General features: G+C 41.3%; 2 protein-coding genes across 5 annotated transcripts; both read right to left on the bottom strand.

Annotated features, from left to right (window-relative positions):
- Positions 1-1364: 1364 nt before the first annotated feature.
- Positions 1365-67867, bottom strand: LOC122083506 (katanin p80 WD40 repeat-containing subunit B1 homolog KTN80.4-like). Of its 4 annotated transcripts, none has more exons than XM_042651342.1 (19): positions 67553-67867; positions 67419-67494; positions 67085-67215; positions 66495-66612; positions 66165-66391; positions 65819-65921; positions 53329-53399; positions 53069-53143; positions 52827-52970; positions 52463-52694; positions 51851-52378; positions 40308-40367; positions 40098-40222; positions 9495-9620; positions 8235-8309; positions 8039-8151; positions 2113-2229; positions 1943-2011; positions 1365-1867 (listed from the first exon to the last, which is right to left on the bottom strand). In XM_042651342.1, exons 2-19 carry the CDS (start codon positions 67444-67446, stop codon positions 1804-1806), a joined length of 2406 nt encoding a protein of 801 aa, XP_042507276.1. In that variant the 5' UTR covers positions 67447-67494; positions 67553-67867; the 3' UTR covers positions 1365-1803. The 4 variants fall into 4 exon arrangements, with proteins under 4 accessions (XP_042507276.1, XP_042507277.1, XP_042507275.1 ...); XM_042651343.1 differs by having other exon boundaries at positions 67085-67212; XM_042651341.1 differs by lacking the exon at positions 67553-67867 and having other exon boundaries at positions 67419-67524.
- A 29753-nt stretch (positions 67868-97620) lies between these two features.
- On the bottom strand, positions 97621-103050 carry LOC122084478 (ABC transporter G family member 11). Its single transcript, XM_042652750.1, has 10 exons — positions 101897-103050; positions 101205-101494; positions 100646-100817; positions 100437-100559; positions 100198-100326; positions 99832-100026; positions 99141-99227; positions 98769-99041; positions 98306-98413; positions 97621-98177 (listed from the first exon to the last, which is right to left on the bottom strand). The coding sequence occupies exons 1-10, from the start codon at positions 102344-102346 to the stop codon at positions 97812-97814; spliced, it is 2193 nt and encodes a 730-aa protein (XP_042508684.1). The 5' UTR covers positions 102347-103050; the 3' UTR covers positions 97621-97811.
- Positions 103051-115132: the final 12082 nt, after the last annotated feature.

Raw genomic sequence — 115132 nt, 5'->3', positions numbered from 1 at the left:
AAAAAAAAAAAAAAAAAAGGAAATTTGTGCCTAATTGTCGGATTTTAATTTTTCATTTTCCCTCTTCTGTCTACAGTACTTTAGATTGTATTAATGTTAGATTCTGGCGAGGGTGGAAGGTAGGCTGGCATCTAATATCTTGGGATACAATGTGTCGCCCTAGACATATTGGTGGTTTAGAATTTCAAACTTCTGCAATCCATAAAGCCCTTTTAATTAAGTTAGCTTGGAGTTAATGTCGAAAGCCAAATATTTCCTTAGTTCTTTTTTTTTTTTTTTTAATTCATTTGTTACTAAAGGACTCAAGTTTTTCAATTACTTAAAAAATTGGTGTGTAGAAGAGTTTGCAGTGGTGAACCCATCTTTGTCTGGAGTGATCCTTGGGTGTCTTCTCTTCTTGATTTGTTGGTTCCTTCTGTTTGCCGTGTAGATAATGTTACCATTCTCCCTGTTATTGATTTACCGACTAATGATTGTTGGAACTCTGATGTTTTATATCACATGTTTTTTCCACGTTTTGTAAGAGCCATTAAACAATCTCTACTATACCTCCAAATTGTGGATGGTATTGTCCCTTGTCTCAATATGGAAATTTAAGTACTTGGTTCATTGTTAATTTCCTCAAGAATGGATGAGTGTGATACTGGTTGGGGGTCAAAGAAAAGTCTAGAAAGTTTTGTGGAAACAATAAATACATCCCAAATTTATTTTTATTTTTTTCCCTGAAAAGCTTTATTTGGAGGAATTAAAACTAAAAACAAATCAATTAAATTTCCTCCATTGATCCTCTTTGCCCTTTTTGCATACTTCTTTTATCTTTGTGTCAAAACATATTTTCACACAATACTTCGTTCCTCCTCAGTTGAATCCATTCTTCACTCCAACTCCCTATCTCATATTAAAAAGATTTGTTTCTTATCTATTTATACAATAACTATTTATTATATCTTGTTTTCCCGGAATAAGAGAATATTTCTATATGATGCCTCACCTGCTGTGACTTTGCAAATCTCATGTAAGTGGTCTACTAATTGCAAAATTATGGATGGTCCTATTTATGGCAAGGTAATCAGGCTCGGTGGCCTTTCCAGTTATTTCCTCCATTATTTTCATCATTTATATAATGTTGAAGATGGATGTATATTGTATCTTAAGATGAGTATGTACTTTCAGTTGTTAGTAGGCAAGCATATAAGGTAAGAAGGGCTAAGAATACAGGTAGTGCTGAACATGATGTTGGAACTTTTTCTCTTGGAATGAATGCTTTTGGTTTTCATTTAAAAAAAAAAAAAAAAAAGATCCAAATTTGTGGGCGAAAGAGAATTTCATTAGAACTCCAAGTAACCAATAAAAGAGCCAAGCAATTCAAGAATTTTCAATTAAATTGACACAAAAATACAGTAGTCTACTATAATATGAATCGTGAAATTGATTGATACAAGCTTTCACTCATGCAGCCAAAAGTTACAAATTGAAAAACCAGTCGGACTAGTCAGCTAGAGCTCCAAAGCGCAATGGGGTTAGGGTATCTACCGCCTGGGATCCTCTTGGCCTGACTTCCGTCAAACCGTGTCTGGTAAGCTGTAAATATCTGTTCGCTGTGGTTTTCCGTAGTTAATGACCCAGCTTAGCATGTACATACAGGGTCAGACAACACAAACGACAGGAAACAAATGTGATTGTAACAATATAACGCAGTACTAATGCACAATCCTGTTTCCTCAAAGAAGAAACGTATCCATATTGCAGGGGAATGGAGGCCAAAATAATAGCATTCCACTACGTATGATAGCACTTTTTTACTCATAGAACTTCTTGAAGAGCTAGGTTCAACTCCTGTGCAGACTTAGCAACCAACCCTCCTCTTCTGTGAAAAGAAAAAAGATAATATGCAAATTGGCATAGCGAGAGGTAAAAGGTAAATGAATGAAAGAACACTTACCTTACAAGGGAAGGAAGGCAGCGTTTCACCTTTTCAAGTTCAATAAAACATAGATTGCAACGCTCCAGCCTGGAGCCAATTAAAAAGCATCACCAAGCCTTCTAAAAGTAAGTTTTCAAATATCAAAACAAGAGCATGTGAGAATAGAGACAAAACAAAGCCAAGCACACCTCTGTTCTGCCTGGATATCAACACCAACAGATGACGAGGCTGACAGTGTAGAACGGATCACAGAACCATATATTCTGACTAATTTCAGCAGCGTTTCCAGGGAGATGCCTAAATGCCTGAAAATAGGACAGACTGTCAAATACCGACAGAAAGTAATGCAAGATCCAGTTCAGACATACAGGTAGAATGGTTGCATGAGCCGGCCCCTAGACAGTATGGTTTCATAAATAATTACATGAAATGAAGGACAGCGGCACACTGACAACACAAAATGCTTTCACACATTCATTGACGGAAAAAACTGAGCTAACTTTTTTAGCTTCTGTTGATTGACCATCAGAGCAGCTTTTCTTAATAAGGAGAGAGAAGCAAAGTAGGCACCAAGATGCCTTCCAGACTGAAGTGAAGTGCAATTTCAGAAGCATGCATATAAAAACAACAACAACAACAACAACAACAACAACAAAAACAACAACAACAACCATTAACTTATCCCAACTAAATGGGGTCCGCTACATGGATCCAATAGAAGCGAATAGTAATAGAAGAAAATGAAGAAGCAAAAGGAGCGGTAAAACACAAAGTTAGAGCAGCGTTCGGGAACATTCCCCTAAAAGTAGTTGGATACACAGGACTTTGTCCTCCAAACAGCTCTATCTGCAGCCGTACTTGGGTTGAGACCAAGCTTTTGCATGTATTTTCTCACCACTTCTCCTAAAGTCAGTTTAGGTCAGCCCTTTCCTCTCTTAGCGTCTTGCATTTGAATTTGGTCACTCCTCCTTACTGGTGCATCAATGGTTCTCCGTTGGATATGTCCATACCACCTTAGACAGCTCTCGCGGAGATTGTCCTAAATTGGTGCGACACCCAAATGATCTGATACAATCATTTCTTACACTATCTCTCCTTGTCTTACCACACATCCCCTCAGCATTCTCATCTTTGCTACGCCCAATTTTTCTACATTACTCTTTTTAATTGCCCAGCATTCCACCCAACAAGTCATAGCTGGTCTTATCACCATCTTATAGAATTTTCCTTTAAGTTTAGTAGACATACATTTGTCACACAACACTCCCGTAGCACCTCTCCACTTCATCCAGCCTACTTTAATTCTGTGGGAGACATCATCCTCTATATCCCCTTCTTTCTGAATGGTTGACCACAAGTATCGAAAGCAATTACTTTGTGACAGTTCTCGATCCTCGAGTTTCACTGCTTCATCAACTGTCCTGGTTTGGCTAAAGTTACATCTCATATACTCAGTCTTTTGTTCTGCTTATTTTAAAACCTCTTGATTCCAAATTCATTCTCCATAACTCCAACTTAGTATTAATCCCTTATGCATCTCATCTATGAGAATAATATTGTCAGCGAATAGCATGCACCAAGGGACCTCATCTTGGATGTGTCTAGTTAGATCATCCATGATGAGCACAAATAGATACGGACTTAGCGTTGATCCTTGATGTAACCCAATTGTAATTGGGAATTCACTACTTTGGCCCTTAGCAGTTCTGACACTTGTCACTATGTCCATGTGCATGTTCTTAATTATATCCACATAGGTACTTGAGTCCCTATTCTTCTCTAGAACATTCCATATGAGCTCTCTAGGGTCTATGTCATAGGCTTTTTCAAGGTCTATAAATACCATGTGGAGGTTCCTTTTGTATGCTCTAAATATCTCCATAAGCCTCTTTAGAAGGTAAATAACATCTGGCGTAGATCGCCTAGACATAAAACCAAACTGGTTCTGAGAGAGATTATTTTCTCTTCTTAAGCGGGCTTCAATAACTTTTTCCCAAAGCTTCATGGTATAACTTATCAGTTTTATACCTCTATAGTTAATGCAGTTCTAGATATCACCTTTATTCTTGTAAATAAGAACAATAATGCTTCTCCTCCAGTCATTAGGAATTACTGTTAAAAAGTTTGATTAGCCAAGATATCCCCCTATCTCCTAGGACCAGCCCATCAGTTAAGGTATCTCCATTAAGTAGGTTGCTGAAATAATCACCCCATCTGTCCAAAATTTCTTCATTCCTTATTAATAATCTCCCATCCTCGCTTTCGATGCATTTGACATGGTCTAAATCCCTGCTCTTCCTTTCTCTTATTTTGGCTATCCGATAAATCTCTCTTTTTTTTTTTATTAAGATGTACATAAAGGTCGTCATACTTTTTCGCTCTTGCTTTCCCAACAATCTTCCGGGCTTCATTTCTGGCTGCATAGTATCTCATTTTATCCTCTGTCTCGTCATTCCTTTGCCAATTCTTGAAGAACTCTTTCTTCTTGTTGATGGCTACCTGGACCTCATCATCCCACCACCAAGTCTCCCTAGGATAATGACGTAAACCTTTTGACAACCCTAGAACATCTTTAGCGACTTTTTTAATACATGTCATCATCTCAGTCCACATTTTGTTGGTCTCTCCTTTAACATCCTACTTCCCTTGTCGGATTACTTTGTCGGTAAAAGTATCACGAGGGACTCCTTGGAGCCACCCCCACTTTATCTCAAGGCAAGCCGGCTTAGCCTTCATGTTTTTCCTAATACTAAAGTACATATCCAACACCACCAATCTATGTTGAGTGGCTACGCTCTCTCCGGGAATAACCTTACAATCTTTACACAATCGTCTAACAGACCTTCTAATTAAGAAGAAGTCTGTTTGGCTTGCATGGTGTCCACTTTTATAGGTAATTAAATGTTCTTCTCTTATCAAAGAAAGTATTTGCAATGCATAGGTCAAAGGCAATCGCAAAGTCTACCCACAAAAGTGGACTCCTTGTTTCCTTGTTTAGGGTAGTTTCCTTATTTCAGTTGGTTTCTAATTATGTCTTTTATTTTCCCTATATATTGGTTGTAACCGGTGGACAAAATCAGAGAATAGAAAATATGAACTGAGTTTGAATGTTTGAGAGCCTTAGGGCTGTGTGTGTGATTCTCCCCCCTCCTAGTGCAATTTCTCCCTGTCCCCTGCAACTCTAAGACCCATCTCAGGAAATTCTTCTCTACCCCTACTGGCCCTCCATCAATTGGTATCAGAGCCAAAGTATCCCATCCCATCCTTCCCCTTCCTCTTTCCTATTCAGCCAAGACAAAACTACTCTGCCGAGGCTGAGCCAAAAAAAAAAAGTCTGTTGCAAACAAAGAAGTCTTAGGGGAAAAAAAACCCACCACCATCTCTCACCCACCCCATCCCTTCAACCCTACTGAAACCCACGCTGCCTTTTGTTTTCTTTTGCCTTTGATCGAGAGGTTCCAGTAGCACCAAAAAAAAATAAAAAGAGCGACCTACTGAAACCAACCCTTCCTTTGATGCCATGCTAATCAACCTCCACCAACCCTTTTTCCCCCCCAAAATCGCCATCAAAATACCCTCTCTAGAGTCTAGGGTTCTGTCAAAAAAAAAAGAAGTGAAAGAAGAAGAAGAAGAAGAAGAAGAGAAGACAAGAAGAGAGAGAGATGGAGACGCACCTATTCCCAACTTCTTCCATCACCGCTGGTATGCGTCCACTTCACCACTGATCATCGAAGCCCTTGGTTAGTTTTTCCTCACAGCAGCTTCAAAGAACTGCTGGCATCACAGTTTCCTGGCTTCAGTTCCTTCGACAGAGCAGAAGACCCTTGCTGGTTTCTCGTCTCTAAGAAGAGATTCCCTTGCCTTCTAACGGTAGTCACAGTGCAGCCCCGATGCTCCCTTTTGTCCTTTCTTTTAATAACTTTCTTATTATTCCAAAACTACCCCTATCATTCTTCCTTATTCTTTGTCTGATCCCTATTTCACTTGCTTCCAAAATTGCCTCTCCCCTTATACAGTATATGTTGTTTTCCATATTTACAAGCCAGCCACTCACTAAAAAACTTCTACTAATTTACCATTCTACCACTCACTCCTTGCCTTGAGTATCCAACAATAGTGCAAAAAAAAAAAAAAAACATAATTACAAGGCTAGAGGAAGTTCCCACTATGATACAAATCTTTTACTGGATATCCGTCAACAAATGCAACTAATAGAAGAGAAGCTCAATGAGGTTCAACGACATTGTACGGACTTCGAAGCCCAAGCACACTCTACCTTCAACTATGTGATCTTAGCCATTGAGCAACAGGTAGACGAGCTAGAAGATGAGTCACCAATGGTGGAAGATGAGATGGCATCGTTGAAAATTGAAGATCAACTTGTGGGAAAATTTAAATCGGTTGAACTCTTCAGTGAACTGATCGATTTTATTTTTCCGAGTCACTACTTCACCTATGAACTTCGCGTCGTGGATTTCATAGCATTCGCTCATGGTTTTGATGTTTACTTCATATATGCAAGGATGGATATTGATCGATTGGTGTTGATTCTCCCGTTCTACAAAACTCGTGGACAAATTTTCCTCAACTCTGGGGGAATTGATGCAAATACGCACCCATGGAGCGATCCATACCCATCTGGGTATCCAGCCAAAGATGTACTAGACCCATATTGAGTCCTTAGTCTAGTAGGATTTTAGAAATTTACTTTATTTAGGAAGATTGTCTTTGATTTTATTTTATTCACTTTATTTTAGCAAGTTAGGTTCACGTAGGATTTAGAGAGTTGGTTTGCACTTTGTTTCCTTGTTTCAATTGGTTTCTAATTATGTCTTTCATTTTCCCTATATATTGGTTGTAACCGGTGGGCAAAATCAGAGAATAGAAAATATGAATTGAGTTTGAATGTTTGAGAGCCTTAGGGTTGTGTGTGTGATTCTCCCACCCCCCTCTCTCTTAGTGTGATTTCTCCCTCTCCCATGCAACTCTGAGACCCATCTCAGGATATTCTTCTCTACCCCTACCGGCCCTCCATCAGCTAGCTGATTGTAGACCACTCTCTCCCAGTGGTCAAGCTGATCATAGAACACCATTGCCTTGACTCTATTAGGGGCGTAGTCAAGGCAATACAGGTGTTCGTATGGAGTCATTCTTAGTTTGGGTTGAAAATGTCAACACCAAAATCCTTTCACTCAAATTGTGGAAGTCACGTGCACATGAAAAAATTCCATGTTTGGAATTGAGATTTGTGCAATCTCTGTATGAATCGCGTGACTTTGGTAGCCAATACTAAGGTTCTGTTTGCTATTCCATGAAAGCGGAATACTAAATTTTTAATCCACCAGAGTCATGGTGATTTTAACTGTTCTCTAGCTCTAAAGGGTTCTGACTGAACATCATCCAGCCGTAATCCTTTCTGCGTAAGACCGAAACAGAAGGAGTTTTATCTAAGCTAAGCTAAGCCGGTGGATCAAAGAATGCATCTCCAGTTCTGACTGTCGGGAAAGAGTAGTTGAAGAAGCCGGCAGTATTTTCAAGTGATCTGTCTATTGTAGAAAGGTCATTTGCTCTTTCATTACAAAGCAAGCAAGTTAAGCCAAGCAGAAGTACCGTCTGTCTGGTATCTGTCCTTCTGTCCATTCAAGTAGGTTCCAGAGTGAAGGGACTGACTCGCAGGTGATAGGCCCGAAATAACGCCTTAACCAGCAAGCTAACCAGATCAAAGGGAGAAGGATACAACTAGGCAGAATGCGGGAAAACAAATTGTTCTGCTTGTCGGGAAGGGTTTTGCGGCACCTTACCTAAGCTATATAAGCAACTGACATGCAAAATAAGGGAGTGACCCCTAATTTCTGAACCAGAGTAAATCCCAGTGCTGCTCCCTAGTTGAACAAAAAGATCTTATCCTTGAATAGAGCAGACAAACCAGAAAGGTATATCAAGGCACTCAAGTACACAAAAGGCGCACAACGGCATGCAGCTTAGTGTAGTTCCAGGCGCAACATAATGAAGCGACAAAAGTCACACATCAAGCCTAAGGCACAAAATGCATAACTGTGGTGCACATCGGAGTACACCAAAAAAACCAACAGTAGACTTCTGCCAAGTTCTTACCTATCCATGTTGCTTCCCAGAAGAACTGTAAGGAGCGGCAAGAGGCATGTGCAGATATCCAGTGTAACTATATCAATTTTTTCAGTAAAAATGCTGATTACATCAGCAAGAACCTGTATGGCACCGCAGACAGACAATGTCATGATACAGACACTAAATATTTAGTTCCCAGGACTACTATCAACACTACACTTACAGCATGATCACCCATCTTTTCCATTGCAGAAATGGCCCCCTTCACATCATTCCTCTCCCAATACCGGCGGATCACCTACAAAAAACTTCCACAGTTCAATTATCAAATTAACAAGGGAGGGAGGCTTCTGCCATTAAAAGAATCTTTAGAAGTTCCGTACATTTTTTATTTCTAGATCAACAACGAGGGGTATTGTTGAATCTTAAGCTCAAGCTGGGTGGACAGGCCTCATGATAAACATGCAAATTTGTTGTATTGGTCTACCGTCTCATACTCATCTTAGGAAGTTAGGATCTAAGGAATTTAGGCCCATTCCCAGTGACGCCCAAACATTAGGAGAGTTGGATGATGAGCAAACAGGTCAAGGAGCATAAACAGGTGCCCATGTGGAAGCAGATGACCACCCACAGTTGTGAGTCTCATGACAAAGTGATTAGAACTGATAAATGGCCTCAGTCCCACATTGGACAACAAAAGAAAAGGCATAGGAGTGAGTTCCAAAAAAAATGCAAACATGCGATGCGAGGAAAAGCATTAAGTACGCCCATCTCTGCTTTGGGCAAGGAGTCTAGGTATTGATTACAATATAATCATCAGTTTATGATTTTTGTCACATCCCCGCCTTGGGCAAAGAGGCTAGGTATTGACTTTGATATTAAAGTTAAGATTTTTGTGGCTCACTCTGGGTAACATTGGGTAATAGCATCCGTTCTGTTTTTCGTTTCAAAAAAACAGAAATGTGTTTTAAATGTGTATAGAACGTTGAGCTCAAATGAACCTTTTTTTGGCATTCGTTTGGGACCAGTTCAGCAGTACACGTTTAACAAGCAAAAAAAAAAAACTGTAAGCCGTTTAAAATGTGTTTTAACTATGGGCCAGACCGCTGGGTTGGACAAAAACCTTAGCATATGGAATTTAGGAGACCATCAATTTAATGGACAGTCAAGCTTGGCTACATCCCGCAATGTGGCAGGAATTTATCACTTAGCAGAGAAAACTTGGTGACCCAGCTAACACACACACACACACACCCTAAAGGGGAAGAAAAAAGAAGGGTAGGACATTGGAAGCATAAGATTGAAAAGATGAATAAGATAGCACAAGTTAATCAGTAAATGCCCAAAAAATATTGCAGTAATATATAAATGAACCATATGGGTGGCTTTAATGAAGATAACAAGTCAATCAGTAAATGCCCAAAAAATATTACAGTAATATATAAATGAAAACTTACTACAGCCCATGGAAAACAGAAATCACCTGTAATTTGGTCAAGCGAGACTGCATAGAGCCTACAAATTGATCATGATGTTCCATTAAATCAGAAACAGCACCCTCATTGCTAGCAGAAACTGTTTCTTTCTCGGCAGATGGGAGACGCCCTTTCTGATAAGTACATTGAATAACATAAATAATGTTTCACCAAAAAACAGATTATCATTGTTTACATAAGTCAAAATTAAATAAGAGAAGATAAACAGATATCTTGAAAGGGGGTAGAAAGGCAAAGAAAAGTTAGATCAGCATAAGCAAGGTGGCAACAACTCAGACACTTATTCTCAAACCAACCCTACAGAACTGAAATCTTCACATCTTTAATTTGTTTGTAGAAACCATTCAAAGAACTAAGAGAAAGATGTGTATGACAACCCCATACATACCCCACTGTACCTACTTTCTCTGAATAGTGAACTACATTAGAGCCGGATAGGAGATCACTGAGATGGAAGAAGCTAGTCATTGCGTGGAATCGTGAATCCAGAATTTTATTCCAAACCATAGCAGTTCTTCAGTTTCCATTGACAAGGTTTTCAATTCAGAAAAGTATAGTGATTTTATAAGGAAACTCACACTTAGCCACATATGGCATTAAATTTACATTTGCATCTTATTTCTGTCAAGGTGACAATCTGACAACCGCTCGGCCGTCTCGCCATAAAACGGCTCCAAGAGCATGAGTCAAAGCTCCATCTCGGTTCAATTTCGAATGGCTTCTGAACATCGGATTCTTTTGAGAAATGAGAGACAAGATGTTCCGGATAGAAATGAGAGAATGTCTACAGTACCTATTTTTAGTCAGGTATAATTTGATGCACTTCCCAATGGACTGGAACTCTATAGGTCAACCGCTGTCATATCCACAGTTCAAAAAGACCAAGTTCCAATCTGCAAGATGCATAAGGGGGTGAATGATTTATTTGTATGACGTTCCCTGAAGCGGTCTCGATTGGGCTTGATTCGTGGAGAGGTGTTGCTGGGTGGAAACGGGCCCCTCCTGAGGAAAAGCATTTGGTTTCCACTGAGCTGAAACAATATGTCAATAGCTCTAGTAAACTAAACTCATCGTTTATCAATATCCTCTCTAAAATGGAAGATTTAGTTATGGTTAGAAATTCACGTTTGTATCATCATTAACGGACTTATAAACGCTGAATCCTCTCAATCGAATGGCACTATCTCACCAGGAGCCCATTGAAAGAGGATGTGTCACTTGCTGAAGCTGGCTTCAGTCAACCACCTTTTTTTTTGGGTAGAATAAAAAATCATTACAAAAAGGAGAGAAAGGAGAACCCCAACCCCCCCCCCCCCCAAAAAAAAAATTTTTGGGGCAAAAAGAAAGCACACCCCACACCTCTTAAGAAGGGGGGACAGGGGTATAGAGCATGTTCCTTAGGGAGAAAACACATCTAGAGGAGAACACAGATCCTTTACATTTGATATCAAAGGCTATGTAGTCCGAAATCTGCTGGAAAGTTCTTGATTTCGTTGACCATTTCCTGGGTTGCACTCCGTCCAACCGAGGACAAATCGACGCTCCAAAAGCAAGTTTACCTACCACATCAGAGATAGATCTGCAAGCTAAGGTCATATCTACGAAAATCATTCCCTCTCAAAAGGGTAAAATCCTTCTTTTCCTAGGATAACATTTATCTAAAAGGCCGGACCAAATCGAAGAGAAGGGGAAAGCAAAGAAGAGATGATCGACGTCTTCAAAGGCATTCCAACAAGGGTAACAGGTTGAGGAGACTGGGATCTGTCGGCGCATGAGAAAGACAGCATTGGAAGGTAGTTAAAGAAGGCCCACCACACGAAGTTGTGACTGGGGACATGGCCCTTAAATCAAACCAACTTGCACCAAGGAGAGAAAAGGGCACGAGATTGGGTGAGTTCCCAAGCTGACTTGGAAGTAAACAGACCTGTAGAGGAAGGAGACCAAGAAACACTATCACTTGAACCTCTAGGTCTTCTCGGGATGGAAGGCAAGACATTCCAAATAGTGGCCAACTGGGAGAAAGGGAGAGGAGCCCAACCATCAAGGCAAAGGATGTCTGCCACAAGATTGTCTGTGAAGCCTCAAGTTGTAGATGACTCTGGCACCGACAAGGGGAAGAAGCACACCCATAGGGTGCCAATGGTCAAGCCAAAGGCTTGTGGTGGCACCATTCTCAATCTTAGATATAGCAACCCCAAGAGCTAGAGGCCTGAGATTAAGTATCCTCCTCTACCTCTAGACACAAGAAGCGCATCAAAACAAATAGCTATTCTCCAAATAGAATCATTTTGGAGAAGCCTAGCATTAGATATAGCCAACCCAAATGCTTTTCTTCCTAGCCATTATTTTCCAATCAACCACCTTAGTTCCACTTCATCCATAATTCAAGGTTACGTAGAAATTTTGCGAAATTTCGCAAAATCTTTCGGATTCGACAAATGTCGAAACGAACCTTGAATGATATGTAAGGCTTGCAGTTTTGCGTTTGAAATTTCGGCCGATGAAATGCTTGGTTTCAGTATCGTTTTGAAATATAGTTGTAGAGGTGACCCAAGGCTTTGGAGGGGCTCCTAGGCGACAAGGCACGTGCCTAAGTGTTGCTCACGCACCTTAGGCGTGCAGTATATAACTATAAAATATAGCAATGATAATTAATAGAATTATTATTATATGAAACATATAAGCCATATCATATAATTATGTAAGTGATGACCTAATATGAAAAAAATCAACGTATAATAATACCTATAGGATAAATATAAGCATATTCATCTAGAAACAAAGCAATTAAAAAGATCAACATAAACTCGAGATCTGTCAGCAAGTTGTTTTGTCGCCTTAGACCTAAGAAAGAACCTGGACGCCTAGGTGACACCTTGACAACTATGATAATAAATGTCAAGTTCGGACACTTCACAAATTTCGACAAAAAGGGTTGGAAAAATTGGGGTTTTGTGATTTTTGGCCAAATCATTTCCATACAAGCATGGAACAAGTTTTTGGGCAGTAGTGGAACACATCAGGAGCGAAAATTTTCTACATTGTTGAAGATTTGCAAAAGATTTAAAGTTGAAAGTATCACTTTTCCAAAAAAAATAAAATAAAATAATGTAAATACTTTAGCGTTTGCCATTCAATTTTTTATATCTTACCCAGCATAGCCCAACAAATGATTTCATGGAGCTGGATTTAATATTTTTGTTATTAACTATGGGAAAAAAAATGTTTTTTTCATGCAATAAATTTTTGGAAAAAAAATAGGGTTACTATGTAGTGGTTGGAGCTCAATTTTATGTATTAAGACACTATTGGCCGATCATTGGCCTCATGGAGTTGTTTTTCTGTCCCAAAATTAATTATTTTATTTTTTTTAGAATTTGAAAAACTGCAGTAAATTCAGGAAAAATTCTGTTTTGGTTTGAAAATTATTCAGAAATTATAAAAGTTTTGTTGTTGTATTTTCAACTAAAGATGATGATTAATGTCTCACTTCATGATTATTTTTGATAAATTAAGGTATTATTATTTGTTAAAAATTATAAAACATTTTTAACTAGGAACAATTTTTGAGTTAGGAAAAGATTAGGAAATAGCTATGTTATTGTTTCATGAGTCTTAAATGATGTCGAATAAATGTACACTTTTTTATGCAACGGTGTAAAAATATTGCACAATGTTTAATAGTGGAAGTGGAGACAGCATGGAAGTGTGGATTACCAACAAGGGATGACAAGAAAAGAGCACACTGAAATTATTGTGGCAAGATGATAAATTCGGGGGAAGGGGGCACTAGTGAAGTGGAATCAAGCTGGTGGCTATAGGGATGTAAAATGCCATAGGGTTTGTATTGAGGTCCAGATTCCAGAAGGCCATGGCTGCCCTCATGAAGGAACACAGAGGAAGTTGGAAAAGCAAAAGGCAAGGGAGAAGTTTAATGAGGCAGTGACAGAAACTGGATACGACAGGCTGAGCCAACTCACACATTAGATGTGGAGTGGTTTAGGGCTGCAAAGATGGGGAAGGAGTTGGTTTCTATAGGTCTAGAGCAGCTGCACCAAAGGCAAGGGAGAGAAAAAGTAGAAGCAGACACAATTGCTTTTCTTGAGATAAAAAATGTGAGGGCATCCCCAAAACCAGTTGTAGATGATGATGACCCCAATGAGATCCTTCAACACGATCATGCCATATATAGGACTCTGCATACCAGACAATGAAAGCTAATGTATGTCTGGTCTGGTTGGAATTGTAAAGTGGGCAATGCCGTCTCGAAGTAGTTCTTTCATTACAACATCCCAGCAAATGCCACTGAGGGACCATATTATCATAGCATACTTTACATTGTGGGGAAGGCTGGCCCAGGAGTGAAGGAGCCCTCTGCATACAACAACAACAACATCCAAAACCTTATCCCAACTTAATGGGGTCAGCTACATGGAGATTCCAAACAAGGAAGAGCGTGAGGATCCATGCAAAAAGATTGACAGGACATGCCTAATTATATAAGTGCCGGTTGTCAACCTGATGCACCACTACAAATCAGCCACAAGCTTACGAGAGACTATAATAAGGTACCGGCTGTCTACCTGACGTACCATATAAATCAGTCAAGCCAAAGTGTCCTACATACGTTATATCCACCACCAAGGCAATCTATCACCCAACCTACCTTTATGAAAGGAGGAATGAGATAATGAATTCTTGACAGCCCCGCTAAGCATAAAATATAATAGAAATCAAAATAAGAAAATTTCTTTACATTTTTCTATCAACCCATATTCCGATCCATGACCTGATGATTATCTAAGAGAACTACATAATTCAAAAGTTCTCAAGGAGGAGTGATCGGATACCGATTGAAGGAGCTAAAAGATCTAAGGGCGGGCCTAAAATAGCCATAAGCGAAGTGGTAAGGAATGACATGCTTAGTCTTGGTCTTGTCCCAAGATTGAAGGAGCCCTCTACATATGATCGGATTCAGATTAAAGGAGCCCTCTGCATATGAACTATAAAATGTTTATTTTCCCCAACAAAAAAAGGACCTAGAGGAATACATTGATGATACATAGGGGACATGGGAAGACTGTAGAGTGATTGTGATGTGTGATGGTTGGACTAGACCCACTAGACAATCCATCATCAACTTCATGGTCTAGTGTGATGGTAGGACTGTCTTCTTGAAGTTTGTGGATGCATCCAAGGAGAAGAATACAAAGTATATATATAAGTTTTTAAAAGATATTGTATAGGAGGTGGGGTACAAAATGTTGAGTAGTGACGGACAACGGAAGCAACTTTAAGGTTGGGGAAATTTTGCAAATTTTGATGGTTTTGACCCACCCCGAGATTTCCAAGTTTCGGAAATTTCGACCCAAATTTCTAGAATTGGCCCCAAAAGAAAAAAAAAGGGAAGAGGTTTCGACCAGGTTTCAAAAATTTCCATCTGGTCGAAACCCGAAATCTTGGACACCATGTGTAGCCAAAGTTCTAAGTTTCGGGTTTCAACCAAAACTTGGGATTTTTCTGGGCGAAAATTGAAAACTAGGTTTTGAGGCCAAAATATGGTTTTGTTTACCCCTTTTTTTTGCACTTATTACTTTTACCATTTTACACATTCAATGAATTAGTTTCATAAAGAAACACCCAAAATAGTACTTGTGGTTTGGACCCAAGTTTGCTAGTGTACGTTGAATGCTACTATACATTAGCCCTATTTATAAACATTGACTACATATAAGTTTTCTATTGGAAATGTAAATATGCAATTAAAACCAAGGTTTAAAGTATCGGTATTGTGTATTGTAATGATCCCAATATCAATACGATACGTATCGATACCCACCAACACTGGTACTAATATGATATAGCCGATATAATATGATATGATACGGACCGATACTTTGAACCTTGATTAAAACAATCCAAACATACAATAAGTTGGAGGAATAAAAGTATACAATACTCACCACTAAATACCATATGGAGTTTCTTGGCGGGTTTAATCCACGAGCTTCGTATGACTAAAGATTTCATTGAGCTTCTTATCCACCAACACAATATCATCAGCAAAGAGCAAACCCCATAGGACCACATCTTGAATGTCCCTTGTTAAATCATCCATAATAAGCGCAAACAGATGATAAGGGCTTGAAGCAAATCCTTGATGTAGCCCAATTGTAACTACGAAATCCCTTACTTTCCCTCTCGCAATTCTCACACTAGTCACCGCGTTCTTATGTATATCCTTAAATATATCCATATATTTAATCGATACCCTCTTCTCTAGTACATGCCAAATTAGTTCTCTAGGGACTATGTCATAGGCTTTTTCCCGATCAATAAAGACCATATGACGATCTTTTTTGCAGGCTTTAAATCTTTCAATGAGCCTCTTGAGTAAGTAAATAGCTTTGTAGTGGATCTACCTGGCATAAAACTGAATTGGTTCTCTGAGATAATAGTTTCCCTTCTCAGATGGGTTTTAATAAGATTCTCTCATAACTTCGTAATATGATTCATTAGTTTTATGCCTCTATAATTATTGTGTTACACCCTTGCCCTAATCTGGTCAAATTTGAACTTTTGTAATAGGTCTCATGCCAGATGTTATCAGCACCAGTGACGTCAGGATTGCGGCAGTCTACTGTCACGAAGGTAGGGATGACCCTACCTACAAATGCAACTCTTGCCTGAACCACTGGAAAGGAGTCAAACCTCCCAAGCCTCAGCAGTAACCTCACACCTCCCCACTTGAACCCCCTTACATATTAAAATGTGTCGGGAAGACCTTGCACACATCCCTAGGAAACCCCCTAATGATTGGCAAAAGATGGTTGAAGGCTAGAAAATACAACAACCAGGTAGGCCACCGGCAACACACCACCGGATGGACAGTCTCCTACTAGTGACCTCCTTCTAGTGGCCCTTGCTGTGCTGAAATGAGTCAACTGCCCGTGGGATCCACTACGCGCGTCATGGTCAACTCCACCTATCCTCCCACACTATATGGCATCTTTCCTCTTGACTTGCACACCTTGTGAGTCCAAGGTGGTGGGTCCACATGATCCGGCCATCGGCTTAAACCGGTTTGGTTCCAGAATAGTGCATAGGCAAACAGGACCTAAGGCCACTCACTATACAATGAAGAAATGAGCTCATTTGCTTATTTCTTATCTGGACAAAACGTGGGAGAGGGAGAGAAAAGAGGAAAAAGGGAAGGAGAAGAACGAAGGGGAGGAGCTTTGGGCTACTTCGGTTGTTGGTTTCCACCAAAGGTAAGCGTGTACCTTCCCCAACCGCATTTCCTTCCAATTTTGGCTTTAGGTAGTTGTTGAAACAAGGATTCGTCGGGTTGGAGGGGTATGCCTCGACCCTGGTGACTTCCAGCCGTCAAGGTGGTGTGCATTTCACTCCCCCGCATGTTTCCCAAGCTCAAAGTAAGCTACCTAAGCTCCGAAGTCATTTTGACCAAATAGGGAAGTTAGGGTTTCGGTCGTTTATTCGGCGTATCTCCCAAACGGATCGGTGGAAATCCAATTAATTAGGCTTAGAAGACATGTGGGAAGACCCCTCACAATCCCCATGGAACAATCCCCAGCAATCGGGCCCGAGCCGACAAATCCCTTTGAAGTTGCTGAACTTCTAGGCAAATCACCAGTGGGTGCCCACCAACTAGATAGTCTGCAATCGGTGACATTCTGAGGTCCAAATTGGCCTCTATTCAGGCCATCGACAGGACAGTCTCCAACCGATGACCTGTAACCGGTGGACTTTCTAAACTGTCAAATTTGACAGTTTTGACCCTTTTTAGGAAAACCTTGTGGGACCCCCTGGGTACTTTTAACATGTATTAATGCCTGTTTACCCTTACAACTAAGACAGAGACGATCACAATTTGGTGAGGCCTAACAGTGTTTGATTCAGGTATCTAACTTAGCAAATTTCACTCACCCGATCGACAGACGAGGTGAGCAGTGGTCTGACTTTCTTTTGGAGTGTTTTAACTTTATAGAACTATATGCATGCCATAGCAATCATGTTTAGTCAATGGAATTACATGTATGATATTTTTTAACTGTGTGATGTATTTTATTGAATTTGAAATATAAATGTGATTTTGATTGTGTGATAGGATCCGGTGTGGCCGAGGGGGATTCCGATACTATGATCGTCGGGTGGATGATTACATCATGCATTGGGTGCGCATTAGAGTTAGCTATGGCTATGGATGCACGACGTGACCAATGGTAATTCCAGTACCGTGTATGCCATGGTCATACATAAAAATGGGTGCGCGGTGTGGCCGATGTTAATTCCAGTGCTGCATATCCCATACTACCTGTATCATTTTTATAGGAGGCATGTAACATTGTGGTTAGGTTTCATTCACTATGCTACGATCACTTGCCAATAGGGGTAAGGTATTGGATAACCCAATTGTGGTAAGTTTGACAAACCCTTCCGGAATGCCACTTCTGCTGTACGATGTGATTGTTACCGGAGCTGAAAACTAGTTCGGCGTGGCCGATGATAGTTCCGGCGCTGCGACTACTAGAAGGGGGTTATTAGGGGTTTATCGCATTCCGAAACCGACAGGCTCCTAATCGCAATTAAGGTTTGTATCGCTGGGTGACCAATGTGAGATTTCATGCACCAAGGATACAACCTAATGTGTACGTTCCAGGTGCTGAGGCAGTACGGCATGAAGCTGAACCTGACGAAGTGTGCGTTCAGAGTAGCATCGGGAAAGTTCCTTGGATTTATTGTCTCGAAGAGGGGAATTGAAGCCAATCCGGTGAAATACAGGCCATTCGAGATATGAGGTCGCCACAGAATGTGAAGAAAGTCCAGGAGCTAACAGGCAGAGTCGCCGCCCTGGGACGGTTCATGTCTCGGTCAGCTGACAAGTGCCTCCCTTTCTTCAAAGCCTTAAAGGGATCCGAAAAGTTTGAATGGACGGAAGAATGCGAAAAGTCCTTTGAACAACTGAAGGAGTACTTGGCCGCACCCCCGCTACTGACGAAGCTAGACGCCGAGAATACCTTGCAGTTGTACCTGGCTGTATCAGCTGTGGTGGTAAGCGCGGTACTGATGAAGGAAGAAGGAAGGCAACAACGGCCAATATACTACGTTAGCCGGACCCTGCTGGATGCCGAAACAAGATACAAAAAGACAGAGAAAGTGGCGTACACCCTGGTAACAGCGGCGAGAAAGCTAAGGCCCTATTTTCAATCACACACAGTATGCATGCTCACAGACCAGTCCCTGAAGAAGATACTGCAGAGGCTGGATATGTCCGGTCGCCCGGTAAACTGGGCCATAGAGTTTGGAGAATTTGACATCCAGTACAAACCGAGAACCGCAATAAAAGCGTAGGCCCTAGCAGACTTCATAGCCGAGACAACGCTCCCCGATGATCCCCAGGAGTTTTCCGAGGCCAGGGCAGAAAATACCTAGACATTGTATGTGGATGGTGCCTCCAACAGCGCAGGGATCATACTGGTTAGCCCCAAAGGTTTTAAGATCGAGTATGCCCTACGGTTCGACTTCGATGCCTCCAACAATGAAGCGGAGTACGAAGCGCTAATAGCCGTAATTAATCTGGCGCGGGCTTTGATGGTACAAGAGTTAGTGGTACACAGTGACTCCCAGCTCGTGGTACGACAGGTGAATGGAGACTACGAAGCCAAAGAACAAAGGATGGCTGAGTACTTAAAGACGGTGCGAGAGAGAATAACAACCTTCAAAGAGTTCGAGGTAAGGCAGGTGCCACGAGAAGAGAATGCCAATGCGGACGCACTGTCGCGGTTGGCCACCTCTGACTTCACGGACCTTGGACAATCGGTGTATTTTGAAGTGTTACCCCAACCAAGTACCGAAAGACCCCAAGAGGTGTTACCCGTTGGCGAGAACGGACCTAGCTGGATGGATGCCATAATCAGGTACTTAAAAGGTGTACTCCCCAAAGATAGAGACGAGGCAAGGAAGATACGAATGCGGTCAGCACGCTTCATGCTAAAAGACGAGACGTTGTATAAGATAGGGTTTACCACACCATACCTCAAATGCCTGAACCTTGTCGACGTCGAGTACGCACTCCGAGAAGTACATGAAGGGATATGTGGCCAACATCTTGGAGCCCGATCCTTGGCCCACAAAGTGCTGAGGCAGGGCCTATTCTGGCCGACCATGAGGAGGGATGCAGAAGAGTTCGTTAGGAAGTGCATTAAGTGCCAGATGTTTGCCCCCGTCCATCGACAGCACTCTACCGAGCTTGCCGCCCTGTCAAGCCCGGTACCATTTGCCATGTGGGGAATGGACATCCTAGGCCCATTCCCCCTGGTGACGAGGCAAAGAAAGTTTGTTGTGGTAGCAGTAGACTACTTCACGAAGTGGGCAGAAGCCGAAGCTCTGGCAACGATAACCGAAAAGAACATAAGGGACTTCTTCGAGAGAGTAGTGGTCTATCGATTCGAAATCCCCCGGGTGGTAGTAACGGACAATGGAACTCAATTCGCCAATCCAACTTTTGGCTTATTTTGTGAGGCCCTCGGCATTAACCACAAGAAAACATCCGTCGATTACCCATCAACCAATGGATTGACTGAGGTAACCAATCATACGCTTCTCCAAGGAATAAAGAAGAGACAGGATGATGCCAAGGGATTATGGGCAGAAGAGTTACTCAACATCCTCTGGGCCTACCACACAACTGAGAGATCCACCACCGGGGAAACACCCTTCATTTTAACTTACGACACCGAAGCTGTGCTCCCGGTGGAAATAGGAGCCATGACCCATCGGGTTCAGTACTATGATGAAAAAGAAAATGACAAAGGGCTTCGAGCAAATTTGGACCTCCTGAATGAAGTGCGAGAAGTGTCGAGAGAAAGGATTGCAACCTACCAACAAAGGGTTGCGAGACATTACAATGCAAAGATCCAAAGGAATGAGTTCAGAGTGGGTGACCTCATCCTTAGAAGGACGGAGATATCGGGCCCAAAGCATCAAGGGAAGCTAGCTCCAAACTGGGAAGGGCCTTACAGAGTCTCAAGGATAATACGACCAGGGTCCTATCACCTGGAGACTACGGGGGGAGAAATGGTACCTCGATCGTGGAACTCGAAGAACTTAAGGAAATTCTACTAGTAGTAACATGCCTAGCAGTAGTAGCAAACCACATTTACATTTACTTGGTTATTCTTTTGAATTCCTAAGAACCTTCAAGTTGCGATTCCCCATCTCAAGCTCTCCGAAGGATTTTTATTTCATATAAGCTGGTTCATGGCAATTGCCCAAATAATGGCTATGAAACGTACAACCTTCGGTTGGGGGCTCAGGCCGAAGCCAAGAAAACCTGACCGAAGGGGTACCCCCTTGGTTGGGAGCTAAGGCCAAAACCGGGCATAGGACCAAGGTCCCCCCTTCGGTCGAGAAGCTCACTCCAAGGTCGAGCAAACTTGACCGAAGGGATCCCTGGATGGAAGGCTCGGACAGAGCCGAAATAGCTCGACCGAATGACTACTCTACGACAGGGGGCCGCCAACAGAGCCCCTCATCCTTCGGTCACGAAGGAAACGATGACTTGCGTAGGAGCTTCGGCCTTATGCTCCCACCTTGTAATTAAGATTTTACCTGCATAAGGGCTTTGGCTTTCCTACCCTTACCTGCGAAGCCGAAGCCCTATAACAGTCCGTGCTCGGAGTTAATTGTCGTTAAATCAACAAAAAATAGTGATGATAATAAAAATGCACGAAGGAATCTGAAAAAAGAAAGGCGTTTTATTCATCGAAGAAGCCCGAAGGCATAAATTACATGGAGGTCGGAAGGCCCAAGTTCAAAAGATACAAAAAAGAGACCCGAAGGCATTTCGTTCATCAAAGGGCTTCGGTCGGGAGAACAGCTTCGCCATCGATGGCACATGGGACATCTCGGTCTGAACCATCGTGACCAGGAGTAAGGGGGACTTCGTGGGGCCTCTAAACCTCCTCCTCATCACCACTCTCCTCGAGCTCGGTCACCTAAGTAGCCACAAGGGCAGGGGCCGAAGCAGCCCCGCCCTCATCCTCGAAAACAAGGCCACTATCCTCGAAAGACACCTCTGGATAATGCTCGAGAACCCAGTCATGGACTTCGGTCAAGCCCATCGTGTATCCGGGAGCAGTGGCCTGCTTAACTTCTTCATAGAAGTCTTCGGAAGCCTTATACATTTCGACCCCTCGGGCTTCGGCTGCTTCAATCCTCGCAGATATTTGAGATCTAAGCTCTGAGAGTTCCCGAGCATGCTCCTGTCAAACCCGAAGGAGCTCAGTCTCCAGATGCTCTACCTTCTCCAGTAGAACAGAGCACTCGTTCTTCAGGCTCACCTTCTCTAGCTCAGATCTCTCCAAGTCCCGAGCCATGGCCTCAACTCGGTTTATCAGCTGGGCAAGTTAGTTTTGTGTCTGAAACATTTATAAAAATAAGAGCGATAGAGAAGGAAACCTGAAAGCCGAAGACCGAAGGAATCTTACCCCTGCCACATAGAAGCATACGCTGGTCACCATGGTCGAGGTTCCCTGATTCTGGGGGTCAGAAACATCCCTCGGAAGGTTCCCCTTCAGCACCAGTTCCCGAGACACCCCTCCAACAACGAAAGTGTCATCCTCCTTCACTGACCAGTCGGGGACGAAGCCACGTTCGCATCTGCCTCGATTCGGCGCTGAACTCTGTGAATGAATGTTTGACAGAGGCTCAATCGGGGCAGAGGCATCTCGGTCTTGGGCGGCGAGGGCCTGAATGGCACCTTCGGTAGGGTCCCGCGCAAGACCCCTCTTCCTCTTAGAAGAAGGATCGGTCAGCTCAGAAGCTGGAACCCTACTATCCTTTTGCTTTTGTTTCTACCTCTACTCCTGCTCCCTCGCTCGGGCCTCTCTCGCGCAGGCCTCCTTCGCCTGTGCTTTCCTCGCGGCCGCTGCGGCTCTAACATTCGCCCTGGAGAGTTGCACTGCATAGGGGAAACAAAGGTTAGCATTAGGCAGAAGGAGACGAAGCAAGAATGGAATCGGGTGACCCTAACTCACCCAGGCTAAGCCCGAACCAAAACAAGATGGCTTCCGATTGAAGACTATCGGACTCGACTGGTGGACTCCGGGGCTTGAGTTTTGCCAATGCCAGCGACTCCGCGTCCACCCCAAAGAGGGCAGGCGAGGAATTAACATCCTTCAGGTCGGGAATGTTCCAGACGTTGCCAATGGGGAAACCCTCAAACGATCTCACAAAGAAATACTTGTGCTTCCAGCCGTGGATCGACGAAGGATACCCATTCAACAACCTAATGTCCTTCCGAGGGCTGAAGTAATACCAGCCCGAGTCCCCTTTACTGGCTCTGAGGGACAGAAAATTGAGAAAAAGAGGAAAGGAGATGGGCCTCTGAATCCGACAGAAGTACACTATGAAACTAAGGATCTGCCGCCACCCATTCGGAATCAGCTAAGCTGGGCAGATGCCATAGTGCCGAAACACTTGGCTGAAGAAAGGGTGTAGCAGAAGCCGGAGCCCTGCCTTGAAGGCATCTCGGTAGAAGCAGAGTTCAGCTGGGCTCCTATAATTGGCCCTGTCAGTGGGCCTTGGGAGCCAAAGGTCGAATTCACTTGGGATACCACAGGACACCCTAAGCTCATCGAGCTCTACCTCGGACATAGTAGACACTATGTCCGTAGCCTCTATAGGAAGAGACTCATTCGTCCAGGCTCGGGTTTCAAGAACCCCTTCCAAAATATCTTCCACGCTCAGACCACCTATGGATCAAAGAGGTGTAGCAGTGGAGGAGGAAACACGAGATGAATGGGACTCTGAGGACGAACCCGAGGACATGCCTCGGACACGTCCGGGACTGCGATGTCTCGGGTTAAAGACGGTCCCCTCAGAGGACGAGGGCCTACTACCAAATGAGCTAGACATGGAACTTACTGATGACGATGGATGAGGAAAACCGAAGATGAAGGAAAGAGTGCTAGACCGAAGGTTGATGGCTCTGGGAAAAGTTACTAAAATGAGGGGGTCTCACTTTATATAGGTAAGGTAATGACGATCCGATTACTCGAGGCCATTAATGACCCCGACACATCATCAATGCTGATTCCCGAAGCACTCCAGGTAAGACACAAGTGACATATCACTCGAGCCAGAGATACGAGCGACGCGTCGCGAAGGCCAAAGGACCGAAGGTTAAAACCTAGGTTGGGGGCTCTGGCTAAGGCCGAGCGGACCTAACCAAAGGTCAAAACCTCGGTGGGGCTCTAGGCCAAGCAGACCTAACCAAAGGTCAAAACCTAGGTTAGGGGCTCTGGCTAAGGCCGAGCAGACCTAACCGAAGGTCAAAACCTCGGTTGGGGCTCTGGGCTAAGGCCAAGCAGACCTGACCGAAGGTCAAATCCTCGGTTTGGGGCTCTGGGCTAAGGCCGAGCAGACTTGACCGAAGGTGTCCGCCTCGGTTGGGGGCTCGGGCTAAGGCCAAGCAGACCTGACCGAAGGTCAAATCCTGGGTTGGGGGCTCTGGCTAAGGCCGAGCAGACCTGACCAAAGGTCAAAACCTAGGTTGGGGGCTCTGGCTAAGGCCGAGCAGACCTGACCGAAGGTCAAAACCTCGGTGGGGCTCTGGGCTAAGGCCGAGCGGACCTGACCGACGGTCAAAACCTATGTTGGGGGCTCTGGCTAAGGCCAAGCGGACGTGACCGAAGGTCAAAACCTCGGTTGGGGCTCTGGGCTAAGGCCGAGTAGACCCAACCGAAGGTCACCGCTTCGGTTAGGGGCTCGGGCTAAGGCCGAGCAGACCTGATCAAAGGTCAAATCCTCGGTTGGGGGCTCTGGGCTAAAGCCTAGCAGACCTAACCGAAGGTCACTACCTCTGTTGGGGGCTCTGGCTAAGGCCGAGCAGACCTGACAAAAGGTCAAATCCTCGGTTGGGGGCTCTGGCTAAAGCCGAGCAAACCTGACCGAAGGTCAAAACCTAGGTTGGGGGCTTTGGCTAAGGCCGAGCAGACCTAACCGAAGGACAAAACCTAGGTTGGGGGCTCTGGCTAGGGCCGAGAGGACCTGACCAAAGGTCAAAACCTCGGTTGAGGCTCTGGGCTGAGGTTGTGGACCTGATCGGAGGTTTTGGTTTCAAGACGAAGGCTATGACCAAAGGCCGAAGGGGAACACAAAAGAGGAAGTCACTTCCACTGAAAGAGTTTCCTAGTAGAAGGGGCTGTGATACGGCCCAATCAATCACCTTGTAAGGTAAGAACACGTGGTATCCAAAGGAAGGACACATGTAAACCACGTAAACCACGTGAGGAGAAGATACACAAATAGGGAATATTCCCCACAGGGAGAATAGCACGTATCCGAGTAGGACTCGGGAAGGGAAAAAGGCGGACCCGAGGGGGACTCCCAAAAATGAAACCCTAGACCCTAAGCACTATAAGAGGGCCCGAAAGGAGGAGAGAGGGAGGTCAACACACCATTACTCTTGTGAAAACACTATTCCACCCGTCTCTAACTCGGGCGTCGGAGGACTAACCCCGGGGATACCTCCGGGCCTCTGCCTTCTGTCCTTGTGCAGGTTTAGCTCCTCTGATGGATTTCCGGCGGTAACTCTGCTGATGTATCTTTCTTTAAGTCCACTACTATCTGGCTGAGTCGTTTGTTGTCTGAGTTGGATGATGATCGTTCCCTCTACGTTATTCATCAGTCAGTTCCACAGGTTCCAATTGTTTCAGTAGCACCACCTCCTCCAAAAATTGTTCGGGTTTATACTCGTCATCATCAGGAAGATCCAGCACCCCTTATTTCTACAACGGCTGCCTCATCATCTTCGTCTGTAGATCCTGAGCCAGGTATTCCTATTTCTGACCTTGATCTTCCCATTTCTCAGTGTAAGAGTACTAGGGTTTGCACCCAACACCCCATCTCTAATTTTACATCTTATTTTGGTTTATCACATGCTTTTTATTTTTGTCTTTCTACTATTTCTTGTGATCCCACTCCTAAGTCTGTTGCAGAGGCATTGTCTAGTCCTAGTCAGAGGACAACTTTGGAGTAAGAACTGTTAGCCTCGGAGGAAAATCAAACTTAGGATCTTGTCCCCTTACCTACGGGTAAGTCTGCTAAGGGTTGCCGTTGGGTATATAGTTAAGGTCAACCCTGATGGTTCTTTTGCTCAGTTGAAGGCAAGGTTGGTTGCAAAGGGGGGGTATACCCATGTTTATGGAGTTGACTATGTAGATACTTCCTCTCTTGTTGCCAAACTCACATCATTTCATAGTTTGATATCTCCTACAACTGCTCATCATTGGCCATTGTATCAACTTGATGTGAAGAATGCGTTCCTTCATGGTGATTTACATGAGGAGGTTTATATGGATCAACCTCCAGAGTTTGTTGCTCATGGAAGTCTGGGATGGTGTGCAAGCTCAAGAAGTCCTAGTACGGTTTGAAGCAATCTCCTCAAGCGTGGTTTGACAACTTTATTGACGTGGTTCTTGAGTTTGGATATCAAGATGTGTCAATGACCACTCGGTTTTCGATAGGCAATCTAATGTGGGAAGGATATACCTTATTGTTTATGCTGATGATATTGTTATCAATGGAGATGATGTTGAAGATACCCAAATTTTGAAAGTGCACTTGCAATAGAAATTTCAAACTAAGGATTTGGGAAGATTAAAATATTTTTTGGGTATTGAAGTTGCTTAGTCAAGGAAAGGGATTTCGCTTTCTTAGGAATTATGTTCTAAATTTGCTTACAAAGACTGGGATGTTGGGGTCCAAGCCTCTGAATACTCCCATGGATCCCAATGTAAAAATTTCAGCTGAAAGGGGTGATCTTTTAGATGATCCTAAGATGTATCGATGATTGGTTGGAAAGTTGAATTATTTGACAGTGACTCAACTTGATATTGCCTTTCCTGTCAGTGTTGTGAGTCAGTTTTTGCCCCCTCCTTGTACATCCCATTGGGATGCTATTGTTTGTATTCTGAGGTATCTCAAAAAAGCACGGTGGCAGTCTATTATACTTTAATCATGGACATTGATGGATTGAAGGCTTTTGAGATGTTGACTAGGCAAGATCTCTTGTTGATAGGTGATCAACTAATGGGTATTGCACCTTTGCTGAAGGAAACCTCATGACTTGGAAGAGCAAGAAGCAGACTATTGTGGCTAGATCTAGCGCAGAGTGAGTATTGAGCTATAGAGCGTATGTCACCTGTGAGTTGATGTGCGTGAAGCAATTGTTGACTGAGCTTGGATTTCAAAGTACACCTCCTATGCAATTGTGGTGTGATACCAGGTTGCTATTCACATTGCACCAAATCCAGTGTTCCACGAGAGAATGAAACATATTGAGGTCGATTGCCATTTTTTAGAAAAAAAGCTACCGCAAGGAGTTATCTCTAAAAGTCATGTTCGCATAGGAGAACTTGCAAATGTTTTCACTATGTCTCTTAGGAGTGCTAAGAGTTGATTATATTTGTAACAAGCTGGGCATGATTAACATCTATGCTCCACCTTGAGGGGGAGTGTTAGAAGTTAACCATTAAGGTGGTTCACAGCACTGTTCACATGAACAATGTTCACGACACTGTTCACGTGAACAGTAACTCGTGACCACTAACTTTGTAGTTGTTTGCTTTTTATGTCCTTTATTTCATTTTATGCCCTTAGTAGGGTTATGTCACATGTCGCTGTTATATATATTTAATGAAGTGGGAGTCACAACCTTGTATATATATTGAACAAAGTGGGAGTCTCAACACAAGGTTGTGACTCCCAAGGTTACAACCATTTCTTCTCTCGTCTTCTCTCTTTTATTCTTCTTCTACTCATTATTTACAAGATTATTATATAGGTCCTCATATTTCTTTACCCTTGAATCCGCACAATCTTCTTAGCTTCATTTCTGGCAATATTATACCTCTTTTTATCTTCTACCAATTTAGTCCTTTGCCACTACTTAAAACTAGCATTCTTAGTCATAATGGCTTTCTAGACTTCATCGCACCACCAAGTCTCCCTAGGGGTCTGACGAGTACCTTTCCTACCCCTAGAACCTCTTAGCCACCTTTTTTAATACATCTCATTCCACATTGTATTGGTATCTCCCTCAAAGTCACAATTTCCTTGTTTAACCACTTCATCAGTAAATATATCTAGGGAATCTCCTTTTAATCTCCACCCACTTTATCTTGGGGCAAATATGTTCCATTATCCTACGGCTTTGCGTACTGAACCACCAGTCTATGTTAAGTGGTTAGGCTCTCCCCATGTATGACCGTACAATCCTTGCACAAAACTCCGTGAACCCTCCTAGTTACTAAGAAATCTATTTCGCCGGTACGGTGTCCACTTTTGTAGGTAACCAGATGCTCCTCCCTCATTTCAAAGAAAGTGTTCACAATAGATAGATCAAAGGCTACTCCAAAGTTTAAAATTGAGGTCCCCTCTTCATTCCTCTCCCCAACTACGTAGCCTCTGTGAACAGCTTCATAGGTGTAGTGATGGGGACATCAAGACGTACAACAGAAGAAAGAAGAAGACCCAACCTTCTTTGTGGTTGGAGGATTAGAAGAAGGAAGAAGAAGAAAGAAGAAGAAAGGAAGGCTCGATCCAGCCTTTCCAGCGCTGGATCGAGTCCTCTCCTTCCAAATTTTGCCAAGATTGTGTGGCCCCCACCAAATCTGATAGTTTAGTAGTTTTATTTCCTAGGATTTTGTTTATTTGAGTCTTTAAGTTAATTAGGAAACTAAGTAATTATCCTATTGATTTCTTTTTAGAAAGTTTCTTTGTTTATGAAATAGCATTCGTAGAATAATCTTTTCTTTTTAGTAATTAGTCTCTTATTTATGTAAGGTCATTGGCCAAGGTTCTAATTAATAAATGAAGAATATTGAAAGAAAAAGAACTCCCCAACCCCCCCACGATTTCTCTCTGCCCACTCCCTTTTCTCACCCCTCACTCTCGCCCCTCTTCTCTTTCTCGCTGTTCTCTCATCTCACCTCTCCCTTTTCACTCTCTGTCCCTCTTGGTACTGCTATACTGCTGCAGCCATTAGTCACAACAGATTGAAGGCCATCTCAGTCGTATAAGCTCCATCGGACTGCTGCTGGACACTTCTTCATCAAACTGGAATTTGTTTCTTCATCAAATAATTTGGAAGACTTCGGCTTCTTCTTTTCTCCTCAGACTTCAAACAACAAGGAAGTAAGTAAAGAACCCCCCCCCCTGTTCTACATTCATTGGCCTCCTACTACCTCCATTAGTCCCCACTGAAATCTGAACATCTACCTTTTCTTTTTTTTTAAGCCAATACTTGTTGTTTTCCCTAAAGAAACTTCTGCTGTTTTACCTTTCATTAGTTGGTAGATTTTGGGCATTGTTTGGTTTACTTAGTTTGCTTAATGTCATGATAGACTCGTGCTAAACTTAACACATAGTTGCTGCCATGTTCCCTACCCCATATTCCCACCTGAAACTTGAGTGAGTTTATGTGCTTTTATGCTTAGAAGATTATTGTTCATTGCTACATTATTCATTAATCTCACTTTACTTGCATGCCAATCTTGTTTGTTGAGCTTCCCTTACCCTGTCCAACCCAAGCCCCTTGAGTCTACCCTACTTGGCTAGTTAACCTTGTAGGAAACCTAGTCACCTAGGAACCCCCTACATCATCTTGGTATCAGAGCATGGTTTTGTCTGGGTTTAGGGTAATTAGGTACTGTTGTCCCTTGTTCACATGTCTTACCTTTCGAGATCTAGTCTCCGTCACCATCTGTCCTTAGTCGAGTCTGAGCTAAGAGAGCGATACCATAGATTAGAGGACACCCTTTTCTTTCTTAAGTTGGCGGGACCAAATAGCATTGGACGTTGATCCCTTCAAAAGCACATACTTGAGAGGGAGATTTTTTACCTCAAGATTGAAAGGGCTAGCTACTGGTCTCAATTGGAGATTCTGAGTAGACCTTGAGTCGTTGGTGGCAACCATACCTTGGCTGCCCATCTCCTTATGTCCACTCATAGTGGTAGAGCATACTAGGATATGTTTGACCCTCCTAGCGCGTCCACCCAATCTGAGCAACTGGCTGAATTCATGAAAGCCGTCCAAGCCATACAGGAAACACAAGCTGCACATCTCCAAGCCCTACCAATAAGTTGGCTGCCCTCGAGACAAGTGCCCAAACCCTAATGGACGACAAGGCCGTAACACAACTGGCACTGAACCTAGGGGCAGAGGCCCTAACCCTGAGGAAGTAAATGAGAATAACCAGACTAATGGTTATGACCAGATAGGGGATAACTTCCAAGGCCTAGGGCGTGGTAGGGATCGGGTAGGGGTCGAGTCCCACCGCCAAGATGCCTAACCTAATATGGAGATGATGAGGGTTATGAGCATCCTGATAGGGGCTTTAATGTCAGACGGATGATTAAGGTAGATGCCCTTACCTATGATGGTCAGATTGATGCTAGGATCCTTCTGGATTGGATCAAGCAGATGGATAGGTACTTCGATTTCTACGATATGCCAGAGAAAGTCCGCTACCGATTTGCTAAGTTTAAGCTTATTGGAGCTGCCTAAGACTTCTGGACAGACCTAGAGTACCAGGAGGACCACCTAGGACTTGAGCCAATCACTACCTGGGTAGAAATGCAAGAGCGTCTCAAGAGAGAATTCTTGCCTATCACTTATAGGCTCCAGTTGTTGAATGAAATGAATACCCTGAAGCAAGGAAAGTTGACTGTGACCGAATACATGAGCAAGTTCAATGAATTGAAAATTAGAAGCCGTATTCGGGAGGATGTTGAGCAGACACTATCTAGATTCTTTATCGGACTCAACTCCGAAATTCAGTCTCGTATGGCACCCCACCTGATGCGAGACATTCCACAGGCCTTCAGGATAGCTCTTGAGGTGGAATCCTCCATAAGAACTTATTCTAAGAGGAAGAGCTACCAAGCTGGGGAGTCCCAATTTAGAAAACCACCCCAAGGCTCAACTGGATTCCCAAAACCCACTACTGCACCACAGCGTCAATTTGACAACAAGGGTAAAGGAATTTTGGGAGAAGCACCCAAGAGTAGTGGGCAACAACAGTGCTTCAAGTGTCGCGGGTCTGGTCACTTCTCTAGAGAGTGTCCCAATAGGAATCTTTATGTCGGAGAGCAGACCTCTGAAGAAGGTGACCAAGAGGGGTTTCAGGACCATGAGTACGAGGACCATAGACCTGATGGGACCATATCTAATAAGGACACCGAGGAGGCCGGTGACCTTAAGCTTGGCATTGAGCGTTGCATGGTCTCACAACCTAGGAGTAGCGATGATTGGCAACGAACTAATATTTTCATCACTTACACATGTCATCAGGGTAAGAACTGCCACGTCGCCATAGACAGCGGGAGTTGCTTGAATGTGGTCACCAAGAGCGTTGTTGCTCGAATGGGCCTCAAACCTGAACCCCACCCCAAGCCTTACAAGGTTGCCTGGGTTGATCAGTCCACCATTCCCGTTAATCTGAGGTGTTTAGTTCCCCTACACTTTGCAGAATATGAGGATCGAGTGTGGTGTGATGTCCTAGAGATGGATGTTGCCCACATCATCCTAGGTAGACACTGGTTATATGATCGGGATGTCACTAATTACGGGAAGTCTAACACCTATCTCTTTGAGTTCAAAGGGAAGAAGATTAGACTGACCCCCAGTGCCCCTAGGGAAGTTAGGGTTCCAGAACACAAGAGAAGTACATCCAAACACACCTCCACCAAAACACTCAACATTTTAAATCAACAACAATTTGAAGGAGAGTGTCAAGAGTCAGGGGTGATTTATGCTCTAGTTGCCGTACAGAGTAATACCGATAGGTCACGCTTATTCACTGAGGCTCCTAGAGAAGTGCGACCCTTATTGAGGAAATTCGAGAGGTTATTCCCTGAGGAACTACCTGATGAGTTACCGCCTATGCGCGACATCCAGCATGCTATTGACTTAGTTCCAGGATCCTCTCTCCCGAACTTACCCCATTACCGAATGAATCCCAAAAAACACGTCGAACTCAAACGGCAAGGGGATGAACTGCTACAGAAGGGATTCATTAGGGAAAGCCTTAGCCCGTGTGTTGTACCTGCCTTGTTCACGCCAAAGAAAGATGGCACCTAGCGTATGCGTGTTGATAGTAGGGTCATTAATAAGATCACCATCAAGTATAGGTTCCCTATCCCTAGGCTTAATGACATGTTGGATATGATGGCCAACTCTTCGGTCTTTTCGAAGATTGATCTCAAGAGCGGGTACCACCAGATTAGGGTTAGGCCTGGAGATGAGTGGAAGACAGCCTTCAAGACGAAGGATGCCCTCTTTAAGTGGTTAGTCATGCCTTTTGGCATGTCAAATGCACCTAACACCTTCATGAGGATAATGAATCAAGTGCTTCAACCATTCATTGGCAAATTCCTAGTGGTTTACTTTGATGACATCCTCACCTATAGTAAGTCCCCGTCTTCCCACTTAGATCACTTACAGAAAGTTTTTCATGTGCTCTTACAAGAGAAACTCTATGTCAACCTCAAGAAGTGCACCTTCATGAGTGATCAAGTCATCTTCCTAGGATTTGTTGTGTCAACTCAGGGAATATCTACTGACCCTGAGAAAGTGAGAGCGATTGTAGAGTGACCTGAGCCAACTAATGTCCATGAGGTAAGAAGCGTCCATGGCTTAGCCACTTTCTACAGGAGGTTCATCTACCAGTTTAGTTCCATTATGTCTCTTATCACCGATTGCATGAAAAATAAGGAGTTTCAATGGACTAAGAGCGCTACGAAGGCCTTTAATGAGATTAAGAAGCTTATGACCGAAGCTCTAGTCCTGCGCCTCCCAGATTTCTCTAAGGTTTTCGAAGTGAATTGTGATGCATCTGGTATTGGGATAGGTGGTGTCCTAGGACAAGAGGGCCACCTTGTTGCCTATTTTAGTGAAAAGCTTAATGAAGCTAGGCAACGATATTCCACATACGACAAGGAATTCTATGCGGTTGTCCAATCACTGCACTATTGGCAACATTACCTTTTACCGTAAGAATTCGTGCTATTCTTTGACCACCAGGCTCTGAGATACCTGAGTGCCCAAAAGAAACTTAACCAGAGGCATGCTAAGTGGGTTGAGTTTCTCCAAGAGTAAACTTTTGTACTCAAGCACAGACCTGGTGTCGAGAATACTGCTGCAGATGCACTGAGCAGGGTGAACATGTTCCTCAGTCGCACCAATGCTAGGAGTCGGGCTAGTGTGCTACTCCAGGCAATAAGTGTAGAGGTTGTAGGGTTCAAGCGAGTCAAGGACCAATACCCCACCTGTCTTGATTTTAGTGAGCCGTTCACTTCCTTAAGTGAAGGCAACCCGATCAACCGCTTGGGCTACCTACTTAGGGAGGGCTTCCTTTTTAAAGGAAGCAAGTTGTGCATTCCCAGGACTTCACTCCAAGATTTTCTGATCTGGGAATTGCATGTTGGGGGAGTCGCTGGCCATTTCGATCGAGATAGGACCATTACCCTCGTTGAAGACCGATTCTTTTGGCCAAGACTGAAGAGGGATGTTGCTAGAGTTGTGAGTCAATGTAGGACATGCCAGACTGCCAAACAACAAAAGCAAAACACGGGTTTGTACACTCCCCTACCCGTTCCCCGTTCCCCATTCCCCATTCCCCATTCCCCATTCCCCTTGGCAGGACCATAGCATAGACTTCGTGCTTGGTCTACCAAAAACTTTGAGAGGCCATGATTCTGTTTATGTGGTTGTGGACCGCTTCTCGAAGATGGCCCATTTCATCCCATGCTCTAAGACCTCTGATGCATCCATAGTAGCCAGACTTTTCTTTAATGAGGTTGTCAAGTACCATGGGTTGCCCCTCACCATAGTGTCCGATAGGGATTTTAAGTTCACCAGTCATTTTTGGAGGATCCTATGGCGGATGATGGGCACGAAGCTCCGTTTCTCCTCGACTTTCCACCCTCAAACCGATGGCCAGACCGAGATTGTCAATAGGAGCTTAGGGAATTTATTACGTTGCCTCATAGGAGAACACCTTACCAGTTGGGATCGAGTACTTAGCCAGGCTAAGTTTGCATATAATAGTTCTAAGAACCGTACCACTGGTCTATCCCCCTTTGAGATCTGTTCAGGATACCAACCCCGGGCATCCATAGACCTTATCCCAGTCGTGTCTAGTTCCAATACCTCCCAGTCAGCCGAGTCTTTTGCTTAGCATATATATGATTTGCATGCAGGTATAAGAAGACAGATAGCACTGAGCAATGATCAATATAAGTCATAGGCAGATGTGCACAGAAGGCTACAAGAGTTTCAAAAGGGCGATATGGTGATGGTTAGAATTAAGCCGCAACGTTTTGTTAGGGGAAAAGTGAGCAAACTACATGCTCGTAGCACAGGTCCTTAAGGTAGTTAAGAGGATAGGTGCCAATGCTTATATCCTTGATCTACCAGCTAGTATGGAAATCAGTAACATTTTCAACGTGGAAGATCTTGTCCCATACCATGGTGCCTCTACCATTACCCCCTTTTACCCTGATGACCTTGAGGACTTCCCTTTCACCCTTGATGATACTACTGAACCAACCCAACCACTTCCCCCAACTTCCTTACCACCTGTACCTAAGGTCACGAGGAGAACTGAAGAAGTTGAAGAAATCCTTGATGAGAGGATTGTATCCACACACACTGGAGGTTCTAGAGAGTTCTTGGTGAAGTGGCGTGGACGTCCGAAAATTGACAACACTTGAATCACAATGCAAGAAGCCCAACAACTCAACCCAGACCTACTTGAATATTACATGAGCTTTAATTCACCAGAGGTGAATTCTTCCAAGCCGGGGAGAGTTGATGGGGACATCAAGACGTACAACAGAAGAAAGAAGAAGACCCAACCTTCTTTGTGGTTGGAGGATTAGAAGAAAGAAGAAGAAAAAAGAAGAAGAAGAAAGGAAGGCTCGATCCAGCCTTTCCAGCGCTGGATCGAGTCCTCTCCTTCCAAATTTTGCCAAGATTGTGTGGCCCCCACCAAATCTGATAGTTTAGTAGTTTTATTTCCTAGGATTTTGTTTATTTGAGTTTTTAAGTTAATTAGGAAACTAAGTAATTATCCTATCGATTTCTTTTTAGAAAGTTTCTTTGTTTATGAAATAGCATTCGTAGAATAATCTTTTCTTTTTAGTAATTAGTCTCTTATTTATGTAAGGTCATTGGCCAAGGTTCTAATTAATAAATGAAGAATATTGAAAGAAAAAGAACTCCCCAACCCCCCCACGATTTCTCTCTGCCCACTCCCTTTTCTCACCCCTCACTCTCGCCCCTCTTCTCTTTCTCGCTGTTCTCTCATCTCACCTCTCCCTTTTCACTCTCTGTCCCTCTTGGTACTGCTATACTGCTGCAGCCATTAGTCACAACAGATTGAAGGCCATCTCAGTCGTATAAGCTCCATCGGACTGCTGCTGGACACTTCTTCATCAAACTGGAATTTGTTTCTTCATCAAATAATTTGGAAGACTTCGGCTTCTTCTTTTCTCCTCAGACTTCAAACAACAAGGAAGTAAGTAAAGAACCCCCCCCCCTGTTCTACATTCATTGGCCTCCTACTACCTCCATTAGTCCCCACTGAAATCTGAACATCTACCTTTTCTTTTTTTTTAAGCCAATACTTGTTGTTTTCCCTAAAGAAACTTCTGCTGTTTTACCTTTCATTAGTTGGTAGATTTTGGGCATTGTTTGGTTTACTTAGTTTGCTTAATGTCATGATAGACTCGTGCTAAACTTAACACATAGTTGCTGCCATGTTCCCTACCCCATATTCCCACCTGAAACTTGAGTAAGTTTATGTGCTTTTATGCTTAGAAGATTATTGTTCATTGCTACATTATTCATTAATCTCACTTTACTTGCATGCCAATCTTGTTTGCTGAGCTTCCCTTACCCTGTCCAACCCAAGCCCCTTGAGTCTACCCTACTTGAGTAGTTAACCTTGTAGGAAACCTAATCACCTAGGAACCCCCTACATCACGTAGTCACTCCCCAACATGTCCATTTAATAATCGATTCCCTTGACCAAAACCTTGCACCAAATCATCCATGTGTTCCCACCATTGAAGTTTTACTACTTTCATTCAATCCTACTTGGGGTGCACAAGTGCTAATTATGTTGACAACCTCTTTCTCCAACTGTCCAACATCAATTTGATGGATATAAACCTATCTCACAGTCTTTTAACATCCACTACATCATTCTTTAGGTCCTTGTCCACTACTATACCCACTACATTTCTATTACTTTGATCTCCCGAATACAAAAGTTTGAAGTCATCCAACACCTTAGCTTTTTTATCCTTCCATCTAGTCCCTTGAATACATGCAATGTTAATGCTTCTTCTCCTCATAGCATTTATCAACTAGATTCTTACCCATTAAGGATCCAATGCTCCAGGATATGCTAATCTAACCCTATGCTTATGGACTAGACTATGTACTCTCACTTGCCTTTGCCTACATATCACTGCATCCGGGCATCGACACAAAGCGTCGCTGACAGGGGGATGCCCTAGCAATATAAAAATGCTAGGACATGATACCAAGTAATAAAGAAATCAGAAAACAAATAGATCCATGCAAAAGGCGAATGGCTGAAAAGATTAAGGTAGCTGCCTACCTGACGCACCAATATAGAAAATAAGTATATATAGAAATAGATATAAAATAAGATGGAATGAAACAGGCACCTACTCAAAGTTATCAAGGCGTTGTCTAGGTGACAAGGTGGCTCAGCCTGGACTGGCGCCAAGGCATCGCCATTTGGTGTCACCTTGACTTTTGCCTTCCTCCATCACCTTGGTCGCTTTCATAACTATGCACCTACTGTATTGAACAGATAATCTCATCAAACAAAAGTAGAATCGATGGGCCTGAACCTAGGTCTGGCAGTGACTCAGAAATCAGACCTGAACATGGGTTGGGTTCTTATATTGCGGGAAAATATTTGCGGCCAAGATTCTCTAACTTTAGTCACCCCTAGATGAGATTCCAGACCCCCAAGTTTCAGCCCAAGTCAATGAAGCTCCTAACTTCACCCACCCCTAGATGTGATTCCAAACCCCCAAATTCCTAGCGCTAAGGATTTGGAACCCAGATTTCTACATTGCCAAGACTTTACGCTAAACTCCACTGAATTCATTTGAATAGTTGAATTCAGGAACAAATCTGGATATAAAGTTAAACGTGGAATAAATTGGACAACGTACAATTCCATTCTTCGAATGCCCAGCTGCAACAGATGCCCTTATTCTTTCAAAGGAAATGCAGGGGAATACTAGCCAGACACTAAGAAGCATCCCCTGACCCACAAGGCTTCCAGTCACTGAATCAATGGGATCCACAGATGATCCCACATCCATACATTGGTGGTCCCACTGATTCAGTGGTTGAGATCCCGTGCATCAGGGGAAGAAGCGTCAGGATCTGATCTAGATCATTGACAGGTTCTCCAGATCCTCCCATATCGTTACGTTGGCTCCTCCTCCTCCCTCTCTCTCTATCAGAAGGCAAACATCAAGCAACTTCATGTCATAAGACGAGACAGGCTGGTAATGAAAGGCATGGAACTAAGAAATCGCAACTCTACTCTATTAGGCCGAGTGAGAAAGGAAGGTTGCCTTAGACGTAAAGGGGAGGGTAACAAAGAGAGGTGAAATGACCAGCTTAGTGACTATTCAATCTAAAAGGTTGGCGAAGTGACCGTCAGTGCTGTTACCTTATAGTAAGAAAGTGGTCTCTCAGTCTACACTCTCTGGGCCTGTAGCCACTCATCGTTAAGTCGCTGAACAGTTCGGTGTGCCTTTGTGTCAAAAGCCAGCTCTCTTTTAGATCCTAGGCAGATTCAACGAGTTCTCCAGTTCCTCCCTGATCGACTCGTTTACACCACTGGCATTTTCTTGACAAGCTACTTGCAAGACTTGCAGCCCGCAAGGCTGCCAGCCATGCTCGGCCGACAGCCGCTTCGCCGATGCCCTCCGGAAGGCCGGCACCCCTTCATCGCGGCTGTCACCTCCGCTAGACCAGCTTCTCACTTGGCTGTGGACCTCTGCAAGGCCAGCGCCTCGCCACCGTGGCTACCTTCTTGCTGTCAGAGCTCCGATTCTTGTCTTGGCAGATTGGAAGCTGAAGTGATGAGATACAATGGGTAGGGTTTGGTGGAACCCTATCTGAATTTTCCTTGTTTGCCCCTCCTCTTTGCTTTGGGCTTCTTGGCTCTTGTTCAGCCCATGTGGAGTTTTCCGTTGTTTGGGCTTCTTGGATCTTTTTATTTTAAGCCCATGTAGACTTTTGTAATCTAATGGACATGTTTTCTTGTCCTCAAGCCCACTAGGCCTTGGATGTTGTCCTTTCTGGATTTTAGTTACCCTTATTAGGTTTGTAATCTCCCCTAGAGGATATATATTCTCCCTCCCCCTTCTTTTAATGTATTTATTGATTCACCCAAAAATACTCGACAAGAATCAGGAAATATTTTGGTTTCACCACAAGAGACCAGAATTACCCACGCTAAAACTTAAAACATTGCCATGGAGAAATCAGGGCATCAGGGGAAGATATCAGATTCATTGGATAAAATAAAATTCCAGGGGATTGAGTTTTCCTTCACCCCTAGAGTGGGAAACAGAGCAACAAATCATTTAGCAGCACAAGGCTTCTTGTCAAGTTGCCCAGACTTGTAGAGAAACTACTTTGTCTTCCTTCTCCAGTATAATTTTGGATGATATCAGTGGCCTTGCTTTGCCTGGGTCGTCTTTCCTCCCACCCCCCTCCTACCCTCCAAACTATGTTAAATAATCAAAGCTAATGTATTTCTTTGCCTCAGTCCATGTTAGCCTCCTACACCCACCCCTCCCTATAAAAAATAAAAAAATAAAAAAATAAAAAAGAAAAAAAGAAAAAAAGCAAAACTATGGTCCACTGTGATGCAGATGCACGATGGACTTAGAGAAAAAAAAACAATATCTTTTGATTTGATTTTCTTTTGTTTTAGAAATAATTTCTTTTTAAATTAGCTAGCCTCTAATTTTATAATAGTTTCCTTTCAAGTAGTTTCCATCAATTGTTTGATTTTTTTCCTTTATATTGGACATGTAAACGATGGAGAAGTTCAGTTTTAGATTTTGAAGAATAGAAATTTGAAGGTTTTTTTTTTCTTGGTTTGAAACCATGGCTGCCGATTCTCTCTATCTTCCCCTTTTTTTCTCTCTGATATTCTTCTTTCTTCCTCTCTATTAATGTGATTTTTTCTCTTCTCATCTGCTTCTTTTCCCCTGTTTTCTTTTCCTTCTATTATTCTTCTTCTTTTCTGGTTTGCTTGTTCTTTTTTCTGGTTCAGTCCAGGCGGTACTGGCAGCCAGTGAAGGAGTTCAAAGTCCTTCGTTTCTGCGGCTATCAACCTGAAATTTGGGGCAGAAGTGCTTCCCCTTGGGGCGATTTAAACCTTAGCTTCCATCCCAAGCTTTTGCGAGTCAGCGGATATAACATCTGAAAACCAGAACTCAGATTTGAGTCCTCCGGCAGGTTCAGGTCGCAGGATCCTCCCCGAGGCTGTAGCTTCTCCTTCTGAACTGATATTGGTTGTAATCAAGAGCAATTTGAGTTCCGATCCCTCTCCCAAAGTTTCGGTTTGATTGGATTACAATTGAGAGAGCTCTGCCGATCGAAGCCAGCAAGAGGTTTCGTTTCTAACGTCTTGTTCTCTAACGTTACCTAAGGTTGAAGATGATGATTCCTTTATTTACACTCTTTTAACCTATTTTCTTTAAAATCCCAGAATAAAGCCCTTATGTTTAATTTTCAGTTCTAAAACTACCTAGCTGCCATCTAATTACTGTTAAAGCCCTGCTTGTTTCTGAAATTACAAAAATACCCCTCAACCATTAAATTTGAGATTTTTAGTTATTTTTTGGGCCCTAAGCAATCCGATTTCAGTCATTGGAATCTGGATCCGCATCACACTGTTGGTGCTAGCATCAGGGCTGTCACTTGCTGCAATGGTAAAAAGCTCGGCCTGCCAAAGGAAGATGTTTTGAACCTTGAGAGCAACCACTATGTCCAAAAAATGTGAAGGTAAGGACTGTTTCAAATCCTGCCCCCTGGGACCCTACGAAAGCAGGACTTGCGTCAGTTAGGCATCTACAGCCCTATACTGTTGGTGTTAGCATCAACTTAGTTCTTATAGGCACTACCCATAATTATGTTTTTTAAAATATAATGCACAAATATTTAATAATAAAAATATCGGCTTCTCCTACAGCTATTCTTTAACATACAAGTCAACACCATGTATATTTAGGAACCTTCCAAAATCTTTCTTATACTGACATGCTTTAAACTTTAAATAATTTTACACGATCCGCTTCATTTGGTTCATATTTTATTCAATAAACCAATTCAGTTCATAAGCGAAAATGGAGGGGGGGAATGCAGTAAAAGAACAGCCAAAAGTACTGCAGTTCGCAATTAAAAGTGAAACAGGAAACTACCATACCGTATTAAATGAGAGCATGTTAACAGCAGAAGTTGTCTCAGAGGAATTACTGGATGTAGGTGGCCCTTCATGGCCAGGAGAGCTCTCTCTCTTCTTCCAGTTTGGAACAAGTACGTGTGTCCTTCCTAATATTGTTCCATAGTGACAACTAACTCAGCCCTGATAGAATTTATCAAACATATCAATAGGTGGGCTCAGAAGAGAATGTACCTCCTTTCTGAATGTCAACAGAATAGGCATCTCTGTTTACTTTATGCACCCGAGCATGATCTGGAACAATGTTTTGGAGCAGAATAATTAGGATACAATACTTACCACCCCACAAAAAGCTGCCTAAAACTCCAAATACTAAGATCCACAGTAAAATTCAAAATTTAAATTCATTTAAAGATAATGCAGTCAAACTTCAAGAATAAGCACGGCTTTTATGTCAATTGGATATATATATATATATATATATATTTTACTGTAATGAGATGAATTATAAAGATCAAAAAGTCTAGCCCATGACTCCATGGGGTAACACAAATTTTAAGTCTTTTCTTAATATCATTACGAATGTGAGAGTCTAATAAGTTGCGTAGTGATGTAAATCGCAGGAGCAAGGTCAAAACCAGCCCAGACCTGTTGTGGGATTCAACTGCTGTGAGAGACAGTCTGGTCAGGTGTGGTCTGGTTCTTGGGACAGATCTCTATTTTGGTACAATTCTGGTTCTCTACTTCAGCCATCAAACTAGACCAAGAATGGACTAATATGTGTTATTTTAAGTATCCAATGGATCGTATGGTCCATGGGCTTTATATTTTTGGATTTACTCTTGTAATGGGTCAACTCTATAAGCCCAAAAATTGGGGACTTATGTCCTATACGGGATTAGTAGTCATTTTATATTTCTTAGTCATTAAGAATATTAGGTTTCTATATTTTGAGTTTCTAGTTCAGTTAGGAAAGTTTTTAGGAAGTAGTTTCCTTTTCTTAAGTTTCTTTTTCCTTAATTTTCTATTTTGAAAGCATGGCTGAACCTATATAAAGCCACTAAAATAAGTGTTGGGGATATGCCTATACTCCTAAGTTGGTTTTGATGATAACAAACAAATAATGAATTTAACTATAAGTTGTTGAGTGCCACTTGGTGTAAGGAATTGATTTTGAAGAAGGATTCTCACGTGTCAAGCACCAAGAACCAAAGACTCAAGATGTCAAGACATGAAGAGTATATCAAGACAAGGACTACTTGAAGACTTGATAGAAGATGGAAAAACGTCAAGCATTGCAAGATCAACAAGAAGATTATTGAAGAATTTTTTCCGTGATAGATTAAGTCTTTCACATGTAAATATGTCTTCATTATGTAAAAGTGCACTCATGCATCTTGGAATGACCTTAGGATGTATCTATGACCTAGTGTCAAGACCTAAAAGTGGTTAGGAACATGTTAGAAATAACACAACTTAGGAAATTGCTGAGAAAACAGCAATGACCTCACTCAAGGGCATTTTGGATAACCTTAAAATATGTATCAGGAGATGGTCCCTTCATAAAAGTTGTAGAGATTCAAGTTACGAATCCAACGCACTCGGAATCAGGCTAATCCAAAGTCAGACGAGAAAATTATTGCCAAATACTGATGAAATATCGGTTTTCCCAAAATCTATCAAAATTGGGAGTGACCAAACCTGATGGCGGTTGACCAGCTGAAAGCCCCGATCGACTAGTACCTAGCCGGTCGATATGTCCAGGCGACAGGTATGAGACTGGATGGCTCCAACGGCTAGTTTTTGTCAATGGCTCTTTTTTGGCGGTGGACTGATAGACCCAAAAGGCAACCGTTTTGAGTAAGATGTTTTGTCTAATTTTGTCCCCTAATCTCACCTATAAATACCAATAATACTCTTAGTTAATTAACAATTAATACCAAGCATTTGAGAAACTTTTCAAGAGTATTTGTAAGTGAACATACTTTACTCAATTCTTGAGCTATTGGTCAACTCTTATCATAACAAGTGAAGCTCAAGAATCTAGTCAAAGTCTTCTACTCTTCTTTTGATTTATCAAGCCTAGTGAAGACTTTAGAAAGGTGCATCATTCTCATTCTTGCATTTTATCATTGCACCACACAAGAGATAACTCTTATCTTATTCCACTTTTGATTTTGTATTAATCCAAGAGTTAAGTAACTCTAATGTTGGACTATTGTAAGTACACATCAGCCTAGACTGTACTTAGGAGTTGTGTAGGATCCCCTTATCCTCAAAAGAGTTGTAAGGTCCCTCTCTGCCCGGAAAGAGATTGTACTAAAAGGGAAGAGCCAGTGGAATGCCTCATAAGTGGAACTTATAGGGAGTGGGCTAGACTCGGATTAAGTCGAACCACTATAAACCTTGGTGTTGTGTGATTGTGCTCAATTTTATTATTCCGCACTTTTAATTTACAATCACATTTGGGAACACTAAATCAAAAAGATTTAAAAATCCACTAGTATAACCTATTCACCCCCCCCCCTTCTAAGTTATTTCAGTAAGCTTTTCTTACAAGAATGGACTAATGAAGTCTATTTGTGAGCTAAGCTTACTCTTTAGTCATGAGAGAGATTTGTTCACCAACTGAGAGAGTTGAGGGTGAGAGACCCAGGCTAAGATAGCCATTACCCTACACCCCCCCTTTTCTTCTTCAATTAATTTTCAACCTCTTCCTTTCTTTCTTCTTCTGTTTTTATCTTTGTCTACAGTTTAAAGTGAAATTGAAGCCTTCTAAGATTGCTGATCAGAAGCGCACACATCCAGTATACCGAATCCAGTTATAGGGTTTTCTCGAGAAGAATTTTTTAGTGCATATCTTCTAGGTCAGATCTCTAATTGTTGCAGGATTTTGAGGATTTGTTGAGGATCTTAATAGGATCAATTAATCGAAATTTGAGGATCAGCCGATGCTTCCAAATCAATTTCTTGAAGAGTTACCAAAAGTTTCATTTTTCTTGCAACCAGCTCAAGTCTCAATCCAGCCAGCAGAAGTTCATATTTGGTTGTTTGTTCCCTCATATAGGATCTTCATTCGATCCAAAATTCAGCTCCATCTGAGCCGTGGTGTGTAAGTAATCGAATCTCTATTCAGCACTATTTTTTCAGATCTGAGTTTCTGTTGAATCTGAACTTGATGTGTGTGTTGGAGTTTATGATGGATCCTACTGGGACTGATTACCCCTTGGTAATTTAGTCTGACATCACATAGTCCTAGTTCCATGAGGATTTCTGAGGTTGTAGTTAACTTAAATTCCTAGTTAGTTTAAGAATTATTTCATGCTCTTTTTAGTCTATTATTGGATAAAGAAGTATTGGTTCGAGTTGTAATAGGATTCAAGTATTGGTATTGGTCCCCGTATCGGTCGGCCAAAATTAAGATACGTATCGGAGGGTATCATATCGAATCGGAGATATGCTAAGTTACACTAAAGATCCGCACATAAATGGATAGGAAATATTTTTTTATACACTTTTACATAAAAAAAAAATAGTTAAAAAAAGCTATATATAACATGTATTATGCATAAATAGTAAATTGAGAGTATCACACAAGAATCCAAGGTTTGTAGTTGTCTCATAAATGTAAAATCCTTGTTCTCAACCTTGATTTCCACTTTAGTTAGAGAGAAAAATGGTTGGCAACAACTTTGGAACAAAAACAACTCAAAAAATTGTGTTTTTCTGAAAAATTACCCATCTTGGCCATTTTATGACCGTATCGGTACGTATCAGTGTGTATCGATCAATACATACCGATACATACTAATACATACCGAAACGTACATTTCACTTCGATTTTGAATTTTCCATAGAGTATCGGTGCGTATCATATCGTATCAGCGGTGTATCGGTGCGTATCGGTATGTATCGTAAGATACATATCGATACAAAAGGGTTTTAAAAATTCCATGTATCGTATCGGTCAGTATCGTATCAATAAGACAATACGGACCGATACTTTAAACCCTGAGCAGGACTCATACTCATATTTTGAGAGTTTTATACAAATGTATGTACCCTGCCTTCTGGCATATGATCTGATGAAGTAAAGATAGAGTCTTCTTAAGTGGTTTGACTACTTTTAAATGGTTATCTTGGCTAAGATACCACATTAATCTCCTTCATCACTCATATTAATACGTAATATTCTTCTCCATTTCTGCTCGTTTCTTCTTCCCTCTCCATTCTCCCATTCTTATATACTGTCTTCCCTAGTTACCGTTCACAGATACCATTCAGTCCCATTAATGTTTATTTCTTCTTCTTTCTCTATTCTCTTCTATTTCTAAAACCCCTATTCAACATAGTTGTCAAGGCGGGTAGGCAACCCAAGGCAGTGGAGAACCAAGGCGAAACCAACAAAGCTATTCAACCCTACTCTATTACCCACATTTTTTTTGTTTGGGTGAATAAATAATTCATTACCAAGAGAAGAAAAACAAAGAGAACAAAATATAAAAAGGCCATGCCTTTACAAAGGGGAGACAGGGACCTGAAAAATAGAAGGGGAGAGACCCCAAGAGTCAATAATAAAACTATTTCAAGGGGTGTCGACACACAAAGAGGGGGTAGCATCAATCTTGGTTTTAACTTCAAAGAGGATGGAGTCCCAAATCTTCTGCAAAGATCTGGACAGGGAGGTCCATCAACGAAGGTGGCGCTTGAACCAGATGTTGTGGATACCAGAACCAAAAGCCAGCTTACCTACCAAATCACAACATGATTTCCCTACAAAGGACATATGTCCCCACCCAAATCCATTCCCTGTTAAAAGGCAGGATTCTTCTATGTTGGACCAGCACTTGAAGAGAAGCGTGAAGCCCTTTCCAAATAGAAGAATACAAAAAGCAGTCAAAGAATAGGTGATCCACATCTTCAGACGCTTTCTAATAGAGGCAGCAGCTAGGAGGGACAGAAATATGCTGCTCAATGAGAAAGGATTGCAAGGGGAGACAGCGGGTGAAAGCTCTCCAAAAAGTGAAGTTGTGGAGGGGAATACGACTTTTGAACCAAACCACACTACTTCAAACAGTAGAGGATCCCCGAGCCCTGATAAAATCCTAGGAAGACACTAAAAACCCTCAAATCACCACTACTAGAGGGTCTTTGCAGATACTCGGGAGAGTGCTCCAAATAGCTGACAGGGAAGGGGTAGGCGGGACGAGGGAACCACTCTTCAAACTTAATGATGTTCGAGAACAAATCTAACCTTTGGAAACCAGACATGTAAATAGTACAATCACCAACTAAATTAAGGACGCCGAGAGGATGCCAATGGTCTAACCAAAATCTAGGAGAGGAACCGTCATCAATCAAGGATGAGATAGTCCTTATCACAAGCATAGTTGTTACGGCACCAAGGCAAACCAAGGCTTTGGAGGGCTAGGCTGCCAAAGAGCTTAGGCGACAAGTCGCCCGCCTTAAGGCGACCAAGTGTTACTTTTTATTTTCCCTCTTTTCTAACATTATTTAGTATGCTACATATACCTTGTATCATAAAAAATCAACAGTAAGCCATATCAATCATCAAAAATCAAAATTAAGCCACATCAAATCATCAAAATCAACATCAAGTCACATTAAGTCATAAAAAATGAACATTTAGAGAAATGTTTTTGTTCTATAATAAGTATAACTGATCAAATGATTTTATCTTTACATGAGACTTTTTGTATTAGGTATAACACAAAAACAGCTTTCCAACAAGTCGAGTATTACTTAAATCTGAGTTGTAATGATAAAATTATGTTCCGATCAAACTTATTTTAAAGTGCAGAAATGCTGTCAAAATCGCCTGAATGAAAATAATTTTAAGGACATCAAAACAAAAGATTGTTGTACCAAACTTTTGGTTTTTAACAATGTTTTACAATGATAAGATTTATAAAATTTTCAGAATCGAGAAAACTCTAGCATTTGAAAGTTGAAAATTGCCCCCCATAACCAAAAATCCAATTTTTGTTTTTGGACTGGGGGGTTGGCTTTTCATCCTCTTGGAATTAGATTTTTAAAACATTTTTATTGGATTCAAATAGAGGCTAATTGCTTATTTATGAATATTAACTTAAGTAAATGAAATAAATGATATTTGGCATAAATAAGTGCCAAAACATAAGGCGACATATAGTGCAATAAGGCGACAGTCCCCTAGGCCCAGGAAAATCGCCTAGACGCCTTGGTAACACCTTGACAACTATGATCACAAGAGGCCTTGGTTGCAGAATCTTACTCCAAGCCCAGGGCGCATATGAGGGAGGAGAAACGATCCAAATAATATCATTGTGGAGGAGGGGAATAAACCCAGTCAACAAAATGTCCTTCCTCCTAGATGCAATCATCCAAATTAGCTTAAGAATGCCAACATAATTTACTTCTTTGACCCTCAGATCCTATAGTGGTGGGAGCCTTGTGTATTGGGTACACCTTTTTATCCTTCTCAATCCAAGGCTTCCTTCATCAATATAGAGGCAGACGGAGGACCACCTGATTGGGGCGAGAGACTGGATTATTCACAACCTTTCCAAAGGAAGGCACGCATGAGGGACTTCAACTTTGAAATGATGGACTACAGGAGACCAAAAATGTCGAACCAATAACCGTAAGATAAATGTAGCACAAATTTTATCAACTCAAGACAGTCGACATAGGAAACTATCTTGCCCTTCTAGAACTGGAGAGACTTACGTAAAAGGGCCAAAATTGGGGAGCAATGGTGAGCGATCAACCTAGATGGAATCAAAGGTTAATCCCAAATACTCAATCGGGAGAGTGCGTAAAGAGAACCCATATCTCGCTATCAGATCAACCTTAACAACCTTAGGGACTCCAACTAGGAAAATGAGAGATTTAGAATTGTTAATATGGAGGCCACATACTTTCAAACTGGCACAAACAAGACAAAATGGAATCAATAGAGGGGTTATCAACTTTGTAGAAATCATGAGATCATCAGCAAAGGTAAGCTTGGAGAGCTTAAGGGCCTTGCATTTTGGCATGCGTAGATGAGAAATTGATTCATACTAGATAGGCTAGATAGGAGGCTTATGGAGAGCACTTAAAGGGCCAAGGTGAAGATATAAGGGGAGAGGGGACAGCCTTGGCGAATCCCCGCAAAGGAGGCGAAGAAACCAGATGGGCAATCGTTGATGAGCATAGAGAAATGAGGAGAGGAAATGCAATGGTAGATCCAATTGACGAAGGCAGGGGAAAAGTACATTTTTTGCAAATCGCTGAAATCCAATAGGCCAATATAAATAATCGAACGCTTTATACAAAGAGCCACCCAGTGCACAAGGCTCCCACTACTGCAGGGTATGGTAGGGGAAAATGTACGCAACCTTACCCCCTACTTCACAGGAGAGAATGTTTCCAATTTTTGAACTTGTGACCAACATGTTGCAATAGTGCAACTTAACCATTGCTCCACAGGCTCACCCACTAATCGAAAGCTTTATGAAAATCAATATTCATGAGAGCAGCGAAGGGATGAAATTAACGAACCTTCAGAGGGGGTAGAATGAAGGGAGGCAAACAGAGGGGGAATAAACTTGTCAATGAGGCAATCAAGAATAACAGAGGAGGGGGGAAGCAGAAGAAGTGTTGAAGGTGTTAAAGAAGCTAAAAGATTCAGAGTTGATTTCCTCAACTGAGGAGAGGAGAGAGTTGTTTGTAGCCAAGAGCTCGGAGATGGAATTGAAGTTAGTTCTAGCCTTCAAGGACCGGTGGAAAGAGGCAGAATCGGAGTGCCTAATGGTCAACCATTTGATACTAGATTTTTTACGAAGCTCAAAAGAAATAGTTTTTCCTTTGTAGCTAGGCAAGTAGCTAGGCAAGCATTGAGGAAGTCAAATTGGAGATGAGATTGGATGTCCGAGAGAATTGCATGGTAGGTGATGCAACCAAAGAAGGAAGAGTTCCAAACCTTAAGATCACTTCTAACATTCCAAATCTTTTTGGAGAAGGCAACTAGGGGAGAGGAGTGGGGATGCACTGGGTGACTCCAGGAATCACAGACAATGGAGAGAAAGTCTGGATGGGAGGACCACATATCAAAAAAAATTAACGGTTAGGGCCATAGGGAGGTGTAAGGTTGGATGAAAACCGTGATAAGACGATTGTAACGCCCCGGCCCCATTACCTAACACAATATTGTCCACTTTCGCCTATAGGCCTCAATGCTTTAAAACGCGTTGTGCAATGTTAAGAAGGCTAGAGGTTATTAGCTAGCTCAGTGATCTCCCCCTAGGCGATGTGGGACGAAAGTTTGCACACCCTCACTGATCTTCCAAACACCCTAGTACTTGCCGTATTCTTGGTGAGGACACCTCACCGATCTCCCAGGTGAGTTTGGTATTTGCTGTATTCTTAGGTGTCACAATCTTCCCCCCTTTCGGCATGTACCCGCTATGGACCCACACACTGTAGGGGTATGCTCTGATACCATTTATAATGCCTCGGCCCCATTAACCCTGTATAATATTGTCCTCTTAAGCCCATGGGCCTCAAGGCTTTAAAACGCGAAGTGCCATGTTAAGGATGCTAGAGGTTATTAACTAGCCCAGCAACCTCTCCCTAAACGATGTGGGACTAAAGTTTGCACACCCTCACCGATCTCCCAAACCTCCTGATACTTGCCGTATTCTTGGGTGTCACAACAATGATCTTAAACACCCAGGATTCAAGGACATCAAACGAGGCATGGGAAAAGGAGAACGAAGTGAGCTAGGCTTTATTTACCGAAAACCTGTCAAGCTTACTAATATAGATAAGTCACTTGGGCTTATTTTATTGCAAATAAGCCTTGGGTTGTGTTATGTATATGTTGGGCCGTTGATCCCATGGGTTTTCTTTGAAAAAGGCCACTTTAATGTGCCTAAAATATGGGTAGAAAGTAGGAAAACGGGATTTAATTCATTAGTTTAACTAGTTGCTATTTAATTCAATAAAGGCCCATTAGGCCATTAGTTGGTTGAAAAATCCTATATGGACTATTAGTTAGTTAATCCTACTCCATGTTGGAGCCATAAAGTCCAAGTCCTAGTCCTATTTTGAATTCCTAGTTGTAGTAGGAGTGTCTAGTCCTCTTTAGAAACTATCTCCTAGTCTTAGTATGATTGTAAACTTTCCCTATATAAATAGAGAGGCAAATGTACCAATATTGAACAGATTTGAATGAAAAGAAAGTTTGCAACTAAATGCTTAAAGCAGCTAAGATAGCTGTGGGTGAGAAGCCCAGACTGAGATAGCCACCTCCTCTCCCACTTTCCCTTGTTTTTTCTTTGTTTAATCTTTCTATTTTCATTCTTAATTGCTGCTATTTTTGTTTACTGCTGTTGTGAGTATTAAAGAAGTTCAGATCTATCAAAGCATTAAAAACCAGAATCAATCAGCCAAAGATTTCTTATTCTTAAAGCCAATCGACCCTCATTGCTGCCCAAGTTTGAGATCTGATCTGCAGATCCTTTGGAGGACTGGTTCTATACTCGAAGAAGATCAATCGATCCTCTCTTGAAGGTTATCTGAAGAAGTCAAGTTGTTGTTCCTGCAGAATTCTTCACATTCTCTCTCCTAAGTTTGAAAATCAAGAAAGAGCATAACTTCATAACCAGCCGTCAGAAGCTCTTCATATTTGTGAGTTTTTGTACCCTTGGAGGGCCCTACAATCAACCAAATTTGTAGCTCAATTGGAGCCCTATAGGCCTGGCCACACCTCTCTCTCTTTCCAGCTCTATAGTAGGTCTTTCTCTCCCCTATCAGGTTGGGTTTTGGGCTGGTTTTGCTCCTGTATGGGTATTGTATCCTTGGGGGTTTATTTGATGGTCATATTTCTTTATTTCCTGGTCCTATTTGTATTGTTTGGGGTTATAAAATGTTGGGGTAGTTTCTTGTAATCTACTCCTCTATTACTTACAACCAATTATAGAATTGCCAGCATACTTATTATGCCAAGTGACCTTGAGGCATAACCACTATAAGTCCATAAGTCATTCATACCAATGTTCTCAATACACTCAATAAGAGCATCAATAGAAGGGACATCAAGCCAAAAACCACCCAATTTTTCAAGTGCAAACTACACGACATTGAAGTCCCATCCCAAGGCCCAGGGAGGGAGCCAACCTAAAGAGCAAGATGGTGGATATCTATCCACCGAGTGGACCGCTCCATAGAACAATTTGTGGCATAAATGGAGATAAAGAAGAATAGGAAGATAACAGCAGGATCAAAGACCTTGAGGTACAGAAACTAAGAGGAAAGAACTGAGATCAGAATAGAGTACCAGAGGGATCATTGTCGATAATAGGAATAGACGCCAGGCATGCGGAATAGTTGGGACTAGCGGGCGAAGGTGATGGATGGACCAGCGGTAGGGAGGTGTGGGCCGTGTGGCCGATAAGAGATCCGAAAGTTGGTTACTCCGAAAGCCTAGGGTTTATGAGTCGGATAGCGCCCCAGCCCTGATTGGTAGAGCTACGAAGATTCCAAAGAAAGGTCTAAGGAGATATGGGACACAGACATATGATGTAGTTGTTGGGACCAGCAAGAGGTAAACCAAAGGAGGAAGGAGGTTCGTTGGAGATAGGAGGTTCACAAACGCTCCAGAAGAGGAAGGGGGCTCATTGGAGAGGTTGCAATTTGGTGAAATCTGAGGGACAAGGAAAGCATTTGTCAGTGGAGTTGTCAAATACCTTACAAAAGGTTCATAGCGGAGGGAGCCAGTAGAATCCAACAGGTTGCTTGAAGAAGAATCCTTCGTCATCAGAGACCATGATTGAGAACGGAGGAGGATCAAAAGCAGAGATTTCAACACAGATCCTAACTGCCAAATGGTCCTTTTTCTTTTCTTTTTTTTGGTGTGTGTCTATGTGTGTCAAAATTAAACGCCTTCCCCACCATAGTTGTCAAGGTGCCACCTAGGCGTCCAAGCGCCCTTGGCTGGAAGGTCACCTAAGGACCTAGTTGGTGTCGCCTTGGCTTTTTTCCTCTAGCACCACCTTGGATCGCCTTGTTGCTGTGATAACCATGTTCCCCACAACGGAAACCATAATGCTCAGAGCTTCTTCACACCAGTAGTGCAAAAGGAGACCAAGGGAGGTAATCCAGGCAGGGATGGAGCTGATGTTGTTGTGGCTGCACTACAGCAAGGCCTCCAGCCATAGAGGCTGGGAGTAGTTTAGGGGATCAAACCAGACACCTCCAGCCCGTTTGGACCTCATGTAAAATATCATTTATAAAACGCTACCCACATCTTTTCTTATAGGTCAGCTTGGAAAATCCCTAACCATAGCAAAATTATTAAATATAATCTTTGAAATCAAGTCGAAGCAGAAAATGTGCAATGCTCCAACAAGTTCTTGGAACCACAGTTGTTAAGGCTGCCTCCTTGAGGTTTGAGGCAAACAATCACCTCTCGGTAGATGTATCCATGTTATTTAAATATGTTTCAGGGTATTCTCCACGCACGTCACCTTAGATGCACCTCGAACAAATTACTTCTACTACTACTATGCATGATTGACATTTAGCATTTGGTTTTCCAGATATAAGTAGAAGACGAGAACTTTCAAGGAACTATGACTGTAAAGCTGAAATCCATAGAACATATAAAATGTAATAACAAACATGGTTAGCAACACAGGCCTGTACTAATACATATCAGAAACAATCAAAGATATAAGCAACCAACATGGGTAAATGAGAGGTGTATATACTAGCAAGAAAGTCACACTTACAATTTTCATGTTGGTAACCAGCAGATGGCTCTGATGAACTCACTCCATGTTTCCCAGGCCCAGGACATCCAGCATCCATCACATTTCTTTCCTGTGTTGATATTTCTGGATTCAAACTCTCAACAGTAGGAAGGAAATTCTGATCAGTAACTTCATTCAGTTCAGTAGTCCTATAACCCATTGATCCAGAGTGGACAGGAACATTTGACTTCTCCTGATCATCCCTGATGTTTGACAGCTTTTGAAAGTCAGATACTCTTGCCTGCATGGAAAATGGAGAGGTTCTTCCAGCGGCAGTAATTTCTTTTCTGGAATCAGATGCCTGCTCTAGCCGCACATTATTCCTTGGGACAATAATGGGAAGCACATCTGACTTGTTGAAGACTGTATGATTGGCTGTTGAATGGGACTTTGCAACACCCCTCTTTAGAGTTGCTGCACTAGGAGCTACCACTGCACTTGACATAGTGGTCTTTGGACCAGAGCTTACACTGACTCTTTGCAGAGTAACAGGAATACTTCCTGTGGCTTTATACAGTACATAAAACCAACAATAAGAAAATATAATTAACTGAAGGTATATAAGGGGAAAATAGTTCAAGTGCAGCATACATGATAAAGGTTTGGCTTCCTTCATAGAATCTGAATTTTGTGAAACAGAAAGTCTCCCCAAAGTTTTTGTTTCCTTCACTACAGGATCAGAATTTTGTGAAACCGATATCCTCCCTGTACTAATCTTTGCACTGTTATCAGTTAGTACAGATAGATTCCCACTTGAAGTAGATTTTAGTTCTGGATGACCATTTGATTGGGCCGCACTAGCAATTGCATATGGCTCAATGCGCTATGGTGCAAGACATCAATTTTTAGAAGCTATATATCAGCTAGTAATCACATCTAATACAACACAATAAGCATAAGAATAATAGCAAATATGCAAGCACATGCAAACAATAGAGGTAAATCAGAATGGTACCGAAATATCCACCACCCACACTCCGACACAACTTTGATTATAGGAGCACCCAAGAAGTTTCCCTTCATGAATGTTCATATCCGACAATCTAGACCACCCCACATCCACAGCATCATGGCATCTTATTGGCTCCCAAGAGAAAACCTAGACAGTGGCATGCAGGAGGTCAGTTTGAAACAAATAAACATGGAATATCATCATAACTCAATCAATGCACCCCTTATGTTAAAATAGAGAATTACCTTCAGGCTTTCATGCAGACCACATAGCAGTGTTCTTCCATTAGGATTGAAAGTCATAGAACGTACTCCAGTGGTCTGGAACAGCGAAAAAGAGGATGTTCATAATAAACAGGGAATGTAGAAAAGATTGTTTTAGAGGCATTTAGGAACTATAAATTGAAAACCTTAAAGTCAATATCAACCAAAGCAAAAGCTAGAAGTGGAATGTAGAAAAGATTGTTTTAGAGGCATTTAGGAACTATAAATTGACAATAATATACCTCAGGCCCAGCTGAACCAATAAGCTCAAAAGTTTCAAGGTCCCAGAATTTAACAGTTCTATCTGCCGAACCTGTATAAGTACAAGACACCAGAAAAAAATTGTAGCTTGACTAGATTAGGCCACTATAAACCTTAAGTCTTAAAGACAAGATAGTGGACAAGAAAAGGTTTCCTTCTGCCACACCAACCACATAGTAAAGATGCTGAGGAAGTTTAATAAATATAGATTTGTAAGGGCGGCTGCTGGCTATTAAATAAATCTTCTTATTATATTGTTGTTACACAGTTAAGTTCAAGTGTGGAGGCCTGAGTCTTGCGTCAGAAGACCTTTACCCAGAGTAATGCCATATATTCACCAGAGAATTAAATCAGATTCCCCTAGAATTCCAACTACACAGAATAAATAAAGTAGAGACAATGATCTAAAGAAAAATGCACCACTTTATAAACAATACAAGCTAATATAATAACAAGGCAAAAATTCAGAAACCAATAAAAATCAATTTCATCTTCACTTCGAACTGCACAGAGCCAATACTTAAGAAAAAACTGCTACATTAAAAATAAAAAAAAATATAGTACATGTGCAATATAAGATCAGATAAACAAACAATAGAAAAAGAGAAGAGAAAGAAGCAGAAGCAAGAAGAAGCAGAAGAAGAAGAGAAGTCAATGAGGAGGAAGCAAAGACTCACGGTCAATGAGTCCCAAATCTGATGGAAGGATAAATGAGTCCCACTACATCACAAACGGATGAACCGCCAAAGGACATATCCACCCAAATCCACTCTCTCTCAAAAGGAAGGATCCTATGACTTTTTGGCCAGCATTTGTCTAGGAGCCCTTTCCAAATTGAGGATGATAAAGAGCAATAAAGAAGAGGTGGTCCAAATCTTATAAAGCATTCTAGTAGAGACAACAGGATAGGGAGACAGGTATCTGACGATGAATAAAAAAGAACTGTGTTGGGAGGTAATCGAGAGGGCCCGCCAAACAATGAAACTATGACAGAGGATATGGTACTTGAACCAAACTAATTTGTGCCAAGGGGACCGTGTGTCATGAACTCTGATGAGGCCCCAAGCTGGCTTTGACCCAAAAATCCCATTAAAGGAAGCATACCAATCACAATATCCCCCTACCCCTAGGCCTTCTAGGGATTGTGATGCAGAATTGAGGTTGAACCGGGTTGACCCATTGGGCAATATCCACTGAGACGAACCGGGTCCAATTGGATTTTGGGATCAGTAGGATATTTTAGGATATACTTTATTTAGGAAAAATTGAGTTATTTTATTTGGGAAGATATGTAATCTTCTATTATTGGGTAGTTGTTAGTCAAGTAGGGAGTTACCAATTTGAGTTTTATTTCGTTTCTAATTTTATTAATTAGACCTGAGGAAGTAATTAGAAGTTGCTATTTAAGTTTAGGTTTTAATTAGGTAAGTTTAAATTTCACTTTAGTATAAAAAAGGCAAGTAACCCAATTTCTTAGATAGATTTTGAATGACGAATTGAATTTAATGTTTTGGTGCCAGGTATGGTGCAAGATTTGGTCATATGACCTCCTTTCCTCCCCCCTTTGTGGGATATCTTCTCTTCCTCCCCTGCAACTCTGAGTTCTCTCAGGATTCTCTTTCCCCTATCGGCCCCGCAATCAAGTGGTATCAGAGCCGAAGGATCCTCTCCCTTGTTCTCTTTTCCTTCCCATCTTCTCCCCATTCTCTGTTCTGTTTTCTGCCGAGACTGAGAACAGCCATTAAAAGAAAAAAAATAAAGGTTCTCTGTTTACAATAGAGAGAGCAGCTCAACTTCTTCCTTCTCCAACCGAAACCCAACCCCACCCTTGTGACTTCAGATCGGAACCTCCCCCTCGTTCTAGGGTTTCCACAACGGCAATTAAAAAAAAAAACGCAGCAGCATCAGCACCACTCCCCAACCATGCTGAAACTCTCCCCTTCGCCTGCAGTCGAAGCCCTCTAGTGTTCCAACAGCACCAAAAAAAAAAAAGAGAGAAGAGAGAGAGACACCGAGAATCCATACCTCGTTTCAAAGGCCTTGGATCATCGCCGCTGCTTGCCATCCCAGACGACGGCTCCCCCGGACCTTCTCCTCATTCACATCGCATCGTGCCCCCAAAAACCTCTCCACCTTCTTCGTGCAATCTCTCCCCTCTGGCTTGAGTCGATCCGACAGAGGAAGACATCCTCTTGTCGGTAACAGTACTCCCCACTCCACAAACTCCTCTTAATACTACTCTTCCTTTATTTTCTCTATTTTCCCATTCTACCCCTACCTATTACATCTTATTCTTCTTTGTCCTATCTTTATCTCTTTCCAAATATCACCACCCACACGTGATATATTTGTGAGTATAATTGAACCTGCTCTATTTACAATCCTGCCATTCTTAAATTAAAAAATTTTTAAAAAAAAAGTACACTTCATATTTACAGTTCTGCCACCCACTTGATTATTGGAGTTAGTGTCTTATTATTATGAGGCCCATAGCATTCCGAACACAAGATTGGTCATGGATTCCTTTGAGTTCAAATTTTGATTGTGGTTGCCCAATGGAAAACCTGCTAATTTGTTGATTGATAAGTGACTAAATCACTAAATGACAATTCCGTCTGATGTATTCGTCGAATTTTCTATTTCTCATTAGCATGATGGTGTTTTTTGTGAAGTGTTTGATTCTCCTCAACACATAATTAAATTGGGTCGATGTTGGTTGGAACAACGAGACAGAGTCCTTGATCATGACAACAATGTGTGCACCCTCCAGGCTTACCACATGCATCAAAAATTTAATCTTCATGGACGGGTTGAATCAAAGAAAGTGATACCCCTAGTACAACCACGAGACGAACCAAATGCATTAACACAAGTGGAAGACCGTCCCATCGTGGAATAGGTGATGACAACGGAAAGTGAGAAAATCATGGATCAAGTAATGAAGGACATCAATGCAGTGCCAGTTGCTCACCATCACAAGTTCGTTCTGACCCATAATTTTCCAGACTTGAATGCACCTCCACAACTTCACATATTGGATTATGTTCGCGATGCAGACAACGAGCAATTCACCCCCGCTCATGAGTTTTTATTGTTATCGTTCTTCAAAACTCGTGGACGAGTTTTTTTCAACATCGGAGGAGTTGATGCAGAATTGAGGTTGAACCGGGTTGACCTATCGGGCAATATCCACCGAGACGAACCGGGTCCGATTGGATTTTTGGGATCAGTAGGATATTTTAGGATTTACTTTATTTAGAAAATATTGAGTTATTTTATTTGGGAAGATAATCTTTTATTATTGGGTAGTAGTCAGTCAAGTAGGGAGTTACCAATTTGAGTTTTATTTTGTTTCTAATTTTTAGTTAGACCTGAGGAAGTAATTAGAAGTTGCTATTTCAATTTTAGCTTTTAATTAGGTAAGTTCTAATTTCAGTTTAGTATAAAAAGGCATGTAACCCAGCTTGTTAAGATAGATTTTGAGAATGAATTGAATTGAATGTTTTGGTGCCGGGTATGGTGCAAGACTTGGTCGTGTGACCTCTTTTCCCCCCTCCTTTGTGCGATATCTTCTTTTCCTCCCTTGCAAGTCTGAGTTCTTTCAAGGATTTCTTACCACTCCCCTATTGGGCCTCGATCAGATGAAAGGCAACTCATCCCAAATGATTGATAATAGGAGAGAGAAAGAAAAAGGGAGGCCAATCATCCTAACTGATGATATCTACAACAAAAGACCGCTTCTTGAGACCCAAACTGTAAATAGCTCTAGCACTAACTGAGTGAAGGGATGACACCCACGGGATGCCAATGGTCAAGCCAAGGTGGATAGAGAGCATCATCAATGAGGTAGCAAGTGACCTGGAGAGAAAGAGGCTCGAGCTTCAAAATCTTGTGCCACACCCAAGAGCAAGGTTCGAAATCTCGTTTCGTTTCGTTTCAGTGAGTTCAGAAACACCAGTTTCGTTTCGTTTTGTTTCGGCCGAAATTGTGTATTTTTTTTGTTTGTTTTGGTGGTCAAACGGCTAGATTTTGACCTAAAACTTGGTGGGTAACTTATTTTAGGGTTAATAAACATGCTTAGAACATAAAAATGCAAAAATATTAGGACATGACATTGTTTTAGAGTTGCACCTTTGTTTGGCAGCAACCATCGGACTGTTTTGAAAATTTTACCTGGTTTTAGAGAAAGAACTTTACCTTTCTTAAGCTTTGAATGTGTAGATCTTGTAGGAATCCAATGGAAGTTAAAATGTATGATGATTTGGCTAATTAAAGGCTTGTTAGAGACTTGGAGTGTTTTTCTTTCAAAATATGCAAATGGAATAGAAACCACTGAAATAGGTGAGACAGAGTCAAAATTTTGACCGAAATACCAAAATTTCGACCGAGATATGGTATTTATAACACATAGAATGTACCAAGATGACCGAGATACAGAAATGAGACCGAAATACAAATGTTATTTCGGGCTTTATTTCGTTTCGGCAAAAAAAAAAAAAACCAAAATTCCAAAATTTCACCGAGATTTTGAACTATGCCCAAGAGCCAATTGAAGTGGAAGCAGTTGTCCAAATAGAATCATTGCAAAGAAGCCCCGAGTACAACCAGTCAACCCATATATCTTTAAACTTAGATGCAAGCTTCCAGATTAATTTGAGAATACCTGTTGAATTAACCACTTTCATCCTTCTCAAGCCAAGACCTCCATTCATCCTTGGGGAGGCAAACAGCAGCCCAACTGATTGGTGAAGGAATCCAGTGGATTTAGCTCCTTTCCAAAGGAAGGCACCCATAAGGGATTCCAAATCTTTAATAGTGGACTATGGTAACCCAAAAGCACCAAACCAATAGATGTAGAACTAAAGGATGGATCTAATAAATTCTAGGCGAACTACATAGGAGAGAAAGAGCTTGCCCTTCCAAATCTACAGCCTTTTATGCATAAGGTCCAATATAGGAGTGTAGTGATGAGCTGACAATCTGCCTTGAATCAAAGCAATCCAAAAATTTCCCTCAAATGCCTCTGTCGCACCAGCGCCTTGAAAACTATGGCCAGGATAGCCTTGACACCATCTGAGACCCCTACCAAGAATAATAGAGATTTCAAAGGGTCGGTCTGAATGCCCAACAACCATTCAAAATGATGCAAGTAGGATATTATAGCTTCAATCGACTCAATGTTAGCTTCAGAGAAGATCATAAGGTCATCATCAAAAGAAAAGTGGGAAAGGTTAAGAGCCTTGAACTTAGGGATAAGGGAGATAAGCTCCTGATCAATACTAATCTGAATAATTCTAGAAAGGACCTCAAGAGCCAAAGTGAAGATGATGGGGGAGAGGGGACAGCCCTGACGAATACCCAAGGATCGATATCTTGATCTCATGGCTGGTTTCAACCAAGCCTAAAACCGAGATATGGGTCGAAACGGTAGAAACCTAGTATTTTCTAGGCAAAAAACATGTCATGGGCTGGCCAAAACTAGTAAAAAAGTATTGAAACTTGGTATTTTTCAGTCGAAATTACCGAAATGTACAAAACCAAGTCGAAATTGATCGAACCTTGGTACGAGTTAGTATCAACTCAAGGTTTTGTCTCGGTTTCTGTCGAAACTGCAATTTTTGACCGAGATGACAAACCATGCAAATATCCACCAAAGAGGCAAAGAAACCAAACAAGCTACCAGTGACAAACACTAAGAAAAATGGAGAAGAGATGCAATGTTAGGTCGTAGACCAAATTGCCAAAACTGGAGGGAAGGCCATAACTTGATCGTAAATGCATGAATGTGATGTACCAAAAAATCTGCAGTTCCTAATGGAATAGGTAACAAAGCGACTTTGCCACCTACCGCTACTAAATCAATGCCCCCCCAAGTCAAACTGGTCCTTCTGTTGTTACACCAGGAGCTATTGCACCATGTGCTAAAGCATGGGTGTTTTGTATCCATTGAGCAAAGACAGGTTGTAATTGTATAGCGGTATCTGAAAAGATATCTTGGGGACGCCCTAAAGCGCTCATGGTATCATTATGAATATACAAACCAAAACTGCGAAAACCTATTTCAAGGAGTCAATTAAATGGTGTGTTTATGTTGGTGTTGTACTATATTCGTACTATATTCATAATTCATTATTCTATATTTATGTGCATCTGAACTGAGTTACATAGCTGGAGCATGTAGGGATTAGGGAAGCTACAACACGAATAGTGACAGGGTCACATGCCAGATCAGGGTATGATCGAAGCAATAATACTCATATTATGATTTTTTGGATGAATATTGACTATAATGGGTTCTTTAATTAGATATTATTGGTTAATGGATATTAATTTTTTTGCGATGTTGAATTTATCTTTTTTTATGTAGCTAGTGAGCAGTCTTCTCCTGTTCTACCAACTTACCAACTTAGTATACAATGGTTGATGTAGGTAGTAATGGTACTGAAAATGCAAGTATAGCCGGATCAGGGTATGATCGAAGCAAGCATCCAAAAAGGAAGGCCAAATCAAATGATCTTGGGTAGAAATATGGATACTAGCCTGATATGTCAGAGAAGAATTTAGTTAGGTGTACTATTTGTGGGAAAGATGTCAAGGGAGGAATCAACCCTTGAGGGCTATGACACGGGTTGCCGATGCATGAGTGGGATGTCGAAAAGTTGTTTTTTTTTTTCCCCCCCTTCGATCCATGTAGCGAACCCCATTCAGTTGGGATAAGGCTGAGTTGTGTTGTTGATGTCAAGGGAGGAATCAAAAAAATGAAGCAACACTTGGTTGGTGAATATGGAGATGAAGCCAAGTGCACAAAGACAACTATAGAGATCACTAAAAAGATGAATGAAACAATAGTGCACAATAAGAAGAGGAGGTTAGAGAATTTGGAGGATACGGATGGTGGTGGAGAAGAAGGAGATCCACCTATAGTGGAAGGGCATACACAATCTGATGCTACTTCTAGAGGAGGTTAGAGAATTTGGAGGATATGGATGGTGGTGGAGAGGAAGGAGATTCACCTAAAGTTTTTTTGGGGGGTGATATAGATCAAGCTTGCACAAGGAAGGGGCTGCTGGCCCCATCAAACTAAATCCAATGGCAGACCAGCCAGCCCCCACCTTGGTCCCATCGGAGCCAAACCCAAAACCAGAAAACACTGTTCACAAGTACTGTTCACGAGAACAGTAACCCCTGCAGTTTTGTCTTCAAGTGGAACCTCTAGAAGCCTAGCCAACTAAGCAATTGATTGGAGATATCAGCAACCTTTCTAGAAGTCCTCAAGCTGTCCATCGATCGCAGCAGCATGAAGATTTGGTGCTGATCCAGGTTCCAAAACCGGAATCGAATCACTTATGGGCCCACAAGAATAATAGTTAGCTCAAACTAAGAGTTTGGGTGGCAAATCCGTAATATCCGAAACAAACAAGTCTTTAAAAGTAAGTAAATAGCAGCTGGGGTAGTTCTGGACTTAAAACTTTAAAATAATGGGCTATTCCCAAAATTTAAGGAGAGTGGGATAAATAGAACTAAAGTTCAATCACAGGGGGGTTTTATGTAATTATGACAGTCTGTCCTTACTTATAATATAGAGAACTAGCCTTCTTCAACCTTTAGCATTCACAATAGAACTCAGAACCAGTGGATACCTAGGCTGGTCTCGATTGAGAGAAGTCACCCAACTCAGCTTTGCTCACCCTGAAACTTCACACGACAGTGGGAATCTCGACGGGCTCTCGTTTCCGACCGATGGATATCTCAAATCATCAACCAAAGGAGATTGATTGCTGCTGTAACTTGAACCTGGCGGAACAATGGAACCAGATCTGAAGTTCTGGTCAGATCTTAAGGTGGTGACCAAACCTTGCCTTGAATTTGTGTATGGTGAGTCGTTTCTATCATGGGAATGATTTCCAGAAGTCTTAAGTTGATCTGATGGGTATCTATTTGTAGAGATTGATCTCCAATACTAGGGCAGGAAGTACCGCCCAGAACAGATTATTCTCAAGTATGGGAAATAAACAGCAGAGTAATAGGGAAAAGGATTAGAGAAAGATAGACGATAAGAAAGGGAAAAGAAAAGAAGATTGGAGTAAAAGGTGTCTGAAGCTCACGGCAACCATTGTCTCAAACCAAGACTTCATTCAATCTTCAATTCTTCAGAATTCAGTCCCATCGTTGGCTACAAAACTCTATTTAAAGACTTAAGAATAACCTACTTTCCTATTTTAAAACTGAAACAAATATGGAATCCAAATCACATAAAACTCGACTCCCAGCTAATTTAAAAAAGGTAAATCAAACATAAAAAGGTAACTAAAAATTCCTTCGCCCAACTGCATCAAGATTGGTTTCCTATCTGGTTGGCTTAGTGGTCAAGTAAGTCAGTAGTTTTATTTTTTTTATGTAAGGCAAAGTATTTAGAAGTTTATTCTTAAGTCAGTTTACGAAATTAGACTCAATTCATTAGTTTCCCTTTCTGTTATTTCTTTGTGTCCAAGCAATGTAAGGCTATTTAAAGCCCATCAATCATAATGAAAAGTAGATTTGGGTTTGACAAAAAAAAGATGGCTTATGCTATTGCGACATGGGATGTTGGGAGAGAGGCCCAAAACCTATCGTTCTTCTTCTTCCATCGCAACACCTCCATCAAATTTATTTTTTCTTTGTTTTTCCTTTATTTTTAAGTGCTTTAAGATCATTATTAGACTTACAAACACATCAGCATGATTGAAGATCAGAAGCCAGCCTTGCAGCCAGAATCGAGCAAAACCTGCTAGGGTTTTGATGTACGATTCGAGTCCTATCTTCCAGCCAGAAGATCAGCTTCAGGCCCTTTTTTGAGGTTTTCAGGTGCATCAAGAGGGGAACTCGACCAAAGTTTGGAGGCCATTGAAGGCCCGTAGCAGCTGCTACCGCATAATCTCCATAAAGTTTTTTTTTTCATTCCTAAAGCATAACTTTCCAACCAGCCATCAGTTGAGGCTCAACTTTTGAGGGATGGTTTGGCATCACACGAGGAACCTTTGATTCAAATTTTGAGGTTCATCAAAGGCTGCAATCTCAAGATATCAAAAGTTGCCGAAATCTTCCTTTTTCTTGCAACCAGCATATCTCCCAGCTCGGTCATCAAAAATTGACCAAACTTTGAGGGTTTGTTGGAGCATACAAAAGAGCTCCATTCTATCTAAAGATTACACTCATCAGAGACCCTACTTAGCCAGAATTTCAGATCCTACCTAGGAGGTCCTATGTGATCTAGTCTTACATCAGGGGGGGCAAGCAACTTGAGAGTCTGATGTGTCTACTAGACTTGTCCCAAGCTTTACGACAGCTTCAAAAAAAAAAAAAGGGAAGATGTCATCCAGTTCCAGCCACAAGTAGGGGGTCCCATGGATACTCATGTGAGGCAGAAACCCGAAGAAGTGGTTGTTGAGAGGCATACCAAAGGTCATTATTAGACAACAATGGAGAACCGTGTAAGATCAAAAGAAGAAAGACAAAATCTTCATTCTTATATTACAAGGTGAGTTTATCAATGTGGCATTCCATTCAATGCATTAAAGGCAAGGAGCTTTGAGGTGATGGTTGAAGCCATTGGACAGTATGGACCAGGCTTTAAGCCCCCTTAATATTATGACTAGAGGGTGCCTCTATTAAAGTCTGAAAATGAGAAACTAATGAAATAAAGATAAAATATGAAGCATATTGGAAAAAAATATGGGTGCACTCTCATGTCTGATGGGTGGATAGACAAAAGAGGAAGGCACTTGATTAATTTTCTTGTCAACTGTCCAAAGTGGGCTTAACTTCATGGGTTCTACGGATACATCTAGTCAAGTACAAAATGCAAAGTTTCAGCTGCTTGATAGTGAGGTTAAAGAAATTGGAGATGAGTATATGGTTCAAAAAGTTGCAGAAAATGTAGCCAACAATGTTACAGCTGGTCAATTACTATGAAAAGAGAACCAAGTTGTTTTGGACTCCTTGTGCAACCAATTGCCTAGACTTTATGTAGGAGAATACAGGCAATTTAAAAGCATACGAGGACATTATAGTAAAGGGCAAGAAGATTAACTAGCTTTATCTATAGGCACACACACCTTTTTGAAGCTATGAGGGTCAAAACAAATGGGACTGACTAAGTGAGGGCTGGAGTAACCAGATTTGCCTCTTGATTCTTAATAGTCTAAACCTTATTAAAATATAAGGATGTCTTGAGGTAATTGTTTATTTCTGATGACGACAGACGCAGGGAAGAAAACTGCTAACACAATGCTAGCTACAACGTTCTAGAATGACGTGCAAGATTGCCTAAGAGCATCACTGCCACTTCTTCAACTCTTGAGGATAGTAGATGGTGATGAAAGGCCTACTTTGCCCGGAAGTTTATATGGCAATGGAAGAGGCAAAAAAGAACAAAAAACAAAATTTTGGAGACAAAGAAAGGATATAGAAGAAGGTCATAAACGTTGTTGATTGGCGTTGGTAGTGTTAGATGGAGCGACTGCTATATGCTGCTACTTTTTTCCTCAATCCTAGAAAGTATTTTCAGTGTGTTCAGAGGGATCCAAACAACCTTTGGCAAAATGTACAGGATTCCTTTAAGGATGTTGTCGCAAGATTGGTTCCTGATGAAACTTTGCAGGACATGATCAGTACAAAGATTGGTTTTTATGGCAACAGTCAAAGTACTATTGCAAACCCAATGGAGATTAGACAAAAGGAAAATTTGGGTCCTAGTAAGTTTTTCTTTTAAATTTAAAATGTATTCATTGTTTATTTTTTTTGTATGTTGTATTGATGTGCATTTAATCTACTTTTTTTATTATCTATATTTATAAAAGTTTGGTGGAAACAAAATGGAGGTTTTTCCCCTAATTTTACAAAGATTGAAAAATGTTTACTAGGCATTTTTTGCTCCTCTTCTGGATGGAGCGCAGTTGGAGCACATTTGAGTTTGTGAGTATTAAGAGTATCAATTTCTAGATGTCAATGTTGATCTTGTTGCTTGTATAGTTTTATGGAAGAATGGCTTAAATAGCGGATAAACTCATATTGATAATTGTTCTTCAGATTCACACCAAGAAGAAGAATAGATTGGAACATCAACATTTAAATGATTTCATCTGCATTCAATATGATTGTAGTCTTCAAGCAAGGTTCCAAGAAAGGAGTGAAAAATGCAGAAATAAGAATCCACTAGTGCTTGATGAGTTGGATTGGAGTATTGAGTGAATAATTGACCAATCAAATGATGAATCAGTCCATCCTGGGGATGATCTCACATGTCGAGATGTTGATAGAGTAATTGGGGCATCTACATTGAATGAGGAAAGTGGGCTCAAGCATCAACCAGTGGAGCCAATATATGCTATATGCATCGTGTTAGGGGGAGGGGTAAGGAGTCAGAAGTTGTCAGATGAAAAATTGGAGGAAGAGGATGTGCATAATGATAAAGATGTTGATGAGGATGATTTTGGTGTAGCTCTAATTAATTCTGCAGGCCAGCAGCAACAGCAATAACTACAGCAGGATGTTGATTTAAATTTAATTGCTAATTTGAATTGAACAATTTGTAGTTGGATGAGTTTTAATATACTTTCTTAGTTTCCTTCACTCTCAAGTGTATGACTGTTTAGGGTTCAAAGGATTTATTAAAATCGGCATTTTGTTTATTTTAGGTTTTCTTTTTCATTAAAGATTTTCGGAATGATTCAGATCTCCCCAGGTTACTTCTCATCCATTCAATTTGGCATATTGGTTCACTTCAGTTACTTCTAAATTCTTCGTTCTTTCTTGTACACTTTAATTATGTATTGAATCTATTGACTGACAGGGAGTTGAAATATAATGGAGGGCCTAGAGGCACTCATTTTGGCATCATGGAAGTTAGTATAATAAATACTTATATATTTCAACAGCCCCTTTTTCTTTATATTCATAATTCTGTTTCGTAACTATATGCTATGTTGCTTTTAGTTTATTCATTTGCTTTTCTGATGAATATGACAATATGCTTCTTTATATCCTATTCAATGTCCATTATGTGCTGGTTTTTTCAGATTAGGCCATTGCTATTTGCTAGCATAATTATAATATTGCATTGATATGATTCTTGACATCGCATATAAGTAGAATTATAAAATTTCTAATATGCTATTTGGGGCCTTTGGCTATTTGCTATACTAGTAGTAAATATAATGGATACATTTAAAAATAAAAAAATAAAAAATAAAAACTAGAATGCCTAGGTCGCCTAAGCGCTTAGGCAGCCCTCCAATGCCTTGGCTGCCTTGTTGCTTTGACAACTATAGTTCGACATCCCCAGCCTCATCCCGAGGAAGGGCCATTCTTTGATTCTCAATCTGAAGGAGGTCATAGCTGTTCAAATCACAATTGTAACAATGAATTACATTAATTTCCTCCCTAGTGGTTGAACAGGTCAGATTGCTAAAATAAACATAAGATATTCCAAACCTGTCGCCAGAAGAAACTCATGGGGATGAAAATCAATGCACTGAATCTGGCCCTCATGACACTTGAAATCATGCAATAGCTTTCCGGCAGTCAGATCCCACAGCTGTGAAAATAGCAATGGATTTACTAAAAAAGTAAAACACTATTTAACAAACCAAATAAACTGAAAGAGAATGAATCTTCTAACACCATATCAGTCATAAGAGAATTTACTGAAAACACAATAATCATGGAAATATATTGAACTACATCTTGACAAATATGGAAAAGACAACATTTGATGCATAAGAGTAGCCACCAATTCCACACATAACAGCTGAAGAAAGAAAGAAGAATCCAATGTCACCTTCACAATGTTATCTTCTCCACCAGAAACAACCCAGCGGCCATCAGGGGTAAATCTGATGGCATTGACCCCTCGCGTGTGGCCTTTGTACGTGTGGATGCATCCCTTCCTTCTGATATCCCAAATCTTAAGATTTGTATCTAAAGAACCAGAAGCAAAGAATTCCCCAAAGGGATGAAAGTCGACTGATATACAATTTGATCTGTGCCCAGTAAGTGTGCGAACAACTGCAGGTGGAACGCCAATCCAATGGGAGAAATAAAATTAAACATAAATATTTCAGGAAATCATGTGCCAATGGACACTGCCAAGGTGGCTCAAAGCACATACTCTTTGCCTCCTCTAAATCCCACAGCTTTATTGTGCCACTTGCTGCTCCTGCTGCCACCAACACCTCGGAAGTATCAAAACTCACCGACTCAACTGCACTCGTATGACCAGAGAGACTCTGCATAACAACGAAAATATGGTAAACTGAAACACAATTATTGGTCTGGAATAACCAGAGTAAGAAATATTTCGCAACCAATTCATAAAATAAATTTAGTTATCAAACAGTTGCTTAAACTTTATGTCCTTTTATCATTTACTGCCTGATGAACTTTGCGAGTCCTTTTTTTTTCCTTTTTTGATGCCTGATAACTGCAAGTACTAAATATGCAGTCAACAATGAAATTGCCTTATGTCAGTGACAGCCATCTAGCCAGATTTTTTAACCAAAACTAAGGGTAAATGGCGGGCATATGCAGAGAGGAATGAAGATCATCAAACAACACGTACCGTTTATCTAACAGCATTTCATTGTTTTCTTTTTTTTTTTTTTTTTTTTTTTTTTGGGGGGGGGTGAGGGGGTGGGGTGGAGGATAGAATAGCTGACAAAGGGGATGATGTGTAGAGAGGGAGAGGATCAGAGGACTGACCAATATGGCGTTGGGCTTGCCAATGGCCCACAGGTTCACCTTGTGATCTTCTCCTCCTGTGACAAGAACCCTCGACGACTTCCTTCCAATTTTAAGGCAATTGACACTGGAACTGTGCGCTACAAATTCTTCTGAAACAACCATGGTTAAGGCCAACAACAACACCCCGTTCCATTAGGATAAAGAAATTGGCAAAACTTTGGGGGAAAAAATTCTTTAAAACATGGCTCCAAATAGGGCAAATTTACAAAGGTTTGACGAACAACCATTCAATGGATAACACAATAATAGAACGATTAGAACCCTAGAAGAAGGGAAAGTGGGCGAAGGATACGTAGCTTGTAAGCGCGCTTGGTCGTCATGAAGCAAGAGAGAAGGAGAGGTCTTCGGCGTGGAAATAAAACAGGAACCAAAGCCCTAGCTCTGTCTTGAATACTTGTTTCAACGGCGTGGAAATAAAACAGGAACCAAAGCCCTAGCTCTGTCTTGAATACTTGTTTTAAGCACTGTAAAGAGACGGCCAGATCTCGAGAAGACGCGACATTTCTTCCACTCTACTCATCGGCCGAGATCTCAAACTCGCACATCATATCTCATTCCACTACTAATACTAGCTTCGAGAACAGGTAAACCTGAAATATGAGGAATCTTTAGGAAGACTAAAACGTCGGCTTAGCATAAACACCATTACTACTGCAAGTCAGCATCTAGTATTTACTGCTACTGTTGTCACGGCTAAAGCTCATGCTGCGGTTCGTTCCTCTCCAACGACCGAAAATTTAATTAATAAAGTATAGAAATATTTTCCCTATCCCTTTTTTATATTTATATGTGTGTGTGAAAGTGTAGAATATAGTTAACAAAAAAAAAGTGTGAGTGTAGAATATAAATAATAAGAAAGATTCGATAAAAAAAATTAATAATAATAATAATAAGGAAAGGATAATTTTGAATTTAGTAGAAAATGTGGAAGAACAGGAGAGAGAGTTGGTTTGGGAAGGCTAATGGCTTCTTTCTTTGCATCCAACTCCACATTTGGCGGTCCTCAATAGGCACCAGGGGATAAAAATAAATTCAAATAGAACATGGAAAGGAATGTGGATGCGTCAGGTTGTGACATGTGACCTAGTTTATCTCTAACTCTCCTGAGAATGAGACTGAGGGATATTCTACCAAAAAAAAAAGAGACTGAGGGATAGGGATGATAAGTTTAAGTCAACCCATCTTCCAACCCATAAAAAATATTTTGAACACACCACCCTCCAGGCCTCCACTGCTTCCCTCAATTGCTCCCTCCATGGGAAATCAAAATCAAAGTAAAGAATGAAACACGTACCCCACCACTCTTTATCATTAACTCTAACCAGGTCTGTCTCCATTCCTTTCTAGTTCTCCTTTCCTGACCCTTCAATCTTATTTATTTTATGCTACCAAAAAAACAATTCTTACTTATTTTATTTGTCTACCTAAACATTTCTCTTTCTCTTTTTTTTTTTTTTTTTTCTCCTTTTTCTTTTCTCTCTGTCTCCCTCATTATCGTGGGTACCGCTGTTGATGCTTCACTCAACTATTTAAGGTGGGATTTAGAAGTCAATAAGGTGGTAAAAGCAAAGTACAAATCAATTAGCATGTGTAAAAAAAATTCCATACTTTTAGGTGCCACCTAACTTGCATAACCGAGACAACTTACTTGCAAGAGATTACTTGCAGAGTTGCAAGGATTAACTTATCGCTATCGGTATCCGTATTGATAATTATACCGATACTGATCGAGCCATATAAGTATGATCAGTCAATTTTATCCTTATTTTTTATTTAAAAAATAAAATATTTTCACGATTTTACCCCTGTTTCAATACTGATATCCAATCTTGGATTGGTCAAGTATCAAGATCAGTCTTAGCCAATATGAATACAATAGGCCGTTATAGCCAATCCAATATCGATACCTAATACCATGGTCTCTTCTTGCCTTTCAACAAAAAAAAACTCTTACCCGTATAGTGCACACTCCCAAGAGTTCATGGGTTTGGCTCTCGTATCTTCACCTCGTGTCTTAAGGCATCCCGTTTCCTCTCCTTCCAACGTCTCCACCCCCCCCTCTCATTCTTGTTTTATGTATGAAATGAAAATGCAATAGAAAAATTAGAGGTAAATGTATCATACACAAAATTTAGAGGGGAAAAGAACACTCCCCAATCGCGCGTTCAGCGCCAACATGGTGCTTACGAGGAGACGCACATAGGCATCAATAAGGGGTGGATTTTTTTAGTTTCATAGGGGTGGGACATCATTTTACTGCCCTCTGTATCTAACCCTCCTGGCTAGATGATGTCCATAGTCATAAAACTTCATTCCTTTGTTTTCCATCTTCAAAAACTTCAAAATATAAAGCAAATCTCTAACACCCATCAAATAAGGAAAAAGCTCCCGTGGCCATTGTTGTTCTCCCCACTGCAACATATTCACTTTCCCTTCAAAGAGTCATTCCAGATTATGGCAGCTTCGATCTCTAATATCCTAGCCTAGGACAGTACTTCAGTAACTCCTCCAATTTATGATTCATGTGCACTCCCTGCATAGCTAGAAAATAAAAAAACATATATCCATTGTTCATTTACAAACGCCACATCAGCCCAACCAGCTTTACACTAAACACCTTCAAAACTTTCATCGCAAATAATTATGCATTCATCCATGGGTACAAGCCTTTGGCAATTTGGCCAGCAAAAAGGTCTTTCAAGTTCTGGGAAAGAGTTTGGTAGGTTTATGGAATGAACAAGATTCAGGTCACCAATCCACTTATTAATACTTGATAGACTAGCATGTGGATTTAGAGGAGTGCCTTGTTTGACAAAGGAATTCATGGCTATCCATATGAAGTAGCAGGTAGTAGCAAACAAAGACAAGAAGAGAAATCTGATTTCAAAATTTGGCACTAATTAGATATTGATATCAGCATTATGGCAATGGCATTACCTCGGAGGTACTCAATTCTTAAACTCAGGATCTTTTTAAAAATTGGTAAGAGAAAAACGTGCCAATCGATCTACTTTTTCATTCTTTCTTTCTTTCTTTTATCATAGATAGGGAAGGGTAGTAGGTAACAGTCAAGAGGCTTAAACTCGAGACCTCCCAGTGAGTGTGGGCTTCTTGTGCACCACAGCTCACCAATCGTGCTCGGTAATTGTTGTTATTGGTCTCCTTTTCTTGATGACATAGAGGATAAACATGCTCAATTGACAGGAGATTTTTTTTAATTTGTCTTTGTGTGAGGACCATTTTTAATAATTTTCAAAGAAATAATTTAAATTTTGGGTGGGATTTTAAATCACCAAGGGGTAACTTCAATGATAGTAGCCATCCTAGAGGAGACCGAATCAGGTTCACGTATGAAAAGATTTTCGTACATCCCTGGTCCATGGATTTGAAATTCATTAAATACAGAGAAAGAGTGGATTCTAGATCCACAAACTAGGGGCATACTAGAATATTCTCATACATGAACCAGATCCGAACTCATCCTATAGCAGTAGCAATCTGACAAACCCCCATATCTTTTCAAAGGGATAATAAAAGGTTCTTCAAGCAACCCAAGACATAACCAAATAGCACCCTAGGCCCCGTAGGGAACAACCCAAGTTATGACTGTTGCCTTTTGGAACACATAGACCTAAGGATGTGAATTTGTAACCGAAACCGTTTACCAAAATCGAACCGATTCGTTTACACCGAAATAACAAAACCATTTAGTAAATGGTGCGGTTATGGTTTCAAGTTTCAGGCCGATTAGCTAAATGGGTTGGGTCGGTTTTAACCGTGAAACCCGTTGGTTTCAGACCGAATTGAAACCGTTTAAACTGATCCAATTAATTCGTATAATAGTTAAATAAAGCAGGGGCAATAATCCGTATAAAATTAAATTAAGTGCCTATCCCGCTTGGGTATGATTTATTGTAATTCAGTTCAAGTTTAGGCTTTAGATCATGAACTTGTAATCCATATATGTTACTATGTTATTGTGTTATCACAAACGGGGTGTTTTGGCTGAATCACCTATCATTTTAATATTTTATGTTGTAGAATGCTGGATTCGGATGTTGTAAGATATTAGTTCTATATGTTTGAGAATAGCCATGCAAATAAACAGCACTAGATTATCAAACTAAGATTTATCATCGTCAATATTGAATCTCTTATTTGTGGTTACCAGTTATTTTTGGATAAGCTTATGATATTCAATTTAGAGATGGTTGCAAGTTATAACAAACTGATTGTGAACCGTTTTACAAACCGTATGGAATAAATTGAAATGGGAACCGTTTAAAACCGTGAATCTGACACCATTTAGAAACCGTGGAAACTGAAGCCGCTTACTAAACGGTCATGGTTTCAAAAAGTGGAACCGTTCAGTAAATGGTGCGGTTATGATTTTAATCAAATAAATGTGAACCGAATCGATCCACACCATTTAAACCAAAATCGAACCGATTAACACCCCTACATAGATCCCTCCAAGATCTTACCTTTGCCTATGGAACTTTGGTCTGTCACTGTAGGGCCAACCACCGGATGCCAAGCTTGTGGAAAGAGCGCCATCTCAACCTTTCATGGAGGTAGGGGTGTCAATCGGTCAGTCCGGCTCGGTTTTGGTCCGGGTTGAGTCGGTTTCGATGTGGGAAAGCTGAAACCGAAACCGAAACCGAACCAATAAGGAAATTCCGATTTTGGTTTGGTTTCGGTTTCGGTGCGGTTTGGTTTCGGTTTCGGTGCGGTTTGGTTTCGGTTTGTCTTCGGTTTTTTAAATCGATTTGTAAACGGGTTGGTTTTGGTTTTTGGTCCAGTTTGGATTCGACTTTCCATACAAATGTATACAAAACTATGCAAAATTTTGTTTTTTTTTTTAATGAATTTTGGACTATTTCGGTTTCGGTCCGGGTTTTGAGCCGGTTTCAGTTTGGTTTCGGTTCATCTGGTTTCCGATGCGGTTCGGTTTGGTTTTGGGGTTGCAATACTCCAAACCGAACCGAACCAATAAGGCTTTGGTTCGGTCCGGTCCATGTTGTTATCGGTTTGGTCCAGCCGGTTTTACCGGTTCGGTTTAGGAATTGACACCCCTACATGGAGGGTTCCAGATTCCAGCGACAGTATGAGCATCGTCAGAAAGGAAATACGGCGACCAGCTCGGAGACGACATGCTTGCTTCTCCCGCCGGCTGAGGATATTGGCCACAGATAGCTGGTGACTCAACACCCATCTTAGAACACCTTGAACCTGGGACAAGTTAGACAGCGACACGTTGGCATGCAACAGCCCTCACCTCTGACTTCTCTGGTGTTACCTGTGATCACAGCGCGCCAGACGCTTACCTGGCCCCCCTCATCTATTGTCCTTTCTGCTACCCCAATGGCTGGATCATCAGTAGCAGCTGGCCACTCAACCTCTCAGCCTTCCCAACCCATCAACGAAGTGAGTGAGCTGCAACTTCACCTCAATTCCCTCCTCCCTCATCTGGCAAACCCTCACGATGTGTCAACCGTCCTCCAAACACTAATCCCCCACCTATCCCAATTGTCCATCCTTAACCCGCCCTTATCCTCTCATCTGTGTACTACTCATAACCGCACTAACCCCAGTGGTGGTAATCTGGTTGAACCACTTCCAGTAACCTCAACCCAATCTGAACCACTAGTACTAACAAACCCAATGAACCTAAATCGTTGTGAAACCATCACTGATTGCACACAACCCCTAGACCTCGTACCAACCCAATCTCTTGAAACTAATGAACAAGAAGCCTTTCAACCCTCCCCTCCCAGCATTCCTATCGCTCCTACCCCTCAAACCAATGAATCCAAAACCACCCCATGCTTATACCCTCCATCAAACCCACTCGATACCATGCCAAGAAAAGGGGTGCAGGTTGTGCCAAGCAGCTGGCAATGACCACGTTTCAGATAAATGGGAAACAAAAAACCGAAAGAGGTGTAATGCCAAGGTTGCTGAAGAAATTTTGATAGAGGCGGAACCCATTATGGAGCATTTTTTAGTGGAGAACCTCGTGGAGGCTAGCCTACAATGGCCCCACGGGTAGCAATGAAAATCATAAGCTGGAACTGTAGGGGTTTGGGGAGGCCCTTAACAGTTTATAGTATGAGCAACATCTCCCGAAGTGTGAGCCGAATATTATATTTCTCATGGAGACCCGATGCAAAAGTAAAAAAAAATATTAAAATTCAAAGGAAGTTGAAGATGCCGGGTTTTTATTCTGTTTTACCCACTGGTACGATGGGTGGCTTCACCCTTTTATGGAAGGACCCTGTGGAAGTGAATATCATTTTTTCTGATCATGGAATTATTGATTGCTTTGTGTCGGCTCCAAACTGTGAGACTTTCCACCTTACGTGTGTGTATGGTGACCCAGTTGTGAACTTGTAGACACCCAATTTTGGCACCCTCCCCCGGCAATAACGATACAAGGATGGTGGACGCGAACTCTCACTTCCAATCAACGGAGATGCTTGATAGTGGTAATCTACCCTTAACCATCCCCAAACCTACCCAAACCCTGATTTACCCGAAAACCTCAAAACCCAATGCAGGAGGAAAGAGGGTTCAATTTTAACTTTTCATATGCGCAAGAATCCAGTCGAAAGTGATCATACGAATGGATAGTACTCAAAAATACGATTCCAATGATAAATGGTGCGTTAAAATCAGACTCACAGATCTCCCGTAATCATTCTCAACACTTCCAAAGATTTTTTGACATTTTTGTATTTTTTCCAGAAATTCCACCAACAGTCAGGTTTTCTGCTAAAAATTCTACTTTTTGAGAAAAGATTCCATTTACCAAAAAATATCTTCTGCACTTTCAAAAGCAAGAAAATATCTTGTCCACTACTTTCACAAGCAAGAAAAAATCTTCACCATTTTCAAAAATGTCACATCACACTTTATGTCATGTCATTGGTATTTACCCACTGGGTAAAAATTAGGTGTCATCACCTCACTGATTAAAATTCTCTCGACAGTCGGGTTTTCTGCTAAAAATTCACCCAATAGTTAGATTTTCTGTTAAAAATCCCACTTTTTAAGAAAATATTTTATTTTTCAGAAAATATCTTGTCCACTTTCACAAGAAAATATCTTCACCATTTTCAAAAATATCACATCACTTTTTATGTCGTGTCACATTACACTTTATATCATGTCATTGGTCTTTACCCACTGGGTAAAAATTAGTTGTCGTCACCACATTGATTTCACAAAACTATAAGGGGCCGTTTGATAATACTTCTATTTCTGGAGAGTGTTCTTTTACAGAAGTGTTCTTTTTTTATTCCATGCTGTGAAGACACTTTGGCGGAATAGAAACAGCGTTTGGTAATACTATTTCAGAAATGTCCTTAAAACAGGAAAAGAACAGAAACAATGTTTGACAAACACTTCTATTCCTTAAAGGGCAATAATGAAAATTCACTTTTGAACAATGAAATCAATAATTACAAACATGCTATTATGGTCAAATTTAACTTAAATAAGGAAATAGTTTGTTTATGAAATTATCTTTTAAAATACTATTACTTAAAGGAAATAATAAAATATAAGCATAAAGAGTTTCCACATTTATCTTAATAAAAAAACAAAAGTCTACTATTCAAGTTTATAGGAATTACAAAATAAAAATCATAGCTGCAAATAGGTGTCTTTAAATTTTATTACATAAACAATCAAATCAGGGGATAACCCTTATCTACTGCCATCTGATTTGCAATTTTTATCGTTAGCTCATTCATCTGTCTTCCTTGTACACGTTGACTGCCCTGATGAATTGTAGTAGAAGTACCAGCAACATCACCATCTTCTTGTTCTCCGTGAACGTTGACTTCCCTAACTCTCTCTTCATTAGAATCATAGTAGTCATTTTCCCCAAATTGTTGAAAAAGTGCATCTGCTATTTGTTCAGATTTGATATAGTTATGAAGTCCACAACAAGCTATCACAATATAACTTTGGTAACTAAGTGAGAATTGAGGCATGTTTTTTAAAATAGCTACCCATCAAAATAGAATACTCTAATCCTAATAAAAACCCTCTTCTAGCTCCAAAATATCAATCTCATTAAGCACTGAAATTTACACAACCAACCTTCATCCAAAATATCAATCTCATTAAGCACTGAAATTTTTCTTCCTTGCCACAGTAATATAAATGGACAATCTTTGCTGATGATAAAATTTAACAGATAAATAAATAAGAATCTTAAGTTGGGCATCAGAACTATATTTTATCCCCAACTAATTACAAAGAACCAAATAGGAAGAACACATTGTGAAAAAAATAAGTTGAATAGAATGTTATCTAGAAAGCAAATGTCTCATATGTACTTATGACCCCATTAGTTGGATAAAATCACTGTATGATTTCTTTTCTTGATTCATACCTTCATCGAAGATGAGAATGATGAAATATGCTCAAATGGGTATTTTTCAGAAACCCATCACGATCAAAGTAAGCAACTATGAAACTTAAGCAGTTAATAACAGAGATCACCATAACCAGACATAAATAAAAAATTTACCAAACACATTTTCAAACTTCACAAAAATCGCAATATCAGAGCAAGAAAATCTCCCAAATCACTGCAATTTACAGATGTCCCAAAATCCAAGCAAGAAACGAGAGTGAAATAAGAAACCCATATTAAGAAAAGAAGAAATGCTCAAAGATTTTACCTCTATTAACTACTTGGAATATAAAGATGAAAAAATTAATCTTCTCTTTAAGCAACAAACCAGAGCATCAATGGCTGAAAACCCAGAAAGAAAAAAAAAAAGCAAATCCCCACCTTTTTTTTTTATTTTTATTTGGGGTTGAACAAGATAGCAGGAAGAAAGAGCGACAGAGAGAGAGAGACCGAGAGACCAAGAGACCGAGATTGTGAGAGAGCGAGAGAGCGAGAGAGAGAGAGAGACAATACCTGTTGTAGGAGAACCTTTGAAAGCCCCTTTGAGTCACGATCTTAAGCTTGAAACTAGTTTTATGGATCTTGTGAGAGACGATACCCGTTGCAGGGAGACAGAACAATTTTTCAAACAGAGAGAGAGAGAGAGAGAACATGTTGCAAGGAAGCGGCGATCGAGAAAGAGGCAGGGAAGCAGCGACCGAGAGAGAGGTAGGGGAACGACGACCGAGAAAGAGGCAGGGAAGTGGCGACCGAGAGAGGCAGGGAAGCGGTGACCGAGAGAGAGGCAGGGAAGCGGCGACCGAGAGAGAGGCAGGGAAGTGGCGACCGAGAGAGAGAGAAAGAACCTGTTGCAAGGAAGTGGCAACCGAGAGAGAGAGAGAGAGAGAGAGAGAGGAGAGAGAGAAAGAACCTGTTGCAAGGAAGTGGCAACCGAGAGAGAGAGAGAGAGAGAGAGAGAGAGAGAGAGAGAGAGAGAGAGAGAGAGAGAGAGAGAGAGAGAGAGAGAGAGAGAGCGTTGCAGGGAAGCGGCAACCAAGAGAGAGAACCTATTACAGGGAAGCGACGGAATTGGGGATTTTTTATCGTGAGTTGCAGAAAAGGGGTTGTGGGGTTTTGAATGGTTTTTATTCTTTTAAGTTAGTAGAAGAATAGAAAAGTAACTTTTTTGTATTCTTGCAATGTATTCTTTAGTCACTTTTTTTCATTGGTTCATTCCGGGGGAATACAAAAATGAACCGAACATGCCAAATATATTTCTGTTCTATTTGCATTCCCACAGAATAGAAGAACACCAGAAACATTCTCCCAGAGTGTTATCAAACAGCCCATAAATACCCCCCTTTCACTTGTAAAGAGACAAAAAGACTCTCGTAAGAGCAACCCCTTTCTTGTAGGAGCTCTGCCCTCTCTCCTCCTCCTTCCCTCCCCCTTTAAGCTTCTTTGAGCCTTTGAAGCAATCTTCGTAAAGATCTGAAGTTCTGCTCGGATCTTAGAAGTGTTCTTTGTGGTTTTTGAAGAACTTCAATTCAAGTTTTAGTTCGATCCATTTTTTTCCAAAAATGAAAAGTTTTAGCCTCCCCCTGTGAGTGCTTTTGGTTTTTTGCCAAAAAGTGAAAGTTTCAAGCCAAAGCCCTATTCGAGTGCCACCTCAGCCTAGCCTTCCAAAAGTAGTCGGTCCCAGCAGAAGCTCTGCCTGAGTGCCTATGGAATCTCTTCCAAAAATAGCCAGCCCCAATGGAAGCTCTACCCGAGTGCCCCTAGAATCTTTTCAAAAGTAGCTCATCCCTAGCGGAAGCTCTACCAGAATCAATAGTCATCATCTCCTGAAATCAGAAGTTGGAGTTCAAGACCATCTTCCCCCGAGCTAGGAGAATCTATAAGAAAAGTCAGCATTAACCAGGGGCCCACCCCTCTTTGACCCGAAACAGGGGTCAAATTCTGGTATTATCTCTCTCCTCATTTAAGCATAATGTATATATCTAATTAACCTTGCTTTAGTGTACATAAACAGTTGTTTTTATTTAATGTACATATGTTTGATAATATAGCCATGCATGCGGAATAGGAATAAATTATGAAAAATGTTCGTTCTTAAGCATCTAGTAGGAAGACCAGTTGAACCGGGTAGAGTGGGTGCCTAACACCTTCTCAACTCTATAACCTGACTTTTACCCTAAATCTCTGGACCAGACCAATTTTCAGACCCTTTTCTCATGAATTGGGCCCACCCCCGGGTCCTAGGCGCATAACCCTAGGTGGCTACTCCACACCCTTTCTGTATGATCCCAATCCCCCATATTAAACCATCATCAAACTCTGTCTTTATGACGAACCTAGTACACCTGTGAAATAGGCCTCCACGTATTTTCGAATCGTGATACAGCGATGTGGGGCTCACAGAAGCACACATGAAAGCACTCCCCACCTTATCCACCAAAGGATATCAAGAGAGAGGAGAGAAGGCCAGAATCTCGGAGACCTTTCCCCTGACGGGGATATCTCCGATCCAAGGCCCGCTACCCTCACAGTGGCGAGTCCACTAGGGAAATGTCAAGCTTCCGACACTAGATGCTACCTTTAAATGCAAGAGCATTTTCCACCACATCTGTATGAAAACATGTTTGGCTAACCCTATGTTTGTAAATTGCATTCACTAACTGCATCATGCATCTTGCTCGAAGTGAAATCATTTGGCAAGGGTACTCCCTGTCATGCCCGCACCCTCGGGGAGGTCAGTGCATGACATACTAGGTACTCTAAAAGCAAATGATAGCCGCTTCCTGTACAAGAGTGGAAGGTATCGTCAAACAACGAGGATGTTGTAATTGTGCCAACACCCTCGGGGAGGTTCATGCACTTTATGACATTCTAAAATTGAATGCATCATCAAACGGTGAGGATGTCCATAATTGTGCCAGCACCCTCGGGGAGGTCTGTGCACTTTATATGGCATTCTGAGATCGATTGATGGTTACCCTACACTACACTTCACACACATTCACTCATTCTTCCACCAACCCCGTAATGGTCATTACCATCCTCTCGTGTGAAGTCACATAGAATGGGGTAGGGACTTACACCCTTGGCCAAGTACCCTTGAGGTATGTTGAAGGATCAGTACCTAGCATATATCGATCTTTTCAAGGTAGCCTTGTCGATCATATTGCATCCACTGTATACTCAACATCTTGTAGAAAATAGAAGAAGCTAGGAGCGCCACAAGCTAACTATAGAACTTGTTTGCAGTATTGGAAAGGAATTTTCCTATATTATATTTCCATTATAAAGAATTGCTTTCCTAAGTGGGTTTTGGATAAAAGGTGTCCCTCCTCCTTGAGAAAAACGTCCAACACGTGACTTAGGGGAAATCCCATCAAAGTCACGTAAAGTCTCAAGAAGTCCCTAGGAAATAGGGAGGAAGGACACCTAAGTGGGAAAAAGAGTAAGAAAAGTATGACTTTATTATATGGAATGTTTTATAGGAATGTTCTCAACAAGCCATTTATATGAAATTCTCACCAATAATATCAAGTGGGCTAGGGGCACGTTCCCATATCCACTTTCTATCATGTAGTGAACTGACTATGGATGAATTATTGATTGATCAAAATGGATGAATGATTAAACATGGGATGGGGTATCAGAGATCTAAAATAAACTGCCTTTTGGTTCAAGCACAATTTCACATCTCAAGTACTCGCCGAAGTCCATTTGGACACGCTAGGGTAGTAGGTTGACTCGTTTAAGTCCAGTGTCACCTACGTCGTCTCTTCGAGACTGCTTACCTCCAAGTGAGTGCACCTTGGAAGATATGGATCCAGCACATGGTGAAACTCTAGTTCAGGCATAGGTACACCCCGTTGAGGCATTGCAAGCTTAAATGAAAGAAGTAAGGATTGGGTTAGCACAAGTACTCCACATACTTCAGAACTCTCCCAGAGTTGATTCCACTCTGACTACAGGAGAGCAAAAGCAGAATGGACCTATGGGACATCAGGGTGCTTCCCCTACTCGTTAGAATGGTCAGAGAGGAGTCTACTCTCAAGTCCCCCTCCAACGGTGGTGATCAAGGACGAAGAAGAAGAATTTATAGCACATATCAGAATAGAACCTTCTGAGATGAAGAGAGAAAGAATGCTCCAAGAACAGCTGAAGAAACTGAAAGATTTAATCTGAGTTGGGAAGGGCTAAGAGAGTCAGATGGCAGATTCTGATGATATGAGCTTCTTCTCTAGAGATGGAATCCCTGAAAAGTTCAAGTGGCAAACTGACAGGTTTGATGCATCAAGGGATCCTAAAGCACACTTGAAAGTCTTCCTCAACATTGCCAAGTCATGGCAACTAGCAGATAATCAGATGGGTCAAGCATTTATGTTGACATTGTCAGGAATAACTTTGAGATGGCTCATGCAGTTGGAGCCAGTGCAGACACAGAATTGGGCAACATTGGTAAAAGCATTCACGAAACAGTATTTATATAACACTGAGGTAAATGTGAAGCATCGAGAGCTAGAAACCTTGAGGCAATAGCCTAGGAAAGGGTTCACCGCCTTCTTGATGAGGTTCAGGGACAAGGTCACCAAGATGGCACAGCGACCTTCTGAAGCAGAACAAGTAGAAATATTAATCGAGAGTATGTCTAAGCCCTATCATGATGTCCTCTACTACCAATACTTGTAAACATTTGAAGCATTAATAGCTACAGCGACACGCATTGAGAATCAGATTCTGAGGGAAGCACAATACCTAGGAATGTCTAAAGATGCCATGAAGAGCTCCAAGGTTGGACGGGGAAAGGGTCCTAAAACCAATGTTGTCAATTCAAGCCAACAGTCAGTAGTGGCCATATCTCCATCACAACACTTTGTGTTACAAGTGGATGCTCCGGCTTAAAGGTCCCCTCATCAAAGAAGATAGTTTTTAGACTTGGGGATGCCAATCACAGTAGTATATGAGAAACTGAAGAAGCAAGGGTTATTAAGAACGGTGGCTCTAAGAGTAATGTCCAATCCTCTCCCAACCTGGCATCGGGACCATGATTGTTGTGCTTATCATACCCAGAAAGGGCACTCCACTAAAAAAGTCTAGGATTGTAGCATGCAGTTCAAGATCTGGTGGATAACGGGATGATTGAAGTCAAAGTCAAGCAATCTCCTAATGTTACTGCCAACCCCCTTCCAGATCATAGTATAGTTGGTAATCTGGATGATGATGAGTCTGAAGAAAGTGACCCCACTCAGTTCATTCAGCCTAAGAAGCAGAAGGGTCATCTAACCTCTCGTGACTATTAGAAGATCTTGGCATAAAGAAAAAATACCATGAAACTTCCCTGTGTAGAAGAATCATCAGAGTCATCAGAAAAAGCAGAAGGGAAAATGTCCACCTTCCCTCCTTCATCCAACCAACCATTTCCTCCCCATTGTCTGGGATCAAACTTTCCATCATCATCCAATTAACCTTTACCTCTATCCAACTACCCCCAATATCCACTATACAATCCTCTACCTCTATAATATTATCACTATTTACATCACCAACAACCTTTACCTTATCTTCAAAGAGAGGAAACCCCATCTCCCTCTCATCATACACCCACTCCATCTTACCATTCACCATTTCCATCAGGATACCCTACCTCTAATGTTACATCTCCATCATACCACCGCACTTCATATGCCTCATCAACTTCCTATGAATCCCATTCCCAAGGTTCAGTTCATAACCCAAAGGAAGGATGGTTTGGTGGGTACGATTGCAGGAACATGCAAGAACTGCCCGATTCTTTGAAAATGACTTCATCATCAGGATCGGTGAATGCTCTAAGGAAGATCAAGAGGTAGATCCCATAACTAGAGCATAAGTCAAAAACAATTGAAGAAGTTTCAGATGATCTCCTATGGACAGTGATAGCACTATCAGTAGGGGAGCAAATTAAAAAAGATGCCTCCCTAATCCACATAGGGAGTGACACAGAAGAAGATGAATCAGATGAAGAACCCAGTGAGGAGGAAGTCATTGAGGAAGAAGACACTGACAATGATGACAATGATAGTGCTCATCCGGACTGGGATGACTACCTTGGACCATGGGAGTAAGGTGTAGATGATGAATCTGTGTACTATTCCCCCAAGGATCCAGGAAGTTACTCAGTGTTTGCCATCGGTAGCGATGACCTGGTACTAGATCGAACAGGTGGTATTTAGTCTTCTCTCTACATAGAAGAAGGTGATTTCACATTAGATTCAAATGATGATGGGTCTGAAGACGAAGGAAGAGCAACAAAGGTTTACATAGAAGAGCAGACCCCTCTATTTAAGATGGAAGAAAAGATGTGTCAGATTTATTCAAACACACTAGAAATGCAAAGAAGGGTGGATGAAATCATCCAGATGCTAAGCAAAGTGACTGTCAGCGAACAGTACTACAAGGAGCAGCTAAATGACCTGAAAGAAATTGGGCCACAGGATACATTTGTAAAGGCGATGGACACTGCATTCCAAATGCTATCCAATGCGATCAAGAAGATGAGAGTTAGGGCTCTCGATATCTGTGGAGGACTCTGACTCCCTACCCCAAGCCAAGAGGGGGAGTCCGATGAAGATGATTCGATGGTATGGATAATCACCATTATGGATAGTGATGATGAAGATCAGTATCCCACTGAGATCATTATAAAGAAGCCCTGTCACAGTGATGGAAACCAAGAGCAGTAAAGACTATAAAGCCAAGGCTCTAGCAGTAGAGCGGCCAAGAATTATGAGGCAGGTTCTAGCAGCTTGAAAAAGAAACCAGAAAATCCAATGTTAGCTCAATCGAAGAAGGCTCAGGCCAACATTTCCATTTGGGGATTGTTGATGGCTTCTCCCTCTCATCGTGAGGCAGTATTGAAATCCCTCATTCATGTACAAATATCGATCGAGATTGACCTAGTGCAACTTTCCCATATAGTAGGGGCAACATACGCAGTACAATCTCTGGTATTCTTAGACGTTGACATTCCCAAAGGAGGGTCGTACAATAAGGCATTGTATATCACAGTGGATTACCTTGACAAAACTGTTCCTTAGGTCCTCATCTATAATGGGTTGGCCTTGAACATCTTGCCTTTAAGATTAGCCAGCAACATTGGCATCTACATGAGTGAAATGAAAGCAACAAGCCAAACCACAAGTGCCTATGATAACACCAAGAGGGAAATTCTAGGAATACTCACCTTGGCTGTGATGATCGGCCCAATGAAATTTAACGTCAACTTCTAAGTCAATGATATATTGGCTTCCTTCAACATGCTATTGGGGAGGCTATGGTTACATCATGCTAATGCTGTGTCATTTAGCCTCCACCAGAAAGTCAAGTTCATACATGAAGGAAAAGTGATTGTCGTCTCAGAAGACCTAGAAGTAGTAAATATTGTGGCCAGTATAGAGAAAGGGGAAGAGAAGACAAAGAGGTCTGCCTCGGCAGATTTGAGATAGAAGGCACTTGTGCCGTGATTAAGGGGCGGTCGAAGCAAACACCTCAGTTGACTATGAGGCAACATTGAGCCCTCTTGTGGGCCAAATGATGAAGAACATGAAGTACTTCCCTAGTATGGCATTGGGAAAGTATGCACTAGGTGTATCCAAGTTACCAACCCCAGTTGTCAACAAGGGCAAGAATGGATTGGGGTATGTTCCTCCAAGTAAGGGCAAGGCCAAGATATTGAAGATGACTAGAAAAATATCCTCCACTTACTACCCCACTCTCAATGGGTACATTGTAAGAGAAGGAGAAGAATTCCCGTTTTGTGGAAATGTCAAGCCATGGTTTAATGAGACCGCCACCAAAATACAACCAGGATTCGAAGTGTTCTTCCAGGACGATTTTGACTGGGTGACATATGAAGTAGAATAGTTGCAAGTTCAGAAGAGTGATTAGAAGAGTTGTATTACTTGAATAATTAAAGTTGCCTACATTGAGATTAGGTCTTCCAATAGCAATCCCGCAACTTTGATCCGGTCAAAAGAGCCACCAAGCCCTAGGATTCTTTTGAAATGGGAATGGGAAGAGAAGATAAAGCTCACCTGGAGTCTACCTTTTCCTAATGATTTGAAGGTCCACATCTACTCTCTTTTACAAGAGCCTCGAGTACAAGAGCTTCATGACCTCAAACCAATGCCGTTTGGGGGAAGAAGTGTTTTTGCCAAGCAGAGAAGAGCTCAGAGGATGATGGTTTGCATGTACTGTGCTAGAATCAATTGTAATGGGAGATCCCGTGAAAGCGGTCAAAGATGTGATCAGGGAGCGGGGATGGCTTCACTTAATAGGATGATGAAGTTGGACTACATAGAAGAGGGCTTAAGCAGCCTCGACCATCACTCTTCCCTCAGCAAGTTTGGTTTCAGAGACCATGAAATTAGGCAGATGAAGTATGGCCTAAGGGAGAAGTAGGACAAGTAACCGCTGCCATCGAAGAGGTAGCAATAATCAGCCTAGAAAGAGAAGAAGATGGCTCTTTGCCTCACTTACTCATCCACCAGTCTACTAAACCACTCCTAAACTGGACGAGCATTGGGGAGGACTTCAAGTTCACTCATGCCATTGAGTCAACCAACCAAATTAGCATAGCATAAAGTCAGTCGTCAAGTCTATCGATGAACCTTATGTTTACAATTCTATCATCGAGTCTTCTGTCTATGAGTCTGTTGTTCCTGTAGAGGAAAGTCAAGAGTCCATGTATGTGGGCCTGTCACTCCTTTATTCATGAATAAAATTTCCTATTCCGAGTATGACTTGCCTTTTTTTCCGACGATGATCTAAATGAATATTAAAACTTAATAAAACAATGCAAACCAATGAAAGCCCAACCCATCCGTGAGGAAACCCGGGTTATTAATTTGGGAACCGACCAATGCCCTCGAGAGGTAAAAATTGGTATCACCCTTGAAGATAAAGAAGCAAAACAGATGATCAGCTTACTAAAGGAATTTGTAGAAGTCTTTGCCTAGTCATATGAAGATATGCCTAGAATTGATCCCAACATTGTACAACATCATTTGCTGACTTACCCTGGGCAAAGCCTATCAAGCAGAAGCTCAAAAGGATGCATCCTGAATGGAGTGAGAAGATTAGAGAAGAAGTCATGAAGCAATGGAATGCGGATTTCTTACAAGTGGTAGAGTACCCCCAATGGTTGGCTAACATTGTACCAATTCGAAAGAAATATGGAAGAGTACGTATATGTGTGGATTTTCAAGACCTCAACAAAGTGAGCCCGAAAGTTGATTTCCCATTACCTCATATTGATGTATTAGTTGACAGCATCGCAGGGCACGCCTTACTATCATTTATGGATAGATTCTCAGGATATAATCAAGTGAGTATACACCCAGAGGATCATGAGAAGACAGTCTTCACCACTCCATGGGGTACTTATTACTACAAGGTCATGCCTTTCGGATTAAAGATTATCGAGGAAACTTATCAGAGAGCAGCTACAGCCATCCTACATGACATGATACACAAGGATGTGGAGGTCTATGTGGATGATAAGATAGTGAAGTCAAGAGATCAACTGGGGCACATTCCCGTGTTGAGACATTTCTTCGAAAGGATCAAGAAGTACCAGCTAAGGTTGAACCCCCAGAAGTGTGTGTTCGGGGCAACAACAGGGAAATTGTTGGGTTTCTTGGTGAGCGAAAAAGGCATCAAAGTTGACCCCATCAAGATCAAGGAAAATCAAGAAATGCTCGCACCTCGCACAGAGAAGCAAATCAGAGGGTTCTTGGGTCACATCCAGTACATCAGCAGGTTCATAGCCCAACTGACCAAGACCTGTGAACCAATTTTCAAGTTGCTAAAGAAGGATCAGCCCATGAAATGGAACGATCAATGTCAATAGGATTTTGACAAGATAAAAGAATATCTTATGAACCTACCAGTGTTAACACCACCAGTGGAAGGAGAACCGCTCTTGCTATATTTTTCAGTTGGAGAAAATTCCATGGGCTCATTGCTGGCTCAAAAAGAAATAGATAAGGGGGTGGAGCACGCCATATATTACCTCAGAAAGAAGTTTTTGGAGTACGAAACACGGTACACATCTCTGGAGAGAACCTATGCTGCATTGATTTGGGCCACCAAAAGGCTATGACATTATATGATAGCATCTCCAGTACGACTGGTCTCAAGGATGGATCCAATCAAATATCTCTTCAAGAAACCATCTCTCACAAGAAGAGTGGCTCGTTGGCTGCTATTGTTATCAGAATTTGACATCACTTATATTACTCAGAAAGCTATCAAGGGGCGGGCTATAGCTGATCATTTGGCTACCTACCCAACAGAAGATGGAAGAGCCCTAGATGATGCTTTTCCAAATGAAGAGATTTCAACAATTGAAGAAGAAGACGCATCCAATGAATGGAAGTTATTCTTTGATGGAGCAGCAAACCAGAAGGGGTGTGGTGCAAGGATTTTGCTTGTCACTCCAGACGGCCTTTATCTGCCCTTGTCATTCCACCTTGATTTTCCATGTACCAATAACATTGCTGAGTATGAAGCATGTGCCTTAGGACTTGGAGATAGCCCTAACCATTAGAGTAAAAAGAATCAAGGTATATGGGGATTCGACCATTGTCATGAATCAGACACAAGAAAAGTGGAAGACCAGAGATGTAAAGCTAAAGCCGTACCAAAATCATTTAGAAGAGTTGATCGAACATTTTGAGAAGATCTCATTTGAATACTTCCAAAGAGATAACAATCAGTTTGCTGACGCCCTGACAACCTTGGCATCAATGGTAGAATGCAATCCGATAGGCCAAGATTTGACCATTCTTAGTGGAGCAAAGAAGCAAGCCCATCTACTAGAATATGGTGAATTCTCTCACCATAGATGGCCGATCTTGGTTTGCTCACATTGTGGACTTCATCAGGGAGAGGAAGTATCCAGTTGAAGTTATCGACAGGGAAAAGAAGTTCCTGAGGATATATGCTACCCAGTTCATCCTCCAAAGAGATTTGTTGTACAAAATATCCTACGATGGGATACAGCTGTTGTGTGTAGATGAAGAGCAAGCTCAGATAATCATGGAAGAAATTCATCAAGGCCTTTATGGACCCCATATGAATGCCAAAATGTTGGCCAAGAAGGTCCTCAGACTGGGATATTATTGGAATACAATGGAAGCAAATTGTGTCAGGTATGTCAAAAAATGCCACAAGTGCCAGATATTTACTAACATCATACATATCATTCCAACGAAATTACACTCACTCAGTTTCCCCTGGCCGTTCTCCACTTGGGGCATTGACATCATAGGGAAGGTTAACCCCAAAGCATCTAACGGACATGAGTTTGTCTTGGTGGCCATTGATTACTTCACCAAGTGGGTTGAAGCCTAATCATATGCAGTTCTCACATTAGCCAAGGTAGAAAAGTTCATTCAAGAAAACATAATTAGCTAGTATGGAGTACCACAAGAGTTGATATCAGATCAAGGATCCCATTTATGGGGAAGACTGATAAGATTTGTAAAAAATTCGACATCAAGAGGCATCGCTCCACCACTTACAGGCCACAAACTAATGGGACAGTAGAAGCAACAATACAAACATCAAGGTTATCCTCCAGAAGATGGCGGAAACACACAAGGATTGGGCAGACAAGTTACCACTTGCATTATGGGCATATCAGACTTCTATGCGGTCTTTGACTGGGGTAACTCCATTCTCCTTGGTATACAGAGTCGAAGCAGTTTTGCTAGTAGAAATCCTAGTACCATCCCTAAGGGTACTGTTGGATAGTCAATTACAAGAAGGAGAGTGGGTGAAAGCAAGGCACGATGAGCTCAATTTTATTGATGAAAGGTGTATGAAGGCCATGGATCATCTAAGGAAGTATCAGCTAAGGATAACAAGGGCTTTCAACAAAAATGTGAAGCCCCGACACATAGAAGAGGGTGAGCTTGTTCTTCGTGAACAAAGAGCTCTAATTCATGATCCAAGAGGAAAGTTTCAGCCCAATTGGAGTGGCCCGTTTACTATTCAAAAAAATTCTACCAGGAAAAGCAATGAAGCTTACTGACCTCAATGGGGAAGAAGTATCAGGATTGGTTAACATAGATCAACTCAAGAGATATTATGTTTAATCGAGTGAATAACCCGAACTACGCTAGACCTGATTCCTCCCAAGGGATACGTAGGCAACTTGACATGCTCAAGTGCAGTCTTAACCATCTCAAGGCAATAAATTGGTTCCCAGATTAATGATTAAGGTACCCTAAAATATCATCATAGCTTGTGTCCCACAAGAATTGCCATTTGGCATATATGACCATCAGGAATCTGTCATTCCCCTATGGTCCATCTCATCTCATCTTGAACTTCATTTTCCCCAAGAATTGCCATTCTACTTACATGGCCATTAGGAATCTGCCATTCCCCTATAGTCCTCCCAATACCTATCCAGGGTTTCATCTCTCCCCCAAAGATTGCCACCCGACACTATTAATTAAGGCAAGTTCATTCCCCACCCTTGATTTGTCAGGACTTCGATACATAATGGTAAAGGTTTGGTTGTGACAATGGTTAATGTCATTATACCTCTTCTTTGCTTAATTTGGTTTCAAGAAAGATCATGGACTCCTTGGATGAGACACTGAGGAAGTAGACATTAAACATTGGCATCTCTGCACTAGACCTGCTAAAATCAGTGAATTTTTCTATGCTCGACCAGATCAGATGTATGGAATTGCACCATGGCTTACTCAAACAAGCACCTCAACATTGGGATGCTGATCTCCATTTATTTCGGTTCAGGACTGTTGAGATATGTCCAACTCCGAAGGAATTGGTGGATTTTTATCCACTTCAAGAATTGTCTCATCACATTGTAGCTCATCTTTCCTCCCTTTGGTAGGAGAATTGCATTCATGTAATCCATTTGCTTTCACTTGGCAGTAAAGTATGGTGATGCTTGAATTTGCACATTATTCCAAAATTCATCATGCCTAAATAATCAAAATGCAGAAAAGTTTCTTAAAATTAAGAAATTCTTCATTTCAAAAGTACAAAATACATAAAGAGAAGACAAAGAAAGAAAAATAAAAGATGAACAAACGTGGGGAGGGAAAAGAAAAATCCAAAAAAGAAACATTGTATCTGTATTTTGCCAGCAAAGGATCGTTAAGGATCAACATCCTCTTTGGTACATATTCGGAGCAATCCATTGTAAGCATCATTACATCGGCCCCAAGCGGTCAAATCATCATCACATCGGCCTCAAGTGGCCAAATCTCATTGCACCAGCTTTGAGCAGGCCAACCTCATTTGACCGACCCTAGCAACCCACAATCATTCGCACCGGTCCAAAGGAGTCTAGTTTCATTGTACATCCAAACCAAGACTAAAGCCTAGATTGGATTGAAAGGCCCAACCCAAAAACTCCTCCCAAGACCAGCATATGGAAGCCTAATCGAAGGAAATTAAGGTGAATTTTTTAAAGCCCAGATTGGATCGAAAGGCCCAACCTAGAAACCCCATCCGAGACAGGCATATGGAAGCCCGATCAAAGGAAACTAAAATGAATTTGCCAAATCGCTTCTGCAGAGAGGGTTCAAACCTTTGCAAACAACATTTATGGAATGGCATTCACCAAACCAGATCAATCTCAAGTACTAACATCTTCTACGGGAATGGCATAAAATCCCTGCAAGCAAGATCAACAAACCAGGTAAAATTCTAAACTTTGACTAGTTGGAAAATATTACCTAGTGCATTTTCAACTCTGTCATTGTTGAGTAAGATGATGGTAGTACATGCTCTAGGTGACAAAATGTGGTCGTTCTTTTCTTTGCCCTTCGACTGTTGGCATAGGCCTCGGCCAAAGAGGGGCATTCTGTAGACACCCAATTTTATCACCCTCCCCTGGTAATGACGATATAAGGATTAGATGCAAAATCTCACTTCCAATCAATGGAGATGCATGACAGTGGTAATCTACCCTTAACCGTCCTCAAACCTACCCAAACTTGATTTACTCGAAAACCTTAAAACCCGATGAGGGAGGAAAGAGGGTCCATTTTTAACTTTTCATATGCAAAGGAATCTGGTCGAAAGTGACATACAAATATTTAGTACTCATAAATACGATTCCAATGATATATGGTGTGTCAAAATCGGACTTACGGATCTCCCATAATTATTCCAGAAAGTCATTCTCAGCACTTCCAAAGATTTTCTAACTTTTTTGTATTTTTTCTAGAAATTCCCTCGACAGTCGGGTTTTCTACTAAAAATCTCACTTTTTGAGAAAGATTCCATTTGCCAGAAAATATCTTCTCTACTTTCAAAAGCAATAAAATATCTGGTCCACTTTCACAAGCAAGAGAAAATCTTCACCATTTTTAAAAATGTCACATCACACTTTATGTCATATCACATCATACTTTATGTCATGTCATTAGTCTTTATCCGCTGAGAAAAAATTATGTGTCATCATCTCATTGATTAAAATTCTCCCGATAGTCGAGTTTTCTGCTAAAAATCTCACTTTTTGAAAAAAGATTTTATTTGTCAGAAAAGATCTTGTCCACTTTCACAAGCAAGAAAATATTTTCACCATTTTTACTCATGTCACATCACACTTTATGTCATGTCATTAGTCTTTACTCACTGAGTAAAAATTAGGTGTCATCACCTCATTGATTAAAATTCTCCCGACAGATGGATTTTCTGTTAAAAATTTCCCCGACAGTTGGATTTTTTGCTAAAAATCTCACTTTTTGAGAAAAGATTCTATTTGTCAGAAAAGATCTTATCCACTTTCACAAGCAAGAAAATATCTTCACTATTTTTAATATATCACATCACACTTTGTGATATGTCACTGGTCTTTAACCACTTGGTAAAAATTAGGTGTCATCACCTTATTGATTTAAAAAAAACTATAAACACCGCCCTTTCACTTGTAAAGAGACAAAAAGACTCTCTTAAGAGCAACCCTTTTCTTGTAGGAGCTTTTCCCTCTCTCCTCCTCCTTCCCCCCCCCTTTGAGCTTCTTCGGGCCTTCGAAGCGATCTTCATAAAGATCTGAAGTTCTGCTCGGATCTTCGAAGTGTTCTTCGAGGGAACTTCAATCCAAGTTTTAGTTCGATCCATTTTTACCAAAACTGGAAAGTTTTTAGCCTCCCCCTTTGAGTGCTTTTGGTTTTTTTTATCAAAAAATGAAAGTTTCAAGCTGAAGCCCTGTTCGAGTGCCACCTCAGCCTAGCCTTCCAAAAGTAGTCGCTCCTAGCGAAAGCTCTGCCTGAGTGCCCCTGAAATCTTTTTCAAAAGTAGTCGGTCCCAGTGGAAGCTCTGTCGAGTGCCTCTAGAATCTTTTTCAAAAATAGCCAACCCCAACAAAAGCTCTGCCCGAGTGCCCCTGGAATCTTTCCAAAAGTAGCTCATCCCTAGAGGAAGCTCTGTCAGAATCAACAGTCAACAAACAAGTCAATCGTAAGTCGGACCTCTATCCACAGATAACCACAGTCAACATCTCCTGAAATCAGAAGTTGAAGTTCAAGACCATCTTCCCCCAAGCTAGGAGAATCTACGAGAAAAGTCAGCATCAACCAGGGGCCCACCACTCTTTGACCCGAAATAGGGGTCAAATTCAGGTATAATCTCTCTCCTCATTTAAGCATAATGTATATATCTAATTAACCTTGCTTTAGTGTACATAAACAGTTGTTTTTATTTAATGTACATATGTTATATAACCATGCATGTAGAATCAGAATAAATTATGGAAAATGTTCGTTCTTAAGCATCTAGTAGGAAGACCGGTTGAACCGGGTAGAGTGGGTGCCTAATACCTTCTCAACTCTATAACCTGACTCTTACCCTAAATCTCTGGACCAAACCAATTTTTGGGCCCTTTTCTCTGGAATTTGAATCGGGCCCACCCTCGGGTCCTGGGCCCATAACCCTAGATGGCGACTCCACACCCTTTCTGTATGATCCCAATCCCCCATATTGGACTATCATCAAACTCCGTCTTTATGACGAACCTGGTACACCTGCGAAATAGGCCTCCACGTATTTTTGAGCGGTGATACAGCAGTGCGGAGCCCACATAATCACACACGAAAGCACTCCCCACTTTATCCACTAAAGGATATCAAGAGAGAGGAGAGAAGGCCCAAATCCCAGAGACCTTCCCCCTGACGGGGATATCTCCGATTCGAGGCCCGCTACCCTCACAGTGGTGACTCCACTGGGGAATTATCAAGCTTCCGATACTAGATGCTACCTTTAAACGTAATAACATTTTCCACCACATTTGTCAAGAAGCTCTTGCTCAATGGAATTCTGAGACGTTTAGTCATATTCATCAGAAAATTAGTTGCCTTAAGAATGAGCTCGCTACCATCCAAAGTCTACCCTACTCGGTTGATAACCACACTAAGGAAGTGACCATCTCTCTTGACCTTGAATTTGCCCTGGCCTGTGAAGAGGATTTCTGGCGTCAAAATTCATGGATAGCTTGGTTGAATGGTTGTGACCAGAACACAGCTTTCTTCCACACCTCTACCCTCTAAAGAAGGAGCCAAAATAGAATTCACAAACTCAAAATGGAAGATGGGGAATGGACCGAGACCGAGGAGGAGGTATATAAACTGGTGGCTGATTACTATGATGGGATTTTCTACTTGGAAGGGGTCAACGAAACTGCACTTAATTGGGTGCTGATCTTTACAAATTCACTTATTTCTCATGAGGACAACATCATGCTCACTAGTCAGCCCACCAATGATGAGATAAAAAAAAAAAGCCTTGTTCTCTATGGAGTAGCTCAAAGCCCCAGGTGCGGATGGTTCCCCTCCCCCCATTTGTTTTCAAAATTTTTGGGAAACTACAAATGTGGATATTGCAAATTAGCTTTTTTGCAACAAGTTACCTTCCTTCCCATAGTAATTATACTATTATTTTCCTTATTCCAAAAGTGGGTAACCTCGAGAATATCGACCAATATCAACCTATCAGTTTTTTTGGAGTTGTAGTCAAGATTGTGTCTAAAATCATTGCCACTGAACTCCGGCTGGTCCTCCCTCACCTCATTGCTCCTAATCAATCAGCCTTTGTTTCTAAGCGATCCATTTCCAATAACATCTTCATGGCGCATGAGACGTTTCATTATGTGAAGAAGACAAGAAAAGGGAAGAAGAGCTTTTTTGTCCTCAAGGTTGACATGAAGCGGGCTTATGACAGAGTGGAGTGGAGATTCATCGAAAGATTGCTGGGAAAGATGGGATTCAGTGATCATTTTGTCAAGTTAACTATGGGCAGCTTATCCTCAGTTCATTACTCTATTCTAGTGAATGGTGTTGTCCATGCTCAAGTTAAGCTAACCCGCGGAATCCGTCAAGGTGGCCCTCTCTCTCTTGCCTTATTTATGTTATGCTCTCAGGCTCTTAGTAATGTGCTCCAACATGCAGAGAGTCAAAATGAGATCAAAGGTATTAGGGTGCAGAATAGATTTCACCCTTTGACCCACCTCCTTTTCGCATATAATTACCTATTGATGTCTGAAGTAAAGTTAAGAGACCTGCAGACCTAAAAGATTATGTGAACTTTCATTGTGAGGCCAGTGGCCAGTGGATCAATTACAAGAAATCTTGCATTTGTTTCAGCCCCAACACATTTATGGTGAGGAACCTTCAAAGTACCTTGGTCTACCATCGAAGAACGGGTGAATAAGACAGAGCTATTTCATAGTATTAGTGATAGGGCCACGTCCAATATGCATGGACGGTCCAAGTCCTACCACTCTTTTGCGAGGAGAGAAGTTCTTCTAAAGGCTGTGGTCCAACCTACCCAAAATTTTGTCGCGAACCACTTCAAAATGCCAATCGGCTTTCACAATAGGAATAAAAGTGCCAAGGCAAAGTTTCTATGACTGGCTCTCTTGGTCCAAGCTCATGCACTCAAAGGAGAAGGGACGTCTAGGGATTTAGGACCCAACTCTACACAACTGTGCCATGCTTTCAAAGTTGGCATGGAGGCTTTTTGCTCAGCCTGATTCCCTCTAGGCTATCTTTATGAAGGAGTTGTACTTCCCTAAATGTAGTTTTCTAGAAGCTACATTGGGTCACAACCCATCTTGGGGATGGAGGAGTATTATGGAAGGAAGGAAGGTGATCGAAAGAGGTTTAATAAGGAAGTTGGGGTGTGGGGACTGCATTGATATTTGGGAGGACAAGCGGCTGCACGCCCTTCCCCAATTTAAACCCCAATATTATCAACTTGACGATTGCCCTATCAAGTTTGTTTCAGAGCTGATTTTTCCAGACAAATCCAGATGGAATGAGGGCCTATTGAACCGATGCTTTCATCCTGGTGATAAGGAATCAATCCTTTGCTTACCCATTCCACTCTTCCCTGGAGATAACAAGCTGGTTTGGGGAGCAGCTAAAAATGGAATTTTTTCAATCAAATCAGTGTATCACCTCTTATGTGCCTACTAGTTGAATAGTGAAAGAGCGAGAGCATCCTCATCTAAAATCAGTTCCTGCTAGGCACCCCACCCTCTGTTTGGAAAGCTATTTGGTCTTGCCCGACAACTCAAAAAATTAGGAATTTTCTATGGAGGGCGTGTTCCGATGGCATTGCTTTAGGTGAAGGCCTTGCGAATCGGCAGTGAGCACTTTTGCATTCGTTGTGTTGGGATTATTGAATCAGTCTCCCACTTGTTGTTCCACTGCCCTTTTGCTCAAGCGGTGTGGTTCGGATCCTTTTTGTCTTTAAAACCTCCTCCCCATCCGGATTACCACCTGTGGCAATGGATTACTGAATGGAAAAGATTTGCTCCATTGGGGAAGAATGAAGCTCACGAGGTCATAACCAGGATTAGTTTCCTTATATGGTTCATTGGTTGGCCTGAAACGGCCAACTCTTCAATTGGCAAACTTGGTCCCCTATTAAGGTCATTAGTGCTGCTAACCAAAGAGCCGATTAGTTCATGGCTACTCGGCTTCATATGCATGCTGACCCCAATATGATGCCCAACCCCATTTTTTTGCCTCCCATATCTGGACGCCCCCAGCCGATCCCTTTACAAAGCTCAACACTAATGCGGCATGGTGTTCTGAAAGCCAGAATGGCGGTTTGGGTTTGATTATAAGAGACAAAAATGGTGATTGTTTATTGGCGGTGTCCAAGGGTGTTAATCTCTCCTCGGCCTTGGAAGGCGAGGCTTGTGCTCTTTGTGCAGGTCTTTTGGAGTGCTTCTCGCTTGGGCTGTTACTAAGTCAAATTACCTGGAGTTGGTCAATTTCCTTCACTATCCTTGTGTGCCCCCTCAGTTGCTCTACCAACCATCATTAAGGATATTTGTCACTTATGTGAGAGTTTCTCGGCATGTAAGGTTGTGTTTATTTTTAGGGAATCCAACTATGTTGCTGATTCCTTAGCTAGGAAAGCCCTGTCGGGTTCGTGTAAGACAATATGGCTACCTTCTACTTTGTGGCTAAAGGAGAACTATAACCTTTCAGCTATGTGTTCTTCACGATCTAATGAATAGTCCCATTTCTACCAAACTATAACCTTTCAGCTATGTGTTCTTCACGATCTAATGAATAGTCCCATTTCTACAAAAAAAAAAAAGGACGAGGATCTCCAACCTTAACTCTAATGAAAGCTTTGCACGAACAACAGGGGCGAAGATGGAGGGATGGTTGCTCGAAGAGAAGGGGATTTGATTTTGGATTTTAGGGTTTTTAATCTTTAACAGAATGGATCAAAGTTTGAACCCACTAAATGGTGGGTCGAATGGATAAAAATGGGTTTAACAAACATCATGCATTCTACATGTTTATTGAAATTACCAACTGCAAATATAAACAAAACTTATCAATGATTAATGAGCCACTAATTCTATTCAATATTCTTCTACTTTTCTAATATAATTGCCAATTGAAAATTTCCTTCCAAAAACTGCTGAACATCCCAAAATCCAAACAAAACGAGGCCATGATTTTGAAGAAGGGAAAACTAAACCCAAAAAAAAAAAAATGTAAAGTTTCATAGTATGTTTGAACAAGAGAAACCATAGCTTACTCCTTAGGGAAACTTTATTACATTGGTGTAAATTGGCTGGCTTATTTACTGGTATGGAAGTGGAAAAAATGAGAGCAAAATCAGCGGTACTGTTAAGTGATTGGAAGCAAAAGGAACGAACTCAATCCCGGTTGTTATCAATGAATTAAAAGTCTTGGAAGCAAAAGGAACGAACTCAATCCCGGTTGTTATCAATGAATTAAAAGTCCTCCTTGAAATGGGAAAAGAACTTAACCGTGCCACATCCTTCAATCTTAGTGACGAATTCGACCTTGGAAGGGAGATTGGCAGAGATCCGCTTCCCATTCCAGAGGCCAGCGTACTGCTTTAGATCGCCTTCTATGCCGGTGAGATCAAATTCAGGGACTTTAGGGACGTGATACCCCTTGAGTGGTGCTCTAACCCTAACCCTAGCGACAATTCTAGATCTCCTTGATTCCTCATTTCCTCATCATCTTCCCCTGCAGTCGCTGCAAATGAAGCCGATGATACGGACGAAAACGATGAAGATGACGAAGTGGCGGATGGATCAATAGTAGCAGAACCAGGCTTCAGAGCTACTTTGCAGGATATCCTCCTCTCACGTCGGAGCTTTCCGGTGCTGAATCCTCCTCGACGAGGGGAAACCAAAATAGTTGCACGGTGATGGTGATTGCTTATAGAAGAGAATATTGTTTTAGGGTGAGTGACGGAGCAGGAGAAGCCAGAGGACTGATCATCATTTCGTTAGCGTCTCTCTCTCACTCACGTTCTTAGGTTCTAAATTTCTGTGCTTGGCCTCCGCCTCCTCGGATTCCTCGATCCCGTATTCTCTTTTGTGAGGTGGCGTGAGCCGATAATACTTGAGTTGTGGGATCCAAAATGCAAGCCGTTCTAAAATGTTATTTTTTTCATTCCGCGTCCTCATTCTTTATCTCCAGTCTCAAATAGTCCCTCACTCCGACTCCCAAGTCCCAACTCCTTTCTCCCATCTCCCGTCTGTTGACTCTAACTCCCAACTCCCGACTCCCGACTCCCGACTCCCGAGCATTGGCATCCCCGTGTACCCTTGGGTAACCTCTTTCTCTCTCTCTCTCAAAATCGAACTCTTGTTATGTGAAAAATCAAAATCGAGTGTCTGAAGGAGAGTGTAAGCTCTATGAAATCTGAAAACCTTTCTAAACTAATCTCACAGTTCCAGTGATAGAAAGCGTGATCTGCACCTCGAAAATAAAGAAGCCCGGAGATGGGTTCTCTTTTTCTTCTCCATCTTCTTCTCCTTTTCTAATAGAACTCTGTTTTAGAGGACGATTGAGTTTCATCTCGGGTGGGAGCCTTTCACTGGTTTTAATAATGGCAGTGGATGTTTTCATGACTTTGAATACCAAATCGGGTTCTCTGAGATCGGCCAGCCAAATGGATGCCACATTGGCTTCGGCATGGAAGAAATCAGAGGGCAGTGATTTTATTGACCTTGGGTCTGTAGCTTATTTGTGGGGCTACACTTCGAAGAATCCTTTCATTAGTCTTTTTGTTAATTTGATTATACTTTAAGAATTTGGGTTTTGGAAATTACTTTCATCTCAATTAATAAATTGTTTGAATTTGTTTTATTTTAATTTCGATCTGGGAATCATCTTGCTCTCTCAGTCCTCTGTAGGAGTGTATTTCTGGCTCCAACTTTTCTAATTTTCAGGTCATGAAGCCGAAGGTGAGGACGAGCTTGGATGTAATTGGCATTTCAGGTCCATGCATTAGGTCTTTGGTGGAACAAAGACGCATCTCCTACTCTTCCTGCTTTCATCTTTGTTATGTACTTATTGAACAGATTTTGCCCACAAATTGTTTGATGAAATGTAAGAGAATTCTAAATTTGAGAATGCACTTTTGCCAAACTTATAGCCAAACGATGCTCTCATTTTTACCTAAGAATGCATTCTATGTTTTAAGAATAGGAATGTGTATTCTCAGAAAAACACAGCCGTAGATTTGATCTATCGATCGAAAGATTGAAAGACCCGAAATCTTTGATTTGCTTGTCCATGCATCATCATCATCATCCATATCAAATTTTTCCTACCAAACCAAGGGTCAAGATTGGCCTGGTAGTGGGGATAGTTATCAAATAACATTATGAAAATCCTCTTACTATTTTACTGTAAAAAATTTAAAGTCCAAACTTTGATCAAGATTCTTTTATCGTCTGCTAACGGCTGCTGCTGTCTGGTTGGCGATGTAGGTCCTGAGGGAAGGCGATCTGTTGAGACGATCAGCTGGTGTTACTGTTATGCTCTGATTGCCCTGCTGCTTCTTACATTGCATCCTTCTCCTTGCTATGCACCCTCTGATCCAAGGGGTCACATCCTCATTGACCTTAATCAGGATGAAGAAGATGAGACGGTAGATAATGATCATGCTAAAGAGAACACTGAGATCCACCCATTTTGATCGGTTCACGTTGATCTGAAAGATATATTCCAGTATATATTCGCCAGGAATCTTGGGTTGATCTGGTGTCTGGTTGTCAAAATACAACCCCCTCAGATCATTTTGGTATTGTCCCTGAGGTGCAGCAGCACATTATTAAAGTTAATAAATAGGAATTACATCAATAGCCACCCCCACATTAATTGATGGCTCCTTCATTCCATAGAACAACTCGGATTCCAGAAGAAGATTTTCTATTTTACCTGGAGGGCCCAGAAGTGGAAACTGATATAAGACATGGGGTACCGCCAGAAGGGCTTTGGGATGTCGTTTGGGAGCCTGAAGAACCCAGATACCAGCATGAAAATTCCCTAATCAATGTAGAAAACCTCACCATCATCAGCATCAATCAAACTCATTTTACATTGAATTCATGTAGGTTCTAATCTATGGGAAACTCAAAAATTCCTGAAAGATTTAAGAGAAGGAACTAGTAGTCCTATAAGCAACACCAAGACGATACAATGGTGTGAAGTTCCAATCTCAACTATTGATACCACGAATGTGCAATTTTCACCGGAAAAAAAGGTGCGATTGTTCTAGAGTGTCAAATACTGGTGAATATTAAAGCCATGATTCCATATTACTATATATCCTACTGAACTCTCAAAACAGAAAATATATATATATATATATATATATGGGAGTTCAGCAGAAATTTTTTACCTGAATTCCAGCGCCTGTGATTATTCCCATAAGGAAGTTGGGGACAACACTCGCTATGGCCATCATTAGGCTCTCAACCACTGTTACGCTTGAGTAAAGGCACAATACAAAGAATAGATAATGCAAGAACCCTGGATGGAGATGAACCATAAAGTAGCATATTGTTCCAGAGATAAAAGTTATCATTATCAGAAATGGCATTGCAGAAAGTGTGTTGCTGATGACGAATGCAGCCACTCCATAGTGTCCATTCAGCCTTTCTCTCTGGAAAACCTGTGATGATGATCAAGCCAACAACAAAAAATTTTCCCTTTCATCAGCAGCTTCAATGGAGTTTTTTGCATTATTGCTACAGTGGGATCATTTACTCACCTTCATATCCTCAACAAATGAAGGGAACCCTCCAATGGACATGAAAGTGACAAAGCCAAAGACAAATGAAGCACAAGAACCTCTGGCCTGTCAACAATATCAAATAGAATCAATTCCTAATCACTACACAAGATATAGGTGCATTGTCCCAACTTAATAGTTCAACATTTTTTTTTCTCCTTGTGGTGGTAAGGTCAAATGGAACTCAAAACTTCTAGGGTGTTTTAAAGCTTCTATGGATATATTTTACATGCCAAACAAGATTTAAGAGTCGAGCATGAGTTTCAGAGCACCTTATAATCTGCAATTGAACCTTTGGCAGAGGACTTCATTGTAGAAAGTAGCAAGATGATCTTACCACTAAAAAATTAATTGTAGCCCAATCATTGAGCTGGCTGAAAAATCATAACCAGAATTGCTAAGCATTGGTTCTCAAGTGAAGCAAAGGGCGCATATAAGCCATGACAGGCTCTTCATATAGTCTACAGTGTAGAAATTTAAAGCCTTTCACCTCTTGAGTGTTAAACTTTGACTTAGCTGAGCTTTGAGAATAAGGTGGTCAAGCATTATAGTAAGATCACATAAGAGGAAAGAAATAAATCTCTACATCACGGTTGTATAAGTCAGAACATCATGAATGGTCCAGAGAGGAAGATGCTTTCAGGAAGCTGATAAAGGACTAGGGAAGTACCAGAATGGAATTGTATCCTGTCCCCACGTCCAAATAGATGGTTCCAATGCAGATGGTCACGAGGATGTAGATCACAAGCCTCAGCCAGTAATAGCCAAAGTCCCTTGACATGTTGACGAACGAGCGCTTGGTTAAGGTGAAGGCTTGCATAAAGAAACTAGCCTGACTCCCTCCTGAATCTAGCACAGTTCCTTTCTGCAACAAACGAGAAGAGAATATGAGCTTTAATGGGGGTTCAGTGAATTGTTTTTAATATTTCATTATTGATTTCTATAATTCTATGTAAGAAAAAACAGAAATCACACTGCTGCTGCATCCTTAAAAGTTCCTGAAGAAGGTAAGAATTCGTGGAAAAAAAATACTCACAACTTTGGAGATCTCCTCAACTCTCTGTTTTGCTGCATAATTGTACTGAGAAGTGTTATAGAAATCAAAGAGCTTCCGTATAGCTTCAGCTGTAGTTATCTTGTCCAGAGGATCATTGGTCCTTTCAAGCTGAATATGAAACAATTTCAGGGGAAGAAGAAAATTATCAGCTCTTCATTGATTCAAAGTGGCCACATACCTCGCCTGCTCACACAAGAACAAAAATGAAAAATTCCTACCCGCAGTTTCATGGATCCTTTCAGAGTGGCTTTGACCTTATCAAAGTCCGAGTTTATGCACCTCAGAAAATGATCAGATGGGTTGCGCAAAGCTGGGCAGGGGAAGCCTGCTTGCGCAAAGAACTGCAGACAAACTATCAAAGATTAGAATTCTATTCTTCTTGTGACATGGAGGATCATTTAAAGTATGTGGGCAAGGAATGTCTCACCTCGTATGCCTCTGAAGCCTGCCCAAAATAAACAGTCTTCCCTCCAGAGAGCAAGTACAGACGATCAAAAAGCTCGAAAACTTCACTGCTAGGCTGGTGAATTGATGCTATTACAGTTCGGCCATCTCTAGAAAGGCCACGTAGTGTCTGGGTCACGAAGAAGGCCGAGGCACTGTCCAACAAATCCAAAATGACAAACCCCATATGTAAGTCGTTCTTAATGAACCAAACTGGAATCCCTGGAGTGAAAGAAATGTACTAGTACAAAAGCAGCGGAAGATCACAGAACCTCAGTATCTCAGATTTGAATAAAGAACAGAAGAAACCTCAGATGTAAGATGAAACAAAACAGGGAACTGGGAGTGAAAAAAACGTAATAGAATATAGGTTAATATTTAAGATGTAAATACAAGACAAGTAAACGACAATGGCAATGACACAGTTGATGCAGCTTTAAGATTTCGTGGCTGAGCAATAAGATTAAAAACAAAAATTTTACTCTTCTTTGTCTTGCTCTGCTGTTGAAATAGATATGTGGTAATTGATGTTGGGATCTAACCTATCAAGTCCGCTGGTTGGCTCGTCGAGGAAGAGCAATCTGGGTCTCATCAGGATCTCAAGAGCAATACTGACCCTTCTCTTCTCTCCCCCACTGATCCCTCGCAAGTGCCAGTTCCCGATTACTGTATCGGCGCAGTCTTGAAGACCCATTTCAACTATGGTGCTCTCCACCAGAGCTCGCTTGTCCAACAAAGGCATTTTGTCGGGGAGACGAAGGCGAGCAGAGTACGAAATTGTTTCCCTTACTGTCAAAGTGCCGATCAGGTTGTCATCCTGAGTAACGTATGCCTGAGGTTCCAATATACAATCAGATTGTCAGTTCACGTGGAATATCCATATCTATCTTAGCTATTATGGAAAACATAAGATTCCAAGCAGACAAAAGAACATGATATTTTATTCTGCACCAGGCGTTTAGATAGATATAGATCATGAGGAACAGACAGACTCTGTAGTTTGTAAACACCATTCTGTAATTCAAAACAAAGGAAAATACAGAAGCGAAGAGCAGTAGCCATGGTTTTTATTGCAGTGCAGTTTTAAAAGATAGCCATAGAGAAGAAGGAAAATGACGGAGTTAAAAATAAAAAATAAAAAAAAAATAAGATCGAGAAAGAAGGGAGAGACTTTCGTTCATTTCTTTACGGAAAGGAAATAAAAGAAGAAAGCAGTAGAAGGAGAGTGACCGACCGCCGTTCCGAAGGAGAGCTTGGTCTTGCGGCCATTGAGGAGGATGGTGCCGGAGAGGAAGGCGTTGGTCGCGAGTCTACTGGAGAGAGCATCGAGCAAAGTGGATTTCCCTGAACCGGATGGGCCCATGAGGGCAGTGAGGGTGCCTGGTTCTGCATACCCCGTTAGACCCTCCAACACCTTCTGCGTCTCTCCGTTGCTGAGGGTCACCGTCACCGTCAGATCCTTCCATGTCAGTTTCGCAGATACGTCTCCCACGAAGTCCGTATCGGTCTTCTCCCTCCACAGGCTCTCACTCAGTGGGCTTAGTCCTCCTACCGTAATGCCATTACCCTGTGGTTTGCTTGCCTCTATTTCCATCATCACATGACCCGCAGAGCTTTTCATCTTCTCTTGCTCGCTATTTGCCATGTATATTCCAGATTTCTGATTAGTACCTGTAGTATGCATACAACACTTCTCATGCACAGAGAGAGAAGCCTAACAGGCCAAGAAGAAGCTCCGGTGGTACAGAGGAAAAATATAGAAGGCTGAGGATCCAGAAGACTATATGATAGCTAAAACTCAAGATGGGTATCGATTGGGTATATGTATAATGTCAATAGATGTATATATGTAATTAGCAGAAGAGAGAAAAAAAGAAGCCACGGAAGGAGATATAGAAATATGCGAGGAACAACCGACTGAAAATAGAGAAGGAATGGCTATCGCACGACGGTATGAGAGAAGTGAATTGGAAATAGGAATGGACCCAACTGAAAGTGAGATCGAAATGGGTATCTTATGAAGGTATGAGAGAAGTACCGATCAGTTGGAATGGGCCCTGGCACCTCACCCCTGGGTTGGGTTTGTGGTTTCTGGGTTGAGACTTGAGAGAGGGAGAGAGAAAACAGGACTCCTATTGATAAACCATGCAAAAAGAGCCTCCTTTTTTGGGTTTGCTTTTTGTGTGACAACCGATCAACAACCGTACTTCAACACTCCATATTCATCTCCTTTCTCTTCTTCTCTTCTTCCACAGTTCCACCTCTTCACATGTTGACGGCCACCCACATCACCAGTCAACAATCAATCTCTTAAGTATGAACATACAGTACAGGAGAAGCAGGAGGAGATAAGAGAAACAGGGTGGGTTTTGGTTTTCCCATTTTTATATTATTCTTTTCTGATTTTTCTTCCTTGGAGATTTTATTGAAAATTAAGTCGTCTTTTTTTTTTTTTAATGAAATTGAAAATTTAGTTGTCTTTGAGGGATTGTTCATGTACATTTATGGGTTCTGGTGGCTGTTGGTAGAGCCATTTAATAGCCTAGACCCACTCAACTCTCAACTCTCAACTCTCAACTCTCAACTCCCCCGATACATGATAGGCCTCTATATATATATATATATATATATATATATATAGAGAGAGAGAGAGAGAGAGAGAGAGAGAGAGAGACGCATGCTCCCATTGTTGTGGCATTATTAGTTGTGGCCCTTGTGGGTATGGGGATGCAGCTTCAGCAATTATAACGTTGCCACCTGTTTCCATTCTCTTTATAAGGAGATTAGGACCTCTACCTGCAATCACCGACCGCTCAGCGGATAAAAATCTACGGTGACCTCTCCATCGGGCGGGAGGGCAAGTGAGGTGCTGCAAACTGGACACGTGTTTTTTTTAAATCGACAATGAGAAAATTCAACTTTCATTTTCATCCCTTCGACCAACCATCAGACGGGTCCGGCTTTTGACCACCTGATCAAGGGTTTAAAACCCTAAAAGCCAAATTGAAATCCCCTTCAAGTAACATTCCCTCCATCTACTTCGCCCCAACGCCTTGTTCTTCAAAGAAAGCTTACAGTTTTAACTGGAATCATCATTGTTCTTGAGGCTCTATCTTCTTTCATCCTTCATCCTTCATCCTTGTTCTTCGAAGAAAGCTTGCTTTACCGATACCATTCCGATGCTGATCCGATCAGCCTGGATTGGACCGTATTGGACAGATCAACCGGTTTTAAAGAGAATCAGATTCAATTGTCATCATACCGTTGGACCATACTTGTGTATCAAGAATCGAAAGGCCAGGATCGGGGATCAGTCAAGACCAATACAGTTCCGATCCAGCCGATACTAATCGATCCCATCCGATCCGAGATTTGCATTACCATCTCTCCTTCTTCCTCCCTACTTCTTCGTCCCTGGTCCTTGAGCAACCTCGAGTTCCCCCTGTTCTTCGAATAGAAGCTTGCAGTGTTTTGTTTCATGCTTGATTAAAATGAATGAAGTTTGTTTCTTTTAGTTTAGCCGAACCCCACCAACCAAAGGAAAACACATAAATAAATTCAGTTAGTCGTATCTAATCTATACGGATCTACAATTAGGTATGGAACTGCAACCTTAATTAATTAAAATTAAAGAGTTTTCTAGAGATTAATGATTACTGCATGATACTTGTTATGGCAAGAATGTGCTACCCTTAAGATAATACCGCGAGGACCGAGCGGGTGGTAAGCACCAATGCAATAGGCCATGATGCCGGCCATGACGAACGTTTTAGACCCCGACAGGGCCTCTCATTCGGGCCCAAAGTGGGAGAATAGGCCGGTGACAGCCTGATCGACTTTACTAAAAGAGCTTCAATCACCGAACGGCTTGCCGAACGATAACATGAGGAAAGTGGCGCAGGTGTTCCATCGTGCGGCAATCTAAACAACTCAACAAGCTCAAAAGCATTACGGCCATTGCCAAACGGCAAGCCCAAGACCACTGGTCAAGCGACAAGCGGCGTGCAACCATTGTTCGGTTATAGAGACAAGTCGCTCAGCAACTGGACCATAGAATCCAGGTCATTCGGCACAAGAGTCCTACGGATTCCCATACCCAGATACGCTTAGTTGGCCCTCTTGACTCGACACATGACTCACAAACAAGGATCCGACATGCCCTACTCTGTAAAAGATTCTCTAAGAAATCAGATCTTCCCTATAAAGAAGGGAGTCTCGCCGTATCCTTCGGGACTCGGTTAATAAGCAAAAACCCCATAACTACTTCTCCCATATTCGCTTTTCTACTACAACCCTTGCAATTCAGATTCCTATAGGCATTAGGAAGCAACGAAAACAAGACTCTCACTTGATAGCCATCATCTTCAACTAGAAATACCCAAGTAAACCCCCTTCCGGAGGATCAAAACTTTTTCATCATTACTTGAATTACCTATTTGCAAAGAATCTGACTTAGGCATCCGAGAATCCCCGTTAGAGCAGCCCGATGCACATTCTTTGGTGCCCGTGCAGAACCCGGGAGTAGCCTTGGACGATTTCTTACAACAACAGTACTACTACTTTAGTACTCAACACCAAGGTTTCTACTCGACAGAGCTTCAATGGTTTTGTCAAGAGAAAGGCTCCCAGCATTCACCCATTAGGCCTTCCTCTTCAAGGGGATTAGTAAACTTGTTCAATGGTTGACCTACTGTGTGCTCTTCTAAGTTGATGCTTTTGGTATAAAGAAAATACAAAAATGGTAGCCCTGAAATTAAATAGACAAGATTTCTCCAAAGCTTCAATAGTTTGGTTAGAGAAATGGACCCAACATGGTGTATGTAGAAGAAGGCCAAGGCGAGGTGAACCTTGCTTGAAGGAGTTAAGTTCTTCTTTGTGCTCTGTTGATCGTGCAGAACGAAGGGGCAGTGTACCTTTGAAGAAGACCAGAGGGCAGAGGTGAGGTTGCTCGCAGACTAAGAGGAAAAAAGAGAGAGGAGGAAGAAGGAAGAGAAGAAACTCTGTTTCTACTTTTGATTCAGATGCCTTTGGGGTTTTAACCCATAAACAGGTGGGTGGAAATCCGATGCTGGGTGGGTTGAAGGGAGGGAATAATGATCAAACAATATCTCACCATCGATTCGTGGAATGCCAAGTGTCAACTGCTAAAGGCCTCATTGTCGCTCTCCGCCAAATGAGGTCATCGTAGACGATTTTTATTTGGCTATTCAAAGAGTAAATATATGAGACTCAACTTGCTCAACTTTTTTTTTTCCTACCTTTGTTTCTTCTTTATGTGGCCTCTTAATAACTCTTGCCAAGCCTAGTGGCCCTTGAATGTCAAAAAAGAAAAATATATCATGGCTGATTTTGATACCAAAAGGGAGCTCGGGTTTCATGGGGTCGTCCTAGAAATTGATATCAATCAACTACGTTAATGTGGGGAGAGAGTTTTCTTTCACCCTATCAAGAAACACCAAGAATCTAGGGGTCATTACACTTAATACTTACTTTTTTAGTGATTCTAGATGAGTTAATGTGCTTTAATGTTGATTTCTGATGTATGATATAAGCATACTTATGTTATATATATATATATATATTATATACTTTCATGCTCGAAAGGGGTCTTCAATAATTCATTTGCTCATTATTCCTTTTATAAAAGTAGGTTGGGTGATGGATTATCTTGGTGGTGGATGTAATGCATGTAAGACGCTTTGGCTTGGCTGATTTATTTTGGTACGTCAAGTAGACAGCCAGTACCTTGTTATAGTCTGTCGTAATAAGCCTGTGGCTGATCTATAGTGGTGCGTCAGGTAGATAACCGACACCTTGTTATATTCAACCATAACCAGTCAATCTTTTTGTATGGATCCTTACGCTTCTCTTTGTTTGGAACATCCATGTAGCCGACCCCATTAAGTTGGGATAAGGCTTTGGTTGTTGTTGTTGTTGGTTATGTAGAAGGAGTATGGCCCTACACCTGGACATTTCTTTTTCTTTTTTTTTGGGGGGGGGGGGGGGGGGGAGGGACAATAATCAGCCTACCCCCATGAAATGGAAAACGACGCCTCTATTGATGTTTCATTTTGTGCTCTCATTAGCCCTCACACGTGCAAGAGCTACATTTACTATTTTTTTTTCTTTTTGCAAGAAACCAAACTAACATAATTTAATTAAATAAAAAGTTAACTACACTGTCCACAACAACACTTTCCATTGTCAGTTGGGGGGGGGAGGAGGGAGGCACAATAACCAGCCCACCCCCATGAAATGGAAAATGACGCATCTATTGATGTTTCATTGTGTGCTCTCATTGGCCGTCACATGTGCAAGAGCTACATTTACCATTTTTTTTACAAGAAACCAAACTAACATAATTTAATTAAATAAAAAGTTAACTACATTGTCCACAACAACACTTTCCATTGTCAGTTTATAGGCTTTAACTGCAACCCTAGATGCTACAAACATAATATATGTTGGGGTAATTATTATTTCCCCTATTTATAGAAGGTTCTAACTTCCAATAACGCCCCACTATTCCATGACACCTATTCTTCCACAATTATGGCTATCAGTGATAAAATTCTTTGCCACTGTGGCTTGAGCAAAACTGTCCCCTATATGGATTGGAAACATAAATTTGAAATCTTAAAGATATCAGTATGAGTCCTATCATTTTAATGGTTAATTTTCCCCCCATTATCACCATGGCTTGAGGAAAATTTTCCCTTGTACATATATTGAAAATATAAATGTCATGGTTCTTAAAGTCAAGCATAAGTGAAAAAAGTATTGGTTACCGAGAGTGTAGACACTTCATTTTGTCGCCCTAGAATTGTGCATGATGATGATGAATAGATTTCATATCACAACATCTAGGGCTTGGTTTATAGCTCTGGAGATTTTCTATAATCCCCAACTAATATTTTGAACCATCCAAAATGGCCAAAGGTAGCAACTAGAAAAATTACTAAAATGCTCTTCGGGCCAAGATAGTTTCTAATTTGAAAAATTATTGTAAAGTACTCAAAAAGACATTTTCAAAAACACATTTGAATAAAAAAAAATTAAGACATCTGGGTGCAAATGATATAAAATATTGAGGAAAATGCCTGAAAATGAGCATGAAATGACACGCACTAATCCTGGTCAACCTTACTTGACCTAAATCCATTTTACTCAGAATAATCAAGAAGCAATTTTGGAATGTGGTCGGACCGACACATCCTACAACGCACGAGCCTCATTTCATGTGGGATTCTGAGAAATTCCTAAGCACTTAAGGATTCTTCAGTCTGAGCTTTGCAAGATCCAAAATACCTTCAAACTTGGTTTTTGAGGCAATGTTTTAGTCTAAAACTACGGTTTGGCCTCTAAAGGATTATTTGATTGGTTTCAACAAGATTTAAGTGGATCAAACCTTCATTGCATTGAATTGAACACCTCATACTCATGTTTTAAGCCATTGATCTTTAGAAAATTGTATCGCATCCAATATTCAATGAATTGTGATTATTAGCATCAAAATGAAGTTAGGAGGATAGGCTACCTCTTTAGTTATAAATTGCGATTGTTCTCGCGTCTAAAGGCATCCAAAAATATTAGAGTGAAAGACAGTACCCTACTTGCAGAAGACGACTTCTTTGTTTGTTGTTGCTACTTGTTGGCCCTTGTATTGATGAAGTTGTGTTATCCAATTTTTTTGGTCTAATTCTTCAGTGATTATATTTTAATTTCTCTTTTGTTTCATTCAAATTAGTTAAGTATTCATCAATTTATTGCATCAACATCACAGTTATATTAATTTGCTGCACCAATATGGTAGCAGTAATATGCCAAAGTCTTTTTGTTTGATCTCGCTTTTTATTTTGATTGTTTCTGATGTTTCTTTCATGTTTAATTATAACATATTTTTATCTTTCACCATGATGATGTAACCAGATATAAGACAACTCAGTGGTGGTGAATATATTCATAAAGGGAATAAGGGACTTTTTTTATAATAAAAGTGATACGGCCAAATTGATTGCCCAATAGGGTAAGGACACGCGTCGCCCACCTGGACACATGTCACCCACCTGATAGAGGCTGCAAGGACTCTACCACGTCAATCGCGTGAAGAGAATATTCCCCACGAAGGGGGTAGGACGTATCTGAGTAGGACTCTAAAAGGAAAGGAGGTGGACCTGAGGAGGACTCCTCCAAAGAAAGGGGAAACCCTAAACCCTAAGAGCTATATAAGAGGGCCCGAGAGGAAGGAAGAAGGTAAGCATCAATACACACACCATTACTCCTGTAAAAGAACTATGCAGCCGATCTCTAACTTGAGCGTCGGAGGACTAACCCCGGACAAAGCTCCGGGCCTCTGCCGTCTATGCTTGTGCAGGATCAACTCATACGAATTTTCGGCAGCAACAGATTGGCGCCGTCTGTGGGAACGACAGTAATGGTGGGGAGAACCCACAATTGTAAGAAGACGAGAGTAGCATCGAACATGAACATGGGGGAGGAGGAACCTTCAGGAGGGCTCCTTCCCTCGACGAAAATTGGACAAGAAAGGGGGAACGACGATCGGGAAGGTTCCGTGAGGTACCAGCATTCGGCCGGATATTCGGTGCACGAAGATAGTAAACCTCTGCCCCCTCCTGAAGCGCAGAAATATGTGACAAGAGAGCAGTTCGAAGCCCTCCAGGACAAATATGACCGAATGGCCGAGGCAATGAAGGAGGTCTCCAAAGTTGTCTCTCAGAAGACCGGCAGAGCACCGCAAGGCCCCCACATCCAGCTCGAGAGAGCTCGAGATGAGGACCGGAGCAGTACAGGATCGATAAGGTCCGATCATAACTTTCAAAACCGAGCAATGAGGGAAAGTCCTGCACCCAGGGGAAGGACGCGGCGTGCCGCCAGAGACCCACATGGGGAACCATGCCAAGGAGACGAACAGAAACATGAGGAATTGGGGTTAAAGCAGATGATCCTAGATCTGAAAGATGAGATCAAGAAGGTGGCAGAAAATTAGACGGGGGCTCGCGAGCCAGACCTCACTAATGACACAGCTGTAGACACCGAATTTTGTCACCCCCCCGGCAATGATGACAATATGAAGGATTACATGTTGGATATTTTAGACTTGGAGAATTTTCAAACTTAGAGTAGAAATGACCATATTTTGCTATAAACTTTCAAGAGAAAATGTTTTCAAAAATTAGAATTTGATGTTGTGGATTATTGTTGTTTGTCCCCTCAAGTCGGACATTACACTTTGATGCGAGAACTATGCGAATCGACGCCCGATTCTCTCTTTCATTATATGATCCAGGTTCCTACTTTATGCATATTTTCGTAAAGGTTCCCGGTCGAGACTACAATCGTGTCTCACATCATTGGATAGTGCTCGGACTGAGCTTTCTAACAACATATTACACGTCGAATTCCGACAAACGGTTTGAAAGATATGACCCCCGAAAGTTGACTCCAAAGTTCGGTATCAGATTCCATTCCGAGCAACCAAAGGGTGCCACGTGGCGCCCAAACCCCTTTGTCCAAAAGCAAGCCTTTTGGGACAATTCTCTCTAGTTTTTTAGTCCCACATCGGAAATTTGAGAGAATTGTCCCAAGTCCCAAGGCTATAAGAATAGCCCTTCCCCTCTTCCAAAGGGGAGGAGAAAAATTGAGAAAAATTTGAGAGAAGGAATATGGTTTTTTGCTAATTCCCTCTAAAATCAAATATTCTCCAAGTTTAAAAATTTAATACATTAATCCTTCCTTGAGCCGGGAGACTTAGTCCGATTCGGTTCGATTTGGTTCGGTTTTGGCCTTGAAGCACAAGGGTTATCTCCCCTTGTTTCTTGATTAAAGCCGGTTTAAGGTATGTATTTATTCTCCCCATAGCAATTTAGAATTAGTTTAATTAATATATTAGTTGCTAATTTATTAATAATTAATTTATTGAGATTAATCATGTTTAATTAGTTTTAATTTGGTTCAAGACGGTTTATTAGATGTGAATTGATTTATTCCGGTCCAATTAAAGATATTTAGGTTTAATTCATTCTTTTAGATTAATTAGGTTTAAATTGGTTTTTCTTATTTAACAGTAGATTAGTTTGGTTTAGTTTTTTTTCTTTAAATTGTTTTTTTTGTTCTTTTAATCTGAACCCTTGGATCAGAACCTTACATATAACCTAATCTTCTCCTTCTTCTTTTCTTCTTCTTCTTCTCTTCTTTTCTTTTTTCTTCTCCAGCCGAACTCGACCTCTCCTCCTTTTCTTCTTCTTCTTCTCTTCTTTTCTTTCTTTCTCCAGCCGAACCTGCAACTCTTTCTCTCTTTTCTGCTTCTTCTTTTTCTTCTTCTTCTCTTCCTCTTCCCTGCGGCTGTAACTGGCAGCAACCGAACCCCTCTCTTCTTCTTATTCTTCTTCTTCTTCTTCTTCTTCTTCTTGTTTTTCTTTCTCTTTTCCTTCCCTGCTGCTGTAAATGGCAGCAACCGAACCCCTCTCTTCTTCTTCTTCTTCTTCTTTTCTTCTTCTTCTTCTCTTCTTCTCTTTTTTCTTCCTAACCAAACCTGCAACTACTCCTTTCTCCCTTCATTTGTTAAATCTGAGTTTCTGATTTATAATCAATCTAGTACTGCTGCCATTCTGTTGGTTGATTATTAATTCATATACTGTAATCGATTTTTTTTTTCTTAGATCTCTACATTCTCATTTCTGTTTTGGTCTGTGAAGTTACTTTTTCCCCCCTATCCTAGATCGACTAAGATTACCTTCTATTTGCTGATCTAACCAGTAGATTGATCCCTGATTTTCAGTAGCTGTTCTATTATTGATTTGTTGAACTCGATCCCAGTTCCAACATTGTTTGACCATCTGATTTTGGTTTATTTTGATTTCTTTTAAATCTGGATTTTATTCTCTGTGAAAATATCCTTCCCTACTGCTGCTCCTGTCCATTTGCACAAAATCCACAGATCTCCCAATATGTTGCAGGAAACCCAACATCGGGTTGCCTGAAGATGTCAATTGTCTCAGTGTGCCACCATTTTCGAGTGCAAAAGCAAGTGCCATTGATAGATCCCCAATGTGTTGAGAGTTACTGGCTCTCCCTAGTGGAACAATCTCTTTTGAAGCTCCCTCTTTGTCCTGTTATGTGAAGTACTTAATATTTGATTTGTGGAGTTGTATTATATGAGTTTCAAAACACCACTATTAACTTCTCATGTTTTTTATTGTCCACAAGGTCTGAACCATTGATCTGCTTGATATTGCTTTTTGTTTAAAGCAGAACAGTAGGGAACGTTTAATCTCATATTGTTTATGGAAGAGAGTAAAGGGAGGTATATATATTTTATAATAGGAAATACAAGAAGAAAAACTCACTATGCTCTCTTTTATTTGTTGGGTTTGAGATCTGTGGTGATCAGACCGTACTTGAATCTATTTTTCTTTTTGCCAACATCGGATAAGGATCTTTGACATGATTTTCTTTTTTCTGTTTTCTTTTATCTCTTAATAATATATGGGACGTAGTTTAGGGCGTGTTTAGTTTAGGACGGGCGTGGCTGGCCCCTCAAACCGGCTCGTAGCATTAGGTGCGTATTGGGGATTTGGGTTTTCCTATTATCTCTTATCTTTTGTACTCCAACATTCACTTGCATTAGTGTAGTATTAATTTAGATTAATTAAAGTAACTTAGTTAATGTAATTAGTCATTTCAACTGTTGTTTATTTAATTGTGGTTTGTTAATTTAGCTTTTTTAAATCATTGCATTTGATTTCTTCATTCAATTCAATTTATTAAACTTGTGTAATTACCAATCTTTTTCCCTCTAGGGGTTTGTTTATTTTAATCAATCAACTAATTAGTTATTTAATGTAGGTTAATTAACTAGATTAATTAGTTAAAAGATTCTCTTCTCATTAGATTAACTAGGGTTTTGAAAAATGTTTAACTCATCTTAGGATTAGCTTAAAGTAGACATAATTAGTCCAATTAGGTTTCATAATTAATTTAATTAAACCTTAGGTTTAGTTTAATCCTCCTATACTAGATTAGGTAGATTAGAAAAAATGCATTCATGTAATTAGCCCATTTAACTTTTCTAATTTAATTAGGCCCCATTTAATTTAAAAATATTTTTACCAATTAGATTAAGTAGGATTGCAATAATTTATTTCACAAATTACTAAGGATTAGGATTAACCATTTTAACTGATTCAATTTAGGATTTCATAAATTTATTAATCATCCATCTAGGTTAGGCTCAATTAATCGAATTAGTTTAATTTAGGGTTTCATAAGTTGCTAAACTAATCCTAGGTTTAGGCTTATTTCATTAGCTTAATCTAAGACTCATAATACATTAATTAAATCATTGAGGCTTATTTAATTAGTGTAATCATTTCATTATTCGCATCATAACCTAGCTAGCATAATTTAGACATTTGGTTTAGGATTTTCACATGTCATGCTTAGATACCTAGTTTAGGGTTTTCAGTGACCTAGATTTAGGACTAGTTAGTAGGGTACAAACAAACTTCGGTCAAACAAAAAGAGACCGGCCTTCGGGTCGGGCAAACTGGGTGCCTAACACCTTCCCAGTCTGTCACTTGACACTTGCCCAGAATCTTGGTGCAAACTAGCCTTATCCATCAGAGTCATTAGTCTCTCTCCCTTGATTGGGGGAGACATTTATGGTCCTAGACCCTTTTCTAGGTGGCGACTCCCTTTTACCCATAGCGTGTATCCCCCCTTGGCATTTGACGACCAGGGGATACTATCTCATCTCATTAGGGTTGAACCCCCTAACGTGCGCACCTGCGCTACGCGCCGTATCGACGATCCCGCGGGGGGTGCGGAGGTCCGTGGTACCTACAGTGGCGACTCTGCTGGGGATGTCAGACTCTTGATTGACCATTGTTTGTATAGCTTTGTTTGTACCTTATTGGTGTATATTGACATGTTATTTTTCACTTTTCATCACTTGCATACACTTCTTGCATTGAGCACAGCATGCCTTACCCTTATTCACCCCTGTGGTGTAGCTGTCAGGGTCCCTTACATATGTTTGGGCCGCCCCCAGTTACATCACACCCCTTGATACCGTACCATTTAGGTTTGGAATACGGAACTTATCGGCGAGGGTGTTACCTTGCGTGCTTGAGGGAGATCACACACATTTAGGTGTGCCCAAATAGACGCAATCGGTTAACACTCTGAGTTCGATATGCTCGAGCTATTCCCCTATTGGTATATCAAAGGGACCACGTGCCTCTGATTCATTCCGTGTATACGGGTGATAGGTATATCGGTCCTGTCAAGGTAGCCTTTTCGGTCCTAAACCTAGCCAACATGCATCATGTACTTGGACATAGAACCAATGACTAGGATCAACACAACTAATGTAATATTGTTTGCGGTTCATGTGGGAACCCCTTGTAGTCACTTTTTACCTGTCTCAATCTACCATCCACCAACGGAAGGATTGGATTTATCATTAACATTAAAGGTGCTAGTGTTTGTAACTACACCAGTTGTTGATTCTTACAACTGCACCGTATGATTGGTACCGTGGCTATATGCTAACACCACCAGTCCGATGTGGTATAAGTCTCAACCTGGTAAAGGTTTCACACATGCTATCTCAATGTTAACGGTGGACCCATATTCGTCCACCACAGTTTTTGGTGATTGATTCAGTGTAGAGTCGCCTACATGAGTGTTCTTACAAGAACCACCTTTGCTTGATCCATCACTTGAGAGTCTCTTTAACTTAGGCACACTTCTTTAAGTATGCCGCTAAGTTGATGCCACTCTCATTTGAGCTAACTCTTGTTTGGTCCGGTCGTCCTTGCTTGCGTATGTTTGGCTAGTCTTGTGTTCAAGTAGGAGAGTATTGTGTGTTGCTATCTCACCATCTATATTTGCCCTTTTCCGGTACCAGTCAGTGCCACCAACATCTTACCACAATCAGCCTTTCTCGTTCATCCCACTTAGTTGGGATTGTCCTAGCAACCTCTCGGGACCATCATTCAGTGGTTCTCAATGGCAGGCGTTCCTCCACAACCACCTTTGGATAACATGGATGGTCGAATGGCCAGGCTAGAGGAAATGATGGCCAACCTCACGGAGGTGGTACGCACACATATGGTCGCACCAAGGGAAGAGGTTCCGGATCAACGGAGTCACCCTCAAACTCCTAGGTTTGTTCCCGAACCTCCCTACCCGGCCGAGGATGAGTATGACTTCTTTGTCAATGCTCCTACCGCCAGGGCAGTTGAGGATCAAGAGAAAAAGGAATTGAAGGATCAGGTCAACCGTTTGGAGCACATTATAAGGAATATGAAAGGGGCAGAAGACCAAATTTTTGATACTGAGGGGCTATGCTTTTTTCCCCAGGCAATCTTGCCAGAAAGGTTCAAGTGGACATGTGACAAGTTCGATGGAACCGGGGATCCCCGTACCCACTTGAAGTCTTTCATTG

Source organism: Macadamia integrifolia, chromosome 7, assembly GCF_013358625.1.
Source record: "Macadamia integrifolia cultivar HAES 741 chromosome 7, SCU_Mint_v3, whole genome shotgun sequence".
NCBI classification, from domain to species: domain Eukaryota; kingdom Viridiplantae; phylum Streptophyta; class Magnoliopsida; order Proteales; family Proteaceae; genus Macadamia; species Macadamia integrifolia.
This window is presented reverse-complemented; position numbering and strand designations above follow the sequence as displayed.

What these genes read in the sequence shown, in the direction of transcription:
- LOC122083506 (XM_042651342.1), bottom strand. Translation starts at nt 67,446, where the DNA reads ATGACGACCAAGCGCGCTTACAAGCTAC. An exon ending in TGAGTTTCTTCTGGCGACAG is followed by an intron (nt 53,400 to 65,818) that starts GTTTGGAATATC and finishes GTACTTATACAG; the next exon opens with GTTCGGCAGATAGAACTGTT. An exon ending in TGTGGGTGGTGGATATTTCG is followed by an intron (nt 52,695 to 52,826) that starts GTACCATTCTGA and finishes CTTGCACCATAG; the next exon opens with CGCATTGAGCCATATGCAAT.
- LOC122084478 (XM_042652750.1), bottom strand. Translation starts at nt 102,346, where the DNA reads ATGCATACTACAGGTACTAATCAGAAATCTGGAATATACATGGCAAAT. An exon ending in AGGCTTCAGAGGCATACGAG is followed by an intron (nt 100,560 to 100,645) that starts GTGAGACATTCC and finishes GTTTGTCTGCAG; the next exon opens with TTCTTTGCGCAAGCAGGCTT. An exon ending in CAGGATACAATTCCATTCTG is followed by an intron (nt 99,228 to 99,831) that starts GTACTTCCCTAG and finishes TATTGTTGACAG; the next exon opens with GCCAGAGGTTCTTGTGCTTC.